Source organism: Pituophis catenifer, unplaced genomic scaffold, assembly GCF_029215685.1.
Source record: "Pituophis catenifer annectens isolate HBS135680 unplaced genomic scaffold, rPitCat1.0.hap2 SCAF_1, whole genome shotgun sequence".
Taxonomy (NCBI): Eukaryota; Metazoa; Chordata; class Lepidosauria; order Squamata; family Colubridae; genus Pituophis; species Pituophis catenifer.
This window is the reverse complement of record NW_027256881.1, coordinates 102,380,650-102,505,738: the sequence shown is the minus strand read 5'-3', so window position 1 is coordinate 102,505,738 and position 125,089 is coordinate 102,380,650. Positions and strand designations below refer to the sequence as shown.

Here is a 125,089-nt window from a genome sequence, read left to right as displayed (position 1 = left end):
GGGGCTGCTGGAATTTGAAGTTCAGCAAATTTGCAGCTGGGTGTACAGCAGTGTAAGGTGTGTGGACTTCCAGAATTCCCCTTTACAGAGGAGATGTTGGGACTTGAAGTCCGCACATCTTAAAGCTGCCGAAGTTGAGAAACAGTAATGTAGCCGTTTGAATTGCAGCCTCTTTTGTAGAACCAGGAAAAATAACGTGTGCTAATTTGGCTAGAGGGAAAATTGGCTAGAGGGAAATGTTAAAAATCCTGTAAAGGTGATCATTCGCTATACGGTAAAGGAAAATAACAAAGCAATTTATTAGGAAGGTGGATGAGGCTATTCTACATGTATTCATTGAAATGATTTATTGTCTCCAAGGGGCTTACCCTGTTTAAAATGTAATGACAGCTAAATATCAGACCCACAAACTTTCTAAAATGGAAGGCCCGGGGAAAAAGGAGTTAAGACATAAATGGGAATAACTCCTACCAACTTAGTATGTTGTATGAATCCAGCCTTGATGATTTGTAAATCATACTGTATAATTTAGTGACGGAACCTTGCAAATTTATTTCAGTCATCAAGCCATGATTAAATAAACTGTGGCTTAGCTTGCTGTATATGTATTTGTGTATATATATTTTGGTGTTATTGAAAAATGTAATAGCCACAGGTAAGAGAAAAATAAAGAAAGCACGCTTAATGAACTGTAGCTATAAAAAGATTATTGGGCTAGTTGCAACTTCAATCAGTTTTGAAGCAACCAGATAGTTTTCCCTATCTGCAATTCCAAAGGAAATACATTTGCATTGCTTTGAACATAGATATAATTAGATATTCAAGGTGGGGTTCTGTGAGAATGACAAGCTTGGGTGAAACTCAACATAACCAAAAACTAGCCAAACTGGTTTTCAGGTAATAAATAAGGCAGAATCTTGTACAATAGCAGACAAGTTGAACAACTAAAAAGGAAAAAGTATGTAATATAAAGTATAATACAATACATTATTGCAGAGGATAAACCTTCAGATGATAAATCAGGAAGAATTTCCACTGGGAAGTCAAACATAAAATCATCTATGAATATCCCTTTCTTAAATATACGTATGGTCTGGCAATTAATTTTTCACATGGATTCTTTGCACATTCCAGGAAATAAGTGCATACATCTGTTTCATCACAAGGCAAACTCTTTCTTAACTTGTATTTGATGTCAGGATGCAAGTACAAAAACAAGGTGTTTATCACTTTGGGTATCACAATGTTCACAATATTCATTTTCTTATGTAATGTCATTGTAGTTAGGAGAAAAATCTTTCTCCATGGCCTAAAGCTTCCTTCTCAAATACTTTGACCCCCAAATGAAGAGAGAGGATTCATTGGAAAAGAACCTGACATTGGGAAAGATTGAAGGCAAAAGGAGAAGGGGAACAGAGAGGATGAAATGGTTAGATAGTATTGATGCAATGGAAGGTGAATTTGGGCAAACTCTGGGAGACAGTGGTGGAGCGGGGGGGGGGCTGCTATGCTATGGTCTATGACAGTGGTGAAATCTAAAATTTGTTACTACCGGTTCTGTGGGTGTGGCTTGGTGGGGGGGTAATGTGACAGTGGGTGTGGCCGATTTTTTTTTAAACTTTTTAAACTTTTTTTTAAACTTTTTTTCTACGTCTTTGGAGAAGAGGTTGTAGAAAAAATGCTTTCAAAAGCCTCTGACGATCCAAGCTGAGTTGCCTGATCGACAGAGGGTTTTTTAAAAAGCCTCTGCCAATCAGGCAACTCAGCTTGGATCGTGAGAGGCATTTAAAAGACAAAAGCCTCTGATGATCGTGCGGCTCAGCTGGGCAAGGGGGGGCAGGGATTTTTGCTACCGGTTCTCCGAACCAACCGCCTCCATCGCTACCGGATCGGGCGATCCGGTCTGAACCGGAAGCATTTCACCCCTGGTCTATGAGGTCATGAAGAGTCAGACATGACTTAACATTCAGGTGTCAAACTCGATTTCTGTTTGATTGAGGGCCACATCTGGATTCTTTGACCTTGGGGGGCCTGGGGGCATGGCCATCTTGATGTCACTCGTGTCAGGGGCGCCTGTGGTGGCCTGAGTGCTCTGCCAGCAAAAACGGGCTCCCAATTTCCATTTTCAGCTGGGACTGCCTCCTGCATCCCTCTGCCAGCAAAAACGCAGCTCTCCCAAGCTCCATTTTTGCTGGCAGAGGATTGCAGGAGGCTGTCCCAGCCAAAAATGGAGATTGGGAGCCCGTTTTCGCTGGCAGAGGCACTGCGGGTTGGTCCTTCACTGTTTCCAGGGCGGCCTCACAGGCCAGATCTAAGTACCCCATGGGCCAGATCCAGCCCGCAGACCTTGAGTCTGACACCCCTGACTTAGTAACTGAGCAACAAAAAGCTTCCTTAAAGGATCCTTCTTTAGCCATTAGTTCAACTAATAAAAGTTCTTTATTTGAGTGAATAGGTTTTTTTAAAAAATACTGATTTTTAAACACTCTTATTCCTCAGGATCAGACAGATTACAGTACTTCCAAAATACATTATTTAGAGGGAGGCAAAAAATAAGCATAATAAATCTTGCAGTTTACTGTGAAATAAAACAGTGTGGTAATGGTAGAGAACTACAACCTCTTTTAAGAGTCAGGACCTGGCTGCTACAATAATTATAGCAGACAGCTATTTTTCTGCTAGTCTCTGATGCAAAGCTGAGATTCATAGTCATAGGAGGTAGTTGGTCAGGTAGTTCATTCTATAGTATTTGTTTTAAAAGGGACTCTAGCATGCTGGAAGCAAAATGCCATTCTCTAGTCCTTTCCAAAAATACTTCTGTGCCCTCTCACCCTCACTTCACAAAACAATCTTGAGTATTTATACAAGATAAAAATAATAGTTGCACCTGTTTTCTTTGAAACTGACTGCCCCCCATCCCAAGTAAAAAGGAAAAGGTAAACTGACTTAAAAACTAAATACTTTTTAAAAAAAAAATAAGGAAAAGTTATAGGCCAGAGAGTGGTTTCCTGTGGCTGTGCAACTTCTGTTAATTGAACTATGGTATTTGCAGTTTTAAACCAATCAATAGTTTAGTATTGTATGTTAACTCAGTCAATATAACTTAGTGAAATGAATGAATCTGGCCAAATAGTACAGCAATGTTTTCTAACTTTCTGTCTTAATATTATTTCAAGAATGAGAGCGCAATTGAAATTTTATTAAATCATAATTCATACAATAGGCATATAGGTTCTAAATAATTAGATTATTTTGGGTAAAACTGAACTGTATTTGTTGCACTTTAGTACAAAAGAAATGGCAGGATTAAGTAAGGGACTACAGTAATTTTAAAAAAAGATATTACTTCCATACTGTAAGTTTATTCATACAGAATTTTGCATAAATACACTAGTTGTCCCATGAGTATCATACAATATGCTCTTGCAAACTTATCTTGACACCACTAGGTGTCGTAGTGTTTCTATCACTTCTGTAACTTTTCTCATATGATAAAAAAATACTGCAAATTCAAAAACATTTAAGGAAAACTTCATTTAATGAACAGTTGTCTGACAATTCATTAACCAAAATGTTCCAAGAGGGCATTTATTTTTCCAGGTTTAAAAAATAAGACAGCAAATAGATGTCTCCACAGATTTACTACTGCACTTGTTTAAAATAATACCCCATAAAATCCCAAACAAAAATACCAAAAATATTGGTCTTCCGCTTCCCCTCATATTACTGACTGTCACTGCTATACCATCTGGATTTTGGTAGCTGACTGAAAAAAATGTAATCACTGGCTAGAAAAGTTTACTACCTTAACTATGATTTATTGAATAAACCACAGTGATAAACTTACATACTGCATTAAATATACAGACATGGTGTTTGATTCCCGTCAGCTTCTTTGTTGGACAAAGTTGCAATATTTCAAATAGCCATTGTATTATTGACTAACAGTGCTAGTTGCATAATGCAAATTCCATTACAAGTTCTTAAAATTTAAATGAAGCATACCATTAAAGCAAAACAAAATGGGAACTTTAATGTCTATCTCCCTCTGCTGCATTCCTCCTACCTGTTGCAAAATACAAAAACCAGAAAGGCCTTTTCCTCTTTCTGCTTTGCCAGTCTATGGCAAGTAAAACTTATTGGACTCTATATTCCAACCATGGATGTAATGGTGGGAGAAAGCGATGAGATGTGCATCATAACATTATAGCACAAAGGCTGTTCTTTTTATACTTGCAGCATATACATATTGTGAACATGTATGTAAGGGGTGGGATTTGCAGTATGACATCATGATGCACATTTCATCATGGTGATTGAAACTATGATTTTTTTTTTAATTTGATTTATATGCCGCCCTTCTCCGGAGACTCAGGGCGGCTTACAATTTCAACCAATGAGTAGGTTGCACATTCCTAATCTGGAATCATTGACACCAATCTTATTTAATTATCTAATGTAATTTTTGCACTTAATTTAATACTGTAACTTTTACTATTAATATTATTTTATTAGTTTATGTAAACTGCTTAGAGTCTATTGATATGGGGTATAAATCTCATATATAAATTTAACCATGCTTCCACTATGAATTGCACTTAAGCTTAATGTTGCTTTATAAGAGGATCCAGTGGTAGAAAGCTGATAGTATGTCTTGAATCCTCAATGGTTACTGAAGTGCATCAAATTAATCTCATGTTAAAATTGTTGTTGCTTGTGGCTTAGTTAAATTGGGAAAAAAAACATGAGAACATCTAGGGATGATTTAAAACTGCCTCAGATAGGGGTTTAGGGTGTAGTAGGTTGCCAGAATAAGTTTGTACCATGGCTTGGTACAAAGGCCTACAAATGCAGAAAATATTGATTATTGCTCAGATATTTCTGAGCAATATCAGATATTTCCTTTCCTATATATAGGAAACACATTTTAATACATATGACATTTTAATTCATATGACCACAATTGGAACCTAGAAGTCCATACTGTTTTTAATAGTTTTAACAAAAGATTCCTGCAAGTATGATAGCATTTCCAATAAACCAGGTTTTCATCTGTGTTCAGCTACACATTTATTTTTTAAAAATCCATCAAACATATTAAACTTATCCCAGAAGAAGAAATGAAGTTAATGAATAACCTAATTATTTGGAATTATAGCATGGTTGAAAACTTACACAACTGCTCCAACCAGTTCTAGCTATGTAATGGACAGGCATCGGTAGCACCATACAGCCTACTCGATTATAAACACTGGATTGCTAGTGTTTGATCAGCTCGGCTCCTTGAAGTAATAAAACTACTGCTAAGTAGAGCTTCTGTTTTCAGTGGCATACGTGATGAGGTGAACGGACTGAATTATTATTATTAAATAGATTTATTTTAATGCACTGTTGTCAGAAACACCATATTATACAGTATATACTCAGTCTTGTTTAGTCATATACATATACTTATACATTTACTCTCTCAGGTAAGTTTGGATAAAGCTTAGCAAAGAATAGTAATGTACACAATTTTATTTCTAGCATCTGTTGTTGTAGTTAATGTTGCTCAAGCCATATGTTTAGACTGGATTTGGAATTCTTGTCCATTTATCAACTCCTTTCCAAGGACTAGGATAGGCAGATGTTATTGTTTAATAATATTATAGATATCACAGGATGTCTAACTAAAAGTGCCTTTTGCAAATGACTGGTGATGATTTTGTCAGTGCTGATGATGTCCAAATGGTGCTACAGATATTTTTGGGATTGCACCCAAGGTACCTAATAATTACTGTTGGTACTAACTTTGCTTTCTGTTGCCACAGATCTGCTACTTCTATTTGCAATTCTTTGTATCTTGAGATTTTCTCCAGTTCTTTATCTTCTATTCTGTTGTCACCAGTTACTGTCACGTCCTTTATCCAGACTTTTTTTTTGTCTATTTTATCAACAGTTGTTAAGTCTGTGGTGTGGCCAGTGCTTCTCTGTTGGAATTCCAAAATTGCAACACTTTAGCCTTTATTTTTTCTATTACTTTGTCTCTTTTGTGATCCCACCATTTCTTGCTTGCAGGCAAATGGTAAGTCTTGCAGATATTCCAATGCACCATTGTTGCTGCATTGTCATAGTAATAATATTATTACTATTTCTTCCTTCACTGAATGACGTGCAAACATGTAAAAGGTAGTGCTTTGCTATTATCCTGAAAATAATAATAGAGATATGTTTTGCCAAGTGTCAGATGCCCAGGCAATTTGTTCTTTTGGATACAGTCATAATAATAAGCACAGCAGTAAATAAATGGATGTTAAACTTTATTAATAGCTCAAGCGAACAGATTTAAAAGCATAACATTAAAAAGCAAATCTCTTACAAGCTGCCAGGAGCTCCTTAATAACAACAGCAGAGGTGCCCCATGGGTAGTCAGTTTCCACAGTACCTAATGCTAGGTTCTGTATAGAAGCTCTTCCCTAATAACAAACCCACAGGTTTTATCAAAACTTGTCATCATGACTTCATGGCCTTGCTGCTGGACATATGACCTTGGCATATAATTCTGAGATGGGAATTGAAAGTCTGAGACTTTTACAGCAAAAAGAAAAAGAAAAAAAAATCCTCCCCCCCCTCCTTTGTGCAGCAAGTAAGAGTGAAAAACAAGCAGCCTAGCTCAGAATGAGCTCTAAACTTCCAGACCTTTCTTAATATGGAGAAATCAAAATAGGTCACTAAACTCCTCGAAATAATAATACACTGCTCAAAAAAATAAAGGGAACACAAGTAAAAGACATCCGAGATCTGAATGAATGAAATAGCCTTATTAAATAGTTTGTTCGTTACATACAGTAGTTTTGTGTTCCCTTTAGTTCTTTGAGCAGTGTATAAACTACTATATGTAAAGAACAAAGTATTTAATAAGGCTATTTCATTCATTCAGATCTCGGATGTCTTCTGCTTGTGTTCCCTTTATTTTTTTGAGCAGTATACTTTGCCACTACAAGATAATGTAGCTGCAGTTTAGTCTTTTAAAAATATACAAGAAGGTCAGAGAACATTTATTAATTATAAACATATTCCTATATTTTAAACATAAGATTTGGGCTTCTTTGATCCAAAATCTGCTTCTCTCCCTGTTTTCTGGATTGTGAGTCAATAACGGGTAATAAATGAGCCATATCTGATTTCTGCTGGGGTTAATGTTGTCATGGGGCCATTGGAAGCAACAAGAAAAGTCTGAAGTCATCCATACTTCAGATGTGTCTTCAGATGGAAGAATATCAGCTTCCACACTATGCTTATTGGAATCATAGATTGCTACTTTTTAGACTAGATTGCTAAAGCACCAGCTGTGATTCTGTCTTCTTTGAATACTGGCCCAGTTCTCCTAGTTGTCTATTTTAAGCACTTAAAAGGGATATGTGTAGTATCTGCAACCTCACCTTATAACAGTTTCATAGATCTAACACAGATTTGTAGGGCGCATGGTAATATGAAGGAATAGTTAGTAGTTGCCATCTAAGGAAACTGATAAAATAATTTGGTAAACAACTGAGTAATATTCTTACGTTATTCCAGATAGGTGGATATATTTATTATACTATTTCTCATTAAATAAAGACAAATATTTGTTTTTTAACCAACTAACCATAGTATTGGCAGCCTGCTTTCTTGTATATGCATGAAAAAGAAAACTCTGAATTACAGGGATAATTGAAATCCAAAAGGATAATTGAAATCCAAATATTAAGTCTAGCCTATGATCTAAGTTTTTTATTAATCTTAAATAAATGAATGTTATGGATCACAGCGAATTAATAAATATAGGATACCAATGAATAGTCTAAAATACAGGCTTAGCAATAGCAATTTACTGCTATAATTTGGGTAATATCTGTATTGCACGAATAGTTGTGTAACAGCTCTTGGTCTAAACTTGCTTCAGACACTATATAAAACTCTTTTACTGCAATAGTAAAACCCAAAATTATTTACTTTTATTTAGCCACACCTAATACCCTTTGGCCCCAAATAGTTGCTGTGTTAGTATGCTTCTGCTCTTTCATGTATTTTCAAGCAAAAACGAAGTATTTCATTGAACTTTGGGCTGAACTTTCAAGTTGACTAGTTATATATTTCTTTTTTAAAAATGTATTTCCTAATGGTAGGTAATGAACAAATTATCAAATTGAGTGATTCATCTGATGGTTTGCTATAATCACCTATCTTTACAGCTAAGATATGAAGACAAAACAGTGCTTTACATACATGGAGGGTCAGGCTGTCTGCATTCCTTAGACTAAAATGTCTTTTCCCAGGATTGCACAGCTATCTTGCAATGCAGGGCAAAGATACTACTGCTTTAAGGTGTTACATAGAGTACTGTGCTAATGGTCCTAGGAACCCCATGGCCCTTTTTTCCTTTGAACCTGACACATTTCCTACAGCTCAGTTAAGTTGACTCAGGTAGCCAACCCTGGATAACTTTTAAAAACTCAGTAGTCCCAGATCTGTATTTAACACTTGGGTAGAAGGTCACCAAGAAATCCCAGTTCTTTAGGCTAGACCAGGAAGCCAAACAAGCAAGCAAGCAAACAAACAAAAGATCTGGAAGAAGGCAGAATGATTATTCTATATAATTGCTATGAAAATAATACTCATGAAGTTCCTTGGTGTGAGACTCAGTTCAAGGGATTTTTTTTAAAAAAAAATCTTTAGCTATAGGTATCAAAGAATATCCACTTATTAATCAGGATGAATCAATTTACCCAAGACATTGGAGAGTAGCTCTCAGATATATAAGCATCCACAATGGCTTAAGTGCTTCTTGCCAAAAATACTACCAGTTTTTCATTTGGTTCGTTCAACATCATTTCATATGTATCTTCCAAAAATGCAAAAGAAACAGCACTTTCAACTCCAGGATACAAAACATTCCTAACTGACTGAAATTAGGAAATATTTGCCAGGTGCAAACAACCAGACCCTCTAGCTACTTTATTATTCTATGCCTATTTCACAGGAATTTCCCCAGATTGGCAGCTTTTGCTTAGGAAATTTGACATAAGACTCAAAAGACATTCATAGCAGGGGTGGGGGAGGGATATCAGACCTCATCCTCTTGTGTTATGTAACAAGTCCAGACTAATTCCCTCCTCCCAACTTGGACAGTTGTTTTTTAACAATATAGAGCTGCGGTGGTACAGTGGTAGAATGCAGTACTGCAGACTAAGTCACTGCTCACTCCAGGACTTTGATCCTGACCAGCTCAAGGTTGACTTAGCCTTCCATCCTTCCGAGATCAGTAAAATGAGGACCCAGTTTGTTGGGGGAAGTATGCTGACTCTGTAAACCACTTAGGGAGGGCTGTAAAGCACTGTGAAGCAATGTGTAAGTCTAAGTGCTAATATTAGCATCTTCTAAACAATATTAACTTTCCATGAATACACTCCATCTTAAATAATGCCTAGTGAAACCAGAGTTCAATTAAGAAGCATTTGCCCTGAAAACCCGGTATTTTCTTAATGGTTAATGTAGGTTAATGAAACTGTTTGGATTTCAGAAATTTCTGGAGAATCTATTACACTAATCCAAAAATCACTGTGTGTGTATCCTTGGCTACCACCTAAAAACACTTGTCTTCCTGTTTTGTACCAGGTCCCTATGTATTTTCCAGTTTATTATGAACCTAGCTTTATAAGCCTAGGTTTATAAAGCTGCTGATTGTTGCTGAAGCTAGGTAGTTGTAGCATAATTCATTAGAACAATTTTGCAGTGCTGACAATTTTGCTCTGCCATGATATATTTCTTCATTACTATTGTGGCTTCCTGCAGTACAAAAAGATACTGAAAATTAAGATAAGCTAGACAGGGGTGCATTTCACCCTTCATTAAATTTCCAAGAAGAAACTCAACTGCTAGTTCTGAATAGTCTTAATATATCATCTTATGAACCAAAAATATCTAAATTTAAACCTGGTGGAATTTAAATTCCACTGGGTGGGGAAACTTGCAAGAGAGGCTGGTAACCACATGAAACTCTTTACCGTCTCTATTTCATGCCACTAAATCCAATGTAATTATATGAAAACAAGGATTCCAGACATCAAAGTATAGTTAGTTGATGAGATATATTAATTTGTTCTTTTAGCATCTACCTTTTATATAATATTAAAATATCAAACAGTTCTTGTTATTGAGGCATCTACTTAATATGTCATGAGGTGATAATGTCTTTTGAAGACAGGACAGTCTCAGACTATAGTCTTGTACTGATTTACCTGATAGGACTGTACTGTCAGACTCTCTTCTGATTAGGCAACATTAAAACAAACATCTTCTGTTTCTCAGGTAAATGAAAATAAAGGTGGAATTAGTTTTTAATTCAATGACAACAAATTCATGATCCGTATAATCATTTTTGCAGTACTCTCAGTAAACCTTTAGATTCCACTGGAGAAATTTGACAATCAAAATAACCAATTCTCTGCAAAACAGTGTTTTGCTTTGTTTTTTCTGTTTGAAAAAATAAGGGATAAAATAAGTATGTGATATCTCTGAAAGGTTTAGTAACCATTTCTGGTCCTCAAACCCACTACTTACAACTGTAATTGAGCCCAAAGGTATGTTGCTAAGTGAGACATTAGTTGAGTTTGCCCCATTTTATGATTTTTCTTGCTGCAGTTTTTAAGTGAATGTTTGCAATTGTTAAGTTAGTAAAATGGTTGTTAAGTGAATCTGGCTTCCCCATTGACTTTGCTTGTCAGAAGGTTACAAAAGGTGATCACACAATCCCGGGATACTGTCATAAATATAAACCAGATGCCAAGCATCTGAATTTTGATAACATGACCAAGGGAATGTTGTAACAGTCATAATTGTGAAAAATGGTCATAAGTCTCCTTTTGAGTACCGTTGTAATCTTGAACTGTCACTAAATAAACTGTTGTAAGTCAAGGACTATCTGTACTGTGGGGGGAAAAACAAAACACCAATATTTGTTCAGTGTCAATATGGACAAACCCCCTGCAGCCCTTTCAAGTCTCGACAGATTTAAATATTTTTATATATAAGGAATATATAAGGAAAGTATAGTCTTTGGCCATAAAAATTGGGATGCTCCTAATCTCTTAACAATCTAAAGACCAGCCTGCAGTATAGTTTTGTCTGTGCACATGTTCATATACCCAGGTATTTATATTTTATGCCAGATCAAAAACAAGTTGAGGAAAAATTTGGTATGAAGATAAATTAGATGCATTTTAAAATCAACATATTCGTAAATTATATCCAGAATGAGACAATTCAAGTAAATCCTAATACAAATAAATAATAATAAGCACATACATATTGAAACCGCTCTACAAACCCTTTGCTCTGCCTGCATCTTACTTCTAGATTTCTGTAAAATCTTACTTTTCTATACTTAGGCAAGAAAAACCAAATATACAAGTATAGATCCTAGTGGACAATCACTTAAATATGATTCTTGCTTTCAATAAGCATGCTTGCATAATTTCCTCTAATAGTTAGTCCTTTTGGCTGTCCAGGGAATGCAAAGCAGGCTTCTCCAGTACCATAGCTCAAAAGAATAAATCTTCCTCTTGTTCTAATTATGAGCTCACTCTTGCATCAGTTACATCCTAACAGGAAATACTATTGAGTCTACATTTTGGCTTTTTAAAAAAAATTAATTTATATAGCTATTTTATTTTACAATAAAATAGATAAAAACAAATAAAATGCATAACATAAAATAAGAACACATTGCAGCTGAATACCATAAATCTTGATTGAAATGATTTGGTGATTTATGAGTTTGTGAATGCCTTTTTTTTCTTTGAATTTTTTTTGACATACTTCCATCTGGAAAATTGTAACTGTCAACTACTTCATTTTAAATTCTAATTTTCCAGTTGACATAGTCTTTGCTTTAAACGATGTTCAAAGAAAGAGTTGCCTCTTTCCTTTCTTGTTCTAGTATTGAGAGCTATTGTTAATGGCTGATCCCACACTTTCCATAAATAATACCCCTGGATTGAGGAGTTCTGGAGTTAAATAATGTGAGCCAAAATAGTGATTTTAAACTACTGAGCATTCTTCTCCATAGAGTGACTTTCCTGTAGCATATTTATTGATGTTTTAAGCCTCTTTAATAAGAGAAGAGGCACTATCAGGATTGAACCAGCCACTTCCTCAGAGGTCCTTCAGTTCTTGGTGAACAGCAATTGACAAATTAAGTGTCCTTGTGGCCACAACCCCTCTAAACCAGTTTTTCCCTTCTACATCCATCCTCTTGGGAAGCAGGAGAGGATTGAAGGGGAAATCCTTAAATCCTTGCTAAATACAAACAAGGCAAACCAAAACAGTCAATTTCAAGACTAAAACAAAAAACAATTTCTTTAATGCATATATATATATATATATATGTTTTGTGTGTGTGTGTGTGTGTGTGTGTGTGTGTGTATGTGTATGGATATATTTTCTTACTTTTCATAGGTTTTATGTGTGTTTTTCTTTTAACCAGGTTTTTCCTACGTAGCCAAGAAATAGATCTATATAAGTTTCTCACTAAGCAGCATAGGGCAGCATAGGTCCTGCTGGCTGTCAGAAGAAAAAAGCCCAGAATCGAGTGGATGTGACTCCACTGAGCTAGGGCTGTAGAAAAATCTTGGCTACATAGGAAAAACCTGGCTAAACCTGGCTAAAAGAAAAACACACACACACACACACACACACACACACATATATATTCTTGTGTATATATGTGTGTGTACACACACACACACACACATATACACAAAACCTTGGCGCAATTCTAAATAAAACTAAGCTACCATGTATATCTGCAAATGAGGAGAGAATTTTAGCCAAGAATGTTAGCCAAATGCCCCCAAATGCAACAGGCTTATCTGTGTATATGGTAATACATCCATGGATAAGCCAACTCTCAAATTTTTAATCAAAATACCATGAAAAATATGTGTAGATAAGCCAGTTATGAAAATGAAAATATTTGAGAGTCAACTTATCCATGGGTGATACATTTAACATGGTATTTTGGTTAAAAATTCAAGGGTTGTTTCCTGAAGTCACTATTTTAGTACCAGACTCTGCCAAGTGCCAACTGTCTCACAAAATCCATCAAACTCTTCCTGCCAGATGACATCTTTTGGGCATATAAAGTTGGTTTGTTTTTGAAAGGCTGGCTGTACTTATTATGCCACTTAGGAAATGTTGAACAAATTTGCACTTCGCCATACACTATCTCCAAAGGCTTAAGAGTATAAACTATAAAAATGGTACAGAAATAAATTGAACGTGCTTTGTTAAAAGATATTGATGCTCAATGTAAAAAAAGTAAGTAGCATAATGGTATTTCTACTTACTTTGATGCTTGTTGATGTTAAATGGTGTTCTACTAAACAGGCTTATATAATAAGTGTTCATGAAATGTTCAAAGACATGCTCTTAGATGTATCTTATGGCTTTAAGTATAAGGGGCAATTGCATCTCCTCCCATCGCCTTTTCCATAAGTGAAAGATTCAGAAAAGAAATGCTTGTACAAAACAGGAAGAGAATATTTCAGGGCACAGGAAAATACTAGAAGACTAATCATAGCTTCTGAACTGTCAAAAATAGAATAGCAAGAGAATGGAATAAGGGAGGGGTGGATTATACTAATACTAAGGAGTGCAAAAAAGGGATGTGTGATTAAAGAGGTGTGTGCTTATCAGAAAGTATACGTTTTGTTATCATTTTCATTATTTCAAACAAACATCATTGTATATTAGCACTATGTATAATCCTTCAGGCACAACCTTGTTTGTCTTAGCTTAGAATAACACTGTGGTGCACTTGGTCTTTTCCTCTTCTTAAACACATTCCCCATATAATAGTCTATATGATATACATACAAATTTTAAGTTGCATTTTCTTTTCTCCTCTCTTATGCCTTCACTTAATTTGCCCATTGCATCTTATTCGTTTTAAGTAATTTGCCTAATTTTCCTTGCCTGGAAAAGAATATTGTGTTAAATAGCTATCCATGTAATTTCCTGCTTATCTCATTTAAAATTAAATGTTACATTAGGATTTTATGTTCTTTTTTAAAACATTCATCTGTTTATTTTTTGAGGGTTTGAAGCCCCTCTCCATTCCTCATCAATGTAAGCACAGCAGTGTATTCAAACTTTTCTTCATAGAATATTGTCACTATTACTCACGTTATCTGGACTGTTTATTTAAAAATTAATCATTTTTAATCCATAGTAGAAGAGACCTTAGTGTTACATAAATGTGATTTTAATAGAAATCTTTATGGCACCCAATGAAAAGGTATTGATATGGATATTTCATATCTGTGTAGGATTGCCTCAGGATCTGCAGGTAGTAAGTTGCAGCTTTATTGATAAAAAAAAAACAGAAAAGCTATGGAAGATTATGATTTTATTAATTATGAAATTTATGCAGTTTTTGTTTCTTTTTTGCCAGTTTTGTGCTACAGGTGACTTGTGTAGTCATATTTTCAAAGCATTCTATATGCTATATCTATGCAACATTCATATTACCAAATTATTTATTAATATAAATTCACATAATCTGCCTATGCAAATATATCTGTTGCTGGGCAAAAAAAATTAGACATAAAATTTTATAACTATAAAATATCTATTAAATATTACTCAATAAGTTACAGCAATTAAAGCTTATTAGAAATATTTCTAATTCATCTGGTGAATATTCCTCTATTGTCATAATTTGTTACCATTCATTACCATCCATTTATTGAGCAATTACATCATACTCTTTGTAATATGAAGTAATAGTGAATTTATAATAAATAATAAAGTATATATTTAAATTTCTGCTAGAGTTCTGGATTTTGCAATATTTGTCTGATTATACCTTTTCCATCATCATCTAATTATTCTTTCATTTGTTTACAGAAATTTTCAATAATGTCAACAGACAGTTTTCCAGACATCCCAATTAGCTGAGATAATTTTCCATCAACCTAGTTTTTTATTTAGTGACACCGCCAATATGACTGAATTAAAATATTTGATTAATTATCAGGGTGTTTTACCTTTCATTGTTTTGGAAAGTGTTATTTATCTTTTAGAATCATGCAATATGGGATATAAACATATTTTCCTCCAGTGTGGCACCACTGGAGGAAAACAGTCTCTCTTAAGTTGAACTTGAATTTTGGTAACTTCCCTGGATATGTCTTGGTATTTTTCTAGGCAATGGTATGGAAGTGATTTTCTCACTGCTTTCTTTAGGAGTATTTAACTTGATTGCTCTCAGTTCTGGGCTAATTAGATTTTATTCTATTATGTGAGAGGCAGAAAATGGAAATACTACTGTATAAAGATCTAGGATGGAAGATACCCTGTGAACCTGAAGCCATCTGCATTGCAATCTGTCTTCTCCCTCAGGCTTCTTGAACAATTACTGTGGCGAGTATGTGAGAATGAAAAGGGCTCTGTGTGTGTGCTTAAGTAAAGTTTTGTGCTGTATTGTAATCAATAGTGCTAAGAAGTTAGTATAAAAATGTGCGCTGTGTGTAGGGTGACACGCAGGACTGATATCTTATGACATAAACTCCTAAGCGCTGAATAAGCAAGTATGTTCAGCAATCTCAAGATGTTGTCAAGTGTGCAATGTTGCAAGTAGGGAAACCAGGTAGCATGTGGCAGCATAATTGGCTGTGAAAAGTAACACTGAGATGTGTGAATCCAAGCACTACAGTTTGTAAAATCAGTTTATGCTTTCTTTCTCTGAGCCAAAATAGCCTGTCATGCTGAATAAGTAGTAGCTGATTTTTTTAAAACAAAATTGAAAATCATTTACAACTTCTAAACCTCCCAACTATAAACATAAAGTTGCATAATAACACACCATTAAATATATCAAGGTTGCAACCATATACTACATTAGCATGTGTTTCAGGTTAGCAGAAATACAGGTGTATTGGAAGATACAATAAATTATAGATTGAAAACTAAAGTAAACAAAAAGATAAACATAATTCTGCAAGGCAGATTTAACATTCTTTAAAACAGTAGTGGAGTTTATGCTGAGTCATATTTTAACAATGGTATATTAAATGATTCACAATTGATTGGGCTGATGTGTAATACTAATCAATAAACTATGACAATCACAATGGCTAAGTCTGTAGAACATGCAAAGCCAAAACAAACCATAATATAGCGTAATGTCTGAATCCAGTGACTGATTTAGCACCACGTCTGACTCAGTCACCCTTTGTCAAACTATTGATTTTATTATTTTTACAATAATGTATGTGCCACCTGATTCAGAGGGCTCCAGCTGATTTCAAGGGTAACCCCATATATTGTGAATCGCAATAGTCCAAACAAACACACAAATAACTGTTTTCATTGCTGTATCTAGGAAAGGAAATAAATTGCAGATTAGACAGAATTGGCTACAGACACTATAGCAGGAGCCATGTATCTGGGAGAACTCCCAAATCACATACCAGCTCTTTGAAAGATAACATCATTCTGCCAGAAACAACATCCACAGAATTAGATGTTTTCTGTAAAATAATAACATCCTGCTGGGATCCTTTCTAAATTCCTTTCTATACTGTCCCTCACAACCACCAGACATTAGATCAGAATGCCCACTGCCCCCTCCTCCTTGGCCTGGGATGATCATATAAGTTTGGCTAAAATCAATTCACTAATGATACTTAACTTGAAATTGACAGATAACTTCTCCTAGCGGTTAAACGAAGTATAGTAAAGGGCAGATTCTGGGACTCTTGGAATGAAGGACTTAAAAACTCTCCTTCCCTGAACTCTGATTAGAAATGTCCATTCAGGAAGAAGCTTAATCACTAGAAAACAGTGTGTTTTTCCATTTCCCCTTGTAAGCATCAACCGCTGCAGTATGGAATAGGCGCATACAAGAAACCAACATCGATACCATGGAGAATGAATGAAATGTTTATTGAGGTTTTGTTTCATCTGAAATGTAAACAGTCAAACCATTTGGGGTTTTGTTTCAAATGAATTCTTAGAAATTATGTTGGATCCAATTGTTCTAATTATTTCCCAAACTCTTGAAAATTGAATTCCTCCAGAAGGGCTGAGAAGAGTGACATGACATTCAGTGCGATTGTTTTGATAAACTCCATGATTATAGAATTTTACATAGTTCCTACCATAGAAACTACTTAAACTTTTATGTTGCTTATAATTATTAAAAACCACCAACAGCTTTACAATATACACAATAACCCAAATTAAACTAATAAACAATCTAAATTGTAAGCACTTATAAATAGAATGAATAATTAATTCAAAATAATTACAAATAAATTATCCAATTCAATAATCCAATCCCGAATGTTTGAATGTGATACTTTGCCTTGGGCTTGAAATAAAACTTGTTTCCTGTTTTGTGTACTTTTAATCACTTATAAATACACCATATATTAAAAAACATGGAATTGAATTTTATATTATAAAATTATATCAGTTAAGAGTTCACTAAGAAATGTTTGATTTTAGATTTTGATGAATGAGTTTAATTATTTCTTAATGACTTTCACACACGGTTTCCTTAACCACAATTGGTTAGGTTCACATAATTTATCAAACTGAAGCTGAATAAACATTTTGGCTTAATGTAATGTTCCATTAAAAAACAAACTTAAAATTATTTTTCCCCAGTTAAAAGATGCCCATTTTGCTTAAATCTCTAAGAAAGCACCTGAAGAAACAATAGAAACTGAATCACCCGAGTCATTTGAAACCACATTAAAGAAAGTGTTCTTACATATGTTAAAGAGGACAGCCTGGGAATGAAATATTTGCAGACATAAGATTCACTCCATTATTATTGTGGGTCAATTTTTTAAATTTCACATAAATGTGATTGGAGCGGTCAGTGATATTTAACCAAGTTAGTTAAGCAAGTTCTTTATTAGTATTAAATTATAGGTACTTGTTCCATTAAAAAAAACAGCTTATTAATGTTTGGGTACTGTTTATTCTAGAATGGACTAGCAGCATGCAGGGTGATTTTGTGGTTAAAATGTGAACCGGGTAAGCTGTTAATAATTGAATGACAACCCAACTACATACTTAAATGATAAGATTGGATAATTTGTAGGGATGTCAATTATTCCACAGATGGAGATCTAGCTTTGAGTCTGAACAGAAACACACATCAGGTGTTTTGGTTAGTAAATGGTACAAATCAAGTTGTTTTATTCCAAATATGGTAAACAGGCTTGTTTTTTATTTTGGGCAGTAATGTTGAGATGGGAATAAATCTCCTTCCCCCCAAAATCCAGGATATTGCCAGTTTAAGGGAGTCAGAGGTAGAATACTCCATGTTGGGAATTGCTGAAAAGAGAACAGGAGAGTGCAGTTCATCTGATCCACTGTTGCCTTACTTTTCCCATAAGAATTTGTTTTATTTGAAACCCAGAATCATTAAAACAAAAATGGCTGGTCTGAAATACGTATTTTTAACCTATGTTTCAATGTGGTTATAGTTTATTCATCTGGAAGCAAATTCCATTCAGCTGAATAGAACTTTTGAAGAGTCATGCATAAATATTTTCTCAGGGAAGTGGAAGTAGGCTAGAAAAAATATAATGGAAATAATAGATGACAGGAAAACAAGGCAAACCACAGGTTTGCCTGACAGACAGATTCTAGGACCTACAAAGACTCTGGCAGCAGCAAACATGCCCACTCCCTTGACTCCCTTTATTATTTGTATGTGTTTTTTTATGGTAAATTGGCTTAGATGTCAACAGAAATTAAATATTAGATGTGTGTTTCTGAAACCTTCATGGAATAAGGATATAGGCAGTTAGGCCAAGCCTTGGCCCTTTTATCAGTTCATATTCCACTAAACTTCTTTTAAGCACTGCGCTACTCCAAATCATTGATTATAATGAAGATTCTCTCTCGTCCACAAAGACCTCCTTGGGTGTTATTTTTCATCCAACATCAATATATTTTTTTTTAAATTTGCATTTTTGGAGCCAAAAGAACATTTTTCTATCATAAATTGAAGGGTGGCAGGGTAATTCCTAGAGTATCAGGTTTATTATCCGGGAAAGAATAGTTACTATTAAAAAAATGTACTTACCACTCAAGAATAAGCTAGCTACCCTACACCCCATTCCAATGCGCTCTTTGCTTTGCTTTTACTCTTTTTTCTATGTAGACATTTTTCTGATATGCAAAGTTTAGAATCAGGTTTAGAGCGCAAGCTACTACACGCCTGTATTCTCAGAAATAAATCTAAATTCAGTGACGAGAAGAGGATTGCACATTAATGGAGAAGGGGTGGGCGTTTTACAGCGAAGAAAACAGCCTATCGCGGACTACCTTAAAAGTATAAAATGTATCTTGTTCATACGGAAACCTGCAGCCCTTTCTTGCGCGGGGCTACCCAAACTGCTGATAATTTCGTTTCCATCAGAAAGAAACAACAGCACTTATTGCCACCTTACAATCAGCAGCCTCAGATCAAGACTAGTCTTACATTCCCTTCCTGGGTAAGGCGCGAAAAGGGAGCTGCAGCGGCAGCCTCAAGATAACGAACGGGCAGCCCTTCAAACGGAACAAGAGAGATTCCCGACACCCGAGAAAAGTAGCTGCAGCCGTGGGAACAAGAACGAGAGATGAAACTCGCTAAAAGGCGCGAAGAAACGCGGAGAGGAGAACCCACGGAGACAGGCGAATTCAAGGCTGTCGTTGGAAAGTTTGCACACGCACAGCTCAGGAGGTGGGAAGGGCGCGGTCCGAGCCGCGGTTAGGAGTAGCTCCTGCTACCTTTAGGAGGCGCTTTGTTTGTCTCCTCCTCCTCCTCCTCCTCCTCCTCCTCCAACCGTCTTCCGACGGACCGCGCAAACCGAGCGCTTCTCCTCCCCGGCCATCCTTCAGTCGCTTGCCAAAGGCGGTTTGCAACCGCCGAGCCGGGGAGTCCCCCTCAGCTCCGCTTTGCTCAGCATGGAGAAAGGAGGCTTCAAGAGACTCGGGCGGCTCTTCCACCATAGGAGCGAGTCCGAGGACTCCGAACCGGACCTGGGTAAGGATACGCCGGTTTCCTCTCCTTGTCCGTCGCCTTACTTAGAAGGGCGGCGGGAACACCGCGGCAGCTGCTCCTCCACTACCACCACCACCACCGTTTCCGGGGAGCGCAAGAAACGGTCGCCTTTCGGGCACTGGCGCTTGAAGAAGAAACAGCAGCAGAGTAAGGACGAAGAGGCAGCGGGGGGCAACGCGGTCCTCTCTTCCCTGTTCGCGTCCTCCTCCGACGCTTCGGAGCCCACGACTCCCACCAACAGGTAATCCCGGCCTGCTTGCTGTCATCTCCAGGCGCGCCCATCCACCTGCGTCTTGCCAGGCGCCTTTCTTGCTCGCTCCCCCTGCCCGCTCCTAGTACAACCACAAGCCTTGTAGTTGCTGCTGCCCACCCCGCTTTCTCTCCCCGGAGGAACAAAAGGGTCTGCCCCCACCCCAGCACCACCCGACCCCCCCCACTTTCCCCTTTGCTCCTTCTTTTGCTTCAGGTGGTTTTGAGGTTACCCAAACTCTTCTCCGATGGTTGTTTATTGCCAGCGAGGAAAAACGCGCGCTTTTCCCGTCTTTCCTCTCGACGGACGCTGCTCTCGGACTAACGGAGGACCCCGCCACAGCCGGGTGGGCTTTCCCAGACAGAGTGTGAAGCTAAAGCAAGCGCCGCCCTTGCACGATCCTTTTCCCGGAGCTCTGGGTCTTAAAGGCACAGCAGCACTGCTTGTTTTCTTCTTCCACCTGATGTTTGTTGTGGTTTTTTTACCAAACCGTTGGGACTTGGAAGAGAACATTAGGTCTCGGCAACGGCCTCCCTAACACTTCCAATGTCTCCCCTCAGTCTTTTCCCCTTCCCCAAAATCCTAGGATCAATCCCCCCAAAATATATCGCCCAATGAAATTGAATCCTGGAAGAATCAGGACAGATAGAAGAGTTACTTTTAACAACACATAATTAAACTCTGGAATTTGTCATCCCAAGATTTGTGGCCACCTGCTTGGCTAGTTTCAAAAAAAGAGTTGGAGCCAGAGGGATCAATGGCTCAGCCTTGATGGGGGAAGAGCTGCCTCTGAAGGCCATATGCTGGGCTAGTGGTGGGCTTCTTTCTGCTTCTGACTGGCCATTTGGGAATAGACTGGTGGACTAGATGGGCCCTGGGACTACTTATGTAGTCCCAGGGCCCATCTTTGGTTTTCCATCTTTGATATTCTTTGGTTTGCTGACACATGAGGCAGTCCCGGAACCAGTGAAATCTGGGGGCCGGGCAGGGGACAGAATGTATCTGCTCTCAGTGTGGAAGGGATTGCCACTCTCAAACTGGTCTTTTTAGTCACACTAGATGCTGTTTTAGGACCTCTTTCCAGAGCTCGATACCATAGTCTCTTGAGACTGAAGGATGCCAATGCTGACCCATCATCCTTTACACATCTATTTTTGCTTACCAAATAGAGAAGTTCTGTGATGTTGGTTTCTTATTTTAAAGAAAATTCTTCAGTATCAATACATGTGTCACCAGTAGATGGAATTGATTTAGTAGTCAGACTGAACTTTGAAATTGGTGTTCTTCCAAAGCATCACAGATACAATGACAGTGGCAGGTAGAGTATCAAGATCTGAGTTCCTAACATAATAATTATCCTGAAGTATGTGTCACTTTACATCCTGTGTGTCTCTGAAATGCACTGGTAGGGATTTTCTTGCAGTTCTAATGAAGAAGTCATCCAACTGCTCAGCTTAGACATGTTTTCACATTTTTCATATTTTTCATCATTGGCATCCTTCAGTCTCAAAAGACTACGGTATCGTGCTCTGGAAAGAGGTTCTAAAACAGCATCTAGTGTGACTGAAAAGTCCAATTCAAGAGTTGCAATCCCTTCCACACTGAGGGCAGATACATTCTGTCCCCTGCCCAGCCCCCAGATTTCGCTGGTTCCGGGACTGCCTCTTTGCCTCACATATTCCGAACATATTCATACTGAGAATTTTTCATATTCTCAATTTTATTGGGCATTGTTATTCCCATCTGTTTTAGGTCCCAAAAAATCCAGTCTCACTTTTTTACAATGAAAAGAGATAGACATCTATATGAGTAATCCTCATTTACTGACTGCAATTGAGATTGGCAACTCTTTTACTAAGCGACAGAGTCATTACGTGAGACATCATGTGATCATATGGATTCAAACATTGGTTCCACTTTTAGTTAAGTGAATCACCACAGGTGGTTAAGTGTGACATCAAGTGACTGTGTAGATCATAAAAGGTGATCTCATGACCTTGATACATTGTGACCATTGCAAATGTGCCCCAGTTCGCAAAGTGGCTGAGTCAGGATCACGTAACTGTGGAGACACAGAGAGCAGCAAGTTCAAGGACCAGTTGTTAACCTACTTTTTCAATGTTGTCACAACTTTGAATGATCACTGAACAAGGCAGTTGATAAGAGAGGACTATCTGTATATTCTTTTAAGGGTGAAGTCTTGAGATAAGCAGTGTTGTATTAAAAAAGTGAATTGTGGTCACTGTCATCCACATTCCTAATCTTTGCTGTAAGAACCATTTTATGTTGTACTTTTGCTTTTAATACAGCTTTTATCTATTTTGAACACATTTTAAATGAGAAGTTTAAGTGGAATATCATAATGAAGTATCATAATGTTTACATTTTAAAAGCTTTTCTGATTGTGTTTTGATAGAAATGAGAACTTTTTTTTAATCTTTAGAATTGTTGCGTTAACACTATAGCAATGATCACATACATTGACACTATAATACTTTGGAATGACTTGTTGAATGAAAAAAATACAGAAAAGTATTTCATTGCTAATTAAAATATTAATTAAAAACAATATGTATTACAATTAATGCAGGCTGAGCTTTCAGTGGCCTTGTGTACTGAGCATAATGGGATATACAAACAAAAATAGTATAGTACTTCTGATCTAGAAAAAGACCACTTTAATTCCTTGTTCATACTAAGACTATCGAGCAAAAAAAATTCAAGCGTTGGTGATGGTCACCTATTTGAAAATAACCTAAAAATAGTTTAATATATGTAAAGTAGTCTTGTGTTGAAAATTTCTTCTTCATTTTTTTCACCCATACCTTTCATTATTTAATGAAAAAGTCACTTTTTTCTATTGAGAAAGAAACCTTGAAAAGATCCTCATGGGTGGATTGAGTTGAAGAGACATATATGAATCTCTAGTCTTTCATTCAGACACAATAGCTTGTAACATCTCCAGCTTATTATCAGTTTAAATCCCAAGGGAAAACATACTGAGGATCTATTCTGTGTGATAGACTTCCATCACTTATAAAAACAAATCAAATTCAAGACATCACCAAAATAGATTATCTTCTTAGCATCTTAAGAATGAGATGGGGGAGGGGAGAAAAGAGAACTGTTTCAGAAAAGACACTTATAGGAAACTAGCCTTCAATCGACTTTAACATTTGCAAGGATGTGATGTTAACATCCTCAGCATGTAAATTGGAATGAGCTGTAAACCAAATACAGGTAGTCCTCAAGTTACAATGATTCATTTAATGACCATTTAAAGTTACAAGTTGAAAAAAGTGACAACCAATTTTTACACTTATGACCATTGCAGTACTCCATGTCATGTGATCAAAATTCAGACGTTTGGCAACTGGCAAGTATTTATGATGGCTGCCCGGGGTCATGTGATCACCTTTTGTGGCCTTCTGACAAGCAAAATCAATGGGAAAGCCAGATTCACTTAATAACTCTGTTACTGATTTAACAAATGCAGTGATTCACTTAATATCTCTGGCAAGAAAGGTTGTAAAATGGGGTAAACTCACCTAATAATTGTCATGCTTGGCAATGGAAATTTGGAGCTTAATTGTGGTAATAAATTGAGGATTACCTATAAACATTAATGCGGTATTGTCGTCCTTGCTTATAGTAAGAAATCACTTGAGGTTTACCTAAGTCTGTTTCTTAAAAGACTCATTTTGAGAACTATAAGGGCTGACTTATGGCGAACCTATCTCTTGCTTTCAAATATGGAACAGGTTGATTCATAATTTTGTTTAGGTTTTTTTTTTAAAGTCACATAAGTCAGTAACCATCTCTGTAAATTTTGGGTAATAATTTCAGGTAGCTTAATTATGAAGTAGACTGTTTGAAGTATTTCCTTTTGTCACTGTTGAATCAGCTGGTGATTAATACCTTTGCATGCCTTTTACAGCTGAGATTATAGCCTCCTAATTGGTAGAGTATAATTAATATGGCAATAGATAACTTATATTTCCTGAACTAATTCTGTAGAATTAACACCCCAAATCTAACCAATGTTACTCAAAAGTAAAAATTAGCATGATGAATAAAACTTACATTTAAGGAACTAGATGACTTTTAATGTGTATTGACCACCTTTTAATATTACTATCAAGGCAACTCCCAAAATAAATGTTAAAATAAAACATTTAAAATATAAAGAAATATAAGAATGATTAATGATAGAACATTGTGAGTCATGGTATGTATTGACTGTTTTAAGTTTCGACTTAAATTCTGGTCTCTCATGAAATCAGCAAATTCCTTGTACTATTGTATATTTGAATTGTTTCTTAAACATTATAGTGTTTAAATATTCAGGTGTTCGGTTTTCTGTGTTGTTTCCAATATGAAATTTACCCTAATGTCTCAAAGATTTATTAAATTATATATAAAATTTAATACATCTGGATAATACCAACTGAAAATATATCAGTGCTCTGAGGTTCTTCTTTGATTCACACTTGCAACCAAATTGAGATTGTTTAATTGTGATTTTCTGAATAAACTGGATACAAAGCCTCACAGTTGACTGGACATACAACCAAACTGAGCTAGCCATATTATGGGTTTGTCATCTTTCACAGCATTCAACTATTGGTCAAGCCAATCAGTGAAGTGCAGCAAGCATTTATATGCCCAAGAATGAATGTGGTTCAGAATAAAAAAGTTGTTTAAATATAATCCACCATTTCTTTTGCTAAATAAAATTTATTTGAGAAATTGATTTTCCAATTAAAAGAATACTTGTATTAATAATAAACTCAGAGTAAATACTTTAACTCAGAATTAATATATTATTTAGATATATTTATGAATGAAGAGAAATAAACTAAAAGAAATTTCCTTTAGAAAGCATATGTATTTAAATATTTCAGTCCCAATTTATAATGCATTTATACAGAAAGTAGGTTTAGAATAATAGCTGCAATCAGTGTCACCATCACTAAAGCTAACATTTTGATCCTATTCTAGATATGTTTAATGCATTGTATATACCACTAATTTGAGAAAAGCTTTGAATTAAATGTAATAGGAGTTCCCCTTACTCTTCTTTCCTGCTAACTTCTAAAATGGAAAATCTATGAGCTCCAAATAGAATTGGAATTCACGAAAAGAAACACAATGAGGATTGGTCAAGCTGAGCTAAAGATAGGTTAGACGCTAAATACCTATGAAATACCTATGAAATACCTTCAAATGCTGATTAGATATTTGGCTGACATCAGGAGAGAATATTTATCATGATCAAGTACCACACCAGAAGCATCAGTACATGCTATTATAACCTGTATCTATTGTGTTGATCTACTCCTGTTAGGTTATATGAAATTACTGAAGTATCCTGTTGTGGAATTTTCTTAGATGATTCAGAATTTTCTGGCTTGCTCCTAAAAACCAGTGGGTTTAATTTATAATGATATAAATTTCAGTTGGTGACCACAGCATGTTTAACAGTGGAACAGATTGCCACTAGAAGTGATAGCTTTTCATGCATTGATAATGTTTAAACAGAAGCTAGATGATCACTTCTCAGAGATTTTGTAGAGGTGAACACCCACAGTGGGCAGGAAAGTAAAGTAGGTAATTTCCATGGTGCATTCCAACAATATTTTCTATAATTTTATGTAGTTAATTAAATATATTCTGTTAAAATCATGTACCATATATATAGTTGAATAGAAAATTCATTTTACATTACCCACCATTCTTTCTCAAAAATATTGTCAAGATTGTTAATATTTTGGTTATGTTATTTTATCACAAAGCAATTTGACAAAATAATTAGAAGTTCAAAAATATTTTCAATTTACAACTGAAAAAACATATTCAAGGAACTGAAAATAGAATGTTTATTGGGTGTATGATATTTTCCATAAAATATTCTTAACTCTTTCATCTATTTCTCGGCAATCTCAATGTCCCAGTGTTTAAATATAAACTCTTCATGAACAGAATGAATGGAACTCAAGTTTAAAGGGATTCACTTGCATAGCCATGGTATGTGTCATGAATGAGAGGTAGTTCATTGTTGATTTTTATTTTGCTTGGTATTTCTTCCTTTTCTCATTCAAGGCAATTCACATCACTCTTCACTGCATGCAGCTCTGTGGTTTTAAGTTATACTTTATTTTGTTTAACCTAAACTGCCATACATAGAATTACTGTAATAATGTTTTTGTAGGCTTAACTATGCAGAAATCAGTGTGAAGTGGCTTTTCATACACTGAGACTGGAATAATCAAGTAAGATTGCTTAATAGCTGCCAATCTGAAAATCTTTTTCAAAACAAAGATAATTGACTTCCCTTTTTTGACTTCTTTATTTTCTTTTTAAGAGAGAGAACTAAGCCAAATATTGACATTATTATTTACAGTACAGCTGCAAAGCTGCAGTGCTATCAGTTTTAAATGTTTGTAACTTATATTTCTTTGGAATGTTCTGTCCAGAATGTAGTAGAATAAACATTTATAAAATTGAACCTTCAACCCATGAACCTTCTTTTCCATAGGATGCTGACATGCATGACAAAGTATAATCTTTATTTCTTCCCAGAAATGTATTTATTATATATATGTCTGAAGACATTTTCTATAATCATGTGGCCACCATGGTTATACATCAAAGTCGCATAGAATGTTGTTACCTCCCCACCAAAGTGGTACCTATTAATCTACTTGCATTTGCATGCTTTTGAACATATATAATTTTTGAGGATTTAATTACAATATAAAAGCAAATCAAACTAAACTTGGAAAAAGAAAGAAAAGAAGAAAAAGTGCAAAGAAAGGAAAAAGAAAAAATAATAGGAAAGGAAAAAGAAAAAATAAAGAAAAGAAATATATAGAAAGAAAAACGTTATAAAGAATCAGCTTATAATCTTAACAGTTATAAATGCATCTATATTTTACACTACTGTATATATCTCTTTCTAAGATTACATCATAATTTCCAAATAGGTATTTTCAATAGTTTCATCCATTTAAATCAGGGGTGTCAAACTCGCGGAGTCATGTTGTCATCATGTGATGTATCATGATTTCCCCCTTTGCTAAAATGGGGGTGGGCATGGCCAGCGCATGATGCATTCGGCCCTCAGGCCACAAGTTTGACACCCCTGATTTAAATGTATTCAAGAATTGTACTTTTGTGGGGATATTATCTTCCAAAATATCAGGAGCATTATATGTGATATCAAAGTGACAGGAGTTGACATGGTGGCACAATCACTAAACCTAAATGGGGAGGGAAAGGAGAAAATACCTCAGTTGGGGTTCTCAGTGCATGAGACTTTATATTTATATTGACTGAAAAGTGAAAATAATTGCTGGAGTTGAGTTCCTGTTAATTTTACAGAGGGCAGGTCAAATCAATTAATCTCCCATCAAAATTACTTTAAAAATCCCTGTGTTAATTTGGTCCTCACTCCTAAATCAATTCAAATTAGCTATTTAACATTAACATTTTAGCATTAAATTTAATTAAAACTAGAAGAAATAGATTAATTTGGTAGCTTTGAAGAATAATTATTAAAAATAGAGAAATGGATGAAAAAATGTGGCACTGTTATAGGGCATAAGGGTTGTCAAAAGAAATAAAATTGCTATTTATAAAAATGCATTTCTGCCTACTATGTTATATGAAAGTGAGAATTGGGGATGTCAGCAGAAAATTAAATGTAAATTGGATAATACAATACTTAAAAAGCTTGTGTGATAAAACAAGAGTCAAAAAGGAATGAGTACTAAAGGAATGTAGATTGAATATATAAATGATTAGCCTGTGCCTGTCTGAAAGAAATGGTTTGAAGTGGTTTGATTACAGAGAGAAAATGAATGAGAATCAAGTTGCAAAACAAATATTTGAAGGATGATTGGATGGGTAAAGTAGAAGGATAAGATTTAAAAAGTTGTGGTTCTGTCAAGTGATATGAGAATTGAGAAGTTTAATGAACAAGAGGCCATGCATTGCTATCTGGATCTAGTGGAAGTTAACATGGTTTGCAAGATTAAATAGCTATGGAGAAGTATCATGAATTATGTTGGAGCAAACTATGTTTCTTATTCCATTTTTTAATTTCTTGGATTACTATTTGTAACTAATTTATTGTGCTCTGTGTAATATTGCTTACACAGGAAAGGAAACAATAGTACGATGGATATGTACACTATGTATATATGTATGAATTCCTGTTAAATTGAAATAGGTAGATTGGTGAGTTGTGCTTTTTGTTGAAATTATTGGTTTATGGCTTGGCTGCTATCACATTAGTAACTGAAATGTTGAAATGGAGAACTGTGATATTCCATATTTCAGTTTCCAGGAAAAATGTTGAACAGAAACAGAAATGATTGTATTTCTTGTTCCTAATTTTACTGTCTCTAGAAATGGTAACTGTAGGATTAAGATGGCAAGTTGAGGAAATTTGTGGGCAGTGATAAAAAAGGTTGAAAGCATGCACTTACAAGATAAAATATTCCTTTTACAGCGTATATCTGTTCCAAACCATAAAAAAAATTTTTTTTTGCCAGAAGCAATTGCTTAATTTTTCAGTAGGGCTAATCAGAGGGTTGTGATTGTAACATGCAATATGTTATATAGAAAATCCCTTAAATATTTTGTGAGATTTACTAGTTATCTAGAACAGTGGCCCCCAACCTTTTGGGCACCAGGGTCCGGTTCAATGGAGAGAGATTTTTCCACAGAGCAGGAGTGTGTGGTTTTGTGTGCTGCCACAGATGGGGCTTTGCCTGTTTATGCGGACTGGTTGCTGGCATGTTATGGACTGGTGTCAGTCCAAGGACCAAAGGTTGGGGACCTGTGATCTAGAACAATGTTTCTTACTCTCAGGACTAAAATTATGGAGGAGAGCTTTTGTTTGAATAGGTTATATTGATCAATATTTACTATATTAAAAATTAAAATTGACACATTCATATATTTATTTATTGAATAATGTAAGATGACAATATTAAACAATTAGCTATTAACTAAATATTTTTCATTAAAAAACCCTATATTTTAAACAAATAAATAAAAATAAGAGTCAGATTGTTTTAAATTGGATGTCAAACTCTATTTCATTGAGGGCTGCATTAGGGTTGTGTTTGACCTTGGGGTGATGGGTGGGGGTGGGGGTGGCCATGGTCGGCATGACATGGGACCGGGGTAAAATGCTCCCGGTTCAGACCGGCTCAGGCGAGTAGGTAGCGATGGCGGCGGGCAGTTCAGAGAAAATCCCTGCCCCCGCCTCCCATGCCCAGCTGAGCCACGCAATCATCAGAGCCTTTTTTTCCTTTTAAATGGCTCTGACCAGCCAAGCTCTGACATCCCAGCTGAGTTACCTCCTAATCAAGCAACTCAGCTTGGATCGCCAGAGCCATGTAAAAGAAAAAAAGTTTCTTTTTTTCTCCCCCCCCCAGCCTCCAGCTGCTGATCGCATGACGATCACAATCCATGCATCAGCAAGCAACTGAATCTCCCTGCCTGCAATCAAGCTCATCGGTGAGCAGCTCTTTCTGCCTGCTTGCCTTCCTGCCTAGACTTGTGGATTTCAACTCCCAGCAAATCTGGCTGAGGAATTCTGGGAGTCCACAAGTCTTAAAAGTTGCCAAGGTTGGAGACCCCTGTTCTATTGGGTAAGTTTTTTCCCGCTTTGGGAGCTTTAAAAAAAATAGTTAATTGGGATTTTTTTAGTTGTTCTTTTTTTAGACCTAGCCATTTAAAGTTTAGGAAGTTTTAAATTTAGCTGCTTTTATATAAAAATAAAAATAAAATAATATAAAATAATATTTGTGCAGCTTTCTGAGATTTAGTGTGTTTCTGTAGTGTTTCACTCTAACTACACAAACACAAAATCTCACAAAGCTGTATGTGGAATTTTGTGTGTGTAAAGTGTGAAAGTTGGTTTTTTGGGCTTTTTGTGGCTGTGTGAGGTTCCTGCTTGTTGCAGGGGCCATTTTGAGTCTAGCACAGCTACTTTTACATTGTGGGTGAGCCAGTTGTGTTGTGTTTTGTAGGTTAAAAAAGGGCAAAGAAGTGACATTGACTTGGCCACGCCCACCCAGTCACCTTACCACCAAGCCCTGCCCACTAATTAAGCCCCGCCTACAGAACCGGTAGCAAAAAAAATTAGATTTCACCCCTGCATGGGACTCATGTCAGAGCTACCTATAGTGGCCAAGTGTTAAGGCAGGACTTCTCTGAGACTCTCCCTTACTCTCATTATATCCTTCCTTCCTTCCTTCCTTCCTTCCTTCCTTCCTTCCTTCCTTCCTTCCTTCCTTCCTTCCTTCCTTCCTTCCTTCCTTCCTTGTACCCTGTGGGCCAGATGCGGCCTGCAGGCCTTGAGTTTGACACCCCTGTTTTAAATTTTTACAAATATCTCCAATATCTGGAAAATAATTATGATTTTGTACACTCCTGAGAGGGTCTTGAGGAAGCACCAGGGTTCCTTGGATCATACTTCAAGAAACACTAGTCTAGAGCAGACCTGGGAATCTTACAGCTGCTGGGCCACATCCCACACTTTAGCTGTCCCTGTCCAGCCTCTGTAAGGTCAGTTGGAAATTAGAAATCAAATATAAATAAGTGCACCACAGGGGGTGGGAGAGGAAGCCAAGTAAGATCCAACTCTACACAGTCACTCGGTGCTCCTTCAGTTGGCTGATGGGCTGTGAGAGGACGAGGAGAGAAAGCACTTTTCTCTATCTGTGCAGAGCTCACCCATCACCTGAGTAGTTTGAGGAGGCAGTGGCGGGGGTAATCATGTGAGGGGACCCACCGCCACCTTAGTTGAAGCGCAGCTGGGGACTATTGCTTTGGCCCTCCATGAACAGTCCCCGTTTCCCATGTGGCCCCTTGGGAAAATTAATTTCCCACATCTATCTAGAGCAGTGCCAAAAGTGGGGGGAGCACAGGGGTCATGTGCATGCCTGCCCATACCCATAATTAAATGCCCCCCGTGCATGTGCACACGGCCCCCCTGTGCTCCCCCCGCTTTTGGCACGCGACAGTAAAAAGGTTACCGGTGGGTTCAGTAGGCCTGTTTTTTGCCCTCCCCAGGCATCAGAGGCTTTCTAGGAGCCTGGGGAGGGCGAAAACAGCCTTCCCCACCCTCCCAGAGGCCCTCCAGAGGCCAGAAATTGCTCATTTCCTGACTTCTGGTGGGCCCGGAAGGCCCGAAAATCAGCTGGCCAGCACACACATGCGCTCTGGAGCAGAGCTAGCGCAATGCTTGCATGCCCACAGATATGGCTCCACGTGCCACCTGTGGCACACGTGCCATAGGTTCGCCATCACGGATCTAGAGTATCACATTTACATCATTTCTCCTATGTGCTCTGTCTAGAAAGTTGAACTAGTGTTCCTTTTGAGAAGGGACAGGTGATGAAATTATAAAGCAAATAATTCATGTGCAAACAGACAAAAGACAACTTTGGTCTGGCTTAGAATACATATTACTATGGTAGGGATGACAGAGTAAAAGTGACTTTCATTACTGGTATGGCATACTCCCAATGCTGCCTTGCAAAGTTGCATGGCAAAATATTATCAAATTTAATAAGGAAAGGGATAGTTTCTTAATATTCTTACATAAATTTTATGTTTCACATAAATTCATTTGAATTTAATTTGATTTGGATGCTTCAGTTACAAATAATCACTAGAATTATTAGCCCAAGGAAAGTGCTTGTCCTATTATAATGATTAATTTTGGCATGCTCATGAGAAGAGTTTATCTAATCTTCTGCTTTCTTGAACCTTGCCCTTTCTGGTGTAATCCTAAAATGTACTTTCCTCAAGGATTAATGCATTTATAATTGTTTAGTTATTTACTTTTTAAAAATCCAATTTTGGTACTATTCTGACTCTGTTTAAACTTGTACAAAGAATATTTCACCTAGATTAAAAAAAAAAACATTTAAGCATTTGACTACAGAATAAAGTATGTACATGTTAGTTTGGCATAGAAACAAGCTGTAGTTTTATAGAGTGTAGTAAAAAAATGTAAGCAGATAAAGAAATAATAAAGATATGAATAAAAATTTTGGTGTCAGTGTGAAACTCCAAAATAACTCATGATTTATCCATATTGTTTGGCTTGTCTATAATTTCACCGTATTGTGTTGTACTTTCATTAGTAAACTGTGGGAATGTGACCTCCAGGCATATTCAAGACTCAGCATTTTGTTGACAGATTAATTGGAGCATATTAAGAGATGATTTTTTTCTTTATTTTTGTAGTGAGTGTAAGAAAACAACATTTACAGATCAGTACTTCCAATCTTTTTTTTTTAGTTTTTTTTATTTAATATATAAAATACAAAGAAAAGTGGAAATAAGAAATTAGGGGAAGGAAAAAGAGGGGAAAAAGAAAATGTGAGGTAAAAGGGGAAAAAAGGGGGGGAGGCATTAACTTCTGAGTCCTTTTAGCACAGTACAAGATAAAAATACTCCAGCTTCAAATTTTTGCTTTTACATATTAGTATATTTCTATAACAATAAATCTACCTAATTGACAAAACCAAAGTCAAAATTTCATTTTTTTCATCACAAGCACAAAATCCAGAACTGATATCCAAGTGAAAAATGTAGTTAAATATATTCTCTTTTTTGAATAAAATGATCAATTTAACCATTCCTATTTTATCTTCCTTGCTATGCAAATAGTATGTATTTTTATTTGCACCTAGTAATCTTTAAAAACTATCACCATTTTTATTAACAAGGTTCACTGTATTCTTTCAGATTCTTTGACCTTACAAGGAAAAATACTCTCTTTTTTTCACACTTTTTAAAATGCTAAACTTTTCTTTAAACACATTTCTAAAATCTAAATTTTCTAACACATCTTTTTCTTTAACTTCTTAACATACAGGCTTTGAAGGACCAGTAATTAGTAATTTCAGTATTAAATTTGGATCCCTCCCACCAAACTATCCTTATAGAATAATATTTTTTTTGTTTTATAAACATCCTTTTTAAAACTCATAAATGTTCTTTAAACATTTACAATATTACAATACAATATTGTAATATTGTTACAATATTTTCTTTAACTTTCTCTTAACGCAGATACTCTCAGCTACATTTTCAATAGCATTTTGCATACTTTAAGAGTTACTTAAGCTTATGTATATTAAAAAATTACATTTTCAATTTTTGCATTAAGACTTTCTTTCACTTACAAATATCAAACAAATAAAAATCCACCTAGATCCAGTTAACTCATTAAGTTTAAGTCATTCCTTCCAGCTTGTTTGCTTGGAGTAAAATCGTTTTCTTCTCTGGAAAATTTATCAAGTAGTTATAAGCCTCCCTTTTTATCAAGGCTTTCTCGACCTTGTTAAAGTCCTTAAAGAAAACTTGTCCTTTTAAAAGTTGCTGATTTTCTTGAAGCTCTTCTTTCAGTTGTGTTGAGAGACTTATGTTTAAACCATCATAATAAAAGTTGGTGTCAGTTTATAGTCAGTTAACCTCTCTGCATTTTCAGCTTCTTGTGAAGTTGCCTCAGTAGTTTGGTAGGTTTCTACACATGTTTGCATCTCTAAAGTAGTTTGAGAGGTTTTTTTAAATTATCCTTGGATCACAGCTGATCAACAAATTGGTGGATTTTATTTAGAGAATTTTCAAATATGTCTCTAATAATGTGCTCCTCTATCTTGACTCCTTCTTTGGTCAAAGAATAGCGTTTTTTGTAAGTCACTTGGGAATTGCTGGCTGTTCAGGAATCATAAAAATCAGAAACTTTTAGCCACCCACAGAAAAGCAGACTAAACTAAACTAAACTAAAACCACATCTTTCAGTCTTTATATTTCTTCATCAGCTTTTCTTTTTGCTCCACACTTATTTATTTTTGGCTTGCCTTAGCAGCCTTCTTCCTTCTTGTTTAACACTAAAGAAATACCCAAAATGGCACAGTTCTTCAAAAAGGCATAGCAGGCTGTGACTAAAGAGAGCCTCTTTTAACTTAACTTAGTAAAGATTCATAATCCTTAAAGGTGATTAAGAAATGAAAGGCACAACTTACCTTTGAAAGGTAAATTTCAAATGGGGGGGCTTCTTCAATGAGGAACAGATTGCAGTCCTTCCTCCCTCCCCCCATTTGGCACGCAGCAGCTTTGAAGCACAGTTCCTGAAGTTGCTTGCAGACCTCAGCTGTATTGAGGATCTTGAGGGGCATTTCTTAGACTGTCCCTGATCTGGGTGGTTCATAAAAACTGAAGGAATGCCAGTCCCTTCAGTTAGTAGTTGAAGAGCAACAGCCCAGGGAAAAACCCTTCAGGGATCTCTTCCTGAGTGTGTAAGCCATCTTCATCGGAAGTATCCATCAGTACTTTCATTCTTAAAAAGCTATGCAGGTGTTTTGGGATGGCAATTCCTAGAATTCTTTTTTTTTTTTTTATTAAACTTTAAAAAAAAAAAGAAATCTTTTTTTCCTTTATTCAAAAATACATTGCATATCTATTTCCATTCTATCTGGAGGGCCAGGATATGCAAGGCTACTCAAGAAAGAGTTTATTTTAAAGCCTAAAATAAAATACACATTGTAATACTAAGCAGCTAGAATGTAGCACTCAGCAATATATAACTTCTAAGTGTGTAGCAATTTACATGTTTAGGTGTGGATTGGGCTTTAGGGGCAGTTGTTTTGAGGCAACAATACAAAGTGGCTTTTTTTGAGCCACAGCAATGGTGCTAGAGCTGAAGTCAAGGTCTGGGCCTATATTTCAGTCCCAGTCCCAGGCTCAGTGCTACTGTTGAGTGCCATCATTTAGGATGGCTTAGATGGGGGTGGTGGATGTTTTTCTTTTCTTTGGGAGGGGGGGGAGGAATGACATATGAGCAAAGTCCAGTATGACAAAAATATTTTTGTTTGATTTTGTCTCATGAGAAATATGTGTCAAAAATATCAACACTTTGCTTTCCTCCACAGGAAAAAAAAAATGACTCCTTTGGTTTTTAGTTAGTTTAGTTATTTAGCTGTAGCAGTTGGTGTGAGAAATGTTGGGGTCAGAACATTTTGATCTTGAAACTTTTTGCCCATCTCTACTAAAATGCACATGTATTCTTTCAATATTGATTGTATTTCAATCTGGTATTTTTTTTAAAAAAAAACAGTAGTTAAGGCATCAGGCTAGAAACTAGGAAACAGTGAATTCTAGTCCAGCCTTAGACATAAAGCCAGCTGGGTAACCTTGGGCCAGTGACTTTCACTCAGTCCGAGAGGAAGCTGTGACAAAGCACTTCTGAAAAACCTTGCCAAGAAAACTGCAGGGAGTTGTCCAGGCAGTCTCCAAGAATCAGACATGATTGAACGGGAAAAAAGGTCATCTGGAATATAATTCTTCAGTGTTTTACCATATTCCAAAAGCATATCAACAACACGTTACAACAAGTTTGCATTGCTGTAAATTAGCATTTACAATGGATTCATAAACTGTGTAATATACCTTTTCATAAAAAGTTGGAGCATAATTTCACTCGTAAAATAAAAGCTAATCATACGTTGCAGAGGAATCATGTGGAAAATTTATACTAAGTTCTGAACAATTCTGAGGTTATTCAGAATTTGGATGCCATGTGCTTCTACTGTGGAAATCCATTCTAGGAATACTGTTATTACTCTTAATTCAAAGTACCGTGATACTACCAAAAATGAGTTTGAATAGGTAGAGAATTTGCTGCTATAACTATTATTTATTTACATTCAACATTTAGCAATATTTTGAATTGTCCAATGTAATAATGTTCAGTGCATGTTTCAGCAAGTCATTGAGTCGTTAAGTACAAAATATTATATAATGTGTGTAAGTTTATGTGCATGCATGCATATACACGCTCTAGTAAGCCACAATTAGTAAATGATTAATCATGAGGAACTTTGCTATCCAATTCCATAACTGAGTTAGCATAAGAATTAAATAGAACTGTGATTTATAAAATAGAGTTACTGTCATTTTAATCTAATTAGTCCCAGTATTCCTGTATTTCAGTTTTTAATTGAACTTTTTTGTTGGTGCTCCAAACTAATTAGGAAGGATGCAGAATGGGCCAATGGATGTATTTCAGGGCACACGAGGAGCTTCTAACGACAAGTATGCCAAGGTCAGGCACTTTCCATTAATTAAAAAAAAAGAATCAGAAATCTAGGTAACATCATTTTCAATTAACACATTTTATTAAAAGGCATAAGCATTTGTGAGTGCTTAAAATGACTTGTGTTAAATATAATATGCTAAAATTGTATAAGGTACTTGTAATCTACTTGCCTGTAACTAGAATCTGAGCACACAACACATCTTCCCCTCCCTTCTCTGGCCCTAATCCCAATTTAAAGCCTACATTAGTCTATCCACCCTATGCATCTGATGAAGTGAGCTTCAACTCATGAAAGTCTATACTTTGGTGTTAAAGAACAGCCCTTATTGTCTGCAGTCCATAGACTCGGATTGTAAATAAATACATGCCCAAAAACAGAAGATGCAGAAGTGGAATACCTGTTAAAACAAGTAATTTACATAGAAATTGTCTCCCTATGGAAATACCTGACTGTGCTTTAATAAAGGCTGTGCTTGCTAAGCAGACTATTTTGGCTGCAATCAGAGTAAAAAAAAAAAAAAATTAAAAGAGACTATTTGAACTTGTTGCTCTTTCATTGTATTAAAATGAAAGGAAGACATTTTCTTTGTGCATTATCAGCATATTAATTCAACATTGATTCAAATATTAAACTTCCCCCATCTTTCTCCTGGTAATGAGTCACTTAAAAAAAGTAATATAATAATTTCACAAAACTAATAATGTATATGACTATTATAGTTAACCTGCTATTCAGATGCCAGTTCATGATATTTCAGCAAGAAAGGGGGGAGGGGAGGGGAGGGGAGGGGAAGGAAAGAACGAAGGAAGGAAGGAAGGAAGGAAGGAAGGAAGGAAGGAAGGAAGGAAGGAAGGAACTCTTCATTTAAACTATTAAGTTATCTTGTTAAAGAAAGAGAGAATCTGAACTATCAATCTCACAAACAGTAAACAAATGGAATTGCCAGGCTAGTTGCCATTTGATAACAAGGTTGTTCATGTAAGTCAACAGCTGCAGATACTACATAAATCATTGAGCATCTCTCCCCAAAGGGTCCCATTGTGTCATGTCATTGGCAAACCCAGTCTTCTGTTTGCTTTGCAGTATTCAGCATCTTATTTTCATCTAATTCCAATTCACAATCATAAATACACTGTGGCCATTAGAAAGCATGCATTATTTCACTTCAAAGTGTAGTAGACAACTGTACTATATTTGTGGGGTTCATTGCTGAAAAAAATCTGAATCTTCCCCCTCTCCCAATTTACCCTTATGACATTGCGCTACAAATGTGAAGTGATCATATTTTGGAAGTATATGTACAGCATTGGAAATGGCCCACAGTGGTTCTATAACGTAGTTCAGTGATGGCTAACCTTTTTGCCGTCGTGTGCCAAAAGTGGGGGTCGCACTGGGGGGGGGTCTTGCACATGTGTGCCCACACCCATAATTCAATGCCCCCCACGCCCCTTACGCTTTTGGCACGCGAAGGCAAAAAGGTTACCGGTGGGCCCGGTAGGCCCGTTTTTCACCCTTCCCAGGCTCCAGAGCCTTTCTTGGAGCCTGGGGAGGGCGAAAGTGGCCTCCCCCCACCCCAGAAGCCCTCTGGAGGCTGGAAATGACCCGTTTCCCAACTTCAGGTGGGCCCAGAAGGCCCGAAAATCAGCTGGCTGGCGAGCGCATGCACGCTGGAACTGAGCTAGGGCAACGCTCGCATGCCCACAGATACGGCTCCACGTGCCACCTGTGGCACGCGTGCCATAGGTTCGCCATCACGGACCTAGTTGAACCTGTACAATAATGTCACAATTAATACTGTATATACTTCATTTTAAGAGAGATGAGCCATGGAATATTCCAGGATATACCTGAAAGCTTCAGCTGATTCAAAATTTAGCACTGGGAGCATCTGTTAATGTCCCTCAGTGTATTTACATTGCATTTCTATTCTTCAAGTTTTATTGGCTACTAGTACCCTTCCAGCAGGGGTGAAATGCTACCAGTTTGGGACGACTGGTAGCGGATATTGGGGCTAATTCGCCATACCAGTAGCAATTGCTGGCTGGCCATACCCCCAAACCGGACCATGGTCCTCAGCCCTGCCATGCTTCTCTGCCTTCCCATGGCCAGCTTGCAAAGGCAAGCAAGCGGAAGGCCACACAAAAGGCAGGCAAGCATGGCAGGGCTGCGGGGAAGGGAGCTAGCATCTTACTTCCTTCCCAGCAGCCCTGCCATGCTTGCCTGCCTTCCACACTGCCAAACTCATTGTTCAGAGCATAAGCGATCTAAGGAAATGTCTTCCAACTCTTCAAGGTTGACTTGAAGAGTGCCGAGAAGCCGACAGCAAAAGTAGTGGCAGTGGGGGCAACGGGGTGTGTGTATGTGTCCCTCCTCTCCCAGGTGACAGCCAGGGCTGTAAAGGAGTCTCTGCAGATTTTATTCTGCTAGTGATTGCTGACTATAGGGGGCAGTACTCATCTTAGTTTCAAGGCCATTGAGCCAGCATTGTCCAAAGATATTTCTGTGGTCATGTGGCCAGCATGATGTCATGGTGTGCTATTATCTTCTCACCATAAGGTGGCTGAGTGGCTCAGGGGTTAAGACACTGGGCTTGTCAGCTGGAAAGCCAGGAACCCAAGTTTGAGACCTGAGTGCCATGCAATGGGGTGAACTCCCATCCTGTTACCAGCTCCTGCCAACCTAGCAATTCGAAAGCATGCAAATGTGAGTAGATAAATAGGTACCACTACAGTGGGAAGGTGACAATAACTATGTGTGGTCATAATAAATAAATGAATACTTGGCAGGAGGCAAACTACTATGAATTGTTGTAAGGCGTATGGAAACATCTTATTATAAACCAGAGATGCTGGATTACATAGACCAATTGACTGCAAAGGAATTCATGGTTACCAAGATTTAAGCTTTGGTTATGGGTAGAGTTCTACTTCATTCAACCCAGCATATTTTCTGGTAATTCAGGTAATTCCAGAGGGTGTCTGCCTTCTGGAATGTAGTTCACCTCCAGATTCAAATGACCCCCCACCCACCTGGTATTTTGAAAGGTCCTGAAGACCTGGCTGTTCACCCAGGCATTTGGATTGCATGGATTGCTTTTATTCGTTCGCCTCTGATTCTTGTTTTAAATGTTTTAATTTGCAATACATCCGTATACATTTAATACATTATTATGATTGGGCATTCAGTCAGCCAGTTCTGTAGAGTGGGTTTGGCACTTTGTCTATCTATCAAGTCTTTCCCAGATACTTTTTTGATGGTGTTAAAGGTATTATTGCAGGATTAAGCTGCATTTTGCACTTGATGGTGCAAAATCACTGATGGTGATTTTGTCAATGCTGATAATGTTCAATTGGTGCCCCAGATGTTTTGGAATTGCACCCAAGGCACCTGTAACTATGAAACTTTTCTTTTGCCACAGTCATTCTATTCCTATTTGCAGGTCTTTGTACTTTGTGATTATTTTTCCTCCAGTTCTTTCTCTTTTCTTCACTTCTGCTCTCCTTAGGTGCTATCCAGACTTTTTTTAGTTTTCTTATCAACAGTCGTTAAGTCTGGTGTTGCATGGCAGATGCTTATCTGTTTGAATTCCAGAACACTTTCGTTTCTTCATTTTCTATTACTTTATCTATTTTGTGGTCTCGCCAGTTCTTGCTTGCAGACAAATGATATTTCTTTCAGATATTCCAATGCGCCATTGCTGCTACTTCATCCTGCCTTTGTTTGTACTTAGACTGTGGGATCTTCTTGTAACAGCTAACTAGGTGGTCCACTGTTTCTTCACCTTTTTTTTTTTTTTTTTTTTTTTTTGGCAGAGGCTGCATTTGCTGTCTGTTGCTTTCTTCTCAGTTCTGGCTTTAATATGCATTTGTTTTTAAGATTTGGTCACGTAGAGCTAGAATTAGTCTCTGTCTCTTTGTTCATTTTTCAGTTCATTCAGTGTCACTGAATGGATGAAGGGCATGATTCATTATTTTTTTGGTCTTCCTATCCAAGACTTCTAGATTTTCTTGAGTTCAGTCCACTATTCCAGCTGTATGTATAACAACTGGAATTATCCAGGTGCAAATCTTGTTACTCAGTGGTATTTCTGCCACTGAGTTTGGACTTTAAGAGTTTCACTCATCTAATATATTTACGACTAAACTTCTTGACTTCAGTGTGCTTGATATGTCAGCCTGAAGGATGCACAGGTATTTATGGTGCTTTTCATCCATACTTTTTATGTTATTTCCATAGAATATGTTGATTCTTCCTTTTTTCCTCCCTATTGATGGTGAGGGTAGCACATTTGTATCAGGATCTCAACTGTTCCAGCACTGCACTCTTCCGGACAGAGAGCTCTGATGTCTTTCCTAGGATCTGTTGGAACCACTCTCCCACAGTTTAGGAGTCATGGCCCAAATGTGCCTATCACTGCTGGGATCCCTTTCACCTTTACTTTCCATTTCATTGATATTTCTCCAATTTCTCATGTTCCGTCCCCTGATGTTGCTTTCACTTGGCACCGCTACATCTATCACCATCTATCTCTATGACTATCTTTTGGACTTTGTCTACTACCACAATTTCTGGTTGATTGGTAGTACCCTCCTGCCTGTCTTGATCTGGAAATTCCATAGGATCTTAATCTTATTTTCTATAACCTTCTGTGGAATCTCCCATCTGAACTTGGAAGGATCTAGCTGATATTCTCTAGTGGTGTTCCTGTATACAATACTTTGTTGTGCAATTCAGTGAAGGCTGCTCCTGCCTGCATATTACAATCTGCCACTATGTGTTACAGTACACTGTCTCTGAGGAAACTCCACATAGTCTGCACTTTGGGTCCTGTCTAGTGCTGTACTCCTACTTCTATGGATCTGGAACTTAATGCCTGTTTGATTGTTTTTTTTTTTTTAAAAAACATGTTTATTAATTCTTTTACCACCAAAGACAAAATACAAAACAAAGAAAAAAAATCCAGACTAACAAATATCCAACACTAACAACAACAACAACAAACAAACAAACAAAAAACCATGTGTACAATCCCCCTTCCCCTAAATATCAAATACAATTAACATTAAACATAAGAAAAAATCCACCCTGGCTGAATGCTGAAAGATACATCATAATTTAATATATTTCCCTCCCCTTAGATAAAGGGTTTACAAATAGTTATAAGCTTTCCCACTTGTATTTAACAAAAAAGCTATATTACATAAACAAATACCCCTGATGTGGAAATCTATTTATCTAATAATTGAATCAACATCTGTTCTCACACACACAAATGTGCACGCACACACACACACACACACAATATATATATATGTCAACATGTTACTGCAAAGTTAAAACTAGTTAAAACTAATCTTCAAATTCCTCTGCTAACCATCTGTCATTGTATTTAACACGTAAAAATTCCACAAATGGCTTGCAGTCTCTCATAAACTTGTCAAATCCATTGTCTAAAGCAGTTAATTTTGCCATCTCTGCTATTTTATTCAATCAATTTTAAAATCCATTCTTTGATGGTCCCCCCCCCAATGCTTAGCATACATATACATTGTGGTTCTCATGTGACTGGGTGATACCAAGATACTTGCAACTGGTTTGAATGTCTACTATGTGACCCACTAGTATAACTATCAGTCTTAACTATTTTCCCTTTCTTGACTAACATCCAGCTACACTTTTCTAGTCCAAATGACATTCTCATGTCCTTACTGTAGATCCGTGTCAGGTTGCTCACTGTGAGTCAATGTCTCGTTCATTCTCTGCATACAACTTGATTGGTTCTTAGTGTCCTGTTGACTTTGTATAGTGACAAACATTCAGAAATACACATGTGTGGCATTATAGGCTTTCCTGTAGTCAATCCAGGATGTGCTCAGATTGGTCTGTTCAGACCTTGAGTCTACTTTATCTATGAGCAACTGGTGTTTTGAATCTCTGGTGTTGTTCTCGATGCCCTTCTGAGCTGAGCTCATGTACTGGCCCATATGAACCTGTAGATTGCTGTCTATAATGCCTGATAGGATTTTACATGTTGTAGGAAGGCAGTTTATTGGCTGGTGGTTGACTGATGCTATTCCCTTGTGATTCTCTTGTCTCATTCATGTATGGTTTGTTCCGGTAGCCCACTTATCATCGGGTTGTCCCGGTTCCTCAACATATGATGTGGATCTTGTTAATCCAGGCAACATGCAAATCAGCATGACTCTTCTAGTTCATGCCAGTTTCATATTTTATTGTAGGCAAGTAAAGTGTTAGGGGGCCTTGGCCCAAGGACCCCTACTAGTAAGGTAGGTACCAGCCAGTATTTGAACCGTGGTCTCCCACATCAGTGACAGTCATATGCTATCTAGTCACAGTTATTTCTGTACATGAATTGTATCATCAGGAATCCCACAGCAGGAAAAAAATTCTGATTAAATATTTTTGAGATCTTTATATGTGTGTGTGTGTGTGTGTGTGTGCGCGCACACACACACACACACACACACACACAGAGATGGAGAGAGACAATGAAAATGGGAATGAGAATTCCATCCCCAAAGAGAAAGAAATGGTGGCTTTAGGGAATTGGAAGAATTGGTGAGAAATTTTGCCCCCACAACATCTAATACCTGTAGCAGTTGCCTAACATGTCTAATGGTAGGACTGACTCTTATGGTGTCACCTATAGTCACTGTTAAAACTTAATTGATGCAAATCATCATAAGCTAGAAGCTAACAAAATCACAAAAACAGCAGTCATAATTCTTCTTGCATACAAACTAACTCTTTGGTGAGTGTCTATATATGCTAAAATCTATATGGAAAGAAAGGAGCATATGTTTCCAGAACTTCATGCGTTGTCTTCTGTGACAGGTTTTCCCCAAATATATACTTTTGTGTAGCAAAACTAGACTTCTCTCAGCTGTTTGTTGTTCTTTACTATTATTGACTGAAATCGGATTAAAGAACCTGTTTTGGATAGCATCTTAATGACATTTTGCATTTTATCATGATTTCAGTGGTTATTCTGGTATATCCTGCAATAAATGTGTTTAAAGATACTTCCATTTACTGACGCTAACTGATATGGTGTCAACTACAAAACTTCCAAAATAACCTCATTAACAAAACCAGATATTTTTAGGCACTATATTGTTCTTGGTCTAATCTACAAGACATTTCTTAGTTCCCTATCTTAATACCAAATCTTGTGTTTGGGATATATCTGGAAAAAAGTACTGGAATTTATTCAGGCTCATTGTGGAAAGGCAATAAGGAAGGAAAACCTTAATGCAGCTTTAAAAATGGCTTTGAATGATAGAAAATAAGCAATTTAATTTTCCATGCTGATCCCAGTGTCTGAAGGATGCTACTCACCTCCTTGACAATCAAATATACCTACAATGGTTACATTGGGGACATATCTGGCAGGAGGGTGACAAGGTATGGCAGTTTGCTTTTGAGCATAAGAATAATTGCTGCCAAATAAATGCAGAAATAACTAAGCATTCAGCTAGTGATAGTGACTTTTCCTCAGTAACATCTGAGTACTCTGTGACCTCTTCTTATGTCACATTACGGTAATTCATTTTTAATAAGCTATAGGCACAAATATTATCATAGACAACATGTCATATCTTGTTTCTCTCTCTCTCTCCCTCTGTCTCTCTATGTAAGTATGTGTGTGTGTTTGTCTTTGTTGTTGTTGTTCAGTCACTAAATAGTGTCTGATTCTTCACAATCTCATGGACCCCAACATGCCAGGTCCCTGTGTGTGTCTGTGTCAGTGTGTCTGTATGTGTATAGCGAATGCTGAGCAAGTCAGTCAGTTAGATTTTTAGGAACATGGGAATTTAAAAGTTCATTATGGCAAATGTTTGCTTCCAATCTTTAGTGTAGCCTTTGCATTGAATGTTTACGCAAATCTTGCCTATTTTTAATAGTGAAATTATGCAACTGTCTGGACAATTATTTATTTATTACTCCACCTCTTAGTAGAATCTCATACTTTTCATTCAGCTGTCTGAACCTAATCATAAATGATGTTTATTATGTCTCTAGCCAGCTTACTGCCAAATCACGTACTTTCAGTATGTTGCTCAATGTGGAGATATATACATCAGACTTCAATAGCTGTACTCATTCTTTTGCACAAGAGCCAGTTTGGTGTAGTGATTATAGTTCTGGCCTGGAAACCAGGAAACAGTGAGTTCTCAACCTCCCTTAGGCTGGCCACGTTATTTTGGGACCAGTTACTCTTTCTCAGCCTCAGCTACTTGACTAGATTGTTGTTTTAGGGGAAAGAGGAGGCAGGAATATTAAGTATATTTGCCACCTTTATAAATATGTACCTATGTATGAATGTAAAGGTGGGATAATAATAGCAGTCTTTTTCTCTGACAAACATTCAAGGTACAAGAAAATTTAAAAGCAAAAGCTGAATACATGTAAACATACAACAGTATTGAAAAAAGTGACTTATAACTGTTTTTCACATTACGACTATTGCAGCATCCCCTTATCACATGATCAAAATCCAGATGCTTGGCAACTGACTCATGACAGTTGCAATGTCGCAGGGTCATGTCATCATCTTTTGTGATCTTCTAACAAGCAAAGTCAGTGGAGAAGCCAGATTCACTTAACAACCAGGTTACTAAATTAACAATTGCAGTATTCACTTAACAATTGTGGCAAAAAAAGGTTGTAAAATGGGGACAAAATTCACTTAAAACTGTTTAGTTTAGCAACAAAAATTTTGGGCTCAATGTAGTTATAAGTTGAGGAATACTTGTATAGAAAATTAAAAATGCAGGTTAATACCCACAAATAAAATCTAGTGAAAGAAACGTCTCTTAACAGTTTTTTTAAACTGAGAAAACTTGTCTATGCCAGAAAGATGGGCCTCTGGCAATGGCATAGCTTCAGAAGGACTCCTTCTGCAGATCGTTACAGCAGTTTATCATATTAAGAGTCAATATGAGCACTTTAAGTAAGAAATTAGCAATCTATTAGCATATATTTCAAACAGCTGTGATATAAAGTGTATCCAAAGCAATTTCCATACACTTTTCAAGGATATTGTCTCAGCACATTGCAGTCGTTGAAATGGGTTGCAGCAAAGGCGTGACATTGGGAAGCCATACAGCTTCTGTACTATATATAATTTTCGCAGGGATGCTCCTTAGTACCTAATCTTCAGTAGATTCAGTGACAATTGAAAACCAAGAACTTCCAAATCTGTTCTTTTGGGAGAGTGTAACAAACATCCAAAACATGCTGAATTTCAGCCCCCAAGACCAGTTTTTTATTTATCCCTAGCATCTACATCTTGTTTGGATGAGCTTCTCTCTCATCTAGTCCATAATCAACAGTATTAACTGCTTCCTTGAAATTGGATGGTAATAATGCTGGGTGATCTCACTCCAAAACTCTTTGTAACCTCCTTTGCTGTACAATAGCATGATCAATAGCATTGAAAACCACTGAAGATCAGGAATGCCAGCAGAACTCTGGAGCTGTGATGTCATCACCTTACCACCTTTCACAGAAATTAAGTTTTCAAATCTAGTTTGCAATTGTGCAGATCACCAAGGCCACGTCGTAATTTTTTCATGAAAGATCTTACTATTGCTTATTTTACGTGAGGGGTGGGATTGGGCTAAATATATCCTGAAAGAATAATAACCAGCTCCGTTAATGATATTTTGTTCTGGTGACTTAAATTAGCCAGGAGGACAAATGTTGAATAAGTAGGTGGTGATGATATTTATTTCCAATACAATGTGAAAAGATCTGATAGGGTGGCCATGCTCACTATGCCTGCCCTCTGGAATAGCATCGTCCCTAAGATTTGGATGGCTGCAACTGTACCTGCCTTTAGGCCTTCAAGACCTGTTTTTTGTTCCTTCACACATTGGACTGGGAAGGTAAATACATTGATTTAATACATAACATATATCCTCAAGAATTGTAAACCAATTGTAAAATTGTGCAGGGAGAGGGAAAGGGTATGGCCATGTATGTCTTTTATGTGATTAGATAACTGATGTGAATAGCCTCCTTGGCAGCAAAATCTTAATGGGCGTTATTAAATGGGGATGAAGTCTGAACAAAGACCTGTTTATTGTATGTGACGTTTGCTCAGCTGAGGTCTGTTAACCAAGAGGTTGTAGGATTAGGAAGAAGTTTTGTCATAATAAAATACAGGTTTCATTACAACAGTTCTTGGGTATGCATATTTGTGTATGTCACTTAGTATGGCAATTTTGTCAGTGTTGCTTTTTGAAATACTTCAAAATCCGTAAGAATGATTCAATTGAGTAAACTAAAAGTTTGCTGTGGTCAGCATTCTTTCCCCATGGCCAGTATGTATTATGCTATTTTGTTATATGCCATGATGGTGATTGCCATTATCTTGTGATTATAAATTTTATATTTACTTATAATTTAAAAGCATTCTTTTTGTGTGCCCTCAGTGCATGTCTATCAGTTTCATTGGCTGATCCAGACAGAGCCATCCTTCCTCTCTCCAATCGCTACATTATTCATAATTTTTCATCCTTGTGAAAAATACTATAATGGCCAATCCTACATTACAAAATGCATTCAGCTATGGTAATTATTTCTAATGGTTGTTTTTTCCTCTTTATCTTTTTGAGTGGGTGCAAGGACCTGTTTCTTGCTAATTTAGCAATTATGGTGTGTGATTTATTCTTGGCTGCTATGTATGCTAATATTTGTATTTTTATAATTGTTTTTATTTTTTAAATTTTGTTCGCTGTCCACAGACACTTGGTGAAATGGGCATCTATACAAATAGAATGAATGAATGAATGAATGATAAATACATACATACATACATACATACATACATACATACATACATACTCACTCATTGAATGCAATGCATGAAGTAGCTGTCCTTCATTTCTATCTTACCTTGGTACTTGGAAACGAGTGGAACAATGCACAACATAATGATACAAATTTATATTATGTTCATTTATATTAGTCTTGAGGAAAAGAAAAACCATAAGAGCGAACCAATAATTTTCACTGAAGTCAAGAGGAATAGAAAATAATTATTGGATAGTTAAAGGATGTTATATTGACTGAATTGAACAGGAAATAATTAAAGACAACTAGGTAAATTTCATAGAACTATCTTGCTCATGGGGAAAGGCTTTGCTGAAGAAAGATGCTTTCTCCCTGCTCTTCATCAGTCGGAGCAGTGCAAATATACAGGAAAGATTTGTGGTTTACATAAATCTTCTTACGGCACTTTGGCAGAAGACAGGTTATAGGTAAGTTTTAATAAGATGGACAATACAACATCAAAACTTTCTCATTTGGAATCCTTCTGAGAGGATGTGAGGTACAGTATATACATTTGATAACAGCCAACTTAATGAGAGCCTACAAATTTCACAACCCAGAAGAGGTAAATCTTCATTTCTTCATCTTACAGTCACCTAATTTTATTATTTTATGTTATGAATAAGTCCAGTTGTCCTTTGAAAAAGCATTTTTGGGACTGTGTTACTTAGCTATATACCTTTCCCAAATTAGTAAAGAGGTTATTACATCTCTAAATAGAGCCACAAACATTCATTTGCATAAGCAGCATAAATAAATAAAAGAATTTATTTACAAGGTTATGATATCTCTCTTCTTGGTATCAGTGAACATGGGAGTTATTTTGTTTTCATGGTAAAAAGACAATAGCACAATAAAGTGTGGTTTATTTTCATCTTAATGATGAAAATCATTAAGTGCATCCTGAGCAAACATTATATACAAATGCTGTGTGTGCATGTTTTAATATAACCGGATTTTTAACAAAATCGTTAATACAATGACTTTTAAAGTACTCTTAATTCTTGAGTCTAATTTGTTGTATAAATTGGGTGTGGTGTTAAAAGATGCTGTGTTGTTGTTTTTTAGTATTTATTAAAGCTGCTTTTACTCTTGTTTGGCTAATTGTACTTCACAAATATTCATTAATGCCAGATATGCTGTGCCTGGAGTTTTTGTTTCGACTTTAGTGCTGCTTTTAGCAGGGCTGATTTCAGGCCAAAAGCATGCTTTCACTATGGTTAGTACAGCAGAGCTTGAGTTATTTAGTTTCAGACTATTCATTTGACTCTTATAAAACCATTTACAGTATAATTTGTCTTATCAGATAGCCATTGTTCAGGGAGCACCTTTTCTGGAAGAGCAGGCTGTTTTAGCAAAATCCCAGTAAGCCTCTAAACAGCTTGTGTAAGAAGCTTGCTCAGCATCTACCCACACTTTTTTTTTTTTTTTTGGCTCCTTTCTCACATGAATGCTGGCATTGTTTTTATAGGGGTGTCTTTTCTGAACGCTTTTACTGTATATTGTGTCAGCACTGACAGCTGTCTGGCAAAGTACCGTTAATTTTGAAAGTAAGTGAAATACAATACCAAATCATTAACTCTGGGGAGACAGTATATAATGCTAATTGATTGAATAAGTGAAAAAGCTTATTTTACAAGGCTGGTACATTTGCAGGGATAATCTTGGAAAGAAATTTTTTTTTACATAAGTCAGTCAGCAAAACCAAGAACTCATTGGATGCATAACTACAAAGGTGCAATTAAAGCCTCTCCCTGGCCCAAACAATTTTAAAAATGCACACACCTTTTAGTGAAAATCCCATGGCAGTATTTTAGTAATATGTCATCACATGATAGCAAGATTTAGTGGGGGGGGGGGGAACAGATGTCATTTAAAAGATACAATCAAGGAAGATATCTTCTTCTTTTTAGAGCTATGTGAGAGTCCCTTTAAAAATTCAAGAGATATTCTTAAAATTGTCTGGGACTTGGAAAGCTGTGTCACTTATCACATGTAATGTGACAGACAATACGTTCTAATTACTATTTCACACAGCATTCAGCAGCCTCAGAGGACTGTTAGAAAGTGTAATTTCCCTTCCCCCCCAACCCCAATGAATTGTAACATTTAATACATTGTGACAGCCCTACAATGGAAGACAATAACAAACATCTGGTTAAGGCAGCAGATGTACAGCCTGGTTTTATAAAGGCATGCGATGCCACCATGTGGCAAATGATGGAATCTAGAAAGGATTTTTTTTTCATAGCAAGTTTGTTTTATTGTATTGTGGTATGCTCCTTCCTCAAGAAGCCATGTGTGTGTGTTTGTGGCTTTTTTTACCAAAGCACCTGAAGGAAAGACAAGAAGCAATGGATGGAAAGTAATCAAGGAGAGATGCAACCTAGAACTAAGGAGAAATTTCCTAATGGGGAGAACAATCAACCAGTGGAACAGTTTGCCTTTAAAGATTGTGGTATTCCATCACTGGAGGCTTTCAAAAAGAGACCGGACAGCCATTTGTCTGAAATGGTATAGGATGTCCTGCTCAAATGGGGGATTGGAGGGGATCCTTCAAACTCTATTATCCTATGTTATTTGTTCATAGCTGGACCCATTGATTCTGAACGATTCCTATCCACCTTTTAAGGACATTTTTTGAGAGGTGATTAGGCTTCAGCTGCAGAGGACTCTACAGATCATCTAGTCATTTAATGTTCTGCCCCAGCTACAGACCCCAAAGAACGCAGCACACACAAAGACCGTACAATCCTTAGTTTATTAATTAGGGACTACTAATGAGCTTTCTTAGTAGTTGTTCGAAAACAAGTACAGTTTAAATCAGTCTTTTCTGAACAATTTAACTTCATTAACAGCCGACAAGAATCCAAAGAATAATAACTCAATTCTGAGGCACAGTATTTCAAATAACCGTAATCTTACTGTGGTTGGCAGAATGCCCAGAAGCAATTTTCAGGAAAACTGACAAGAGATAAACAAGAGCTGAATCAAACGTTTCTGGAATCAAGACACAAAGGAATATGAACGAAGTTGTTTCCTGCAAATTGCATCAGTCGTCGTCCTTCCTTAAATAGCCTAGGGGAGTGGCCAATTAGCCCCAAGCCTTACTCTCAAGGAGACCTCCTCCTGAGGAGCCACTCCTGCCTTTTAACAGCTCTGCACGCTTGTGCATCGAGAAGAAGTTCCTCCTCTTCTTCCTCTTCAGTTATGGGAGCTTCTGGAGGTTCTGAAGGCCCTGGCTGAATCCCCACCTCTGGCACCACATCTTCTCCAACCTCCTCATTGTCTGATTCCAGCACCACACCAGCCTCCTCGCTGTCAGAATCAGCTACTAACTGCGACAGGCCACTGACGGGCCACAACTTTTAATCAGATTTCATAGCCAAATTACAGTATAAAGAGAGCATTAGTCACTTTTGTTGCTGATGCACTCTGACCATCGTTGTATTCCTAAATCTCTCAGTAGATTTAGATACCATTCATCACAATATCCTCCTAGACTGGCTGCGAGATTTGGCAGTAGAGGGCACTGTTCTGTGGTTCTACTTTTTTACTTTTTGGTTCTACTTTATACTTGTAGCTAGTTTCAGTCAGCATTAACAGAGGGGGGAGATCAAATCTACATCCTGTCATCTTTTGGGTGTTGGGCAGGGCCCAGTGCTCTCACTTCTTCTATTTAACATCTGACTCAAGTTTAATCCTGACATGACTGTGCAGTTGCAAATATTTAGGTCCCTGGCTCAGGCCTCACCTTAGAAATGGATTACTGCAATGTGCACAACATGGGGCTGCCAATGAAAACCATTCAGAAACCACAGCTCAATTAGAATGCAGTGGTTCAGGCAGTGATGCCTGCCCCTCATTTTGTCTATGTGAACTACTCTGGTTACTAGAGATAGTCCTCAATTTACCACAGTTCATTTAGTTTCCATTTGAAGTTACAGCGGCACTGAAAAAAGTGACTTATGACTGTGTTTCACACTAATGACCGTTGCAGCTTTCCCTATGGTCATGTGATCAAAATTCAGATGCTTGGCAACTAACTCATATTTATGACGGTTGCAGTGTCCCAGTGTCATTTGATCACCTTTTTGATCTTCTGGCAAGCAAAGTCGATAGAGAAGCCAGATTCACTTAACAACTAGCTTAACAACTGCAGTGATTCACTTAACAATTGTTGCAAGAAAAGTCGTAAAACAGGGCAAAACTCACTTAGCAGCAGAAATTATGGGCTCAGTTGGTCGTAAGTCAAGAACTACTGTGTTTGGCTTCTGGGTGCAATTTAAGGTGCTAGCCCATGGTAGCATACGGTAAAAGAATTTTGAATAGCACTTGTCCTCCATAATTTCTATGCATTCGGTGAGGATAGACAGAATGGGTGCATCTCAGATCTCAATAATCAAGCAGTGTCATTTAGTGGGATCCAGGTAATATGCCTTCTTTGTCATGGCTCCTGAATCTGGTATATCTCCCCAGAGATCTGGATAAGCTACTAAAAATCTGCTTATCTTCCCAGACCTTTGGTTATAGTGAAGGTTGAGTTTGGGTTGGCTTTGGTTATTTTCAGATTCAGATCATGATTTTTGTTCTGTTCTTTTACCTTTTATCTTTTTAAAATGTTTTTAATTGTAAGCTGCCCAGAATCATTGGGACTAGAGCAGTGTATAAATTGTATACGTCAATCAGTCTAGATTTTGTAACCCTGATATTGTAACTCTTGGTTTGGGATTATGGAAGTTGTGTAATCTAGTAGATTTGATGACACTAAGCTAAGGAAGGCTGCTGGAAAGGAAAATATGGCATTGAAAGCTTGAATAGGAAATAACTAAACACCAGAAGAAGAAATCTTGCTGTAAATACAACCAAGAATGCTGCCTCCAGCATCGCATCAGTCAGAGACAGACTCTTCAACTTAATATAATTAGAAAGAAAGTTCTCACTGTCTAATAAGCAAGTAGGGGTAGAGGAAGGGAAAGTAAGATCAACAAAGAACTAAAAAAGAAAATAGAAGGGGAAGAGAAACTGCAGCAGTTAGGGTAAGGGTCAAGGGACCAGCGGGTGAAGCATTGATCCTTCCTTCTCCAAATTGGCAGTGCCATTAGTGGTCTAGGAAATCCTTTGCTGACATACCTGGGAACTTTTTGATGATTTTTGGCATGGTTGTTTGTTGTTGGTCCTAAATTTGCAATAGTTTATTGCATATAGTTCAGGGGTGGGTTCTAAAATTTTTTACTACTGGTTCTGTGGACGTGGCTTATTTTGTGGGCGTGGCTTGATAGTCATGTGACAATTATTTAGGATTTAGCAAAGATACTGGTCTACCAGGCTTTTAACTGCTTGTAGAGCTGTACCGATCTACCCATTTATTTTTGCAGGCACCAATCTACTCATGTATTTTTGCAGGCATTTATCATTGCAGACACCGGTCTATTCATTTGTTTTCTTTTAACACTGATCAGCTATAGGGCGGCCCTTTGAAGCCCCGCAGCAAGAGTTTAAACAGTTTTTTTTCCCTCTAGCCATCAGCTGGGACTCAGGAGGCAGCAATAGATTGGGGGTGGGGCCAAATAAAAGGTAAGAATAACACAGGGGTGGGGGACGCGGGGGGGAACGGGGGCAAAACCGGTTCGGTGATGTCATGTCATCACCACTACTGGCTCGGGAGAACCGGGCCGAACCAGGAGGAACCCACCACTGATATAGATATTCTGATTAATTGACCCATGGCTTTCATTATTGGTTATTATTTGTAAGTATATTTTTTAAAAAATATTTGAAACACAGTTATATTTAATAAACAAATAAAAGATAACACGAGAAAAAAATATTATCCACCAAAACCTAAACTCAAAAATGGCATAAAACACACATTCATTTATTAAAATTTATTCTCATTTCAGTTTATTGTATTATATTGCTGCAATCCCAGCTTAATCTTAGCTATTCCATTTAATTTACTTTCTTATAGCAAAAATTAATTTTATGTACCACATAAGGAACATTACTTAACCCTTTTCTATTTTTTAAAAATTTCTAGGACTTAAATAATGAGTGCTTAGTAGAATCAATTCACTAGATGGCAGAGTTTACTAAAGATTGAAGATTTCAATCTTCCTTGTTATATCGTAAGGATTGTTCTGTTAAATTTTTCCAAAGCACATTGTGATGAAAAGAAGGTTTCTCCTTGATATGCCACCTCACATATAACTTTTTGCTACCTTGGTGATATTTCTAGCCAAAATATTCTTACCTGAAGTTTTCTTTCTTCTGGTCAATAAGCCATATTTTGCAAAGCTGAGTTGAAAGTAATAGAAATATTTGATTAATTAACATGGTAGTAAAACATGTGGAGCATGGCTTCTTGCATTCTTTTCAACCCCTTTAATAATGATTCCATTTTGATTCTCATGATCAGAGTGATTTGGACTAATTTTGGATTAGTAAGCAGCATTTCTATCTGCTGCCCAATTGTCATTCTAAAAGAGGGAACATTTTCTGGATTTTTTCTCATTTCCATTGGCCCAAACAGACTAATTTTCAATGTCCAACTTTCTTTTGCTGGCTTCTTCTCCCATACCAAACTTGATGTTGTGCTATTCCATTTTCAGACAGTAATCATGCTGATGGACATACAAACAGAATTATTTTGTAACATTCCATTAGTTTACACAGAAAAGAAAATATCAGGAATGATCAGGCAAGGGCATGTAATATCTGACAAGACTGGAGTTAGAACTGTTTGCGTTTTGCAATATGAAAGAACAAAATAAAATTTGAAGTGCTAATTTAAAATTATCCATTAAAGAAAAGCAACTTTTATCATAAAGACAGTAAAATCAGAAGTACAGCAGTCAGTCATATAAAATTCAGTTAAATTCTGTAAGAACAAAATCAGAAGCATGTAACTGCTCAGCCCCAGAGTTAGTCTGCACTTTTGTTTGATATGTATGGAAGGTATGCAATTATTTATTTTAGAGGGCCACCCAAATCCAGAAGTACATAGATGGTGTGCAACGTCAAAAGCAATAGAAATCAAAATTTTTCCTGAAAACAGAAAAATAGTTGGATAGAAAGAGGCAGTGTCACGGCTTCTACATTCCAAAGCTGTTTCATCAAAAGTGGAAGATCTTCAGAAATAAGCTGACTGATCACTAAAGATATCTTAGAACTGCTGAAGCACTAGCAGCTTCTAAAAACAATTTTTCATAATGTGGAAGCTTAAGACTCTGAGATAAGAAAATCTGGACAGATTCAGGAGCAGCCTAGGGAATCATGGTTAGGGTTTCATTGAAATCTATGAATAGTGATGGAAAGTGAATAGTGAATTCTGCCCTCTGCCCTCAAACTGTGATGGAAAACTCAGTTCAAATAAAAAGTAGCTTGGGGCTCTATATCTAATGTCATCTGTCCCTGAGAAACATTATGAAAAGTAGTTTGCAACCAACCATACAGCATGACTCTTTTAATGCCAAGAGAACAAATATATTTTATACATTTTAAACAGTTGCAAGCTTAATTTGAGTATATGCTGTTTCATTCTATATATCATCTTCAGATAAGATTATATCCCCTTCAAGCCAAGCTCTACCCCTGCTCTCTTTATGGCACACCAAAGTTGTTTTCTTCCATAATTTGCAAGGGGATTGCCATTATTTCCTTCCATTTTTTCCCCATATAGCATTATCTTTTTTTCATGCTTTGTATGAAAATTTTTCTGCCATATTTTTTATTACCCAGTCTAACCTAAAATTGTGACTATGCGAACACTTATCTTTGCAGGGATAAACTGCAGGGAACAGCTTTGGTTTTAACTAGCCTTCTAAATATCAGTAGGTCTGGCAGAGTTCCCTACAAATGCAATTCCATTAGGCTGAGGCTGCCATGGGAAAGTTCTGGTAGTGCTTCCCATCATCAACCTAACTTCTTTAAATTATGGAATCTAGATAGGACTTGCCTTGTGCAGACAGAAAAAGGATAGTGTACAGCATTTAAGAAGACACCAGCAACGAACTGAGGAAATTGCTATAATTCAGTAGGCTGAATTATCTGCATAATCTAAAGAACTGATGAGCATAAACTGCTTAATAATTGCTTTTTAACTACCCTATAGGCATTGTGGTGAATAATTTCATGCTCTTGCTTGAGTTTTCAAAAACTTTAAATGCATTGCCTTTTATATAATTAAATGTAATACTGCAGCTTCTCTTAAAGCAAAATTTTAATCTATTTTTCAGCTATTTTGACATGCCTGATATGCAGTATGCTACTCAGGAAAAACAGCAAGCTCTGGTTCCAATACAAAATTCACAGTATGCTTATGGTATCTCAGTGGATTCAATATCTTCGTCTACATTGCCATCTTCATTTAGAAAGGTAAGATTCAATTAAAGGTATTCGTACTACATTTTATTATATAAACAAAATCACTTAATATATTCTAAATTCTGAAATAACTTGTTTTAACAGAAACAAAAGAAGCCATTTATTTTTTTTCATTTGCATAATACAAAGTACAAAAGTTCATTATTTTGAGTTACATATACAGGAAATTTTTAAAATTTTTAAAATAAATAAATTATTGTGATAGATTTAGATGGAGGAGTTGGTATATTATCCATCAAATGTCTATTCTTATTCAACCCCATGAAGTTAATTGATTGGGTTGCCTTAAATCTGTATTGTATGTTGGAAAACATTATTTTTTTGTATTCATATCATCTTATTCATATAAATATGTCAGAGAGTAGGAAGGCAGGAAGAGTAGCAATTATTTCCCTTCTAGTATGGAAACTGAGTATGCATAATTATCTTAGAGGTAAGGTTGTACAATAACTTTCCTGTCACAATGTTTAATCTTCACATAAATAGTATGTATATCATAGGCTGTGAATTGAGCCAAACTGACTACTTTGCTTTTTGCTGGAAAATTAAGTCATAAATATAATAACAAGAAGACTGCTTAGAAACTAATTTGTAGTGCTTTTCAAAGTGTAGTTCTTTGAAAACAGAAGATAGCAGATCAAATGAAGCATGCAGGATAAAGGTTGATTCCTTCACTGGAAGCTCATCTATATATGTATCATCTGCCACTTTACAGTACAAAAACCTGTATGGCTTGGTGAACTGCATTTTTATATTATGCATGTCTTCAGCTCAGAACTAACAGGAAGTGGGAATTATAAACATTTAAGCAGTTGTTTTTATGGTTTGAAGACTCCTACCTTGTTATGTCATGCATATGTACATCATATTGATCTGGAATATAGAAAATGGCATCCGTGTCTTTGCAATAATAAGAGACATTTAATATGAAGCTTGTTGTGTGGAACATCTAAACAGGTAAATGCTTTTCAGAGTATTTTGATAATTGGAAAAGACTTTAAAGATGGACTTTCCCTTCAGAACACTTGGTTGGATAGCAAATATATTTTCTGTTTCTTTGTTTTTCATGCAGAAGGAAATTTTTGACTTATCTGTATTTAATTTATTATAACACAATTTACACGATCATCAATTTGATTGGTTGATTATGAGCCACCGAGTCGTTTTCAATTCCTAACAACCACATAGATTGATTTTCTCCATAGTGAACTATTTGTAAACTGGTCTTTCAGATCTTCCAACATTGTACTTATTGTCACTTTAACTGAGTCCATCCACTAAGCTACTCTTCATTTTCTTCTCTTTCCTTCCAGCTTTCTCAGCATTAGAACAATTTGAGGAGAGCTTAGTCTTTGCACAATGAGTCTGAAATAGGAAAGTTTGAGTCTGGTCATTTGTGCCTCAAGTGAGAACTCTGGTTGATTTGTTTCATGATCCATTGGTTTGTTTTCTTGGCTCTCCACAGTATTCTCAGGAGTCTTCTCCAATACCAAAATATCCAAAATGTACTGTACTATAAATCTACAGTACATTTTGGATATTTTGGGTTTTTTAAAAAAATAAATTAAAAAAATTGTGACTTGCTATAAAACATTGATCGAGACTTTGTGTGTATCTTTTCTATATTTTAAATGCCTAATGAAACATCAGAACCTAAAATTCCAAGGCAATAATTCTACACAATTAATTTACATATTGTAATATACTGCATTCTTTGTTTAAAAACTATAGTATTTGTGTCACTTCTTTTTCTGTTCAAAATATCAGATATTGAAAACTATTTGTGCAATCTTTATGGTTCATAATGAACAGTGATGCACAATGTTTTCTTTTGTTGGCAAACCAAATCAAGACAACTTTCGGTTTTCCAAAAAATGCAATGAAATATGCAGTCGTCACATCCTTGCTTTTTGATGTAATAAATGTTTACCTCCTTAAACAAACAAAATGTAAACTTCCTTTAATTTTGCCCTATTCCTGTCATTGTTCTTTTTTATTTCACCTGCCCATGACATCAATATTTTGTACGATCTCCTGGTGGTATGCCAAGAGTTCCAGGATTCTTCCCAGTGTTATGATTCTGGATGGATGAGTGACTTCCCAAGGTGGTCAGACTAATGTACTTCTCATATTTCAATCCAGAGCTAGCTAAACATTGAATCTAGCAGAAGATGAGCATAGCATAGGACTTATTTTATGTATTTAGTTATTAACATAATTTCTATACTGTTCCAATCTCATCCCTGTATATTTCCAAGAATCTCAAAACTGAATTTTAAAATATAAGCAGTGCATAATAAATTATAATCTTCTTCTGAATTCAACAGCCTAAGGCAGGCTTACTAGAAAATGCAAGTCCTTTGTGGCAGTGCATTTATTGGGTGCAATGTCCTTCTGGCTATACTTTATTTCGGTCTACTATCTAGCTTTCTTTTTATGTATACTGAACTTTCATCAGGTCTTTGTATCAATTTTCCAGAAATTCTGTGGAGATCATTTGTGCATTTCAGTAATATAAAAATAGGTAAAGCTGAAGGTAGTATATTTAATGATGATATACTTATAGGTAGTCCTTGACTTATAACCACAATTGGGACCAGAATTTCCATTACTAAATAATGCAGTTGTAAAATGTTATGTCACATGATCACATCGCTCACAGCAATCCCCATTGCCGTTGTTAATCAAATTCCATCAATCATTAGTTGAGGACCTACCCCACCCCAATTCCGGGCTTGGTCCCTCAAGACTCAAGTTTTCATGAGGTGCCTCATCTTAAACTCTCCCTCATCTATCTACTCCCCCATCTCTACCCTTTTGGTTACCCTGCACCCTGCCTTGCAGGGCAGTAAGTCACCTCAGAACTGAGTATCTTTGGAACTGCTTGTCACACTGCAGATCAGAGGCCTGTTGATGCGCCACAGATCTGGGACTGCAAGAAACCCTTGAACCACAGCGCAGCGCAAAACTGCAGGCACCCTTGGAAATTTCAGCCATCCCAGCAGTACAGCAGAAAGCCACAGTGCCCAGAAAGCCCCAGCCACCCCAGCAGCACAATGCAAAGCTAAAGTGTCCCTGGATGCCCCAGCAGCATGGTGCAAAGGTACAGTGACCTGAGGAGCCCCAGCTGCCCAAATTGTGCGGTGCAATGCCATAGCCACCCTGGAAAACCTCAACCATCCCAGCCTAGTCCCAGCCACCCTTGATACTCTGCACTCTAAAATTCTTGGCACTTCAGCTGATCTTCACTGACTTCTTGCTCCTGCTGCTGCCTAGCCAACTAGGCAACTGCTGGCCGCATGAAGCCATCATCCCACGTTTCACAAGGAAATCACCTTCATGGATGACTTAGGTGGTTTGCAGCACCCTGTGCAAACATGCTGCCAAGTGTCTGAATTTTGATCACATGACTGCAAGGACACTCCCAAACTTCCACATTTGGAGATGACATCGAGCATTAATTACAATTCACATCTTGTCATTTACGAGTGAGCAAAAAAGCTGGTTGGGTAGCAGACTGTTTTTCTAAAGGTAACCAAGATTGCCAGAAAGAATTGCTTCTTGTGTTGAGAGGTATCAAGACTTCTTATAATGGTCTTAAAACTCAAGCATTACTCGGATGGACTGACAATTATAATTCTAGAAATGATTCAGAATGATTTAGCGGTAAAGTTTTCTAGCTTTTAATAACATGGTTAATTCTTCTAAATTATTGTTTATATCATCTACTTTACTATACATGTAAACCAGTGTTTACATGTATTCAAATTTTTTTACTACCGGTTCTGTAAGCATGGCTTGGTGGGCGTGGTGTGGCTTGGTGGGCGTGGCTTGGTGGGCATGGCAGGGGAAGGATACTGCAAAATCTCCATTCCCACCGCACTCCAGGGGAAGGATATTGCAAAATCCCCATTCCCTCCCCACTCCTGAGGGAAGGATATTGAAAAATCTCCATTCCCACCCCATTCTGGGGACAGCCAGAGGTGGTATTTGCCAGTTCTACGAACTACTCAAAATTTCCACTAACAGTTCTCCAGAACCTGTCAGAACCTGATGGATTTCACCCTTGATGTAAACGTTATGCCTCCCATTACATTATTATACATTATCTTTGATTTGTGAGTTGAAATATTATATTAGGTTTATGAATTGATAATTATATTACATTATTATACATTAAGCATTGCTATACATTTAAGTAAAGGTATAACATTAAGCAAAGTTGTCCATGGGGTTGCGATGGGTCGGACACGACTTTGCAACAAACAAATAACATTAAGCAAGCTATGCATTTAAGATATACATTTAAGCATTATTTTAATACAAGAACTTGTAGGGTGTCTCATTTTGTTGCAAACAGCATATTTAGTCTTCTCATGTATCATTATGAGATGAGATCAATTTTGTTAGTAGCTTTAATATACTTTAAGATGCTTCTGTACTTACTGTAAGTTCTTCCTTATTAATGAGATTCTAGTTTAGGAAAGCAAAACTATTTTCAGCACAATTTTCCATTCTACTGAGTTTCATTTATCCACAGGATGTACAATAGGTGTGGTACTGGTTTGTTACATATCATGTCACATACTAATGTGATAGCCTGCATTAAAATCATATTATTTGGTATTGCAGTGCTTATTTTGTTTGACCAAGAACAGCATTTTATTAAATGGTTCTAATTGAAATGTATTTTAATAGCACTTTTAATACAAGTAGTTACAACCATTTTAGATGATACCCTAATTATAGCTCGTCGGGCTCTTGCAATACTTTTTTTCCCAGGGCATGTTTGAGTCATGGCCTTCATCTCAACTCCACCCTATCAGTGAGAAAAGCTTAAGTCATTTTTAGTTGCATTGGTGTTTAAATAGTGTTTTTCCTCTAAGAGCAGCATTCAATAATATCTGCTAGTATGCAAAATTTGTTACCTTACGCAGGCATGAAGTTAGGTGACCATAATGGGTGTGTCTTGCTATTTTAGGCTGATGTGTGGATGCTTCTTCCTCTCTGATTCCTTTAGATCTGCAAAGCAGTGGTCTTGTGCTGACTATTTGCAGATGGTTTCTTGCAACAAGGGCAGTTCTTTCTATACAGGTAGTCCTCAACTTACAACAATTGAGCCCAACATTTCTGTTGATGAGACGTTTGTTAAGTGAGTTTTGCCCCCATGTTACAGTCTTTCTTGCCACAGTTGTTAAGTGAATCACTGCTGTTGAAAAGTTAGTTACCCGGTTGTTAAGTGAATCTGGCTTCCCATTGAGTTTGCTGGTTAGAAGGTCTCAAAAGGGGATTGCATCACCCTGGAACAAAGCAACGGTCATAAGTATGAACCAGTTGCCAAGCATCTGAATTTTGATCATGTGACCATGGGGATGCTGCCCAGGTTGTAACTGTAAAAAACAGTCATAGGTCACTTTTTTCATTGCCGTTGTATCCTTGAATGGTCACTAAATGAACTGTTGTAAATTGAAGATTACCTGTATAGCACAATATCACATGTGGATATCATTATTTGCCAGCCTTTCAAGGTAGGCAAGATTAGGCAGGCAACATCCTAATTCACACAATATATAAAAGCACAGGAAGCACAGTCAGACTTGTAAGATTCTGTTACTATAGCCAATCCTAATACAAGTAACACTTTGCAGTGTTCGTTTCTCATCTTGTTTTGTACGGCTAACAACAGGAGTTGCTAAGAGTCTTGAAATCTATTTTTCTATGTTTGCATCCCCGGTCTCTGAGTCAAACTTACATTCCATCACTCCATTTTATAGAATGGTAGAAAGTGATGGTTCATAAGAATTGCACAATAATACTAGACTAAACAATACAAGCATTATTGTAAGTGGTGTAAGATGAGGCAGAAATGGCATAATAGTTGATTGATGGAATTTCTCTCTCTCTCTCTTTCCCCTCTCCCTCTCTCTTTCACACACACACACACACACACACACACACACACACACACACATAACCACGCACACAAAATAAGGAAAATGAAAAAGGTTTTGAGATCTTAAATAAACCTGCTGCTTGTGATTCAAATCCATTTGTGAATCCAAACAATGGTTTTATAAAAATGCTTTATTTAATTCCAATTGTGACAAGTTGAGGCACAGAAGCAAATGCACAAGAAATCTAGAGCTGATGGATGGAACTCTATGCAATTAGACTAACCTCATTCCTGCTACAATGTCATGATTGGCAGATGTCTTTCCCATCATCTGGTAATATGCTGAAGAACAACAATGGAGTGTTCAACTGGTAAATTTGCATATCATGCACTATATATGAATGATCAGAATGGCATCATTCAGCAGCAAATCAGGAGAGAGAAAGCAAAAACAGGACAAGGATTTGGAGCTGTTGGCAACAAATTCCATGTTGATAGTTTTTGCCAACTCAAAGATAGTGGATCACATTTTAACTTCACAATGGGAAAAGACTCTTAAAGGAGGCATTGTCTCTTTCATACTTAAGGAATGTCGCTTTGAAATCAATATTTGTAATTATTTTTAGATGTTGCACATTTTTTATTTGAAGAGTAAATGAAAAATATTTCCTAATTCTCAAAAAGATATAAGCAAACTACTTGATGAACCTTTCCCTGTTCGAGGTGAGCCCAGCCACCTGCAGGACTCAACTGAGTTTCAGCAGGAGCTTGAGATTGTTCCTGAAGGCCTCATGCATTGTGCAACTAAAACTTTAGTTACTGCTTCCAATGATAAGACAACAGAGGTTTTGGATCACGTCTTTGTGGTTTTTCTCTGCTCTCAGGGCTTTCCTTGTTTTACAAAAGAGATGAGGGAGGTAAAATGGAGAAGAGACACTTATAGTGGTTCTGGAGAACCAACAAAGAGTGAATCTAATTAAGCACGAGCCAAACTGTTTAAAGGCATACTTTATGGCAGTAAGAGCAGCACTGAAAACATCAGTATATTTTCACTTTTATTGCATCCAAGAGAGCCATTTGAGCGACTTGGTTCCTCCTCGACAAGGCAAAAGTAGAGATTCACTTGTAGGACCACTGTGAAGATTATATCCTAGGCATCTATCAGATAATTTGAATTCACTCAAAACTTGAGTTTGATCATGAGGCAGGTCCATGGAATTGACTGAGACCTGTTCTTGCTTGGCTACCTGGGAATTTGATCCTATTCATCTTGAGAAAGTATATAAGTTTCTTGGGTTATCAACTAATTAGGTAGGTTTCCTGACGGGTGACATACAATTGTGAAATCAGCCTTGAGATGAGGCAGTCCTGCCAATGCTTAAGGAGGCAGTAGTTTGGCCCCTTATAAAGAAGCCTTCAAGAGATTGTCCATATTGGACAATTTCTGTCCTGTCTCCAAAATTCATTTTTAGATAAAGTTGTTGAGAATATGATTATACTGAGGCGTTAGAGCCCTGAGGTCTCTTTTAGTCAGATCTTAGACCTGTGCTTGGCATCAAAATAGTGTTGAATGAGTTTGTGGATAACTTCGGGTGGAAACTGATGGGGATTTTTCTGACCAGCTGTACACTTTAGAAATGGGGGGGCATGGTGTTTAAGTGGTTTTTCTTCTTAGAAAGAAGATTGATACAATTGAGAAAAAGAAAGAACTACAATTGAGATGTCCCTCTCCATAGGAGTTCTTCATCTAACTTTATTGGCAATGGCACATAAAATAGGGCTTTAAAGAAATTCCAAAAGCTTAACTCAGTGTGGTCAGGAAAAGTCAATATCAAGACTAAATCCAAAATTATTCCAGATTTTAAAGTAAGATTGAGGAACCTGTGATCCTCCACCTATTGCTAAACTCCAAGATATTGATGCAACTCTCAACCAGCAAGATCTCTAATGAAGAATGCTAAAAAATGTAGATCAACAACATCTGCTTGTTGAACTGCCCCTCCTTTCAAGATTCTAATCATTATTTTGATATAGACATGTAAATGAACTGGAAAGCAGTTAATATAATCAAGTTGCCCTGTTTCATTTAATAGGTGCATCAATAATAATTTTCAAATATTTTCAAAGGCAGGCCATGCATTCATTATTTACATTCATATAAGCTGATACAAAGATATTCTTAGCTAAAGACTTCACTTTACGATATCTAGACCATGATTACAGTACAATAATAAAATGATATAATTTTAGAGAATGAGCAAATCCAAGCAATAACTTTAAGGACAAAATAACAATAATAGTTGTGAGTCTGGGGAATTGCGATACCAATGGCATAATGAAAACATTTGTAGACCTGCTTCATTTCACAGGAGTTGATATAATAAAGCTAAATTTGTTTTTAAAAATCTATAGAAAGAACGAGCGCTCACATTTGCAAACCGGTAGTGAAGGTAAGTGAATACCACCCCTGCTTATAGTAAATATAAAGAAAAAACTAGAAACTTTCCTAAAGTTTCTAAAATTTTATAAACAAATAATAAAAAAGAAATGCTTCATTCCCTCTCAGATTTATACATTTATTTATAAAGGATTTGTTCCAAGTAATAATAAACTTAGAAAAAAAGAATGCACAATTTTAAAATAAGTAAAACATACATACAATTCTAAAATAAATGAAAGGTCAGCACAGTAGGGGTCAGCCTAATCTCAGAAGGGGTGATATTCCAGAGGGTGAATATCATGGCAGATGAATATCATGCTTAAGGATCCATCAGCTGACACTCCTTGGCCGATGGTACACACAACATGTGTCTCTAGTTAGACTGTATAGGACGGGTAGAGTGTATCCATCCATCTATTCCTAAGCATAGGCATTCCATATAAGTCTAATTAAAAATAATTTACTTATATTTAAAATTGGATACCATAATGAAGCTGGATAATTCAGACAAATATGTTATTTGGAAAAACTATAAGTAATGATTGGTCAAATAACCACATACCCAAACCTTATTATCAATTCAAAGAACTTCCCAGTCATAAAAGTCCTCAGTTTGAAAGGCAAAGTTGAATGTGCCCAAACTCATACGTTAAGAACATTAGATGAAAAAAGAAAAGTTGCATTTTCATTGTTACCAACATGCTTTCTAGAAGAAACAATTGGTAAAAAGGAAAAAAATCAGAAGATTTGGGGTTTGTATTGTATTACTCTCTGATTAAAATCTTATTAAATGCTTTGTTGCTGTATTTTTCCATTTATTTGGCTTCAGATTTTTGTCTGAAATAGTGGATAATCTTCACATCTGAGATTAACAGGTGGTAACTGGAAGGAGCTTTCTTAACTGCTGCATCTTATCTAGCATATCTTTCTTGGAAAATCTTTCATAAGCCTAATTTGTTATTGTTAGTCATTTTCAAAGTTTTTATAGTACTTTAAAATATGCCCAGGAATTTCTTCATAGTGAATGGTTACTCTTATAATGCTATGTTAAGCCTTAGACAGTTTCATTGTTTCATGCTTCTATTTCTCTTTCATGTTCTATCATTTTTGGTGACTGAATGGTGTGTAACCTGTGACACTCTAAAATGTTATGCTGAAAAGTGACACATAATTGTCAACTCTTCAAGGTAGATTAGGTCAAAAACAAACACTGCAGAGATTCCAGAAATGCTACTTTATTGTTGTAGGTTGTAATATCAAAATGTTAAAAGTGTGTCAACAAAATCAAGGTAGAATGATTTCAAGTTTCTTACTTACTCTTGTTTCAGTCTTTGCACTATGTAATATTTTCTTCAAATCCCCCCTTAGTGGTTGTTTCATACTTTCCTCTGGGTCATCTCTAAATTCCTTTACAGTAATCAAAACAGACAACAAGCATTGCTTCACATGTTCATTCTACTTCATCTTAGTAAAAACTTGTATAAATAAATATTTATATAACTAGATATGAAAGCAGTTCACTGGAGATTTGAATGCATGTGATGTAAAGTTTATTTACATATATAAAAAGTACATCCATTCAGACATACCTACCAAATTGAGCATTAATATTTGAATCCCCATCAAATTCAGGGGCAAAGATGTGACATTCCAGATATTATGGCATAACAGCTCCCAGGATCACTCACTATTGGTCGGTTGGTCTGTCGGTCTCTGCCAGGACTGGAAAAGCATTTCTTGGAATGGATGGATGGATGGATTCTTCCCTCCCCCTCGGCATATGTAGATTTAGTAGACACTTTATATAAAGAACTAAAGAAGCTCTTAATTCTAACTCTACTCAGTATTTCCATTCAAGCAATGTTCTGTGCAGTGTTACAGTAAGAGAGACAGAGGGACTTATTCAATCAATCAATCAGAACAGAGCTGGGAGGGACTTTCCAAACTATATTAATAACAGTGATGTGTCCCATCCTTCAAGCCATTCTGATACTCTTCAGCAAAAAATAACAAAAAAAGTAACCCACTGTGTAAAAGGGGATGAAGACAGGGTTAATCTGAGAAAACAACAAAAACTATTTCGAACAATGCACAATATTATAGCCATTCCCCTTTTTTACTTCCTATCCATCAACATACTAAATTGTCAACTTTCTGTCAATGTGGTTGCCCATTTCCATTCATTCATTCATTCTAGTAAGAGAAAGTTCACAATTCTTTTTGGGGGGAAAAGTGCTGAGCGTGAAGAATTGCTATAGCATCAGCATATTCTAATAGCTTGGCAATACAATTATTATATTATTAAACTAAAATGCCTTTTTAATTAGATCTGAAAACAAACAAGTTATATGTTGAAATTCCTCAGATGCTAGCTACTCCTTTACTACATACAGTATGGCAACCAATGTTTGTACTGATATTTAAATTCAGTGTACAGTTTATCAGAGAATGTCCTGTTTTAAATCTATTTGGGAATAAGGTAATAACAATCTAAAATTAATCTTGGATGGGATTTTCAGAATTGATATGCAGTGTAAATTGCAAAATGCATAAAATATAGAACATGCAATTTCTCTTTTAATTGAGGTTGTTGTAGAAGTTGGGATACAGGCAGTCCTGATTAGGTAAATATTTCATATTTACTGAGGGTTGAAGGAGGAATATTGAATCTTTCTTCCTGAGCCAGGTCATCTACAAAAACCTTTTCCCTCTCTTCTTACACTGTGTGTGTGGTTCTTTAAAAACTGCATAAAAATATCTCCATAAATTAATTTACATACAGCATTTGTAGATTAAGACTAAGAAGTCATTTTCTTAGCAGAAAATCCTTGTAAATACAAGAAGATTTCTGAGTAAATACATATACCATATTTTCCGGCGTATAAGACGACCCCCGACTTTTCCTGTTAAAATATAGGGTTTGGGCTATACTCGCCGTATAAGACTACCCCTCTTCCAATGCACACCAAATAAAAATTAAAAACCATCAACTGGCTCACCCACAATGTAAAAGCAGCTGTGCTAGAACTAAAATGGCCCCTGCAACAAGCAGGAACCTCACACAGCCACAAAAAGCCCCCCAAAAAAACAACTTTCATACTTTACACACACAAAATTGCTTAACACACTGTAAGCTGCCCTGAGTCTCCGGAGAAGGGCGGCATATAAATCAAATTAAAAAAAAAAAATTCCACATACAGCTTTGTGAGATTTTGTGTGTTTGTGTAGTTAGAGTGAAACACTACAGAAACACACTAAATCTCAGAAAGCTGCACAAATATTATTTTATTTTATTTTATTTTATTTTTATTTTTATATAAAAGCAGCTAAATTTAAAACTTCCTAAACTTTAAATGGCTAGGTCTAAAAAAGAACAACTAAAAAAACCCCCAATTAACTATTTTTTTTAAAGCTCCCAAAGGGGAAAAAAAACTTACCCAATAGAACAGGGGTCTCCAACCTTGGCAACTTTAAGACTTGTAGACTTCAACTCCCAGAATTCCTCAGCCAGCTTTGTTTTGCTGGCTGAGGAATTCTGGGAGTTAAAGTCTACAACTCCCTGCCTGCTTGATTGCAGGCAGGGAGTGGCTTGCTGATGGAATGGATTCAGGCAAGTGAAGCAAGGCAAGTGTTGCGACTAGCAGCTAAGGTAAGCAAGCTGGAGGGGGAAAACTTTTTTCCTTTTACATGGCTCTGGCGATCCCAGCTGCGTTGCCTGATTAGCAGGCAACTCAGCTGGGATCGTCAGAGCTTGGATCGCCAGAGCCATGTAAAAGAAAAAAAGTTTTTTCCTTTACATGGCTCTGGCGATCTCAGCTGCGTTGCCTGATTAGCAGGCAACGCAGCTGGGATCATCAGAGCTTCGATCGCCAGAGCCATTTAAGGCTCGTCAGAGCCTTTCGGGCTGGTCTGCCTGGTTACAGGAGAATGACACCCGGCGTATAAGATGACCCCTGACTTTTGAGAAGATTTTCATGTGTTAAAAAGTCGTCTTATACGCCGGAAAATACGGTAAGATAGTATTTTAAATAACTAATTATGTCATTCAACCTCTTCGGTTGAATAAAAAGTGGTTTTGGGTTTCTTAAGCAATAAATCAATATTTTACAGTGGTATTACAAGTTCTGAATGTTGTCAATCCAGTCCAGATAATGTCAAGATTGCACTGCAAGAGGCAATTAACTGATTAAGGCTGACACTGTGATTCTTGGCAAGAGTAAATTTCTAATAAATTACAATATAGGCCTTAGGAAGAATCTCTTTCTAAAATATATGTCTTCAAGAGATATTTAATTTAATTAATTATTCACCTTAATTCAACTGAATCTTGCATAATCTGCATTGTAAATGGGAGAAACACTTTTTTTTTTTTGGTCCCTGATAAAAAGAATTAGAGAACTTATCCCACCAGAATAGCATTCAGGGGATAAATAGCCTTTCAGAAACAGAGTAGTGTAATGTGTTAATACATATTAATTGTAACATATGACACTTAGCTTAAATGTAAATGGTGCATGTATGATTATTTCAGAATAAGGATTCACTAACAGTTGAGACTTCCATGTATCCAATCTTTTCCTTTTCCTATTATACAGTCCTTCGTTGAACAAGAAATAAAACCTTTCTTTTCTTTCTAATACCAGTCAGAGAACAATATTTTTTTCTTTGAGGAGACAAATCAGGCACTACTTGTTGAAAAATTTTATATATACTAAACATTGGGGATTTCAAAACTAAGAACTTGATTCAAACGTAATACATTTCCAAATAAAATAAAAAATGGAAAGGTAAAGATCTTCATAATTAATCAAATGTTTGTTATTAAAAGAGAAAAATGCCAAGATCAAGCATAAACATTTTTTCAAGCTGTCCATTTTTAAGCTGTTTTAAATCAGACTGAATTAAGCCACTTTCCAAAAGTTACTTAATGTTAAATTTGTGCAAATTATTATTAAAATGAAGAATGTTTAAACTCAAAGATGTGTGAGACTTTTAATAAAGGGAGGGATTCAAATTTGCTAAAATTGTTTTCATTTATTCCTTTATTATTAATATATATCCACATTTGCACATGTACACACTTCATGTAACAACATAATGGAGATTTTAATATCTAGCAATTTAATTTAAGACCAGCTCTTTTATTATAAAACAAATACTTTGATATATGTTCTTGCTTCATTTCTATTCTAAATATATTTGACTTTGAAAAAAGTCAAATAGTCATCATGTTTGTAACATTAATATCTGAAACTGTAAGTAATATTGATAGAATATTCACCTTTTTTTTCTTATCTCTAAATATTCTAATTTATCTAATAACAAAATATACAGAATCTTAAGTATAGCTAGTCCTTGACTTACAACCACAACTGAGCCCAAAATTTCTGTTGTTAAATGTTACATTTGTTAAGGGAGTTTTGCTCCATTTTAGACCTTTCTTGCCATAGTTCTTAAGTGAATCACTGCAATTTGTAAATTAGTAACCAGGTTGTTCAGTGAATTTGGCTTCCCCATTGACTTTACTTGTCAGAAGGCCGCAAAAGGGGATCACATGATCTTGGGACATAGCAGGAGTCATAAATATGAACCAGTTGCTCAGCATCTGAATTTTGATCATATGATCATGGAGATGCTGCAAAGGTCGTAACTGTGAAAAGTGGTCATAAATCCCATTTTTCAGTGCTGTTGTCAGAGGTGGTATTCAGCCAGTTCGGACTGGTTCGGGCAAACCAGTAGTGGTGACCTGCGGGTGGACCTGCCAGGGCGCAATCCCATCCTATATTGCTGTGTTTTTGATGCCGCATGCATGCGTGGATGGCGCGTGCAAGTGAATTGCTGTGTTTGATGTTGCATGCATATGTGGATGGCGCGCGCACATGAATTGCCTTGTTTTGTGATGCCGCACCCATGTGCGGACACACACGCACTACAGTATACACGCTACAGTATGTGAAGCCCACCTTTGGCTGTTGTAATTTTGAACGGTCAGTAAATGAACTGTTGTAAGTCGAACACTACCTGTATATCATATAAATATAATTGTACTGAAATGGATATACTGTATCAAAATTGAGAACATGGAATAATAGATGGCCTCTATAGTTTAAATTTAACAATATATTAAAGGACTGAGCTAGTACTATGTTAACACTTTATAGGTGTATTTTAATTTCTATATATGTCATTTATTTAATCACATTTATGCATAGTCTTTCCTGATTTTATTAGCCCAGTTACATTTTTGGCTGTATGTCATCATGTCTTTTGGTTGTTAGGGTTAGGGTTATTTACCTATAAAATAAAACTTAGTCATGGAATGCAGTCTGATCAGTCTGATTTAACATTGCAGCCACTCCTGTGCTTGTGTTTGGTAGATATTATGGTCTCAGCAGATGGCATTATCTGGCCCAACCTATCTGCGCTTAATTAGCACATGGACAGCAGATTGCTATCAAGTTAAACTAGACTGTTGTAGACCTGTAGACTTGATGCAGTTGATGAAAACATCTTTATTGTTGCCATCAAAACTGTGTGGTACTTGGAAGATTATTTTTATTTTAGATATTATGGAAGATAACAAGTTCATGTAAAGTAGCTTCATCATAAGCTTTCTCATTTCTAGTAAGATGGAAAGTTACTATTCAAAAACAATAATGAAATCACCATATTTCTTCATCTCATTTCGAGATGATTAACATGATCTTTTTAATTATAGAAAGAGATTGAAGATAATGTAAAATTGCAACACCAGATATGTAAGACCAATAATTATCGGTAGCAACACTGAGTCCATTCCCAATAGTTTCCTGATGAAGTGAAAAGTGTTTTTTTTAAAAAATAGAGCTTTAGTGAAATTTTCAGCAAAAAAGATTGTTTGGTCTTCTATAAATGCTACATAGAATTACTGATTTTTGTGCTCTTATAATGCTAGCTAGCAAGACATCAGTTGACAAACGTATGCACTTCGATATTTAGTTGCAGCTAATATTTTCATGGAAATGTGAATAAAATTATGCAGCGACACTGATGTCTGCTGCACTCAGTCTTAAAGTTAGATTAACGTTTAGTTTAATATTTCAAATACTATATGCTCCTCTGAGTAATATAGTTTAGGAGAAATGAAAACAAATTTGTATATACTTCTAGTAAATTTTGAAAAAGTGCTTTGAAATATGTATGATTAAGCTGCCCACATATTTATATTATTCATATATTTGTTTATAGATTTGGAATCCTAACAGTAACTGATCATTAGTTACTTGGCGTCTTTTACATGTTTTCTCTCTTATTCTCCAAAACATGTTTCTGTTGCTTTTTCCAAAACGATTAGTTTTTTAAACATTTGCAGTTATCAGGAGTTAGAGAAAAACTAACCTATTTTTCAACTGAAGTGGATGCCATTGCCTGACTACTAAAAAAACATACTGTTTTGAACTATGCTTTTCTTTATGAGATTCCCTAAGCATAAAATCAAAAAGTTAACGTAAGAGTGGGAGGGACAGAGGTAGTTGATGTATTACATTAGTCTGCACATGACTTCACCTCTTATATCCTTGTCTGTTTTCCAAAAGTGGAAAAGAGCTAACATCACAATGGTAAGGCAGCATTCTTAACTTTTTTGTTCTAATCTGAGATTTATTGTCTAAGTTAAATCTTTCCAGTCATGTTTCAGAATAAAGACTGTAGTTTTTCTTTAATTAAAGAAAAAAAAGTAAGGCTTGCAGTTGACAGATTGGGATGAAGAATATGGTTTGCAAAGTATTTGCTTTTAGGTATGGCAAAATTAGAACAGGAATGTCTTACAATTTTTGTTGATATTCTCTATCTTTTAGCCTTTTTCCATTATTTTCATGAACACAACCTTCATTTTGTTTCCTTACTGTACTTAACAAATAAACTTTTGTTGTGAGGAAAATAGAAGACAGGTGTGTTCACTGCCCTGGGTTATATAAATAAAAGTGGAATAAAGAAAACTAATAATATTAACAGACCTACTTAGAAGTAAACTGTTCTGAGGAAAATAAGGCAACCTTTTGTTATAGAGAGTAACAAACTATAGATCATATCAAAATACTTTTGATTCAGAAATAAAGTGTCACTTTTCTTTTGCTTTTTGTAACCAGTAAATCTGATTGGTCTGTGGTTTCCCAAAAACTAAAGATGTGGTAATGTCACTAGTTTTTATGTAGAACTGCTAGATCTGGGATGCACAAATCAAGATGATCACTAGTTGGCAAGGAAAATATATTATAATTTTTTGCTGTTAACTAGTGGTTGTCTAGATTTTTGCAGTACAAATCTGATAGCCCCATTCTCCCTAGATTTACAAAAAATGATTTTTGAAGAGAAGTGCGATATCCACTGCATTTCCCATTTAATTTCAGTGTTACTGGTATCAGTTTTTTTGCTTTTGTTGAAATGTGTTTTAATCCAAGAAAGTCCTCCAAGAAGCAATTAAAAGAAATTTGATACATTTTCCATATTTATTGCCAATGTTTTAATATACACATTTCCATATAAATTTCTCACATTTTTAATTAACTCAATACCAAAAAACCCAACCCCAAAGAATACCCAAAGTTATAAAATAAGAAAGGTAAAGAAGAAATAAGAGTACACAGTATATATTCCCATACATACATATATAAAGTTACACTTAGAAATTATTTGTATTAGTCCCAAGTCATGTACGGACAATCTTGTTACATCATTATCTATTTGGCAGCTAAACTAATTTAGTTTAGCCAAGAATGTGGTATTTCCATTTGCAATCCTGAAGCAATTCAGAAATGTGGGTGGGCTGTTTTACCATTGGCAGAAATTCTTGCTTCATCCACAACTCAGCTCCTTAGCATCAGGCAGATACAGTGTTCTGTTCTCATATTTTTAATGGGAGAAGATAGCTTGATGGTGTTTACAGTTCTCCTTCACAGCAACATCTCAGTTTTATTATCCATGTAAACAGATACATACCACCAAGTCCTCTTTAAAATACAGACATGATTTATGGACCTTTGACTTCCAGTTTTAAATAATAAAGTAGTAGGTCATGATCTCAAGTTATTCTCAAATCCCACCAACCCCCACACTGCAATCTTTTGTCTACCTTTTTGGTTATCTCCTGGAAAATAGAACCCAAATTCCTAAGTACTTGCCATCTGTGTCTCTTACTTACTTTATTAAAAGTCCTTAATAAAGGAAAACAAGTATTTCCATTGTTTGAGAGAAAGAAGACAATTGATGAAAACAAATTGATAACTCTAACTGAATTTAGTCTACATCAAAGACATCTATAAAGATTCACATTGATATCAAAATAACATGTTCGTCAAAGCAGAAATGGCAATTATATAATTTGCATCAGCTGCATAGACATGTTGTCATTCCCCTTCCCAAGCAATCCTATCAAAAAAGAGAAAAGGCAAAACAGTTGGTAAAGAAGAAAATTGGTAGAAGTTCTTAGTTTTGTGGAAAAGAAGGCTGACCATTGTGGAGTAAATCCTATAAAAACAAATTGAAAATGACAAAAGTTGTGTCACCTAAATTGAAAAAAAGTGTTATTGTGGATTTCTCATCACTAAAGTTGAAGAAATTAAGGATCCCTTAAGAGAACTACTGAAAGTTTGTCAGCATACATTAAGCAGTAACATAGATACTGGCAGTGATTTATTCCTACGGTAATAAAGATGACCCTAATTGACAAAGTTATTGTAAAAGGGATGCCTCAGTTACTTTAAATTAAAATATCTGGTAGTCAGATTGTCAGAGGAATAGAAAAATTAAAGTGATATGAGGTATATATTATGGAAAAAATGCTTTGTACCCTTCATTGTATGGGATTTCCAGTCTTGTGCACATCAAACAAAAAAGAAATGACTGAAAACTTATAGAAAATGGTACTGTAATACCAAATATTACAAGACTGCTTTTTGTCAGTCTTGTCCTATGAGTGAGATAGTTAGGAAAAGTAGTCATAAGCCTTTACCAGTTATTAGACAACCTATTTATTTATTTTATTGATGGTGGGGCATAGGGGAGTGAACACAGTTGACACATTAGTGGTCAGTTGATTTCACTGGGTGGTGAAAACATTTAAAATATCAGTTTAACAATAAAAAGTAAAGATATAAACATAACAAAAGAAAATAAGGTTAACCAAAGTTAAAGAAACAATAATAAATAATGCCTGCCTGACCTTGATACCTGAAAGAGCAGCCTAGTTTTAAGACCCTTTGAAAACTAACAGGATTGGAGCCAGCCATATTTGGGGTGTGATGATGTTCTAAGAGGGCAAGTGCAGTGACACAAAAGGTAGATTTCCTGAGTGCCACTTGATGACATTCTTTAGTAGGTGAACCTGAAATATACCCCTCCTACCAGACCTCATGGGGCTGGTGGAGAGAATTGGAGAAAAGCAGTCTCTTAAATAACCTAGATCTGGGATGGCGAACCTATGGCACACGTGCCACAGGTGGCACACAGAGCCATATTGGTGGGCACACGAGTGTTGCCCTAGCTCAGCTCCAGCACTCATGCGTGCGCTGGCCAGCTGATTTTTGGTCCTTCTGGGCCCAATGGAAGTTGGCAAACGGGCTGTTTCCGGCCTCTGGAGGTGCCTCCGGGGAGGTGGGGAAGGCTGTTTTTGCCCTCCCCAGGCTCCTAGAATGCCTCTGGAGCCTGGGGAGGGTAAAAAACAGGCCCACCAGGCCATCACATGCCAAAAGCAGGGGGAGCCTGGGAGGTTGCGCACACATGCATGGGGGGCAGGGGGCATAGAATTATGGGTGTGGGCACCCACATGCGCGACCACCCCGCACTCCTCCAGCTTCTGGCACGCGATGGCAAAAAGGTTAGCCATCACTGACCTAGATCCAAGCCCTGGAGGGCTTTACGATGACAAACAACTCTTTGCATTGCGATCAGAGCCTTATTAGGAGCCACTCCAACTTGAAAAGCAAAAGAATAAGCCTGTTCTTGCCATTGCAGAACCCAACAGCCTGCAATCACCAGGACAGAATGTCTACAACAACATTGGCCAGAGATGCACAATTGGGAATCATCAGCATACTGATGATGCCATTGAATGACTTCACCCAGTGGTTAAATGTTAAAGTTAAATAGGAATGTAGAGAGCACCAAATATCCTGTAGAAAAATAGGTATGGGTTCGATTCCTATCAATTCTGACTGAAACCAATCTTGGTACTGAAGATGTTACCTAGTCTGGTAATGAAATGTCTACAAGCAAACAACCCAACTCAGGGAGCACCAAGGATTCTACCTTGGAAGAAACCAATAAAGATACAAAATTGTGCCAACTCCCAACCCCTGAAGTTGTTCCAGAAAAATATCATCAGTGGTTGAGAGGTCAAAAAGACCAACAATGAATGCACTATCCTTATTCCACTAGAGGCCATACGCAACAACAGTCATTGCCTTTTCAATCCCTTGTCTAGGCCTGAAATATGGCTACAAAGAGTTCAAGTAATCTGCTTCCTCTAGGGCTCCCTGATGCTTACAGCAACCATCTCAACAACTTCCTTAAAAAGGAAATATTGGAGACTGAATGAAACTTGTTCAAAACAATGGGATCTATAGAGTAGAGGGGGATATTATTGGTACCTTCCCAAAGTTAATCAGAAAAGTGGTAAGATTTATCTTGACTTTAAATAAATCTTGTTCCTTTTTCTTTTTCATTCTTTTTTTTTTGCCTGCTGCTAGTGTTAAAATCTCATGTCCAACCTTTTTTTATGTGCCATGGATGTAAAATTGGTCCAAAATTCTTGATTATGGATTGAGTACCTAAAGTTACCAAGATAACTATAGCTCAATCCTAACCCATTTGGTGAGTAAAAAAGCACAAAATAGCTGAAAAAATGGATGTAATTAATTGGTTCACAAAATTCACTGGTTGGCATAAAAGGAAGAGTTGGCTTTTCACTAGATTTCACTAGATATCCAGAGGAAGCAGCTATACACAGCAGGCCAATCACAGGAGCTACTTTGCTAAGACTTTACTACTGGTTAAAGCAAGTATAGACAATGGCATCAAAACGTGTATGCAAAAGCACACATATTTCAGCTATGCCTGAGCTTGCCTGCAACAAGTTCCACATATCAAGAGCCCAAAGCAGCAAGTGGGAACATTATTCAGTCATCATCCAAAGCTATAAGCATTGTGGGTAGGTTGTCAACCAGTCCAGGTTCAGATTGACCAATTGGAAAGCAAGTGTTTGAGGAATTCAGGTGCAAAATCCAGAGAGGGCAATTGTTTCCAATACATCTTGTTGGGTAACAATAGTTTTTAAGTACATCAGGGGCCAGTCAGGGCTGGCAATGGCTTTCCTAGGCAAGAAAGTACTGAACACAGAAAACCTTTGCTCTGCTTGCTGTAGAGTATGGTGTGCCTGAGGGCTGGGCAGGCACTTCAGTTCTTGGTTCTCATCATCTGACTGTGGGAGCAACTGCTCTTGATGATTACCAACCAGATCAGTCTTAGGTTCATGATTGCTCTCCTTGCTGTCAAAATCTTCTGAATTAGTAATGCCCATAATAGTAATTTCGACATCTGGGAAAGCTCTAGTGGGAAGCATTTGTACAGGATTATTTTTCAGCTTGATATTTGATGTGCAGTTACTTCAAGTCGTTGAAATAATTTCCTGTCAAAGTACAGTATATGAAAATGTGATGGCATCATTCAATTAAAAACCACAGCATATTGTCTACAAACTAATGGTTTAAGAGAAAGAAGTAATGCAACTTTAAAACGTAAGAACTTAACTGTTCTTTCACCACAGTTAGAAAACCCAAATACTAGGATGCAAAGTTAAAATCATTTCTGTTTGCCTAACATATAGTACTTCAGGAAAACCAAACTTTTCACATTTTGAACTAATCTTTGGTAGGAAAGTTGTAGATTCTCATTATAGTTTCACCGAGCAATATGGGTGGACAGACTCAGGAGATAAAGAGAAATGTGCAAGCGTGATCTGGCAGTGATAAGTTTGTTAGAGCTAAACCTGATCACAAGTTTCCCAGATACATAGGTATGCACCTGCTATGCATTGGGTGAAATCAGGTATATTAAAAGTGGAGAACTTTGGTGAGTACTGGATTCAAGCTATTACATATGGTATGCACATTTTTTTTATGTTGTTAATACAGTGTAACACTGAGTATCCTTGCAAATGAGTGTCAGGATTTACTATCTCATAAAAAACATTTTGCTTGTTTTATCTGCATTACTGATGTCGCTGTGTTTTCTTACCTGAGTGTTGGAGTACAGAATGCTATTCACTAAAGTAATAAAATAAATTATCATATCATATATAGGGATAATAATAAAATAGTGAATGCTCAATGAATAAGCCAGTTGGTGTAGTGGTTAAGGCGTCATAGAAACTAGAAGAGCTGAATTCTAGTCCCACCTAAGGCACAAAGCCAGTTGAGTAACCTTAGGCCAATCACTCATCCTGAGTCCTAGGAAGCAGTCAATGGCAAATCATGTCTGAAAAACCTCACCAGGGAAACTCAGGAACTTGTCCGGCCAGTTGTCAGGAAACAAGACTGACTCAAGGGCAAATTTTTAAAAAAAACTATATTCAAATAAGTTATGAGGATTCCTATACATTTTATGAAGATTTTATGACACTGTCTAAAAACTTAACCAATAGTTACATGTACAGCAGATCAATTATATAGTTAAAGGATTTTAGAGTTGACATTGGCCTTACAACAATAAAATATTCTAGTTTTTCTGGAATCCCTGCAATATGTTTCTTAAAGTGGCCTAACTCAAAGGGCTGACAAATCTTGAGGTCTGTATGCAACTGCCTTGAAAGAAAATTATGGAGAATCTAGGCAGTTGTTCTAAGTTTATTAGCGTTTGTAATAAAGAAAAAAATATGTAGATGTGTACAGAAAGTATTGTAACTTCATTTCTTCTGAGTTGTGCTTAATCTTCTGAGAAGAAATGAAGTTGGCTGCTCATTAATTAGAATAAGGAACTGCATGTGTGCACCTGATCAGAAAGGTGCCTATATACCAAAGGGAGCATTTAATTATCTCATAGAAATAATAAACTATACATAGAAAAGTGCAAGAAGCTTTATATTTCTAAGGCTTAAAGAATGGTAGGGTGTTAAACCTATTCTCGCTTGGTTTAATAACTAGTGCCCTCACTAATACAGCTCTTACACACCTGAAGTTAAAGATAAGTAATAATATATTCTTAAAGCCAGACTAAGCTAGCGTTCCTAGGCATGTTTACTAGGAAATATTTCAGAACTTGGATTTAATAACATGAAAAACTTTGGATTACTGAAAACTTGTTTCCAGCCACAGGAGGCAAATAAAATTTAGGTCCCTATTTAGGCTGAGCTGTTTTGAAGCTTGATACAAATTAGGAAAAGGGAACTTCAGCATCTGGTTGTAGAACACCTTTTTACATTTACTATCTTTTTAATGCAATGGCTTGTTGCTAAAAAGAAAAATAAGTGGTTAGTATTATATATAGTACACCTTCTTAATTTTCATATTCTGCTGTTTGATCACCTGAACCACTGCCTTTATTAGCCATTTAAATCAGCAAAACTAGTATTGTATTGGAAAAGCAAATCAGCCAGTATACTGCCTCTAAAATTTTTACTATATGATGTCCCTTTTCGCATTTCAAACCAACAGGGGTGGAACCTGTCTGGCACATATATTGTATTGTATTGTACCTTCTCCACAACACTGTCTATCTATTAATGAATTGTACTTGCATTTAGAAATTAAGGAAAAAAAGTAAGGTATTTTTAGAAAATGAAAGTTTAGTGTCTTGCCTAAATTTAGACAAATCAGTGTATAGTGTATCCTTGTTAACTGACTCTTCTCTGGAAGTATACTCTAAATTGCATACAGTAATGTAGAATGGAAAGTTTCAATGAGTAAGCAAAAACATTGGCTCTTTCCGTAGGCAGAAAAACTAAGTGGCTGTGTTATTTGAATTTGTTTACAAATTACAATTGTATTTATAGTATAATATATCAGATTGTTGTGGAAGGGATCAATATGGGCTAAATAATTTTCTTCCAGATCATTGTCTTGAATGGCACAAAGATGAACAGGAGTAAAGATTCACCATTCACCAAATACAGCTCCCTAAACACTATTAGCTAATGAGCATATCCTGTTCACTCCACATTTATTTTGAAATATATGTTTTATACCATGTCTTGTTTTATAACCATGTTAACTTCAGATGTGGTTGTTGATTAAATAACCTATAACTATTTTTTTAAAAAAGCAAGAAGAATCTTGGCTTTTTACCATACCATCAAAGTGTCAGTTTTGCTTAAGGCGGTTTTTCTGTCCTGAATAGATGAGAATAGGCAGTGTACCAGCAGTATTTCAGATTGCTCAAGCTTGTGGAAGCATTTTTAAGAATAACATCTTTTGTGAGTTTTGTTATGCTTGTTGGCATCCTTCCCTTTTCTCTTCTGGAAAGCTCTGCCTGATTACAAGGCACCTTAAAATAATTGGTTCTCTGTGCCTTGTTGCTACATTTATACTTTGTGCATGCACACTTGTGTTCACACATTGCACTAAGCTGTGGTTTATGATTTATTGACTAAAGCAAAATTGGCTGGGTTCTCACAAAACTGAAAGTTAATTTAACTGATTTTAAATTACCCAGGCGGAATATATATCATGAAATGGAGGTTCATTTTTAAATGATAAACCTCTGTCCTCATCCTTTCGTCTTTGATTAATACATAAAATGGCAATTTTTAATTTGGTGCTCTGCCGATTATTCTCAAAATTAAGCAGAAACTCGCTGTCCCACTGGGTCGTGATTTTTTGATTTTTTTTTTTTTTTTAATGTAGTGGCCTGTCCCTTCTTAAGAAATACTTTCAAAGAGATGCTGCAGGTCATGTGGACCCAGAAATCAGCCGATTTCATTCTAAATCTTTGCGGGACCGCTCCGAAACCCAGACTCGAAGCAGAGTTTGGGGTTTCGCGGGAGGAAACCGTCCTCCATAATCAGTTTCGTAAGCCGCGTTTTATTTCTCCTCACCGTCTTCCCCACCCGCTTGCTTTGATTCTTCAGACGCCTGTACCCGAATAACCTTTTCCCGCCAGCTTCTGCGCACCACATTTTTCCCTTCCCAGAATTCGGCCCGCCCTCTATCCGTCCCACCTGTGCCAGGTAGAGCGGCAGCAGCTGCTGATACCGCAGGCGAAGGCGGGCCTCGCTCCGTCGGGCGGGTGCGGCTGGCTGCTCTGCAGTTGGCGCCTTCCTGGGAGCCGGCCTTGGCGCTCTTTTCTCAGGAGTTGCCTGCGGACGGGAGGTCGCTTGGAGGCGGCCGTCGAACTCGCGCCTGGGACGAGCTGCTTAGTGAGTAGCCGATCCGCAGAGGAAGAAGCGGGCATGGCGAAGGGTCGGGGAGGTCGATCCCGTCAGGGCGGGAGAAGTTGTGGAGAAATCTCGGGAGGCGAAAGAGCGATCTGCCCTTCGGTCTTCCCCGAGTACAGTATAGGGAAAGGCTGGGTGACGGAGGACCGGGAGCTTGTGCTGGTCGGGGGACGCGCCTGCCCAACCCGTTTGTCCCTCGGAGGCGAGGCCACCGCGGAAGATGCGCAGGGCTGGAAGGAGCTGGTTGAAGACAGCGGGTCGAATGACCGCTTTGGCTCAGTCGCGGCGCCACTAGCTGTGACTTGAACTTGGGGAGAGTTATTGTCTCCGCGACTTTAGGTGTCTTTAGGAAGCACGTGGAAGGAAACTTGAGAAAGAGGTTCTGGCTTTTTCCGTGAAAGGGGCTCTTCTATTGTAGTTGCAGGGAATTTTAATGCTTCCATCAAGGCAGAATTGTGCATTCCCAAGAGTTGGATTCACAAACACCGCTGCGCCGAAGTGCCTTCGTTCATCCATCCATCCATCCATCCATCCATCCATCCATCCATCCATCCATCCATTCACCCATTCATTCATTCATTCCATTTTTATAGCTGTCTGCCTCGATCCAATTTGGTTTGCTTGTGGGTCAGTGTGTTGTGGCACCCAGTCCAAATTGGGGTGTTGTGCTGTGACTGTAAGATAGGAATTCATTATTGGGGGAAATGGAGAAATTCAGAGGACCAAATCAACATTAGCAGTCTTGGTGATTTAGAAGGAATAGATTTTATTCTAGTTCTTGTTTTTGTCTTTAGTGTTTGGCTGTATTTGGATGACATAATTACCCATGCCCAACTTCAGCCTAATTTCTTTGTGTACATGTTAAGCCATTAACTACATGGGTTTAGTTTGCACAGCCCAATAATCTAATACATTTATGGTTAATTTGTGGCTTAGTGAGCAATGCAAATACACCTTAAAAATAAAAGATGGCCTGAAAATTACTACATGCACTAAAATGATCCAAACAATGTCTACTAAACATGCTTATTAAGAATGTCACAACTATACAAACATCATCTGTTTCTCTTTGTTTTGCTGAAAGTTCAAAAAGGTATTTATTATTAATAAAACAATGTTTTAGAGATCTATTTAAGAAATTTAGACTATAGTACTATAATACTACTTCAACTTATTTGGAAGTAAGCTTGTTAAACTGAGGAGGGGGTGGCATTTAATCTGATATCAAAGAACTGGATTATTAAAAAGTAGAGTTTGCTTTGAGTCAAAGTCACTTTCTGCAAACTGTAAGGACGTGTCCACGTGGGTTTTTTTTATCAACTGTGCAGAAATGTTTTGCCCTTGCTATCTTGTGGGATATTTACTGACTTCTCATTATAATTTGCAGTCCTGGGAATTTTTGGTGCACTCCATAAAGTACGGAGCTATTCCATGCCTATTTTAAGGTCTACTTAAGTTGGCTAGGTGTGCCATGTGCTTTGATTGCCCAACAAGATTTCACTTAATGCATTTTACAAAATACGATATTTTACATGTTAAGGCGCCATTTTCAAAGAAGATTCTAGCATTCAACAAATACTTCAGATATAGCTCCTTAATAAATAAATGTTTAATAAGCAAGTTTTTATGATTATACAATCTCACTTCCTTTCTTCCTTTCCATTTTTTCTAGTCTAAAACCCGCTCTTCAGAGTCTTCAAAGGAATTAAAAAAGAAGGCAGTTTTGGGAAAGTTCGGACATTTTTTTACTACAGGGAGGAGAAAAAATCCCAAGAATACACAAGAAACATCTTCAAAGCCAAGTATAAAAATTATAAGGCCTGAATCTCCTCACAAGAATTTAGCCCCATTGGCATCCATAGAAATAGAGGACCTAAATGACCTATCTAAGAGTGAGGAATCTCTTACTGATTCGATTTATGAGCAGAACCAGTCAAAGAGCCAGGATACTATTGACAGTTCAGAAGATTATCTCTACAATAGGGATTTGACACCTTTATATAATGACATTGTTTCAGAATGGAACACTAAAGGACTTTCTTCTGGCAGTGAATTGTCACTTGATTGGCATAGTAGTAATGAAACAATAAAAAATACATTATTTGATAGCAATCTTACACTTGGGACACTGGAAGGAGAAAACGAACTTGTCACTGATACAAACACGACTCCAGATTTCTTTAAAAGTTTATCTACTCTATCTGATGAAAATCTAGAACAAATCATATTAAATCACAAGGAATTAGTGGAGCCTCTTACATTTGCAGAATCAGAATATGCAGAATCAAAGGATCAACCGTTTTTTGTGGAACCTAAGCAAGATGAGCAACCCCAGCCTTCTAGAATATTGACACTGGATATTTTTCTTCGTAGAGCTGAACAACAAAATTTGAATAAACCAGTAGCTGTTGCATTAGACGACGATTGTAGCAACACAGACATAATGGATAAAAAACCTGCAATTAGGAAATCTGGAAAGAGGAGAAAATCTCAGAGCTCCAGTGATGTGCCAAATGGGGATAGAAACGCAAGTGAAAATACTGGGAAAGAGGAGCCTGGTTTTGATGGTACCCCTTCTGATATGGTTTCAGAAAAAATAAGCACTTCTGAAAGAAAAGTTAGACCTTGTCAACAGATTATGTCTCCTGCAAATAATAACGACATAAGGTCTGGAAGTAATCATAAGGGTTTTACTAAATCAGAGCTTGAGAAGTGCAAGCAGCAGAGCCCAGCCTCATCCCCATATAAAAAGAAATCCTTTAAAAAGAATCAGTCTGATGCCGGTCCTCCATCACCCATAGGCATAAAAAGTCCTGGAAAAAATCCTTCCGCCAAAAGACAGAGTGACGGCATAATGGATGGTAATCCAACATCCAAATGTACTTCAGTAGAAGAATTGCCTTCTGATGACAACATTGTAGTTTCTCCTGTAGGCATTGTGAGCAATAGCAGCTCACAATTGCCTTCTGAAGAGAGGACAGAGTCTGAGGATTTGCACCCTGTCAGAAGTTCTGATGGCAGGGTTATATTGCAGGCTGACAAGCATAAAAATGATGAGGTGGAAGGCAATGGAAGGCAAATTTCTTCTGATTTGGATGAAGCAAAGCCAAGAAATATATGCCTTGACGTTTCCAGAACAGTCACAACAAAAGTTAGCCTGTAAGTTTAATGTTTTACGTATGATGAAATGAAATATTCATTATTTATTTATTAAATGTATATGCCACCCATGTCACCTATCTTTCAATAAGCTTGGATTTTAACTGCTAAATATCTATCCTTATGCATGGATTCTACTTGTTTAAATATATATGAATATAATATACTTCCATTGTCAGAAAGAAACTCCAGCACTATAATTACAAATACTGATGGCAATTAGAATATTTTCATCTTGTTCACTTTCACTTGTTCACTGTTTCATTAATGAAACGCAATTCACAGTAGTGCTTTCCATTTTCTGTTCTTGGACTTCTCTCTTAGGAGGAATTACAGCTAGCATGGAGCTAGAAGAATATTTTGCTAAATACAGGTAGTCCGTATTTACAACCATTAGTTTAGTGACCGTTCAAAGTTACAACAGCACTGAAAAAGAAACTTATGACTGTTTTTCACACTTTTGATCATTGCAGCATCCCATGCTCACATGCTCAGAATTCAGGTGCTTGGCAACTGATTTATGTGTATGACAATTGCAGTGTCCTGGGGCCATGTGATCACCTTTTGCAACCTGTTGACAAGCAAAGTCAATGGGGAAGGCAGATTCACTTAACAATTGTGTTATTAACTTAATTGCATGGATTCACTTAACTGTGGCAAGAAAGGTCATAAATTGGGGCAAAACTCAATTAACAACTATCTCGCTTAGCAACAGAAACTTTGGGCTCAATTGTGGTTGTTAGTTGAGGACTACCTGTATACTAAAATATTATGGAAAATTCTGTAGAGAGTCTCAATCATCCAGATCATGGTTGTCCCAAAGGTGCATTTTTTAGGAGGCAATAGACTTTCTTGTTTTTTCTTTTGAATTTTCGTCCTTCCATTCCTCACTATCCTGTCAGAGCTGAAGAAGCTTCTTGGATGAGAAGCTAAACATCTTCAAAAGAAAAAACAAGAAAGTCCAGTTGCTTCCTGAAAAAAGCACCTTTGGGATATTATAGAAAATCTTTGGGGAGTAGGAGAAATTTCTTTATGCCTCTTGCAATGAATGGCTGTCTTAACCATTATTGCTCATTTAAATTTATTCCTGGAGTCGTTTTTTGTTTCTTTTTAATAAAAAGGTTAGTCATGAACAGAGTTGATTGGAAGTAGTTAATGCTTCTTAAATGTTTCCCTGTCTCCCTTTCTAAAATTTCCCCTTCCCTCCATCCACTGAAGAGACAATTACATCTGGAGCTCCTCTGCCTTTTTCCCCATTGCCATTATCCTCTCCATCTCAGCTGCAAGCTCTAGTGAAGTTCCTCTTTATAAAACCAGAACAATAATATTGGGGAACTTGTCATTATTAGTTGGATCTTCTCATTAGTTAAAGATAGCAGACTTTCTAAAATAGTTGTCAGAAATCTACTTTTGGACAGTTACAACCTTGTTTCCATTTATATTAAGCATATTATAGTTTGAATGCAAAGTCTACCTGTGTGGTTTCCAAACCATAATTACAAGTTAGTGTTTTTTCAAGCTCAAGAATGACTTGTCTCTGTGTCAGATAATTTGATAAAATTCTGTATATGGAGAGGGAGCCTAGTGCCAATTTATACATAAATGGTACAAGTTCATATGCAGATTTTACACATAATAAAATATATATGTGAACCAGTTGCCCAAGCACAGATTCTGTTCTGTTCAGTTCATAAATTACAAATGAAACTTTGCCACATGGAGTTTTATCTTGAAAGATAAATTTCAAGTGAAATTTATGAATATGAAGTGTTCTGAAGCAGTGTTCCTGACAAAAAACGAAAATTGAGGTGGCTTCCCAGACCAATGTTTTTAAAACATAGCTTTTGTGGCCATATTATTTTACATGAAATCTCTTCAAGATAGGATAAGACAATCCATGACATTTTTTTCAGGTATAGTTGTATGATTTGTAAGAGAATAATGCACCAACCTACCCTCCCAGGTTTAAATTGCATTTCAAAATTCACTTAAGTTTGCTAACTAAACTTGATGTTTTATTTGGAATCCATATACACATTTTGAGAAGTAGAATATATTACGGGTTAAATTTGATTTAGGAGGGAGAGAAGAAGCATAGCTTCTCTTTAAAAAAAACTTATTTTTGATATCTGTGCACCTTGGTATGGTGATCTACAATAGTAGATTAGATGCAATCATCTCATTTAATTAATAAATTAATTAATTATGGGAGGCCTGTCTGTAAGCTTTGATCACAAAACCTATAAGTATAATGTTACATAGAAATTAAAAATTGAATTTGCATGATACAAAGAAATAATGATAGCATTATAAATTGGCCCTACAATGTATATGCTTAATTAATTTTGGTTTTGTACATTCTGTGAACCTGGGAAGATAATTACAGTAATACTTTATATAAATTGACATACAATATCTTTAATCTCTGGAGGAAATCTAGCTACTCTTCTTAATAAGTATATCCAAAATAGTAAGTATTATATTAAAACTTCAAATTGGTTTCTTAGCATAGAAAGTATAACAGAATGGAGAAGCAAGAACTGTTTCTACTGATAAATACCAGTGTCCGGTAGCTAGCATACAATTCTAGATACTTTCTCAGTCTTCTGGAACATGCAGTGAAAAGAAATCAGCAAAATGTACATCTCTTGTTTTTTTCTTCTGTGATTGAATTTCTTCCTTGGTAGAGCCAAATATTTGTCTGGAAAAGAAATAGTAACCTTGAATCCCATGCTAAATTCAATTTCTTTTACTTGAATTCAAGTTGATAAGAGTTGATATTCCAATTTGCTTAATACTTTTCTTTTGCCTTGTTCAAAATTACAGTATGGTAGTTTATTATGTAAAAAATTTGTGGCTAATCCAAAAGTTATGTCCATATTTACATTTCATGTAGAAATATATAAAATAAGCTTCTTTAAACATACCGAAACTTTTTAGCACTTAATTACAAAATTGCACCATAAATTAGGGCTGTGTGAAGTATTAAAAGAGACATTTCACAAAGTATGCTGGTGTGAAGAAAACTTCCTTTCAAAGCATTGTGGTCGCCATGACCTATGAAAGGCTCACCTTCAAACTTCAAAAGTTTTCCAAGGTTATCTTCACATGTGTTTGCATGCACGGCAGCCTTGTTTAGTCAGCAGTTCCAGGTAAAATATTGTCATGGCATGTACATACATGCAACCTGAAAAATGCCTTGGAGAAAGTATGGGAAGCTTTCCAGGAGAGGTGACTACTTCATCAATATAAGGAGGGATGTTTTATTCGCGCTGACACGTGTTGTGAAGTTTTACTTTGAATGCTTTATACAGCCATAATACAAATCTAAATCCATTTACATTTAATTTAAATTCACTGAAATTGAACTAAATGTGTACAACACACTTGGAATTGCAAATATATTTTCTTAGGACTAAAACTGGCAGCACTTCTGAGTAAGTATTATTAGGATAGAAAAAATCCAAGCCCTACTTGAAATAAATTATGTTGAAATCGATGGAATGTATTTCTATGTAAATATGGTTAACAGGAAGATATTAGTGTCATTTTTCATGATCCTCAGGTGAGCAATCAGTTTGCATTGCTTTCCAGTTCTGACACATCTGTTGATATAGTTTCCAGCAAAGAATATGAATTACTGCTATAGGCACTGTGTGTTTTATTGCATTCTGAGAGCCTTAAATGGTTCAAGAACTGGCTTCCTTCACTTTGCTCCATTAGAATAGAACAAAAATTTAGCTTCAACATCTTTCAAGGGATATCCTGTTCTTTTATAATTTTCTTTTTAAAATGTTCCTCAAATTTGGCATCCCATTCGAACTCTTTGAATTTATTAACACTAATTCCAAGATATTCCCTTTAGGAATTTATAAAAATTGCAAGTATGAAGAACTTAAGCATTTCCCATTTAATTGCTGAAAAATTAATTCTTGAACAGGGTTATGCTTCCTTATTCTTATGCAGAAAATAAAAACATTGGTATCATTTTTTATTTTAAAAAAAGAAAAATAATAATTATATTACAAGATTGTAGATGATGTACCAGAGAAAGTGACAGTGGTCATTTTCAGCTTTCTTTAAATAAAACCCTGAATTAGTAAATGAACATAGTGGTTTGATTCAATTTATATATCTCATCTAGATTAGAAACTTTTTATCTCTTCTACTCAGTGTACACAATACATGAATTTAATGAGTCATAGCAATATGCAAAAGCACTTGAATCCTCAATTGTCTGCTTCATTAACAAGCCTTAGTATTTATTAATTCAATTTATATTAATTCAATTTATATGCCGCCTTTCTCCGGAGACTCAGGGCGCCTTCAAAGGACAAAGTGAAATAAGTTAATGTAAAGCTTTGTAAGAGGACAAAATAAAGGTTAGAAAGATATTTTTGAATAAATGTTAAATGACTTAACATTAAAAGGAAAGGAATGAGTTGCTAAGAAACCAATGTTCTTCTGCTAATTTATGTGACTTAAAAATTACATTTCTTGTATGTCTTTTTCTGATGCTGTATTGAAAAATTGGTCACTCACAATTAGTTTCATTTTATTATTCCCTTAAATTATTAGACTGCCATTTTGTACATTTTTATACATATTAAATTCAATAAGTCTGCTTTTAGAAAGTAAGATTATAATTCTATCATTAATAGAAAGTATGTCAGTACAATATGTAGTACTAGTTGTTATGTGTTTATTTGGAAATAATTCCTAAACAGACATAGACATAGATGTTTCATAAATTAGATTTAGAAGAAAAATCCTCTTCAAGTAAATGTTATTAAAATATTTTTATTACTTTTATTACTTTAATACTTTATTTTTTATAGGCCAGCTAAACCAAAGAATGTTGAATTAAATCTTAAAGCTTCAAAAAGTCTGGAAAATTTGGCAAATGACCAAGATGCTACAGACAAAGTTAAAATTAACTTCAGCATTGCCAATAAAATATCCATGTTTGAAAGCAAGCAAAATAATCAACATCAATCTGCTGATGCTCCTGCTCCAAAAAGAGGTTCTGTATCAAATACATTTGTTGGCAGAGCAAAGTTAAAGTTTGGACGACAGCAAACTGAAAGTGAACAGACTAACAAAATAACAAACAAAGGAAACCATCGTCAGAAATTATTGCAAAATGGCACAAAAGTAAAAGAAATCTCTTCAGACACAAACATTAAGGCACAGAGAAAGATTGAGGCAAACAGTACATGTGATGATGTTAAAAAAAGTGAAGAACTTGGAAAAGTTGTTAAATGTCAAGTTAATGAGAATGACAAAGTAGATGGTACTAAAGTGAATGATTCCACTTTTACAAAAATTGATACAGAATTAGTCAAGGACAAAGACCTAGATAATGTTTCATCTATAGTGCAGAATGAAGAAATAGAAACAAATAATTGGAGTATGAATGCCACATCCTTATCTCCTGAAAGCGAAGAGACATTTTCTTTGAGCTCAGATCATTACTTTCCCAATAATAATGATAAATCTTTGCCGCAGCCTGATCCAACACCCCAAACATCAGAATTAAACCAGATTTCTCAGTTTGAAAATAAAGATCAAAAGGTGATTAATACTGTTTTGGAAGACAACCAAGAATTTGAACAAAATAACAGCTGGCAAGAAAATCAAAGCAGTGGTTGTAATGTTTCTGAAAGCAGCAGCACTGATGCTATTTGTGACTCTCCTTCAGATATGGCCAAGTTCACAGAAACACTTAAAAATCTAGACAGTTCTGTTTGTATACCTCAGAAAAAGAAAAAGCAGAAACTTCCAAAGTCTCCTGCCCCTCACTTTGCAATGCCTCCAATTCATGAGGACAAGTTGGAGAAAATATTTGACCCTAATATATTTACCGTGGGATTGGGAATAAAGAGAGACAGATCACAAGATCTAACTCCATCTGTCCAGTTAAAATTGCAAAGTTTAGAGACTGATGCTAGGATTAGACCTAAGCGGGCTTCTGCTGAGAACAGCCTTCTTCTCCAGTCCCTGAAGTTACCAAGTAGAGCAGATTCAGCTCTCATGCAGGAAATGAATGGGAAAGAGAACAAGGACAGCACAGACAGTGACATCAAGAGGTCTAGACTTGAAAACAGCGCCATCTTCTCCAGTCTGCTAGCTCCCACAACTAAAGAAAAAATGTTTACACCATCTGTAACCACTGTAAACACAATCACAACATCTTTTGCATCTCAGAAGAATGCCACTTCTTCAGGAATTCCTCCTCCAATATTTGATGTAACTCAGAAATCTGAGGTAATTTTTTTTTATTTCTAATGTTATCTAAAATACATTTTATCTGGAATATATTTTATATGTCATGTTATTGAATGTTACTTTATATATGTATGTTATCTGAAATATATGTTACCTGAAATATGTTTCACCTGCAGCCAATCATTTGCTTTATTTTCTGTTTAGCCTCTTCCAGGTTTCAAAGCACCAAACTATATGGATAAATATTTACAAACTGATGATGCAAAAAGAGAAAGAATTTTACAAATGCCAAACTTTGGAAGCCTTGAAAACAGTTTTTCAAACTGGTTGAAACCTGGTCAGTGTGAATCAAATGAATTCTTAGCTATTGAGGTGGGTTGAATGCAATCTATCTAGACATTTTGAAAATCTGCATAGTGAAGTGAATTTTTTCATGTTTTTCTTCTTTCATTTTAGTGAAGTACAGTCCTTTTGAACTGAAATTAGCAATGTGAGTTGCTATAAGAATATTGAAAATGACCATTTGGATTGATAAAAAATGTTTTTTCCTTCATTCAACACTTGCATGAAAATATTGCCATTTTCTTCGTATCATACTGGTTTAGCAGTATGTTGTGTTTATGAATATCACAATAAAATATCTCAACCTACTTGCAGGATTGTTATTCTAGGGGTGGGAGGAGGTCTTGGTAATTTTTTCCTAATCCCTCTAAGGAAAAATGATCCTGCCAAGAATAGTTAAAATTGTACCTAATTAGATTAGATTAGACAGAAGCACAGGTATAATGGGAGATAGTTTGACAATAGTACTATGAAAAAGACCTTATAAGTTGATTATAAAGATAATTATCTGATTGCAAAAAAAAACATAATGCAGTTTTCAGCGACATTTGGAAGTTACACTGAAAGGATTGTTACACAGTCCTACTTTATTTCAGAAATCACAGGTTCAGAGAAAAGCGACAAAGATAATCTATGAGGAGAGATTTAGAGAACAGGGAATTCCTTGAGAAAAGGAAACTAGTGGACAGGAGGAAGGAACTATTTGATAGTACTATTCAAATACTTGAAGGGGTATAAAACAGAAGGAGGTCAACTTTCTATTGCTTCAGAGTGCAAAGCACAAATAATGGATTAAAATTAGAAGATCCATTCTGACTGAATGTTGGAAAACATTTCCTCACCGTAAGGAGAGTTCTGTTTTATTTTAATGTTTTAATTTTGATTCTGGTCTGTGACCATAACAAAAGATTGAAGTGAATTGTAGTCAACACAGAAGCAAGAGAACATGTTCAAGTGGAGATTAGATTTTTCAGGCATGTTTTCATTCATATTCCTGTACTGTACAAGGGATTGATCTAAATGGCCCGTTCCAAAGCTGCAGTTTTGTGACCAAATGCCAAGATGGAAGAAGTCAGTATTGTGTCCCTTGCAAGGGAGCTTTAGTCTTAGTGCTTAGAATCTAACTAACCCTAAAGACAGCCAACAAGCCAAGTCTCTGGTGTTGGTGTCTAGGATTCAGATTCATCCTGGCATAGGCAGATCTTTCAAATGACTTGGAATTCAGTCTGCTACCTGCCTATCAGGCCCAGCCCAAGAACCACATAGAACAATCCAGCCAAAGTTCATTTCTTTATTTACTTACACTCAATATACAGAATCTTGAAGACTAAATGACTACTACTCTCACCCTTATGGATGTACCTTGGTAGATTCTAGGGAGTGGCTATCCTAACTCTCTTCCTCTATTTTCGATCCAGCTCTGGACTGTGTTGACTCTTGTCTCGCACACACACACACACACACACACACACACACACAGCTTGGAATGTGCTGCCTCCTTCCTGAAAAATTGCAATTTCACTGTAGTTCATCACACCATCTCCCATTTCAAAGACACATCCACGACACTGCTTCCCTTTTTGATAATACTTGGAATTGAACCAGAAAATAGCACAATAATCTGTTAATTGGCACAGATTAAAATAACATATCCCAATAATATAAGCCATAGCTTAAAAATATGTATATGAGTGTCTATACATATATGTTGTTCAAGTAAAGGTGAGATCAATATTCTCTAAATAAATATAATAGCTTAGGCTGGTAAAAGATACTGGTGGCCATAGTGCCATCATCTGTGCTTTCCATACTGTCAAGTCCAGAAAAAAATCTGCCTCAGGAATTTAAACTTCTATTCCTTGATTATATTAATCATTTATTGCACACACCAACCTTTGACAGCAATCTTCCTGACAGTAATAATCACAATATAATTCCATATCTTTAATCAATATTTAGAACTTACTTAGAAACTATTTTAATTTATAATTTTTGTACTGATTTTTCAGAACTTTTACCCTATCTTCAAAGTACTAATTGTTCCACACAGTGCAGTCAATGGGATGAACTGCATTAATATAAAAAAGTTACTTGCACAGAATAACAGAAGAGATATAGCACACTTAGTTAATAAAGATGATTTGAGCACAGTTCTCTTTTAACCCTCTGATCATTCTTGGAAATTTGCAGAAAAATAGGCCTTTATGGGTAAATTGAAAGGATATTCGGTATACATATCTGCATTTGATCAATGTTTTGTAGGAGCAACTTGTCTGATGTAGGAACAGTTATACTTTCAAATATGTAAATTAGGGATAAATCCATATTAGGTAAGAAGGTTTATTCTCATATTGAGAAATACTAACAATTTTGAAACGTACAGAATGCAAATTCCAGTGGTGAATCCTATGGTCATTGAGGTAATCCCAGAGCACAGAAATTGTTTTCTGATATCTTCCAATATCATATGTTATCATTGATTTCTCTCTGGCTTTGCCTTATTTGCATTGTTATCCTGACATGCACTGTCTTTTCAATAAAAGAAAAGAAAAAGACAAATATCCACACCACGAGTGTCTCCATACTCATTTCTGCAAAAACAGTTTGGATTTGCTGCAGTGCTGTGAGGCTGGAGCAATGACCTCAGTGTTAGAAGTTGTGAAAGTAGAATATACCAATTTCATGCTTGATTTCTTCTTACTGTTTATTCCCTTTGCTTTCCACAGACATTTTCAGGAAAAAACCAGAATAAAACTAATCCTAGACCTGGAAAGGTGAGACAATTTTCCTTCATTAATGCTTGTTGTTTTATTGTAATTTTCTCGTTAGATTAAATGAGACTGAATTTCTTTTTTAAAAAATACAGGTCATGATTTGCAATAAATCAGATGCTTCCGAAAATAGTTTTGAAGTTTTTCATGATGTGTTGGATTGCACCTCTTGGAAATTGTCACCTGTAATTTTAGTTAAAGTCATCCGAGGATGGTAAGAATAAAAGTGTCCACTTTTTTCCTTTAGTTGTGTATCCTGCCACCTTGCTGCTTATTCCCTTTTCTATGTAAAAGTGGCTTTCTTTATTTCTTCAGCAAATTTTTGGGTTGGCCTCATGCATGTGTTCTTGCTGAGCTTGCCTAAACAAGTTTTCTTTGAACTGTTTTTAAGACATGTTTAAAAGTGTCATAACGTGTATAATCTAATGTTTATAGAACCTTTATTGTTAGCTTTGCTTATATATTCTTGTTTTCTTTCTTTGATGTTTTAAAAGTTTTGCCTATAATTTTTAAGTAACTTCTTTTTTAAAAGCTGCATGCTGTCTGATTTCTGTCAAATGGGTACTAGTTTCTGCCTTGGAAAAAATAACCAGAAATTGAGATTTAAATATTATTAAATGCTGGACTTTCTTAAAGATCTTTCCTGGACCTCTTAACTGAAAGTTGGAGAGAGCTTGCTATACTGCATTTATCAAATAATGATCTGTTTCCTATGGCAGAATTGCTGTTACTATCAAGACCTTGGTAAAGCCAAGGATAGAGAGAACGCAACCAATGAAGCTCAGGGATGTCACAGAAATAAGAATTTTTTACCTAAAGCAAAAGAGCTTGGTTTGAAGCAGGAAGATATTACTATCATGTTTGTATCTAGAATTAGATTTTAATTTAAAGTGATAGAATTAAAATATTCAAGATTTTTATAAAATGCATGCATAATAAAAGTATAGAAATACTTACATTAAGTTTGGCTTTTAAAAAAGATTTCAAAAAATTTCCATAGCAGCCTACAATTGAGCATTTAATTGTTTTCAATCGTTTTGAACGATTGTTAGTATCTTTTCTTTGCTCTGTCATGATAGTATGCTACATCTCCTTTTTCAAACATCTTGTTTGATAAATTCATTGTATGTGAAATTCACAAAACCTAAACAAACATCCTGCTATTATACACTGCTCAAAAAAATAAAGGGAACACAAGCAGAAGATATCCAAGATCTGAATGAATGAAATGGCCTTATTAAATACTTTGTTTGTTACATACAGTAGTTTTGTGTTCCCTTTAGTTGTTTGAGCAGTGTATAAACTACTGTATGTAAAGAACAAAGTATTTAATAAGGCTATTTCATTCATTTAGATGTCGGATGTCTTCTGCTTGTGTTCCCTTTATTTTTTTGAGCAGTATATATTGAGCAGGTGTTCAGTTATGCTCTGCATAGAAAAGGAGTATAAAAGAGCAATACATGTATCAGATTCTAGTAGCATCCTATCCAATAAGCTAGTCCGGTTCATAGTTCCTGCACATTGATAGCCTGAAACTGATATCATTGGGAGAATTAAGGAAATGCTGCCATTGTAGGGGAGCTGTAATATACCCTTTATGTAGTATAACCAGTAAGGTGGTAAGGCACCATGACAAAAGAGCTGCTAATGAGCTCCAACATTATGAGATCACAAGATTGCAATGCTGATTTCAAATTGCACAAGTGGACTCCTTGACATAAACTCCTGTCCATAATTACTGCTAAATTGCTAAAGTAATTAGCAATTACAAGTAAACATGGTGACCTTACATAAAATCTAGTATATGAGATGCAATATTATCCTGTCACCTTCCTTTTCACCTATTTATAGTACAGGACCTTCTTTCATTCGATACTTTTTTACAGCTTGCTCGCTTGTTAACTTGCCTGTTTTTAATTTACTAACTAACTATGTGGCTTTTGACACAATTGAGGGGCTTATTTACTTCACTTTTTTAAATTTCGCATTAAAATTTAAACTCTGTACTTCTGGCACCTGATGTTTGCTTGCTTTGACTTCTGTCCTTATTTGGAATTACTTCGGATATCTATTTTCTATTTCCCAGCCTATCTTCTTGATCTTCATTCTGATCTCTTGAAAATGGCATCACTCTCCCTCAAGCGCTAGCAAGATCTTCTCTCTTAATGATTGTTACCTTATGTCAAGCAAGTTAATACTCGTATGCTGAAGAAAGTAGGATGTTACTTTTAGTCACCTTTTCACTCAACTGCTTTGTGGTAAATTATATGGGTTTATTGTTACATAGCAGGATTGTTTGAGAGGATTTGCTCTCAGTTTGTTTCAATACTTGATTATTTTAGTAGGCATACGTATGCATGGTGTTAGTCATTCTATGTACATTGATTATTTTTTTTAACTACATAAAGAGATTAATTCAATACTATTGCTGCTCTTGTAGGTGGAAACTTGTAGATGAGTCATGTTCTATGCATCAACATTAGGAACACAAGCATCTTGGTATATTTAAGCATAGTACTGTGTCCATTTGGGGGAAAAGCACCCACAATCTTAGTTTTTTTTAATTAGCTACATATATGGAGAAGGATTGGGTGAGGGAAAGAGTTGCATAATATAAGGAATATATAAAAAGTTACTGTGATTTTTGTTGGTTTTAAAAATGCAGCAGAAATGTACATGAAGGATATTTGGGTTTTATTTGTCTATTGATAGAACAGTTCTTCCTTAACTTCTGTTTCCCTCCCCCCGCCCCCTACCTTGTACCTGTATAATGGACACACATAGCCTAGGATTGAATTAGGAATGTATGAAGGAATTTGCATGACCTACATTCACTGAACCTGGTGGCACAGTGGTTAGAATGGTTAGAATGCAGTATTGCAGGGTAATTCAGCCAGGAGTTTGATCTTGATCACCTCAATGTTGACTCAGCCCTTCCATCCTTCTGAGGTGGGTAAAGTGAGGACCCAGATTGTTGGGGGCAATATGCTGACTCTGTAAACTGCTTAGAGAGGGCTGTAAAGCACTAGGAAGTGGTATATAAGTCAGTGTGCTATTGCTATTGCTAGTTCATCATCGGATGAGCCACCCATTTAGGTAGAAATCACCAATATTTAAACCACGCATTTGTTACTTTTTATTGTAATTTTGCTCTAGTATTTTAAAAATCACATTAACTTCCCATTTTCAAAATTTTAAAGCAATAATCAATAAGAACTAATAGATATTTGAAGCATATCAACAGTTTAATTTTCCCTCTTGTATTATAGTTGGATTCTGTATGAGAAACCAAATTTTGAAGGAGTTTCCATTCCGATGGAAGAAGGAGAATTGGAATTTTCAAATCTTTGGGGGGAAGAAGCATTTGACAATGAAGATACATGTAAAGATCCCGAGCCTATTGTGATTGGTTCAATCAGGCATGTAGTAAAGGCAAGTAAGGAGTGAAATTACAAACAACCACAATTTAATTTTATTCATAGTTCTACCCAACATTTAGATATGGTTGAAACACGCCCTAAACATATAGAGAAATGCAGTTGTATATCTTTATCATCATCGTAAGATCAGTATTTATGAAATATGTAGTTTGCCAGTTCGATGGGATTGGATAACACTGTTGTAATTTAGTAGGGGATATGGTTGTGCATATGTATTGGCATTCACACATGATTTAATGTGTATGATTCTGATTTTGATTCATTTCCATATATTTTCAGTGAAAAAATATTATTTATAATTAATATGTACTCTCGGGTGGATTACAAATTGTTCCATTTTTAAAAAGGAACAACACAGAACCAGAAAATCAATATAAAAGAACAGAAAGTATGGAGAAAACAAACCTAGAGGGGAACCAAGAAAAGAAAGAGAGGGTCAGTAATTATTCTTACCAAAGACTTAGGGAAGAAGCCATCTTCAGACCCCTACAAAATACAAATAGAGTGGGGGCCACTCCTATCTTGGAAGGAACTTCATTTCAGAGGAAGGGTGCTGCTACAGAGAAGACTTGTTTCAGGGATGCCAATAGATTGTTTAATTGATGGAACCCAGAAAGACAGGCAGTCCCTCAAATAACCAGGCCCATTGCTATGTAGGGCTTTATAAGTAGTATCCAACGCCTTGAATTGCACCCAGAAGCACTTTGGGAACCAGTGCAGTTTACGAAGCAGAGTGTCACATGTGCATGCAGAGGCATGCCCATCACTGTTAGTTCACTGCATTCTGCATCAACTGAAGCTTCTGTGTGGTCTTCAAGGGCACCCCGTATAAAACACATTGCAGTGGTCAAGCTGTCGGGTGAACAGGGCATAATGTTTTTAGATGCTATTAGATATTTTTGTATCTAAGGTGAGATCAGAACTGATAAGAGCAATTTGGTTATGCCTACTTAATTTTATAAATTTTCAGGATTATAGAATTTGCCGAATTGACCTGTTTACAGAACCACAAGGATTAGGCTTAGTAAATGCATATTTTGATGATACTGAAGAAACACGACTTGGGTCTTCTCAGAAGACTTGTTCTATCCAAGTGTCTTGGGGCATGTAAGTATGTGGATATGCATATTAGTTGTAGTTATTGGATAATTCTGAATCTGTTACATATCTTATACCTCAGGGGGTTTTTTAAGGAGTGATAATTATTTCAGGAGTGATTCATTGATAACAAAACAAAATATAACATATAGGTAGTATATTTATGATACAATATCTGATAGACATTTTGGGGGTCATTTAATATATCTTTAGTCTTCTTATGAGCATAAATGCATCTAGAGTGAAATCTTGGTTGTAGCAATTATATGCCTAAAAATAATTTCGCATTAATCTTTATAAAACTATGCGGAAGTATGCACTTTGCTGAATAAAGAATTGCCTTAGATAAATAGCTTTAACATCCTGTGTGGTTGCTGAGTACATGTGATCAATTAAAACTTGCTTAGAATAATTGAATATCCAAGATAAAGGTATAGGTATAGGTATGAAAATTAAAATTGTATAGAGAAATGTGTGCAGACAAGAAATATTTAGAAGTACAACGGTAACTTGATATAAAGCAGGTCTTATGCCAGATTGAAAGAAAGGTAGAATATAAATGTAATCAACTAAAACATGAATTTAAAAAGCTGAAATGAAATTCTCTTGTACTGAATCTTAGGTTGTATATGTTTTCACTGAGTCCTTTATCAGCAATATTTTTCAAAATTGTCCGACAAGGATACAAAAAGGATTATTCGCTGTTGAATTTTCAGACAGGACAAATGTATAAGTTCTAATTATACAATAATTGATTCTAATTCTAGTGTCAGCTTCTGGAGATAGCAGTATGAATAAACAAAGTTAGGTTTCATCATTTTCCAAAGTGCATTATGAATACAAATCATAGCATTACTGAGTATATTGGGAATGCTTCTGATGGGTGTGGATATGAATGAAGCCACATACATATATTGGCAAAGTATTTATATGCATTTCATTGTAGCTATTCATTGAGACCAATCTGACACTTTAAAATCCTATAACTAAATATAACCCCTCCTTCAACATGAGCTTGTCCACAGGAACAGTTTCTGTAGTTTTCTTAGCAACAGCACATCAGTGGTATGTTGTTTTTCTTTCACGGTTTTTTTTTAAACTTTGCAGTCTAGACTACAGTCTTTGGATTTCCTGGTAGTCTCCCATCCAAATGTTAACCAGTCTTACTGAGATCAGTCAAACTTGGATAGATGATGATGATGATGATGATAATAATAATAATAATAATAATAATAATAATAATAATAATAAATAATAATAATAATAATAATAATAATAATAATTTTATTTCTATAACGCCCTTCTCCCGAAAGACTCAGGGCAGTGTACAGCCTATTTAAAAACAGAATCAACATCAATTTAAAATAATTTAAAAATATTAAATAAATTTGGCTTAATTTAAAACCCCAAAAATTTAAAACATCCAATTTAAAATTATGTTGCTAACCCAGCCTGGCAGAACAACAGGGTCTTGAGTGCGCAGCGAAATACGCGGAGGTCAGAAATCTTACGAATTTCCGGGGGCAGTTCATTCCACAGGGCTGGGGCTCCCACAGAGAAGGCCCTCCCCCTGGGTGTCGCCAGCCGACATGACTTGGCTGATGGCACCCTGAGGAGACCCTCTCTGTGGGAGCGGACTGGTCGGTGGGAGGCTATCGGTGGCAGAAGACGGTCTCGAAGGTACCCGGGTCCTGTGCCATGGAGCTCTTTAAAGGTGGTGACCAACACCTTGAATTGCACCCGGAAGACCACTGGGAGCCAGTGCAGCTCGCGCAGGAGGGGTGTCACGTGGGCGCAACGGGTTGCACCCATAACCACCCGCACGGCCGCATTCTGGACCAGTTGGAGCCTCCGAGTGCTCTTCAAGGGGAGCCCCATGTAGAGAGCATTACAATAGTACAACCGGGATGTAACAAGGGCGTGAGTGACTGTGCGCAGGGCGTCCCGGTCCAGAAAGGGCTGCAACTGGCGGATCAGGCGAACCTGATAAAAGGCCCCCCTGGCCACGGCCATCATATGCTCCTCTAAAGACAGCTGTGCGTCTAGGAGGACACCCAGATTGCGAGCCCTCTCTGTGGGGGGCAAAGATTCACCCCCAATAGTCAGCGATGGCACCTGCTGACTATATCGGGACGCCGGAAGCCACAACCACTCGGTCTTGGAAGGGTTGAGTCTGAGCCTGTTCCTCCCCATCCAGACCCGCACGGCCTCCAGGCAACAAGACATCACATCAAGGGCATTGTTGGGGTGGTCTGGGGTGGAGATGTATAGCTGAGTGTCGTCAGCATACAGATGACACTTCACCCCAAAACCACGGATGATCTCACCCAGTGGCTTCACATAAATGTTGAACAGGAGGGGCGAGAGGACCGACCCTTGCGGCACTCCCCATGCGAGTTGCCTCGAGGTCGACCTCTGTCCCCCTGCCAACACAAACTGTGAGCGGTCGGAGAGGAAGGAGGAGAACCACCGCAGAACGGTGCCCCCCATTCCTAACCCCCTCAACCGCTGCAGCATGATACCATGGTCGATGGTATCAAAAGCCGCTGAGAGATCTAATAGGACTAGGGCAGAGGAGCAACCCCTGTCCCGAGCCCTCCAAAGATCATCCACCAACGCGACCAATGCCGTTTCTGTGCTGTACCCCTGCCTGAAGCCCGACTGGCATGGGTCCAGATAGATAGCTTCATCCAGGTGTCGGGGAAGCTGTCGTGCCACCACGCTCTCAACAACCTTTGCCGCAAAACGAAGGTTGGAGACCGGACGGTAGTTGGCTAATTCAGCCGGGTCCAGGGAAGGCTTCTTGAGGAGGGGCCTCACTACCGCCTCTTTCAAGGCGGCAGGAAAGGCACCCTCGCTCAGAGAAGCAGTTATAATCCCCTGGAGCCAGCCTCGTGTAACCTCCCGGGATATCACTTATTTGGGCTGAAACATTTACTATTAAATAATTTTGTAAAATCATATAACAAAAACATTTAGTAGTGATAACCTAGCCTTTTCCCCTCACATTTCTGCCTCAGTGTCCAGACTGATTCTACTTTTTATCCTTTAAATGTTCCAGGTATTTAAATTGTGTGATTTAAATGGAAGTTTATCTGATTCTATTTTATTATTATATAATAGCACAAGATCTGCTGGATAATATGCAGGCTATAAATATTTAATGAACAGTCTTTGTTTCATTGGTAGAAAAGCACCTTTGAATTTCTATCCATGCAATCTTCCATCTAGACAATAGCCAGAGGAGACATTCTTAGTATCATATATTCTCTGGGCTTTTTTAAATTCAAATTTTCCTATAAAAACCATATTGTTTTTCATTTCTAGATGGCTACTTTATGAAGAACCTGGTTACCAGGGAATCCCTTTAATGTTGGAACCAGGAGAATATCCTGATCTGTCATGCTGGGAGAAAAAAGAGGCATATATTAGATCTTTGAAGCCCTTGAAAATGGTGAGATAATTAAAACAAGATACAAGATATACACAGACACACACACAAAAAACAGTAACAGTGAAAGAATTAGTTTTCACTCCATTTATTCATCTATCCTATTTTTCAAGTTCAAAATAAACATAATTTGTGAAATTTAAGATTTGTAAAAAATATAATTGGATCAGAAATATTTTTTCCATTGGAGGGTGGCAGCTCAGACATTTTATTGAGCTTTTATTTTAGGTCTTTACTATTAAATGTAGTAAAATTTGCATGTGTGTAATTAAAATTTGATTACTGGATCATTGTTATGCACAGATTTTCTATTGATGCATTGGAAAATGTGGGTGGTACTTGAATTGTTTTGCTAACTAAAAACGATCTGAGTTATGTAACATTCCAGTAATATTTTCCCATCAATTTTTGTAGGGTGGACGCAAGGTTGAACATCCTAAAAGCCGAAAGGTAAAATAGTTATATACAAATATATTGTTTATTGAATGTGGGTCATTATATTTAAATTATAATGATATTGTGATAATCACTTTTTCCAGAAGAGTTTATATTCATATACCAATCATTCATGCCGCTGATTATCTACGTTATTTATTTATATCCTGACAAATTATGGTTTCTAAGATACCCTTAGATCAATGTTTCTCAACCTCAGCAACCTTTAGAAGTATAGACTTCAATACCCCGGAATTCCCCAGCCAGCATGGTTGTTGGGGAAATTCTGGGAATTAAGTCCACACATCTGAAGGGTGCTGAGATTGAGAAATACTGCTTTAGATAGTGCCTTCAAATCTGTAACTTTAGGTGCAATGTTGGCAACTTTGTTCACCTGATACTCTGGAAAATATGTGAAGGTGTGGTTATAAAAGAAAAAGAAATCTATTTCTCTGGTGAAAGTCTTCCTTTAGCAGATTTCAGATGGTTCTGATTTTGTTGGTATATATCATATATTCACATTAGCTTTTGGTGTCTGAAGAGAAAGCAAATTTCTAACTGTAAACTATTTTGTTTAAGGTAATTGTTTATGAAAAGCCATTCTTTGAAGGAAAACATATAGAACTGGATTCAGAATTAACAGCTCTTGCTAAGCAAGGAGACAGAACTGAAGAATCTGAAGAGTTGGAAAATGAGCTGCTTACATCAATAGGATCCATAAAAGTGAAGGCAGGAATGTAGGTATAAGGAAAAAAATGATAACATCTCATTTTACGTCCCCTGGAGGGTAGAGGTAGAGAAATTGGCATTGAGAGTGAATGTAGTGTCGTGGTTAAGTGTTGGAGTAGGACTTTCAGCTACAAAAACTTACTGACAATTACTCTCTCTTAACTATCTCATAAGATTGTTGATAGAAAAATGGAGGAATGAATGTGTACATAAAGTGAGATATAAATCTTACAAATATATGATTTAGGAAGATCATAGATGGACCATGTCCACAGCATGTATGTTTATGAAAGAATATACGGTAATTAGAATCTACAGCTTTAGTATATAGTCCAAAAGAAAGGCTCATTCAGGAACAGTGGATATATATGAGGCCATACACACACACACACACACACACACACTCACACTCACACACACATAATTGGATCCAGAGTAAATAATATTTAAGTGGGCCCACTGATTTAATGGGATTTAAGCTGGTTATATCGCAAATAATATGGCTGATTGGATCCAGTCCAAAAATCAGAGAGCTGGTATTAAAATATTTTTGTCACATTAAAGGGGTAAGTATTTGGAAAAGATTTAGAAAATCTTTAAAACCCTCTAAGATTCCTAAAATGCAGGAGTATTTAGGAAGTTGAAACTTTACCACTTCATGTCTTTCTGGAACTAGAAATTACATCCTAAAATGCAGATTAAGGAAACAGTACTTTAAAGCAGTGGTCCCCAACCTTTTTATCACCGCGGACCAATCAGCCTTTGATAATTTTACCGTGGCCCGCTGAGCGCGCGCAGGGGTAGGGGCTTTGGGCCACACGTGCGTACCTGCGCGGGGCTCTCTTCCCTGGAGCCTTTGCGCACGGCCCAGGAGCTTTTGCGCATGGCCCAGGAGCCTTTGCGCTGCAGCGTTCATGTCCCCCGGCCGCTGCGCGGCCCGGTGCCAGGTACTCCACGGCCCGGCACCGGTCCGCGGACCGGGGGTTGGGGACCACTGCTTTAAAGCCCCTGTGATATTACTCATAATTGTTGTGGAAACAGTAACATGTTATTAGTTATTAAACTGGAAGGTTAGGAAAAACTATAACGTCTAAATATGTTAAAATACCAATCTGAACAAGTCAGTGAAGCATTTGTAATAGTAAAAACTTCATGTTTTCATTATTTACTTATTAAAATTGTACAAACAGAGCATATTTTTCTGAAAGTTGTGTTAATATTATGGCAAATAATGCAGGACTAGGTGTATTCAAAAATACGTTCAAATGAAATGAATGAATTATCATCACTATTAAGTAAACAAACATGCCATACAGTAGGACCGTGATGGCGAACCTATGGCACGCGTGCCACAGGTGGCATGCGGAGCAGTATCTGTGGGCACACGAGCGTTGCCCTAGCTCAGCTCCAGCATGCATTCGCGCACCAGCCACTGATTTTCAGGCCCACAGGAAGTCGGGAAAGGGGCTGTTTTTGGCCTCTGGGAGGTTGGGGAAGGCCGTTTTTGCCTTCCCCAGGCTCCTAGAAAGCTTCTGGAGCCTGGGGAGAGTGAAAAACGGGCCTTCCAGTCCCACTGGAAATCAGGAAATGGGCTGTTTCTGGCCTCTGAGGAGGGGAGAGAAGGCCGTTTTCGCCCTCCCCAGGCTCCAAGAAAGCCTCTGGAGCCTGGGGAGGGCGAAAAAACGGGCCTACCGGGCCAAAAGCAGGGGGAGCCCGGGGGGAGGTAATGCATGCATGCGTGGGGGGGCAGGGTGCACTGAATTATGGGTGTGGGCAAGCGCACGCGTGACCCGCACACACTTCCCCTGCTTTTGGCACACGACGGCAAAAAGGTTAGCCATCACTGCAGTAGGATAATGCTAGTATTAAAGCATAGTGATTAGGTTTTTTTTTTTTTAAGTTATATGAATCTTATTATTTTTCCTACCAATCTGATTTAAAATTTAGCTAAAGCTGAGTACAATTGAACAGTATAATACCATTTGTTACAAATGGTGATCTAAACAGAGTTTAAAAATTGCCTTACTTTAAAATGTTAGTTCAGTTTATTTTATGCTTCATTTGTGGTCCTTTTAAGATGACATTTTAACAATCACGCTTGTTTTTGAGTTTTCAATTTTTGTTCGCTATTTGTAGCTGGGTTGCTTATGAGAAGCCAGAGTTTGAAGGACATCAGTATTTTCTGGAAGAAGGTGAATACCAGGAATGGACGGACTGGGGTGGTTATGATGAACAGTTGCAATCACTTCGGCCTGTTTTAGGGGTAAGTTTAAGAATATATAATCTTGGCATAACCTTAACGAAATGCAATGTACCTTTTTCATTGTTTTCAGAACAATTTTTCCTTCCTTACATTCTCCTTTACATTGCACTTATGCTCAGTTCAGTAAAGATAAGATGGAAAAAAAGTATGTATGTAAGAGAGTGAGTCATTTGCTGGATCAGTTGGATGATTCATTCATCTGAAACTGTATGTCTAGTTGGGGATGAAAATGTGTATTTGAATCTGAAGTATAAACCTGAAAAGCAATGCTGTGTGCTTTCGTACCTGCTTCCTTCCTGTTCCTTTGGGCTGCGGCTCCCAACTCCCCCCAATATCATTGCTAGAAATCTTGGTTACTGGCATGATATGAACTGTAGTCCAATGTATTACTTACTGTATATCTACCTGAGCCTCATCCCTGTGTTATTCTCGGTATCTGCAGGATTTGTTGAATTGCTTACTTGTCTGGGCTGTCCATGAAATGAAATGATGAAATGCCAGGCTATACAGACAGATATGCAAAAAACCAATGTATATTTGTCTTGTATAGCACAATACAAGGAGGATTGATAATGATAGCAGTTTAAGCTTTCTGTATTCTCTGGAAACAGAGAAACAAGATTGTTAAAATGGCAGAGGTGAAAATCAATCAGAGCTTGAGGCTGATCTGAAGTAAGGAGAAAGTAGAAGGAACAGCCATTCAGAGCACACCAGAATCAAACAGGCCTTTCTTTCCTTCTTACTAAATAGGGAAATGGAGCTTTCTACCCATTCTTGTATTTATTTCCATTAATGTATGATGACCCAGGGCAAGTCCCAGAGGCAATACAGTCAGCTGATAGTTCAAAATGCCCCTTTATTGCTCCAACATTCCCCCAAATGCTCCCACATTTATGGCAAGTCCCAGAGCAAAGTGCTCACACACACACACACACACACACACACACACACACACACACACCCTCTGGCTGCAAGTAGTCCAGCAAAACGCTTCAAAGCAAGAAATCCAGTGGGGCAAAGGAATAAGTCAATGAGTCCAAGAAGCAAAGGAACAAGCCAATGGTTTCAGGAAGCAAATGAACAAAGCAAATAGTCCAGGAAGCAAGGAATAAGGCAAGAAGTCCAGGAAACTCCAAATGTCAGCAACGGCACACAAAACTCCACAAATTCAGTGTTTGTTTCTAACAAACACCCCTCCCCACAGTATCTCCTTAAGTCTCAGTCCCCAGGTGTGCTTTATGAAGAGGGGCGGGGTTGGCCTGCACTGTTCCTGCCTCCTCTCCACTCTCCATGCTCAGGGGTCAGGAATGGGTGGTCCTTGCTCATTGCCTGAACTCCATCGGTCTTCATCTCCACTGCCTGCCTTCTCTCGGTTGTCCTGCCCCTGTTCCTTCCTGCTGACAAGCCATCCCAAGCCTGAGGGGCTGCCTCGTCCTGCTTCTCCCCCCACCTTCCTATGAAGCCACCCCCTCAGTCTCCATCAGCCACAGCTCCAGCTCATCCTCCCCTGTTGATTCAAGCTCCAATGGGGGCATGACATAATGGATCCATCAGCAAATTGTTGAGAGCCAGGACAATAATTCCAATGTAATTATGTAGTGTCACCAACTGGTACAGGAAAGAAGGGGAGGGTTTGCCAGGACACCACTTCCTGTATTAAAAGGCTAAGGAGAGAAATGCCTGTAGCAAAGTGCTCAGATGTGTGTTTTAGTCAGCATCCAGATTACCTGAAGCACTGGAAGTGCTAAGGCAGCATTTGCACGGGTCATTGAAATTAGTTTTTCCTATGAGGTTGGCTCATGTAGCTCTTTCAGTGCGATTCCTTACAGACTTTGGAGCATCAAGATGAATTTCAGAGGAAATGTGCCATTAACAATTGAGCGCGCTTGTTTCCAACCTGCTGTTCTCCAGATATGTTGGCTATTGGACCTGCTAACTTTTGGTTTTAGTTTTGAGCACTGAAGTTCAAGTGTATCCAGAGGACACTGAGATAGCTGAAGGATGTTTAAGGGTTAAACTCCTCCTTTAGAGGACTCCTTTTGGTTGAACAATTAATCCGCTAAATACCCTCAAACCAGATACTCCTAATTGCCTGTAATAAGTGAAGGCAGTTTCCATGAGAGTGCTAGGTCATTCTTTTTTTTAATCCTTCATTTGATAGCTTATTAGTAACCTTGACTATCACTAAGTGTTGTATCTTTTTATTCTCGATGAATGTATTTTATTTTCCTTATGTACACTGAGAGCATATACACCAAAGACCAGTCCAAGTGTCCAGTCACACTTGGTCAATAAAGAATTCTATTCTATTCTATTCTATTCTATTCTATTCTATTCTATTCTATTCTATTCTATTTTCTTCTTTATGGCTACCTCTTACTGTTAGTTTCCTCTTTACACTGTCTCTGTTTCAATTCTTACCACATCTAAACAAGGCAACAATAATATGCTCAATAGGGAAATGTTCTTATATGATAAACAGTTAATTTATGTCTTTATTTCTCTGTTTATCTTTGTTTGATTTTTATTTCTTCAGGATCTGATGCACCCTCACATGATAATGTACACTGAAAAAGACTTTGGCAATAAAGGCTCCAGTATAAATGTATTAGGGATTATTTCCAATTTGAAGGATACCGGCTATGGATTAAGGACACAATCTGTAAATGTGATTAGTGGAGTGTAAGTAAGACGTTCATTTTAAATTTAATGGGAAATGTTGGCACAGGGGAATAAACATAAGAGCAGCGGACATTATATTCATTAATGGTTTGAGTGAAAACTCTCTTCATATTAAAATGCCAAAGAAAAAAAGATTTCCCTTATGAAACTTTAAAAAAAAAAGTGCAATTTCTTGGGTGAATTTTAAATATTATTAGGAAGATGATCGCAAATTAAACTAGAATCATAGGCTCACAGAATTGAAAGAGGGCATTAAGGCAACGGAGTCTACCTCTCTGATCAGTAAAGAAATCTAAATTAAAGCAGCCTTTCAGAATAGATGGCTCTCTAGCTTCCACTTCAATACCAGTAATCCTGTTGTGACTCCGACCCCCGAGGCCGATTTATCGGAGGGAGAAGGCTCCGAACATGAAGGAGAGGAGTTGGCCAGGCCTCTCTCTCCAGGACCCTCCTCTCTGGCAATGCCTCAGGTGTCTCCCGAGGAGAAGAGATTGGCCAGGAGCCAGGTATCTCCTCGCAGTCGGACAGTGACAGAGATAAGTCTTGGCTGGATCCACGCCAGCGTCGGAGAGATAGGCGCACGCAGCAGAAAAGGAGGCGTGCCAGAGATTAAGCTGAGTCACTGGACCACACCCCACAGGGGATAAAAGGGGTGAGGTAGCCATTCAGACTCTGTGACAGACAAAACAAACTACTAGCGAGTCACATTGTATCTTTGAAATAACGTTATCTGCCTTGGATTTAATACGGACTGGACTTGACAATTCTTGAACTGTGTGTATCTTGTTTGGGTTTATCTGTCGGAAGAACAACCCCTCCCTCTGAGTAAAGTTCTTGGCAAGCAGCTACTGGGTTGCTGCCAATCTTCTTATCGAAAGAATTTGTTGTCTGCCAGTTTTATTTAACCCCTGGCTATCTGTTTGTGTGCGTGTGTGAGACGGGGACAGAACAAATCCAATGAAGGGAAGTCCACTACATCTCTGCCGATCGGTTGTTTGTACACTGGTGAATTGTTCTTAGAACAGGCAGTCCTCGATTTATGACCACAATTGAGCCCAAAATTTCTGTTGTTAAGAGAGACATTTGTTAATTTGCCCCATTTTACAACCTTTCTTGCCACAGTTGTTAAATGACTCCCTGCAGTTGATAAATTAGGAACCTGGTTGTTAAGGGAATCTGGCTTCCCCATTGACTTTGCTTGTCAGAAGGATGCAAAAGGTGATCAGATGACCCCGGCATACTGCAACGGTCATATGTATGAACAAATTGCCAAGCATCTGAACTTTGATTACATGATCATGGAAATGTGGCAAAGATTGTAACTCTAAAAAACGGTCATAAATCAGTTTTTTCAGTGCCATTGTAACGTCGAACAGTCACTAAATGAAGTGTTGTAATTCGAAGACTACCTGTATTAGGAACTTTTTTTCTAACATTCTGTTAGAATCTGTTTCCTTGTAACTTAGATCCATTATTCCTTGTTCTGACGCAGAATTCCTGTACTTTGGAGCAAGAGCAAATAAGTCTATATAACATTCTTTCAACTATTTGAAGTACACTTAGTCCCTTCTGAGGAGTTTTTCTCAAGACTAAATATGCCCAGCACTCTTAATCTCTCTTTAGTGAACTTGTTTCTAGTCCCATTATAATTTGCATTGACCTTCTTTGAATTTCTTTAATTTCTTTGAATCCTTCTTAAAAAGTGGTGCCCAGAACTCAGCACATAAATGGAGGCAATATCTCACCTACTGGATTTATCCGTTCCCATAATTTGAAAATTATACAACTACTAATACAGGCTAAAACTAGTTTGCCTTTTTTTAAAACCAGATCACATTGTTGGCACATACTCAATTTGAAATCAATTAAGTGTTCCAAGGTTTTTTTAAATGAGTGCTCTGAAATTCCTCATGTAAGGCACATTTTTGCAATTATATATGTGTAATAGGTTACAAACCTTATTGCTTTTTTCCTTTCAGAGACAAAAGGTGTATTGCACTGTTCTGCCACTTTACATAAATATTTAATTCCCTGCAGGAATACATTTGTCATAATTTGGCAACTATGTCAAAGCACTTTGAAATTGAAGTGCTTGGCAACATAAACAAATGTCCTTGTCCTGATTCAGGAGTGGTGATTAACACAGAATCTTAATCCTGCTCAGATTAGTCTTCCTCACTGAGTTCCCATGAATGAAATCAAAGCAAGGGAAGAACTTGTATTCACCACTGACATCTATTATTGGGGCGTTCCTATGGAATATATCCCAACTCAGAATTTTCTGGGGCTTCCCCAACTTTTTCTTTAAAGGTTTATACTGTACACCATTTGATCATAGGCTGATGTCGTAATTATAACTGACTTCAGACTTCAAACACACTTTGGGTAACTGACTATGATTTTTAAAAAATTTGGTTGCTCAGATCTCATCAAAATACTGTAATTTAAACCACAAATAGGTTATTCTTAGTGCAAAAGTGCCTCTGTCCTTTTAGGTATGAACAGAAACAAGCAAAAGGAAGGGATCAAGTCAACTATAATTTGAAGAAAGTGCTATTCTAGCTTCTTCATGTTTTCTTTCTCTTAACTATATACAAACTATTAAAGTCATACAGTTAAATACAGAAAAAAACCTCACTTTAATTTTATCAGGAGCTAAAGTGGATCATAATTAAAATTAGCATACAAGCAGTATTATTTTACTTAACAAACTGTGCCCTGTCTGGCCAGATACTGATATTTGACTCTTTCTCTGCAAATCACTGTTAAATCCTGAATGTGTCTTTTCATCCCTCTGTGAGGACCATATTTAAAACCATACCTAGTATTTAAATAATTTAAAGGACACTCAAGATGTTTTTTCCTGCTTCAATAGCAGTTCAAAAAATCAGGATACAGTACTTGTTCCTGTTGAGAAAGCACAGATTAAGAAAATAAGAAGGAAAATTGTAGTTGGCACAAATCATGCAATATATTTTCATGATAGTCTTGAATGGAGAAACCATTATTCTTTATTTAGATTCTCAGCATAACACCATATTCATGTTTTCAGTTATGCATTAATGCAATAGGAGTAGCATGTCGTTTGTAGAATGAAAAGTCTGATATCTTTGAGAACCAGCCAAGCCTGGACTGTTTTAAAAACTTTTGAGTTCAGGTTCAAGTGCAAACACGCCTGGTTGGACTTAATGGTTAACATGTTGTTCATAACCATGTCGCTTTGGCCAAGCAATTTACAGCTATGTCTGGGTTTTTATATCAGAATAAACATTAACCAATTAATTACCAGGTATCGTAGTTAAACAGCATTCATAAGAATAAACATAAAATAAGAAACGGAAGTGGCTAAAGCACATAACAGTCGCTTTTATAATATCTCATGATATTTTGAGGTAACACTTGGAGAATTGGGGGGGGGGAATGCAACATACAAAAACTTTACTAAAGGAACCTATATGTAATTTCACATGTGTTCAATGAAAAATAGCTTTAACTTCATTATTAACATGTCAGTCCTGAAACTAAATTGAGTTCAATAGGAGATACTCCCAGAGGAGGTAGGATTGTGTTTTCAAATTGCATAATAATAGAAAAAAGTATAAAAGTTTCCTTAAGTGTTATATGAATGGCAGAGTCTGAACAAATCAGTTTCCTACAAATCGTGCATGGAAATAGACATTGAGTCCTTTAAAAAAAAATCTGAGTTATTTGTTAAGTCCACTTACTGAAAAAAATAATGCACAGAGGCAAATCATGTTACCTTAAAAAAAAAAACCTATGTATACAACTATGTCTTGCTGTTCTTTTATTGACTTTTTCTATCCTTAATATATATAAATGTAAAGTTCCACTAAAATCATTTTATATAATTTATATAATAAAATATAATTGACATTCTTTTAGGTGGGTGGCTTATGAAAACCCTGACTTTACAGGAGAACAATATATTCTTGATAAAGGAATGTACCCCAGCTGTGAAGCTTGGGGAGCAAAGAATAATAAGATATCTTCAGTTCAACCCATACTTTTGGTAAGATTCAAAAAACAACAGGTTTTTAAAATGTTTTTCCTCACTCATAAATTATTATATTTTAAATTATTATATTTTTTCTGGTGTCATTTTCTTATTTTTTGTTCTCTGTATTTTTTTAGGATATCATCAATGATCATGTGGGAAAATTTAAGGTAAAATAATCAAATATTTTGCATAGGCAATATGGAATGGAAGCCGAGTCAGATGTTTAGTGACTTAAGAAAAGTGAAGAATTGGGATGTGGGGAGAGTTGTTGATAGAATAGTTTGCAGAGTATAAAGATAATCCAGGAAGAAACAGCAAAAATCTGCCTCATTTATATCAAGCGAGAGAAGACAGATTATGTCTGGATGTATTGTTAATCTATATGATCTCTGTTACCTTTAAAGGTCCAGTTATTTTCAGAACCAGAATTCCAAGGCAGCAGTCAAATACTTGAGAAAGATGTTTCTCAAATTGCGGAATTTCCTGCTAAATCTTCAAAAGTATTATCTGGCAGGTAAGTGAAAAGTTACTTTGATGTGTTCTAGTCAACAAGCTATTATGGAATCACATTTTTGAAAGAGGTACAAAGGGAGGTCATTTCGACTGGGCTGGATGGATACATACTTTTATGCTGATGCATGGAACCACTCCAAGTCACTGGCTGTTTATGGGCAACTACAACTATACTGAGTTTCCTGTATTTTTTGTTTTTAATGAGTTAAATTTAACCTAAGATGAATGACAGAGGGACGAGTCCAAAAGTACATTGAAGGATTGTTTGCCTTAAAAATAAATAAGCCTTACGAGTGCCTTGCATTTGAAGGGAGAAATGTGAGTCAGAGGACTTGTCAGTAACACTTAAACCATGTTCTTTTCTAAGGATTCTAAGATTGCAGTTCTTGTAAGGTGCTCCTGATTATATTTCTTCCCACAAATCCAAAGCATTTGCCTGGCTCTGAAGATGAGTTGTCTGTTTGAATTATTCCTCTTACATTTTAGAAAATGTGCCTGGATTCTCTTTCAATTAAGTACATAAAGGAAAATGGTTGACGATTTTGTAAATTGTACCGTTTCATATTATTGTTCTTTAAAATCTGATTTCTATCCCTAGTCTTCACCAAATAAATAATGAATGGAAATACCAAATAGTTGCTGCATTTGGCTCAGCAGTCTCGTTAGCAGGTTTTCAATCTTGAAAATATTTAAAATCTATCTTGTGTTCTTGCTTCCTTTTTTTTTCTTGTAGTTGGATTGCATATGATAAAGAAAATTTCTCTGGGAATCAGTATGTGTTAGAAGAAGGAGCCTATCCTGATCTGTCTGCAATGGGTTGCCTACCCCAAACGTGCTTGAAATCGTTACAAGTTATAAATATTGTAAGTTGTGAAAAAGAGTTTTATACCTAAGTAGGTTAGAAAAGGGTGAGGCTTCAAAATATATGTGAATGATTTCTGTGAGCATAGTAGTGAGAGCATATGAGTTATAATCCTAAGTAATAACATCTTTGATTCTCGATACTTTTAAGTATTTACAGATTGTTAATTTGTTTAGAAAGTTATTATTCTATCACTCCATTAGTCAACAAAAATAATAGTTAACTCTTTGATAACCCAATCTTCTTTTTCAGAGTTGACTTTGCAACTAAACCTGATCTGTTTGTTAATATATGCCTCCCAGAATCTTTTAGGATAACGTGACTTGTAAATAGTGTAGACATAAAAACAAATAAAAATGTAAAACAAAAACGTATCTCACTGGTCTCACTAGCTTGAAGTACAGGTAGTCCTTGGGTTATGACTACAATTCAGCCCAACATTTATGTTGCTAAGTGAAACATTTGTTAAATGAGTTTTACCCCATTTTACGACAGTTGTTAAGTGAATCACTACAGTTGTTAAGTTAGTAACATGGTCGTTAAGTGAATCTGGTTTCCCCATTGACTTTGCTTGTCAGAAGGTTGCAAAAGGTGATCACATGACCCTGGGACATTGCAACCGTCATAAATATGAACCAGTTGTCAAGCTCCTGAATTTTGATCACATGACCATTGGGATGTTGCAATGGTTGTAAGTGTGAAAAATGGTCATAAGTCACTTTTTTCAGTGCTGTTGTATCTTTGAACAGTTACTAACTGAACTGTTGTAAGTCGAGGACTACCTGTATTTTTCACCCTAGACCAATTCAGTTTCTAGTATTGGAGTTCAATTAAAAGCAAAGCAGCTTCAAGTGAAAGTATGCAATGAGATCAGTAGAGAAGAGGAGGAGGAGGTTCTTTTCTACTAATTCTTCTTTGAGTACAAAACTAGAAACCAAGCTTCCATCTTTGTGTGATCAGGCTAGAGGCATCATATACCTATAGCCACATCTACATCTTCCTGGGATGCATATGTATGAGATAAAATAGAGCAAAATATATCCTTGGGTATTGCAGTATGCTTGACTTGATTGCTTTATTATGTAGCACAATCTGAGAAGACATCACTAAGTTTAACTCCATAATGCCATAATGTTTTCTTGGTTACAGTTTGTTACTAATTGGCTGGAATAATACCGGGGAAAAAAATAAAGAGGTTTTACAAAATTGGGAGAGAAAGATAATTGTGTGGGTATTAAGAGCGATGATAAACTTGGGCTGGAATTTCAACATGTTTACGCCCCTCAGTTTTTCTTAGATGAAAGCTTAAGTAAACACGAGTAGAGATAATCCTACTTGAAGAGTGTATTAATTTGTCCTTGGAGAATCCAAACAAGTCTGTTTTGAGTTTGAAAAAAAGGTACCCATTTGAACAGAATAAATTCCACCCCAAAGCAAAGATTACTTTTAAGATTAGGGTAATGTGAACTTGTACTGAAAGGTGCTCTTTTTGCTAAATGATTTTATCTATTTCAATGCAGTTGTTAAATGATTTTTTTCACACAACAATGCATCTGGTATTTATTGTAGAATTAAAGGGATGTGTAGATAAAGTAAGGCTACATATTGCACTTTTTATCTATGATTATTAAAACAGAAACCAGAATGAAACTGTTTATACACTGATGTAAATTAACAAAATGAAAAAAGGGTCTATTTTACATGGTTTAAGGCGGCAGATACTTACTGCAGAAAGTCAGTTATGTAATACATAAAATTAGCTCCTTGCAAATGAAGTTTCAGTGATTCACTAAAGTCCACTAAGAATCAGCAAGTCCAAGAAATCTGGAGAACACAGATTCCAAACCCCGAAGGCTTCATTTTGAAAATTGTATGATTTTATTAGTAATTCTTCCTCAGAGAAAACAAGTCTTTTGGAATTCTAACATTGTGGCACTAGCAATAAAAAACTATAAATATTCCAGATGCCAACAATTTGCAAGGGAATTCTTGAAACCCAACTACTGCTGACTCATGAAAATGTCAGCCAAGAATGAAAGGTGTGGTTGTAAGTAATCACCTTGCTTCTCCTCGTTTTCCTCCCACACCTGGAATACCTTTTCAATGAGCAAAGTCCTGTATTCTAGACTTTGCCATCTGGGCAGTTTTGTATGATGGAATTATTTGAAAAGATAAATATTTAAATTATTTAGGAGAACTTAAAGCTTTAAAGATGTTGACTTATTCCTGAGGACTGAATAATTCCCAGTAAATGAAGTGTTAAAAGATATAACCATGTATTCTATTCAAAATATATTTTTTCAGTCTGGAAAAAAAAAGTCACCCACAGTGTTTCATGTATATATCACTTTTTCTGTCTAGAATATTAGCACTATAATTCCCTGCTGGCAAAACAATAACTTAAGACCTCCCTTTTTTTAAAAAAAAAAAACAGGAACTTTCTGAGCCAGTTATAACCCTTTTTGAAAAAGAAAACTTCAAAGGAAAGAAATTTGAATTCATTACAGAAATAGTAAATCTCCAGTTTCTTGGCTACAATCCTCATATTGCTTCAGTAGAAGTCCATGGTGGCATGTAAGTTATAATTTGAACTTGAACATTTATTATTTGTAGAATTTAAATAGGATTTCCTATAATGCTTTAATATAATTCCAGAAAAATAATACTTAATTTCACACAATTGATAAGATTTTTGTCACAGATTTGTTAAAGGTAGATATTATGTCCCACTCTCCACCATGCAGGCTATGCCATTTTAAAAAAAGTTAAACATAGTTTTTCTGTGTATTTGAATGTTTTTTTAAAAGAAAAGTGTCTCCATCTTGCTGCCTTAAGGTAGAACCATTTCCATTAAAACTCCTTCAATCGATAGAACAGAAAAAGGTCAACAGACTTCTTTATGAATTCTCAAAATGTATTCTAGAGACTTCTGGAAGTCTGCATAACTAATTTGGGGGATCAGAGACTGAAGGAGGAAAAATCTGCTCACCCAATCATTGGATTTAGCTCATTCTTAATAAACACCTTGACTTTTAGCCAATCTCAAATCATAAACTTAAACTGTGCTTCAAGGATTCAGACATAATAGTTATTTAGCTCCCATGGATCCTCTGAAAATTACTGTAATGAATCAGTATAAATCTATGTTATTGTACAAATGAGGAGGGCTAGAACAAAGAGAAGCTCCTATTTCTTGGTGACACAACTTTATTTTCTAAGAGCCTATTAAGCATTATGGCTTTATTAGATTCAAATATATGAAATGGCTTTGTTAGATTCAAACATGTGAAGTCATCATGTAATACAAAATAGACATAAAAGAGACTTTGGAAGAACTCTTATAGAATGTCATGGGAAATAAATATACTGACAAGTATAATGATATACTTGTCAGTATATTTATAAATTGATTCTAAAATATCCCCCTAATAGATATCCTTTTTAAAAAAATACATAACTTCATAATTAAGTTATATATTTTTTAAAAAAGAATATTTTAGCAAAAGCATTATTTTACAGATATAATAACTAGATTTTTTTTCAGATGGATTATTTATGAACATCATAATTATAAAGGCCGTCAGATTTTACTAACGCCTAAAAAAATATCAAACTGGAAAGAGACAAGCAGCTATCACAAAATTGGTTCCCTACGACCTTTATTGCAGGTAAGAGGGGTACTACAGCCCATTTTGGGATATATAAGCTTTTTATGAAGTTTTTATCATTCTATCATCTTCATTCAACTTCTCTTCCAGTGTTGTTTCTTTGCCTTAAAATTCCATTTTACCATTTAAATCACATGATACAAATCATGTGATTTTTAGCTTCTATCATATTATAAGAACTATGATCTTTGGGAATTTTAAATGGTGATTTTCATTCTACCATTCAATTTTGTTCCAAATTACATCTCTGAATCAAAATGTAAGCATATTGCCTTTCACATGTAAACACTGAATAAAATCACTAGTGAGTCTATTCAATATTTCATGCCAATTAATATTATTCCGCTTCTCATTTTGAGGTTTTAGAAATATCATTTATTATTGATACTGAATGCTGAAATCACACATTTCTTGTCCTCAGTGATTTTTTTTTTAAATTAGGATTTAGTTCAGTTCTCTGATTTTGGGTTGTACATTTTAAACATAGTGCCATTTTTTCTTCTCTTTTACAAAATTTAAAATGTTCTTGCGCCAAAAAATGTAATAGGTATGATTATTTACTTAAAATGTCTCAACTATTTAATAGATTTCATTTTACTTCCTTATGGAAAACCTAAATAAAATCAATTTCCATTTAGGAAAAATCATGTTTTCAGTGTGTATATTATCAATCAAGTCTAAGCAATATACGATGTTAATCTGCATGTTGTTTCTAATATGAAATAAAATAAAAATGTACAGTGAAATTCAAAATGTAGTTACAAATGTGTACATATATTTTAGTTATGTTCCCCTTTAATAATATTAACATTAGTTTAAAAGGAGAAGGGGGAAATGCTAAATCTTAAAGGTGTTTTATTGTTGTTAAAGTAAACTAGTTATATTTCAGAGACAAGTGTACTTCAGACTCAGAAACAAAGAGACCGGAAAATTCATGGCAGCTGATGGAAATATGGATGACTTGAGTCTTCTGAGGATACAAGCTGTGGAAGACAATAAATCTGGAGACCAGATCTGGCTATATCAAGATGGATTCATCAAGTGCAGGGTAAGGTTCTGTATGAAACATGTCTTGCTGTAGAATTCAATTCAGCATATTTGACAGACTTTCCATAAGACAAACATAAAACAGGTATTGCTTCCCCACAGAAACAAAAAGTAATTGAAAGGAGTCCACCCTGTTTCTCTTTTTGTTTATTTACTTAGTAAATATAGCCTGCGACCAACAAGTTTCTTTTTATTATTCTTCAGCTATTTCTATCATTAGTTTTCATTACAGTTAAGTTTCTTCTTCCTATTAATTATGGCTATAACCAGCCCTTAGCAGGATTGGGAACTAGGCCATTCTCACAGTGCCTCCAGCTGATGCCTCTCTTTTACCAAGCTAAAAGACTCAACCTGCGTGGGATGTCATTACTGCTAATCAGCCTTCTTTCTAGATATACTTAATCCAGCAGAATTGCATTTGGAGAGGCTATGTTGGCAGCAGCTGGGTTGCTTCCCCTCTAAAAAGTGTTACCTGCTGGGTAAGCAAAGAGGGAAGGAAATGGAAAGTGGCAGAGATTTGGAGGCAATCCCCTGTAGGGCTCAGCAATGGCAAAGTAATTATCTCAGAAGACTTGGTCATGACCCAAGGACCTTGGTGCCTGTCTCAGCATGCTTGGATGCTATTAATGCCCAGTCTACTAGTCCATTTTCTTCTAAAATAGGATATAATTCTAGTTATGTGGTCCCATAACAATTTCTGAAATTAAAAACAAAAAAAAGGACCATATGTACGGTATACATTTCCCCCCTTTATTAATGTATTTGTTTATATTACTTAGCAGTTGAGTCTTAGACTCATCCCTCTATTTCTTGAACATCTACCTTCAAGCACTAGCAAGACGATTAAAAAATATGAGTTAAGGTCTGCTTTGCAACATTGCACATATTTGCAGAAATTAGCTAGAAATGAAGATTTGATTCTTATTTATTTTGCCTTGTCTTTGGCTACATTGATTAGGGTTTTGAGCCTTTCAGAAAATTCGATATGTCTGCCATTGCTGACCCATAGCAATTAATAACAAAAGAGAATTGTCAGTAAAATTGTAGAAACAGCTTTTGAGAGTAGAAATAATTTTTCAGTTATTAATTTATTTATGTAGTTATTTGTCAGATTGAACTTCTTGATTCCCAGTTCTTCAGAACACAATTTGCACTTCTTAAATCCAATTACAAACTTCAATCGTACATTGAGGCTTTCTATTTAAATTGCCTGTCAGTTAAATCTGGTCAATTGATCTAGGAGCCAATTTACAGCTTTCTTAAGTCTTCATGTTTAATAGTGTAGACTCGTTAACATCAAATCCAGTGAAGATAGCCAAGTGGCAAGCTATGTATTGATCTCTTGTTTACAGTTGGGTTACATCTCCCAAAGCATCCTTCCAAGGGAGAAATTTCTCAACTATATTATCATCCTGTGAACCTGTCTCGGAGTGGAAAAGGTTCCTCCTTTGTAGAGCATGTTTGAACATGGGAAGATGAGAAGCTGTAGCTTACAACAGACTAAAAAAGTGAAGGTGTTACTTTTAATGCCCCACCTAAAACAACATAAAAGGGTTTTCAGTATTTTCCTTTCTGATATTTGGTAACATTTGTCACATGGCTTTGATTTCTCTACATTTGAGCATTTCTTGCTGGAATTCTTGCAACCAATTCTTGGCAGGATTGGGAAGAGGCCTTTCCTTAGTGTTAAAACACCTCATAGAATCTCCTATTAAAAGAAGCGGAAGCCACTCGGCTGAGAACAAAAACAGGTTTTTCGATAAGAGTAGGCCTCATTATAGTAGCTCCAAAAGCATAGGTTTAAAAAGAAGCTAAGGCCTATTGCTTACTTGCAATTTAATGATGCTGAGCAGCTTGAATTGGTGAGATCATTTATATTAACTGAATTATAAATGTGATATACCATACCTTGAATTTCACGTAACTGAATATTATGTTTTGAAAATATTGAATGTTTTCAGCAATCTAGAAAGATATCCTTTATTTAAGTAATGATGAAGCTGAAATCTTTAAACACCATATTGAGAATCATTTTGGCATGAATAAATTTCCAAGTGGTAAATAAAAATATCTGCCAATAAAAGAGAATATTTGTAGCTCAGGGTTGACACGAGGGATCCTTGGTGCTCTCTAAGCTTGGTTGTTTTCTTGCAGAAATTTCATTATCCAAACTAGATAACATCATCAGTGCTAGTCAGGACTATCAGGACTAGCACTGATGATGTTACGTAGCTTGGGTAATGAAACTGCTAAGCTCAGAGAGCACCAAGGACCCCTCAGAAATACCTACTTTTTATCCAAGCATGTGACCAATTACTTGTGTGATAGTGTGAACTGGGCTCTAACTGATGCTGTTTCCGTGCACAGGGGGCAGAAGACATCTGCTTAACGATTGTAGGAAATTTGATCACTCCTGGTACAAAGCTGGGCCTGGCCCTTCAGCAAAATGATGAAAAGCAAAACTGGAGTTTTCATTCTGATGGCAAGATTTACAGCAAAATGAAACCAAATTTAGTATTAGATATTAAAGGTAAGAACTTTTTAGTGCTAAGTTATGAACTTTATTTGATTAATGAAAATTAATTTTCATATGGTAAATAGCAAAAATAAGTTCTCCATATTAGCTCATGTAATAAGTATGATAAAGCTCCATTTATCATCTGGTGTTCAAATAATAACAGAAGAGTAGTTAGAATAATTCAGTCACCTTGAATTATTTATGAATAATGAATTAGTATGAATAATATGAATTATTATTAAACTACAAAGTGGAGTATTTTTTTTTTATAATCAGCAATTACAAAAACAAAAATAAACCATAATGGCCTCAAAGGAAAAAATATGCCTGGTGCTTAACTAAAGGGAAGTGTTTAATTAGTATTTTTTGAAATCCAAGAGAATGTTCTAAAAATAAAGGGCACTACTGCTTTTTCTTGACTTTCTGACTTGATTGTGTACAAGACTTTTTCTTTTAAAATTGCAATGAAGAAACAATTTCTAAAGGGGAAGCTTTTGAACCCTTATACCTAACGCAAACTGATGAATTGTTCATTTTGTATAGTATTACAAGTAAACGAATGTAAGGAATCTGTAATCATAATTGACCTGAGAGATCTCAGGGGGAAAAAAACTCTTGACAAACAATACCTATTGCTAGAGGAGAACAAGTTGATCTTATAGCAAGTCTGATTCATCTAAACATTGGAATAGATGTGAAAGTACAAAAATCACTCTGTGATTCAGGAATAAATGTAGGATTTGTTATTTGTATCAAAGCTCCTTTCTACATTTTGTTATTAATCTAAAAAAACATGATATATAGTGACTCCTCAAAGTTTAAATGACACACCTTAACAGACATAAATTCACATTCTAGTGTACAAGTTTGCAGCTCATAATGTAAGTGTGCCCTCTGGAGGACACAAGAAGTAACAATAACAGCATGATGCTGGGTATATCTATTCAGAATCAGTTTCATGGTTTTTAGGCCCAGGTTGTTACATATAGGAGTGCAAGAACTAGCTATGTTTCATAGAACTAATCTGCATAACAATACTTTAAGTTTCATATACTTAGGGAGATGGGCAGGTTAGAAATATGAAATATAAATAAAATAAATAAAAATATCATTAGTATTTCAGGAAATGAATAAATGGAACTATTCCACTTAATTTTATACCTCATACTTTTATCTACTTATACATTACCAAAATGGCTTCTTGCCGATTAAATTTTTACATATAAGCTTGTGGGGAATTTTTAATAAATAGCATCTATAAGAATTTTTCTTTATATGCTTCCCCCAAGAGATACAGCAAAATGCTTCTGAAGCTTCTATGTGTTTAATATGTAAGGAATGGATTTATTTTCAACCATAAGATACTTTTACCATCTGTCCTGCAAGTACAAGACAGATTGCTCACATCTATATTTTCAGCTGCAGAAAAAAAAAGGCCCTACCCTTGTTCTTGGATCCAAAAGTGTGTACTTGGCATGCAGCAGAATTAACTCACCGATTCTCCTAACCAGAAGTATTTGTAAGAAAAACATTTTCAGATCATAGATAATTAAAACTGGCAAATATTTGTGTCAGTTCAATCATGATTTGAAGTGTGTAATCTAGAAAGGCTATAAAGTTAGTTTGATGAACCTGAAGACATTGGGGATCTGGACAAGATTTCAGGGGGAAACTGCCCGAGATACTAGTATATCCAGCTTATGATCCATGAGAGAAGATAGGTGGAATGGACATTTAAAAAATGTATACCAAAAATTAGCTACAAAACAATATTTTATATACACACAATTCTAGTTCTTTTGATCCATCTCTAGAAGTAACTATATTTAACACTGGGAAATGACATTCCTATGATTCTAAATCTGGTTTCTAAATTTGAAGGCCCTCAACTAAAGCTAAAAATATTTGCTTGATAACTAATACAGGTAGTTCTTGACCTACAACCATTCGTTTAGTGATCGTTTGGAGTTACAATGACACTGAAAACTGTATGAGTCGTTTTTCACATGATTGTTGCAGCATCCCATAGTCATGTGATCAAAATTTGGATGCTTGGCAACTGGTTTATGACAGTTGCAGTATCCTGAGGTCATGTGATCTTTTGTGAACTTCTGACAAGCAAAGTCAATGAGAAGCCAGATTCACTTAACAACCCTGTTACTAACTTAACTACAGTGATTCAGTTACCACCTATGGCAGGAAAGGGCAAAATTCCCTTAACAATTGTCTTGCTTAACAGCAGAAATTTTGGGTTCTATTGTGGTCATAAGTCAAAGACTACATATAAATCATATGTTGGGTTATAATATAATTACATGATGTAATGTGTTTTTGAAATACCTTTGCAAAACTAAACAAATGCAGAAAACATTTATATGGCAGCGAATCAGAAGAATGAAATACAATGAAAGGTATGTCTTTGAAGTATTTCTTTTAAAGCAAAATTATCATAGAAAAAGGGAGCAAATATAGAAATACGGATGGAGTTTTAAGATGTCTGAAATGTTCAATCCAAAGATAAATCATAATACGCTGACTAAATTAAAATTATTTTTTTCTTATAGAGGGAAAACAATACGATCAAAACCATCTAATTCTCAGTACAGTCAGTGAAGACAGACCAACACAGTGCTGGGAGCCACTGATTATTTAAAAGGCGGATTGAGATGTAATCTCAATACTTGAGAAGTGGATTAGACAAATGGTGGTTTTCCAAGCAGCTTGTTCATTTGAAGAAACAAAAATTATAATATGCTAACTCCATCACTGCATCCAAGAGTAGAGTACCCCATATGGATGTCATGTCACCTAATTTCTATTATGTTTGTTAACTCTGCCTTGTTTCATTATTTTGCTCAAGCCCACTGCCCTCCATGCTCTGCAGAGGGGCAGACCAAACCAGAAATGAGGAAGTTACTAAATATGGAGTTATAACATGCCTAGAATTGACTCCTTGTTTCAGTTTCTCTTTTCCAACTCTTTGGGTAGGACACAAGGAAGATGACAGGTTTGGCAAGCTTGGCCATACTTTCCTTTGCCACGAATGAAATTGTGTATGAGTATATGGTATAAATATTCTGGGTTGAAAGGAAATAGTCTTAGACTCTTCGGTCCTTTTCTTATTACAAACATGCATCACAAGCAGCTATTTTATATCACTAAGGCTACTAACATTTTAATGTGCAATTCTAAATGTACAAGTAAACTTTTAATGTTTTGGTGCTCCAAGCTTAGAGCTGAAACTGAATTTATATTGCACTGGAATATTTTGTAGTGAAAACTCATTGCTAACTAGTTCAACGTCATCAAAAAATAAATTAGATATTTATGTAAAATCTAAATCATTTCAGATGATTTTAAAATAAATGAAATTGTGATAGATGAATGCTTTAGTGCCTAACAAACATTTGTTGCTGAGTTTTTCATCTGTTAAAAATGCCAATTATCTGCGTGGCTGCCTTATTTTACACAATTTGCACTTACTATCTCTGTAGATGACAAGTATACTGTTTCTGTATTCTAAATTGAGTTACTTTAAATAGTGTAACAAGCTATATGTGACTTGCGTAGCACAGCAGTTCTTGCTTTTTAATGAACTGCATTAAAAATGTTTCCCTATGTCTTTGCTTTAAACCTTCTCTGATGAAACTCACTACGTGTATTGCATGTAAGTTTTCTATTTCTGATTCTATATTCAGGTAATTTCAATGTTCACTGTTCAGTTATTCCTGCTTTACACCCCCTTATTTGCATTCACATTCCTCTAGTACTATACTGATCATTAACATGAAAATGTGGTCTCAAAGTTTGAATTCAGAAAAATCTAACCTGAATATCAGAATACCAAGTAGTTTCTTGCAGAACATTTAATGTTAAAGCTGGCTTTACTTGTGCACAGTTGTTTCTACAGTAAAACAAACCCTACTTTAAGATATGTTTATATGTAACTGCTGAATTTCAAAATGTTAAAATTCTGGCAGGTAAAAAAATGCCACCAAAAATATTTGTTATATTGTCATCACTAATGACAAAGCTATCACACACTACTACTGAATAGAAAACATTGCTAATAAATCCCTGTTTCTTCAGAATGTCTAATCTAGGTGCTGCATTTTACAAGACAAATTAAAAATAAAATAACTCCTGCATCAATAGCCCTCGCTGTTCTTCTCAGGTCTGTAACTATTATTTCTGTTTTCTGCTACCATGTACACAAACGACTTGAAAAGCAACATTGCCAACAACTATCTTGGAGCATTATCAGATGTTGCTTAAAGCCCAGGCAGCAAGCTGAGTGTCTTTCCCCCACCCTACACATACAATTGATAAGACCACACAAAAACCTGCCACAGCAGCAGGAGCTAGCCAAGCCTGATGCATTGGAAAATGCCTGGCTATGCCACACTGAGAAATCAGTAGGGGCTCAATTAGCTTCCAACACAGATCTGAAGTCATAACTAGCAATACCCTTAGGCTGCTTCGTCAAATGTCATGAAAATCTATAAGGATTTAACAGTGCTGCACTGGTTTGTTTGGAAACCAGTATTGAGTTAATTTGCCATTGTTTATTGGGAAATCATAATACTCAATACAAATGTTAAAATGTTTACTTTGACTCCAATGTGCTGTATAACTGTTTGCAATAATCATGTAGCTGCTATATTTTTCTGGTAACATTTTGAAACTGCTGCTTATATCCTTGATAAAGAAAATATTTTAGGGTGTGGTATTTGCAGAAAATGTCTTTGTGTCCAAACCCTTGTATAAACATATGTATTTTACAAATAAATATTACTCAGATGGAATCTGTTTTGTTGTACAAACATAAGAATTCTGACAAAATGGTCAGGAAACATCAATGTAGCAATTGCTGCTATGCAGAATTTCAGCCATTTGCTCTAAAGGTAATATACATGGTAATCACAACATTGATTAGCAATAGAGAATCCATGGTTCAGATGAACAAAGAGCATATTTTAATTACCATGGATAACCATCACTGCATTTACACCCACACAAACTTTCTGAATAGAAGTCCCAATGATTAGATCAACAGGATAGACCAACCAAACCAAACATATATTTGCCTGTGTATACGTACATAATTCCATCCTGTAAGAGTAACTAATATTCATAGGAACCAGGAGACTAATACACCTAAATTACCATATCTATATCTAAAGCTACCATTTTCAACCACATATAACTGTGATCCAATGCAGCCATTGTACAAATACTTCATACTAATGCATGATAAAGAATCCATTTTTAATTCCCCTCCCCACTATTATTAAATAACAATGAGGAACTACACAAAAACATTCTATGAATTTCAGTTGGAAAATGTTAAAAGGCTAATATCAAAGTAATATACTTCCAAAGAGTATGTTCATGTTTTGAAGTAGGAATT

General features: G+C 36.4%; 1 protein-coding gene across 1 annotated transcript; it reads left to right on the top strand.

The window, feature by feature from the left end:
* Positions 1–19,995: 19,995 nt before the first annotated feature.
* Positions 19,996–122,332, top strand: CRYBG1 (crystallin beta-gamma domain containing 1). Its single transcript, XM_070953671.1, has 23 exons — positions 19,996–20,333; positions 55,573–55,711; positions 82,128–83,614; positions 88,453–89,881; positions 90,047–90,214; positions 92,911–92,958; positions 93,051–93,169; positions 96,225–96,387; positions 97,366–97,502; positions 100,821–100,947; positions 101,359–101,394; positions 101,959–102,116; positions 104,245–104,371; positions 106,908–107,053; positions 110,957–111,083; positions 111,206–111,238; positions 111,476–111,585; positions 112,318–112,447; positions 114,881–115,020; positions 115,991–116,114; positions 117,004–117,162; positions 119,529–119,691; positions 122,244–122,332. Exons 1-23 carry the CDS (start codon positions 19,996–19,998, stop codon positions 122,330–122,332), a joined length of 5,697 nt encoding a protein of 1,898 aa, XP_070809772.1.
* The last annotated feature ends 2,757 nt before the right edge of the window (positions 122,333–125,089 follow it).

Excerpts from the sequence above, each read along its gene's own strand:
- CRYBG1 (XM_070953671.1), top strand. The coding sequence starts at position 19,996 with ATGGAGAAAGGAGGCTTCAAGAGACTCGGGCGGCTCTTCCACCATAGG. Across the intron at positions 83,615-88,452 it reads GTCACAACAAAAGTTAGCCT|GCCAGCTAAACCAAAGAATG; the intron begins GTAAGTTTAATG and ends TATTTTTTATAG. Across the intron at positions 116,115-117,003 it reads CCCTACGACCTTTATTGCAG|AGACAAGTGTACTTCAGACT; the intron begins GTAAGAGGGGTA and ends GTTATATTTCAG.